This window comes from Nesoenas mayeri, assembly GCF_963082525.1.
Source record: "Nesoenas mayeri genome assembly, chromosome: 1".
Lineage (NCBI taxonomy): Eukaryota > Metazoa > Chordata > Aves > Columbiformes > Columbidae > Nesoenas > Nesoenas mayeri.
This window is the reverse complement of record NC_137541.1, coordinates 26992196-27136374: the sequence shown is the minus strand read 5'-3', so window position 1 is coordinate 27136374 and position 144179 is coordinate 26992196. Positions and strand designations below refer to the sequence as shown.

General features: G+C 41.0%; 1 protein-coding gene across 1 annotated transcript; it reads left to right on the top strand.

The window, feature by feature from the left end:
• Positions 1-71308: 71308 nt before the first annotated feature.
• On the top strand, positions 71309-140450 carry MET (MET proto-oncogene, receptor tyrosine kinase; the record flags this gene model as incomplete). The annotated part of the gene is made up of 20 exons (XM_080361654.1): positions 71309-72523; positions 86714-86905; positions 98582-98716; positions 100100-100273; positions 106053-106213; positions 107388-107490; positions 107704-107840; positions 109996-110160; positions 111021-111120; positions 119840-120058; positions 125604-125750; positions 127765-127921; positions 128712-128852; positions 131229-131459; positions 133851-133931; positions 134540-134721; positions 136293-136402; positions 138904-139069; positions 139961-140097; positions 140240-140450. Exons 1-20 carry the CDS (start codon positions 71324-71326, stop codon positions 140448-140450), a joined length of 4149 nt encoding a protein of 1382 aa, XP_080217780.1. The 5' UTR covers positions 71309-71323.
• Between the last annotated feature and the right edge of the window lie 3729 nt (positions 140451-144179).

Sequence of the window (144179 nt, the reverse complement as noted above, 5' to 3'; positions counted from 1 at the left end):
AGTATTGTTACTAGATCTGTAACTGCTTTTACTAAGGATGACAAAAGTGGGAAGAAGGTGATCAGGCTCAGTACCAGCCTGTGTCCTCCCTCATAGTCGAGACACATTTTAGTGTTGATTTAAGACATAGTTCACTAAAGGCCCTAGGCTCAGTGCCAGTAGGAAATTTGGGTTTTATTCTGAGAACCTGAATTTACATAACAGACACCTGAATTTCTGTGGCACATAATTGCCAGTAAAATCCATTGTGAGGATGCCCAGGTCACACCTACGCAATGCTGGGACCTAAAAATGAGACTTTCCTCTGGCTGCCACCTTCTCCTGCAGGAACTGGAGGTGATAGGTATTCTGAGAGATCGCTAACCAGAGCTGGGAAATTATGTCATCCAGCAACTCACTCCTTGAGACAGAGGAGACTTAACCTCCTCTCTCTGCACTCCTAGGTATAAACTTAAGCTGCTCGCCGCTCATTGTGCTGACTACTAGGGATCCAATTTTTATAAGCCCAGCTCTCCTCGAGAGCCATGCAGGAACTAACCATAGACCCCTGATGCAGTACGATGGCTTCCAGTAGGTGCCAGGTTGCCTTAAAGGCACTTCCTGAGTCTTACGACACCATTATTGGTCCAAAGTCTTCAGAATCTGGATTTTCCCTTCCATCAAGCCATCATCAGTGCAGAGGGGAATAAAGGCATGATGGTCTCCAGTTCTACCACTCCTCTCTATTTGTGTTTTCCATCTTGAAAGACTAGGGACTGAGGCTGAAGGTTGTTCTGTTTTCTGCAGACTGACAGGAACTCTCAGGGGTTGTTTTGGCAACCAGGGATTAATTTAAGGCTGTCATAGCTGTGACCTTCTCAGATAATCACATTTCTCACTTTATCCAGGATATGGGGTACCCCTACAGCACATCTAGGCATTAATAATATTTTCCTGGCTGTTTTTTCTGAGCTACAAAATGCTTTACACCAGAGGATCAGCTCAGAGGAACCTTAAAGGACCAAGGATCTGTAGTTGTGTAACTTTTTGGCAGCTATCAGAATGTAGGTGTTCATTTGTGACTATTACTCATCAAAACATTCAGACTGCCCATGTTCAGCATCCAGAGCTCCAGATGTAGCTTTCCAGATGTACATAGTGCCAGAAATCCTACTGACAGAAAATCCAAAGTGAAAAAAGTTACATTGGAACTAAATAGTTGGTGCTAAAAAGCAGTACATCAAAAGTAGGTATATTCTATAGGTAGAATGACAGAATGAGAGAATCTCAGGGGTCTGCCTTGCATACTCAAGGAATGAGAAGCTGTGCACAGCAGGCACATTTCCATCTGAAAGTGACAGATGGAGACTTTTGGAAGGAAAAAAGGAGAGGGATGCCTCTTCATACCTTTCTTCAATTCCTACCTGTAGCATTTTGCAGGTAAATACTGAATCAAAAGAGAATCATATAGAAGAGCAAATATGAGCAGTGTAGTGACAGGCACTAATAGAGATAGTGATAACCAAGGCATTGAACTATCACCAAAATGTACAAATTCTACTTAATTGACTTGCATTGAAGAAGATTGACCACTGGTATGACCAGTGTATTGGGTTTGTGTGGCAAGGTTTTGGTAGCAGGGGAGCTAGAGGGGTGGCTTCTGTGAGAAGCTGCTAGAAGTTTCCCCGGTGTCCAATAGAGCCAATGCCAGCTGACTCTAAAACAGACCCACTGCTGCCCGAGCGCAAGCCCATCAGCAACGGTGGTAGCACCTCTGGGACAAACACTTAAAAGTGGGGGAGAGGGGGTGCGGGGCGGGGCGGGGAGGGGAGGGCAGTAAATGCTGTGCAACAGCAGCTGAAGGGAGGAGTGAGAATATGTGAGAGAAGCAGCTCTGCAGGCACCAAGGCCAGTGAAGAAGAGGGTGGAAATGCTCCAGATGCTGGAGCAGAGATTCCCCTGCAGCCTGTGGTGCAGACCATGGTGAGACCAGTTGTGCCCCTGCAGCCAATGGAGGTCCACAGTGGAGCAGAGATCCACCTGCAGCCCATGGAGGACCCTATGCCAGAGCAGGTGGGTGCCCATAGGAGGCTGGTACCCCATAGGAAGCCTGTGCTGGAGCAGGCTCCTGGCAGGACCTGTAGCTTCATGGAGAGGGGAACCCACCAGCAGATTTGCTGGTGGGACTTGTGACCCCATGGAGGAGCCACACTGGAGCAGTGTGTTCCTGAAGGACTGCACGCCACGGAAGGGACCCGCACTGGAGCAGTTCTTGAAGAACTGCAGCCTGTGGGAAGGACATTGGAGAGGTTGTTGGAGGACTGTCTCCCATGGGAGGGACCCCACAGTGGAGCAGGGGAAGAGCATGCGGAGGAAGGAGTGGCAGAGACAACGTGTAATGAGCTGACCACAACCCCCATTCCCCATCCCCCTGCACTGCTGGGTGGGGAGGAGGTAGAGAATTCAGGAGTGAGGCTGAGCCCAGTAAGAAGGGAGGCATGGAAGGAAGGTGTGGTTTAGATTTTGGGTTTATTTCTCATTATCCTACTCCATTGTTATTTTGCAATAAATTAAATTAATTTCCCCAAGGGAAGTCTGTTTTGCCTATGACAGTGATTGCTTAGTGATGTCCCTGTCCTGATTTTGACCCAAGAGCATTTCATTGTATTTTCCCCTCTCCTCTCCAGCTGAGGGGGGGGAGTGATGGAGTGGCTTGTTGGGCACCTGGTATATAGCCAGGGTCAACTCACCACAGTCAGACAGAGATAGGTCTAAATGCACCGACAACTCAGAACTTACTTTGGACATGGTATGTATGGCCAGATTCACACAACAGGAGCCTGGCTGGGCAGACAACCAGGCCTGGAAACTGCCTCCCATCATGGAGAAGCACACTGGGAAGCAGGCTGGGGAATCAGCCAGTGCTGCAAGCAGTGGTCAGATTCATGCAGAACTCTCTGTGCAATCCCAAAGCCCAACCCAAATGTGCCAGTGGGTAACACTCAGCCTGAGTTCCCTGTGATAAGCATATGCTGCCTTGCTAGACTACTCATTCTATAGATATGATCTATCTCACTGACAGAAATCCTCCGTTGTAGTCTAGATTCCTTGTAGGACAGTAAATATTCCAATAATAGCAACTGATAACTGAGTAGAGCAAATGAGTGCTTGTTGGTTGAGACAAGTGCCTTTGAGATTTGTTCATACTTTGTCGTCTCTTGACTTTTAATCTTCTGGCTTGTACAGTATTTTATCTCTTTATTTCATGATGTGTAGACTCTGATTCAACTGTTACAGACATCTGTCAATTCAACTGTGTTTTCTTAACAAGAGTAGGTGGTGTTACTCCCTTTCAGACAATGATTCAACTACATTTGGAAGCAGCTAAAATTCTGCTTGTTTCATCTGTGCTGAGTTTCTGAAACAGTTCAAAGAACACTAGATGCTTAGACACAAAAAGCTGGAGCTGTTTTTGTCAGATTTGAGCAGGACTGGGTCTTTTGGTATGAATTTCAGTGTCTTCAGAGCATCATTTCTGTAGTTAAAAAAATGCTTTTGTGTATCTCTAACAAGCATCCTTTGAGGAAGGCCGTTGCAAATACAGATTTACTCCTCTAGGCTGCAGAATTGTCTGACCAAATACCAGTATTCAGCAGAAAGAGATTAAAGTCAGTACTTCCTGGCTCTTCTGTGGAGTGGAGAAACCCTTTCTGTTGCACAGTTCTCCAAAAACTTGGATGTCTCCATACATCAGTTTACTCCTTTCTTGCTGAGGGACTAAAAACTTTACTGTTGAAACTATCCTGTTCATGAATAGTCATACAAAATAAATTTAATTGATTCATGGATTATCGAGGACTGAAACTCAAAGCAACCCTGTTACTGATGGCAGCAAGCTCTGGGCTTAAATGCAGAGGAATTCCTCTTAACGCTGGTAAAAGCCTTGGCTTTGAAATCCCACTGTGAGTCCTGGGGACATTGAACTCGCACTTTCTTGATAAGCCCTGTTTCTCATTTACAAGATTAAGCCTGTATAGAGGCAAGAGAAAGTAAAACAAACTTCGTAAGAATTAACAATGCTGAACTAATAATATATTTGTTTTAGCGACGATTAAATGTGCATGCTGTACATCTGTGCACTAAACCTCAGTTTCACAGCCACGAGTTGCCTGAGCTATTGCCCTTTTGTGGTCACTGCTGTCAGCTAAACCTTGCCCTTGTTTCCCCATCAGTGGTGACAGCACCACGATATCCAAGAATTCCTTAATTCACACCGACGTGACATGACCTCATAGGGATGCTCAGCCCTACCTCACTTGTCTCAAGAGACTTACAGGGCATTCACACAGAGCTCTGCTGCTCTACATAGCAGCTTCAGCTCAAGGTATTTATTTATCTCCAAAACAACCTCCAATTAGCTCATCACAGTGTCTGCAGAAGGTCTATAACTTGTAGGAGTCTTAAAGATTAAGTCCTCGCCCTGTTTCTGTTCTGGTCTCTGTTCTACTCTGCCTCCATTTCAGCACGAGGTTCCAGCAGTTATGTAGAAGATTCCGGGTAGAACACTTCTGCAACTGAAGTCACTCTCTACCTACACTTCTCCCTGTTCAATAGTATTTCACAACCTTCTCCTAGGTAGAGTTTACGTTCTTTTTTGGCTCTGTTTACCAACACCAGGTAGAAGCAAAAAGCCTTTATTCCTTTCAGGAAATCACATTGAAAGCAGCTAAGAACTACTAGATAACCATTCCACTGCTGTCTGTTGAGTTCTAGAATTGTTTCCAAATGCCCATAAGATCATGACCGATGTTATCAGATAATACCTGTGTATTAAATCCTGTTCTTTCAATTCATGATGCTACATGCCACAGCCCCATAAACACTGAGTATGTCAAATGCAATTTTTATTATTTTCCCACAAACTCAGCTGTCCTTCTGGCTTGCATAACACCACTATTGATAAAAGGCTGTCAAGAAATGATGCTTTCATCCTAAAAAATAACAGTTTATCTATCAAATAAGGGTATGTGGGTAGTTGCAGTCCAGATAAGCAGCCATGTTGATCCCTTTTCATGGCACATACTATCAAATTTCGGTATGTATAAACACCAAATGATTTTTTGAGGCAGAACATAAGTCCCTTAGGAGCTTTACAGTCCATGACTTAATTCTGCATAAATAATGGAACAGGTGCAAATAGTTGGCATAAAGCGTGTCTGAATATTTCTTAAGACAGTTCAATAGTCTTGGAAAAGGGCATCAAATGTAATAGCTCTCACAAAACAAGTTGTCTGTTTCCAGAATAAATATAGGTAAACACAATAGAAGTAAAACCACTTCCATATTCCTCTGCAGAAATGTTTATCCCATGTCTCGTCAAAGGACTGGTTCTCATAGTAAAAAAATAATCTGCAGGACTTTTTGGTTCTTACCTCTTTCAATATTGATAGTGTATTTCTGGTAATTTCTGTGTTGTGTTGACCTAGGACTGAAACTGGAACAACTTCTGCCATGCAAACCCTTCCATAGCAAAAGAGTAGTAATGCGATCATGGTGAATGTGATGTGAATTTAAACTCCCTACTCTGTGGTTCCTTAGTGCGTGGCACTTCTCACAGCAATAAGCTCTATCTAACTTATTAAAATTAGAATTATTTATTTTGTGTTCCTTTTACTTGAAAATTATTTTATGTTAAATACCAAAAAAATGCGGAAAAGAATAAGTGTAATGAAAAGTTTGGCTGAAAAATTTGTATAAGATGCTTCTAGTTCAAGGCTGTTAATCCATGTAGTCACTGCAGCTATTGTATAAAAATCTTGGGCTTGGTTTCTAATAGAAATATTGCAGCAAGCCACAAAGTCACATGGAACTTGTACAGTGCAAGAGTAAATAATCAGCTAACAGAATATCTCCTGACCAAAATGGGAATCCATCCTGACCATGAATCTGTCTTAATCAAGTATGGTCTCATATAACTTGCTGGAAAAAACTTATGCATTTGACGCTATGTAAAAGCCTTGCTGAAAATGGCCCTGATTTGTAGAAACCTTTGGTCATGGTGCTGTTTCCACTTCGTAATTAATTCTGCATGGAGGTTGAAGGTAGGAACTGGGACCAGAGTGAATGTCACCTCTCCACTGGGGGCCGCCTTGAGATTTGTGTCTCCAGGTAGCATGACCTTTGAGATTAATGGAGAGCACAAAGCTTTTGAGGAAATCAAAGCTGAGCCCAAAGTATGAGATCAGTCCCCTTGCTACTCCCACACAGCTCTATAAAGCACCTGAGGAGAGGAGAAGGGCGCTTGGGGAGAGCTGATGGGAAGGGAACCAGTGCCACACTAGAGCTGTGTCACTGTGGCAGTGGTGAGTAGCTGATAGACCCTGGTAATTTGTGTTCACCACTGCTGTTCCACAGCCACACGTGTTGACCGGTCCTAAGCAGGGGTCAAACACCTTCAGAGTGGCCTAAAAATGCTGTTGGCTCACTGATTAACATCCAAGGTGAAATGGGGTGTAATTTAGGATGTGTTTTTCTGGCTCCCATGACATTAGAACCCTTCTGCTGTTGTATATAATTATAAAAATGTCCCTCTGACTTCTTGTTGCTGAAAATACACAGGCTGTTTTGTTTTCAGAAAAACAGCATGTTCCCTCCCTCTTGTTTTTCTATTTTTGGCAGGTTCTACCATGAAAACTGTGGCAAACTACAGCTGAAAAACGGAGTAAGACTTAAGATGACACCCTCTAGCCTGTAGCTTTATGAAGGTATCTAGCCTTTAGCTTCCCTCCCAGGAATAATACTGGGTCTTTTTTATTTGTTTAGTACTCCCGGGCAGAAGATGAAACACACTACTTGTTTGTAACTGGTGGTGTCGAAGAACTTACTAGCCTTAACCACAGAGCAAACCATCGATATGGAGGGAGATGCAGAGCAGCAGAAAGGGAGTAGGCACTGAAATACACCATGCAGGAGCCTGAGTAATGGGCAAAAAATGGGAGTGTAACCCTATGACCATATTTAGTTTCCACATGTGAATCTTGGCTGGCTGGATCCTACCCCGAATGCCAGTGGAGCCTGAGAAGCTGGAAGGCTTTTGCTCTGTGCATACAAGCAGAGCCGTGACTCACGCAGAAGAGAAACAGTTTTCTTTTGCAAGGGGAACATTTTTCCGTATTGACCAGGCGCACACTTGAAAATAGCTTTGCTTTCTGAGTAATTCTGTCAGTTCATGGCAATGCTGTGGAGGTATGAAAACCAAATAAGCATTTAAAGCTCCAGGAATTTGCTAATAGGAAGTAGAAAGCTCTGTTTAAAGACAGTTAAATTCACTATATATGTCAACTCCTTGAAGACAATGAATTAAACTGAGGGTAACTCAGACTATTCAATAAATTTCAAATGTCAGACAAAGAAAAGAAATGAAGAATTAAATAATATTAATGCAAGATATTTAAAATGACGTGCAATTTAATCTCTTTGAGTAGGGAACTCAGTCTATAATCTCATTTGCACTGGGCTTTATTTCTGATGCAATACATTTTCAGCATCAAAAGTGAAGAAGCATTAAACTGTGAAAGATAAAGCTCAATTGCAAAAGGGTGATGCTTCTTGGAAAGGAAGGACACTTCTGAGAATCTCCAGTTATTGGAGTTTGTTTCCACCAAAGCTGTTGGAATTTTCCAACTTACTTCAATGGAAACTGAAGTAAGCCAAGGAAAATCCCACCCCATAGTGCAGGAGAACATCATTAAAGGGTATTAGTAATCAGAGAAAGGCAAACAGGACGTATTTTAGTGTCTTTCTTTTTTTTTTTTTTTCCTCTCTCTTTCCTGATTTGCTTCAGGGACCCTCTTCTTTTAAGGCTTACAAATGACACTGATTAAACCAGCTGAAAATTAGGCCCTCATCAACCAGAACCAGCTCACCAAGCTGTTGTTGTTTCCTTCACTGTCATCTCCCTCTCCCCACAGCACGACACTTCGCCCACGACAGCAGCCGCAGGAGGTTCAGAGGCAAGGCAAGGCCTTCCCCTAAAAATACCCCTTTGTTTTCTTTTTCTTTACATCCATGACAACACACGATGTGCAGCATTTTATTTTTATACTTAATGAGGGGGATTTTCCGCTGGGAAAACGCCTGGAAGGACGCGGCCGGCAGAGCAGCCCCGGAGCGCCGGGCTGAGGCTGCCACCTCCCGGCTGCCCGGCCGCTGCCGCCCGCTGCGGGATCGCGGCTCCACACACCGCCCCTCGCAGGAAAAACGGCCGTAAAACGCTCGTTTGGAGCTCGAAAAGGAAATCAGTTTGATCCTGCTGAAGCCCGTCATTTAATTATCGGAACACCCACATGTGATGTTCTACTATACTTCCTCCGACTTACAGAAAGGGTTAAGGATGCAGTTGGAATTATGTGTCAGCTTGCGTTATGTCTGGGATAAAAATGCTTCAGTAGAGGCAATATTCTGATATGAGAAATCAATTCTAAACATGAGAAATCAAAATAAGCAGATTGTGACACACTGGCCCCAGGAACCAAATTTGTAGAAGTACGTTAGTGAAGTTACTTCCACTTTTATTTCATGTTTGTTGACCACTTTATCAGCAGAAATGTACCCTCTGCTTTCATTCTAATAGAAGTGTTTCAAAAAGTCATATGTTACTGTAAGTGTGGCGAGGAGAGCAACTGAATAAAAACTCTCCCTTGAGGACAGCAAAAATGGTGCAGCGAAGTCCTGCTTTGACTGAAATCAGTACCAGGCCTTTCACACCAGGAAAGTGCAGTCAAAAAGAAAACAGGGAAAGCACAAAATTAGACAAGTGGATCTCCCACCATCAAGCCAGAACAATATTCAAAAGAGATTTTTTTTTCCTGCCTGTCTTTCCTGGAAATTTTGGCTGGGACTGAGCTGAGCCAGAGGCTCCAGAAACACCAGGTAGTGCTGCAGTAATGGCAATGTACTGGGTGAACCCACTTTAGTACTGTGCTGTGCTTACCAGCACCCTCATAAAGCATTGTGAGTCCTATGGAGCATATACAATAAATTCCCCAAGGGAGAAGATAATTTTACCTGTAAACAGTTCGTTCTTTCTTTCTTTCTTTCTTTCTTTCTCTTTTTTCTTTTCTTTTCTTTTCTTTTCTTTTCTTTTCTTTTCTTCTTTTCTTTTCTCTTTTCTTTTCTTTTCTTTTCTTTTATTTTCTTTTCTTTTCTTTTCTTTTCTCTTTTCTTTTCTTTTCCTTTTTCCTTTCCTTTCCTTTCCTTTCCTTTCCTTTCCTTTCCTTTCCTTTCCTTTCCTTTCCTTTCCTTTCCTTTCCTTTTTAAGAATGACTGACCTTCTAAGGGAATAAGAGTGTCCTGAGAAGCTCCATTCTCTTTGTCAGAAGCAGCAGTGCTGCTGGCAGGTGAACTTAGGCAGGACCACAGCTGCTGGAGTTTCAGAGGAGTACCAGGCAGAGCTTGTTGCTTCTGGTTAACACTGAGCTTGAGTTGCTGCTGGTAAACATCTGGCTGTTTTGTGCTTCTTCCAATATCACAAAGCAGCCCTAGGCCACAGCTCACCGGCTGGGTTAATCAAGCAGCAGATCCTCTGTTTTCAGAGCAGCACTAGGCACCAGGAGCAGATTGGTGACTCTGGCACAATATCTATTAATAAATAAAAGCATCAGGCTTTGCATTTGAATAGGCCATTTTCTTTGGCAGATCTCAAAGTAATTTCTGAAGAAAGGCAAACGTTGTTACCTCCATTATGGGGCTGGGTTATATGACAAGCTCACAGTTGGGGACTGGGCAAGATCTTGGCTCTACAAAAAGCAACAGCTGCTCTCCTTGGTTAAATGCCACACGCCAGAAGTCCCAAAAGTTGTCATGTCCTGGCCAACCGCACAAAGCTCCTTAGCCAGATGGGCAAGAGCAAGCGCTGGAAAGCTGGTCCCATTACCCAGTCAGTTCTTGAGGTAACTAATACTTCACAAAAGGCTTGTCCAGAATCGCAATCAAGCAGAGATGTTTTTTAACACAACCTATCTTTTGTTTAGTTTCTCTTGCTTCCCTGTACTCAGTTTTGAAATAGTCCTCACCTTTCTGTAGGCAGGAATCCAAACTGACCTGCTGCGGGGAATAAATACTCTTCTTTACTTGAAAATGTCCTATGGGGGAAGTTTTGAACCTGTTTCCATTTTGTGGGTTTTCTACAGGCTTCTGGATACTTTTAAAACTCCTGAAAATATGGCATCCTTGCAGAAAGACCACCCTGCAAGTAACCTGCTTCAATGCATGCTTCCTCTGTAAACACCATATATAAACACCATAGATGACGTTTCAGGTATTAGGTCACATTATATGTTAAATGAAGGACTCATCACAGTCATTTCTGATCCTTAGTCAAGATGTCAAGCCAGCATCTCTCCCAGATCCCTTTGCAAAATATAAATAAAATGTATTTCTAGTTCATAGTTTGTTAAATTACTTGGACACATACGCATTAACTTGGCCTTTTAGCCAGTGAGCCAGAGCAATGCAAACTATGGTTTGCAAACCACAGCACAGGGTAATATGCACTTTTACAACCAAAAAGAAAAAAGCTGCTTCCCAGCACAGCGATAGTTCAGAAGTTACACACACACACGACACAAACATGTGCACACAAAGAAAACAGGCTCCTGCTGTTGGATACTGGCATTGGTTACCATCTGACAGCTGCTCTGAACCAGATGGGAAACAGCCATTCCAGTTCTGCTCTAAGCCACATCCCAACACCAGCATCACCGCAGACTCCCAGGCTGGCACCTCAACTGCAAGGCAGAAGGGCAAGTGGGCAAAGGAGCCAAATCCTCCCGCCTCTCGTTGGCAATGCCATCCCTTCAGGAACGGACTGAGGCATATTTGGTGTGGAGAGGAGCAGGGAGTAGCGGACTTTCAGATGCTCCACTTAGAAAGCTCTGGCCGCATTCGTTCTGTACACAGGGAATGTCTGGTTCCAGTGTTGACAATTTGGCAGCGATTGAAAGCTGTTGAGTTAGCTCAGACGTGATAAACAGAAGAAAAAAAAGTAACAAGTCATCACCAAAAGCAGTAGTTCCCAACCATGAGTCAAGCCTTCTTAGTGAGGCATAACAGCATTAAAGATAAGATATAGAAAAGAGAGCAGAGGTACTGCTGAGACTGAAGAACAGGAGAGAGACAACTGTTAAGTTTATGTTTCTTCTTTATTTTCTTTTTCACTCCCAGGTTCAAATCTCAGAGAAAAAGAACATGCTGCTTGGTAGTAAGGGATTATAGTGCTATAGATCTCAGAAGGCAGGGACATGGAGGAGTCATGGGTCATGGAATGATGGAGGAAAAGAGGAAAAGATAGTATAATGGCAAGGAAAAGCTATAGCTATAAGGCATGCCTAAGACAGATTGGGCATTACTGCTGTAAAAAAACCCCAGCCAAACAAAAGTATTAATCTGAAGCATTTCCACATTTAGAGTAGTATAATCAGACAAATCCAAAACATTCTTATTAAAACATGGATCCGGATTCAGTTTCACCCAAAGTCCAGTGAAATACTCACCAAAAGAAAAAAAAAAAATCTCAGCCCTTAAAAATAAGTATTGGCAATTACTTCCCCCAAATTATACCCTTCTGGTACCCTGCGCAAAAAATTAACTGTAATATGATCATATATAAAAAATCCTACTTAAACAGCGAGGTTTAAAACATAAGAAGTGTTCACTTCTATAATTTATATGTATATCAGCAACTTGATGCTCATAAAAAAAACCTTGTGTTTTATAAACAAGTGTGCTCTCCCGAGTCCATCGAGTTTCTGATTGTCTCAAGCTCATTGAATGTTCAAATTCAATAATCCTATTAGACTTCCAAGACCTTTTTGGTGTTCTATTTCCACTGGATAATAAACATCTTGTAGTTTTGCTTAGTCCAAATATGTGTCTGGTTTATGTCTTAACAGCTACAAAAGGCATCAGGGTTTGCCTGGGATTTCTATCTTTCACAAATACTCTGGGGAAATCATAAAAAAAAAAAAAAGTGGGTATTAATTGTTCATTTCCTGGATCCTTATTACTTTTAATGAGCATCTTCATACTCCTTCGGGGATAGCTGCTTTACATTCCGTGTCAGGCTTACCAGTGCTGTAGCACTGATGTCCCATTTGTCTGCTCAGCAGTTCCAGGCTGATACAAACATGAGCTGTTGGCCTTGCCTCTGTACTAAAAATGATTTCATTATTTCCAAGTTAATCATCATTCATCTGTAGGATCACATGCAAGACCATAAATTCAAGGGGACTGTATTTCTTTGGCTTTGGGATTAGTCTTGTGTCCACAGTTCCTCTGTTGAAACTTCCATCCAGGTTCTATGCTATTAAATGCCTGAGCTCTTTACAGTTCACATATTCTAGTCAACTCCCTTTAATGCCTTCCATCCAATGTGGGCCATGTCTAGACTTGAAAAAACTGTATGCAAGGATAATTGTGGTCATTAAACATATAAAGAGAATGGCTGCTAGTTCAGTTTAGCTGTTTTTGCTTTTCTGGAGTCTCAGAACCGACTTCAGCAGATAAAGAGGTGAGTAAAGCTCTCCTCCTACATAAGAAAAGCAAAAACCAGCAAGCTCCAGTGGCCTACTACAAACATCTGTCCTTAGACAGCTGTCCTCCCAACTGCTTTAGGCATCTGTTGTAGGATGGGATGACTGCAGAGGGAGTCTCCAGATCTGTATTTTCTTCCCTGACTACAGAAAGAGCCAAGATGACCAGCCTGACTTTATGATGGCAAATAACAGATGAAATAGATCCCATCCACTGGATCTAGAGATGTTCGTCAGTGCTACACGTGACATGGCTTCCAAGATGAGTAAATACTTCAGTCAGGGAAAACATTTTTTTTTTCTTTCATAATGATGGAGTATCATCTTGAATTCGTTTCTGAAAAAGAAAACCTAAAATAAATGTTCTCCACTGGGAAGCAGTGCTGCCTTCCTTACATAATGTATGATTCAAATGACAGTCTGCTGAGAAGGATTAACATGCAGGTGGAGGCATACTGCATGCAGAAGAACAAACCGCATTAGCTCATCATTGCCTAACACTGGCAGGAACATGCTGCACATGTATGAAGAGATGAATACATTAACCTACTTGTATGTACACAGGCACACAAAACATGATTGTACAAGGATAAATGATATCACCCTCAATATGCAAACATATACACAAACTTGCATATAGCCCAGACAGGAATGAACAATTAAAATAAATGGCCTGAATGCATAGTAATACAAAGAGAACACAAATAGAAAAGTATCAATCTGTAGTTGTTTCAAATGCTGGTAACTAAAGAAACTATCCTTAGACACAGATAATAGCCAGTGAAATTTTTTCTGCCTCGGTGACTGATGTGGCAACAGTTTGGGTCTCAGCAAGTGGAATTAGAAAGGAGAAATCAACAAATGGCATAAGAAAATGCACTTGTCGAGGGTATCACTCTGATGTGTATCAGACATGACAGCCATGCACTGACCGAAAACCTTGGGAGGCTTCTTCTGCCTCAGAAGTCATAAGAGCAAAGAGGGCATCTGGGATGGTGGCTCTGGCAGGGTGGAGGCACCAAGTAAGCTTCCCTGCCATTGCTGGGTCACAGGGCTTGTGACAGGTATGGAAATTTTTACTTGCACAGCTGGAACGGCCAGATACAGGGACTAGAGACACCAAGTATCAGCCAGAACAACAACAACAAAAAAATTAAAAAATCATTAGCTGTGATAATACACCTACAACTTCTAGGGCAGGTGGAGGTGTTGGGTCCCTCTACACCATTCCCCACTGCTGCGGGAAGTTCGGCTCTCACAGCCCAGCAAGAGGAGGGGTGTGTGCAATAAAATCAGGGATGAGAAAATCAGAAAGTGAAGCTCTGCACAGCAATCTCTGCTGCCAATTGGCTTTGCACACTAGAGGGGGAGCAGGTGGTGGAGCTCTGCTGTGCTCTGCAAAAGGATGTTCTCCCTGGGGCAGTACTGCTGCAGGGAATGTAGCGCAGTCCCTGAGGGGCGTCCCTGAAGCTGCAGGAAAAGATCACATTGGTCTGAGAAGATGGGTGAACATGGTAAGCTGTATTCATGCAAAATATTGTATTCAAAAGTTAGATGCAAAGAAAGTGCTGTGAGCCAGTGTTAATTCAGCTATTCGAGGGTGATGCAACACCGGCCCAGGTTGCCCAGAGAGGTGGTAGATGCCCCATCACTGGAGACATTCAAGGCCAGGCTGGACGGGGCTCTGAGCAACCTGATCTAGTTGGAGATGTCCCTGCTCATTGCAGGGAGCTGGATTTGATGACCTTTGAAGGTTTCTTCTAACCCAGACTGTTCCATGATTCTGTATGGAAAAACACCTGAATACAACAAAATAAACGTAGATGGGATTTGTAGGACCAGAACAAAGAAGACTTAAGGTGATATATCAAGGAAAAGTGACAGATGTTTGTGGCCTGAAAAACAATGGAGAAGTAATATTTTCCACATCAATAATAAAAACCTTTTGCTCTGTGCTTTTACCTGAGCAGATCAATAAAGGTTACAAATGTTACGGACAAAGCAATATATTCTAGCTTAAGTTGACTGCTCAAAATGCCAAGAATTTGGGCAGAGAGCCAAGTTTAATACAAACGAAATAGAAGCCATGGTTTGACTAAATCATTCTTTTGGATTTCTAGACAACATTATAAAGTGTTAGTGGCTACAGTAAAGAGCACGTTGAGGGCATGATTCATGGGTGTTTTACTCCAGTTGTACACTGCCTGAACACCCCTGGACTCAATAAACACCACAGTGAATCAGACATGAAATCTGTCAAAGGAAAGGAAGCACAAAATGCAATGATCTTTATCACTAATCTTTTATCGTAGCACACAGATCCTGAAATTGTGATGAAGGACCTTCGTGTCAGGCACATGATCACCAGTCTTGAGATTTGATTGCAATTTTTGTTTTCCTTGTCATTCTCCCTTAAGCTCCCTGATTCTAGACTCATATGATTGAATAAAAACTGGTAGGTTTGTGGTGGGGTTTTTAAAAGGGACTCTCTGGCCATCATAGGGCTGCTGGCAAAATCTGAATAATAAACTTCAGGACTACAAGAGACAAATGAAAAGACACCACAGTTTTGTTGTCACTGTTTTCAAATGCTCCTGATTTTAAGCTACTGTAATCCTAGAGGTCTTGATACATCATCTTGTGGAGCCTGGAGCACCCAGTGACCTGGCATGTATGTGGTCAAGATTTAATATTTCAGAGTTAGATATCACCTGTTAGACTCCGAAACAGTTAAAGTTAAGGGAGCATGACCTAAATAAAGGTAACAGAGGTCAACATGGAAAATAACAAGACAAACCAGTAGCACAGATTTACCTCGACAATTTAAAACCTCTCTTTGCTGTATTTATTGCTGAGGCCATTAACCACTACGACCAACTACGAAAACTAATGAGACTATTAAGGGGAAAACTAAGAAAAGACAGAGACAACTTGACTTTTTTTTGTAGCCTACTGCTTGTAACTAGATTGTTAAATTGTTAACATTGCCATTTAGTATGTATTTGCTGGATTTGGGTAACCTCATTGTCTGGACTTTGGAGCTATTAATACAATGTAATGGAGGGATCTCCCAGTTAACACAGCAGATAGCCCAGTCTACTAGGAAGAAATAAAAGCTTGATTATCTTGATAAGAATTGTGCTAAAGGTCATGATTCCCATGTTGAAAGAAATTACAGGAAATGTTTGGGTAATTAAATTCAGAACAGTGAGCTATCAACAGACAGTTTTGGAAGTCACTTTTGTTAAGTTGAAAACACATTTGACAAAAAGTTGTCATCAGAACTGATTCACGATGCCATCTGCCGCTTGTGACCAGTCCTTTCGTTCATATCTTACTCATCTTCTGTTCTGCAATATCTTGAAACTGTTCAATGCAAATCATAGTTTCCAGGATGGGTTCATGCCTAGAGGCTTTTCAGTAGTGTTGTTTGAAAGAGGTCTGCCTGGGACACCAGCAGCCTGGGGCCCTGAAGAATGGATGGAGATTCTGCAGGTGCTTTAAGAGCCTGGTGACCTGTCAAAATGGGTGCCATAGAGGCTAAGCCCTGACCTTATGTTGATTCTGATCCAGCAGTTTTTCTTCTAATTGTTGCATTCATTTACACAAGCAGAGACCTGTTCGGTGCAAACACTGTTCACTTAGTGCACATGTTTCTAGGTGTGTGTGAATCAGAGCATCAGTATTCTCACATGAGGCTAGATATCTGTTTTAAAGTCTTGTTATATATTTTTCAGATTAATTTTAAAGCAAATCTTCAGTCCAAAGCCATGTCTGTATGCTTCTGTGAGATTTATTTTGCTCTCGCTGGCAGCAAAAAGTGACAGTAAGTAGTTATGTGCTGGGTTTGTTCTTTTGTTAGTTGTTAGCCGTAAGGTTTGGAAAGGTTACAGTGGAGCTTCCAAATCATCAAGTATGTAATGACTCTTTTCAACAAAGCAAAAATGGGGACTTGTGTTGCAAAGATATAATCATCACAAAGATAAAATCATCACAGAAGAACTTAACACAAAAACATAGATGTTTAAAAGCGAAAGAGCAGGCATGGACCTGTGGTAAACCTTCTCTAGCACATCCAGCTGCGCATTCTACCCCAGGCGGCTTCAATTTAGATGGCTGCTCACCAGTGTAGCTAGCAGTGTACAACACAGCTGGGTGATGCTGGAAGCTGTGCAGCTCTGTGTTCCTCCAAGCATTTAAATTCATTAGTCCTATTCTGGTCATTAGGGAAGTACAACATGTCTAAAAAAACCAAAATCTTGCCTATACAATTTTAACACCATTTAAAACAGGACTGTTCCTTCAGCAAGGTAGTTCTGATCTTTCTGGTGGGACCAGTCAGAAAAACTTCCTCTATGAGTTTATGGATTGCCAACAGGAAACCTATTAGAATAGGAGTAATATGACTTGGTAACTTTCCATGCTTGAGACAATCAAAGTTTCCTGCCCTTTTTGCATATACCAGTGAGAAAGATCTAACACCTTCCAGCAGTGAATGCATCTATCAGGCACATTCACACTGCAGCTACAATTTTTTTGAGAAGTGAGACCCAAATTCTTGTATCCTCCATGGCAGGTAGGGAGAATAACAATACCAGGCTCTGTGAGACACTCCGAAGACATCCTCCCTGGACCTTCTCTACAGCGAGTTTTTACTTTTGGTCCTTGAGCTGCAGAGAAGATAGGAGGTGACAGGAGCAGCTATCACTTTCGGTTGACAGTGCTTTGCCAGGTCAGCGCCTTCCAGCTCACAGGGAAGCACTCAGGCTCTGCGGGTGCCGTGGGCGAAGTCAAGGCTCTTTGCTGTCTAATTCCATCTCTTCAGTAGAGTAGGGTTCAGCTACTCTGGTGGAGATTTTGCTGCATCTGGATCACTGTTCACGTACTTTTAATAGTACTTGTACCTCCAGGTGTCAGTGAGAACTGTAGATCTCCTGTAGCCAAAGGGAGTGCGTCTCATTAAAACTGTGCCATGGTTGTGTTACGAGAGTCAACAACATGATCACAGTTTCTGGGACATGCACATCAGATTTTTAACTTCTGTTACACACAACGCAGTGTTGTTTTGGTGTTGACACAGTTGGCAGACCTTCACAAAGTGTTGTGCAAAATGGAAAGATTACGAGAAAATTTTTTTCTGTGTTCACAAGGCTTGCAAAGGAACATTTTGCCTCTGTGTTTCATTAAAAGTCAAAGGTCTATAAAGTCATCCATATAGCTGGGATAAGCCTCATCTACTTTAGAGACAAGAACAGGAGAAGTTTTGAGAAGGACCACTCTGTGAGGTACTTACCAGCTGTATCCCCATAGCTCACTGGGGAGGAGCAGGCTGTTGATCTTTAATGCTCCAGAGTTTGTAAGTTTGTAGATGTCCCTTATGGTGAGTTACCTTCTTCTGGTCATTGTAGTAGAGATTCACAGCCTTCAATCTCTCCAGAAAAAACACTATTTCTAGGCTAGCTCTGGTCTACAATTTTACATTTTGTAGCATTCAATAGGTAAATAGCAAAAACAGTAGTCTCCTTCAGACCTAAACGCCTTTCATAAAGCAACAACATCAAAGTTACTTATTACCTTCAGAAAGCTATTTCAGGTGAACAGGTAACAGACTTGTACATTCAGTTAGAAAAACTACAGTTTTTCAGCAGTGCTCCACATGTGGACTCCTGGCAAATGTGGTCCTCGCTTCATCCTGGGCAGAGTAACCTTTTATCAGCTCACTTCCAGTGGATATGTAACACCTATGTTTAAAGCTGATTTTTTATCTTTCAAGCATGGCTGTATCGTAGCCCTGTAAATCTGGGTCTGCTTGCCTTCTTAAAAAGCCAAGATTCTTTTTTTCCAAGTAATTAAGTGTCACTTAGCAGTCAATATATTCTTTCTGCCACACAATATCCTCTGCTACCTTCCTGATAATCTCTTTCCTACTGCAAATATTGATTATGTGGAGTTGAGGAAAATCCATAGTTAAATGTTTTATTTACATCTAAACAGGAGCCTTGGAGTTCCTAAATTAGGTGCCCATGTCTGCAGGCTGTCCTTCCTGGGCACCCTGCCAGGGAGAGGAAGGGTTGACTGGAGCACAACGCTGAACTTTCCTTCTGAACTGCTGGGTGTATTACCTGCACCAAACAACCCCTCCTCAAGCAAAAAATGTATTTTTAACAAAGGGGATTGAAAGCCAAATAGCCTCAAGAATCACCAGCAGGATTCAGTATTGCTATTGTATTTTTTTTTCCTCTGGAAACAAAGTTTCAGATAAATCAAAATATTCACCAGCAACTTTTTCATTTCATTGGAATTGTAAATTTAAAAGCTAGCTGCAAATTAATTTCTGCAGTGTTCAAACAATTCACTGTTATCATTTCAGCTTTTCTGCTTCATAAAACATGCATCCTCAAATGTTACACTGTGATCAATTAACTAGAATATAGGAATTCCTGCAGAGCAGGACATCCCTTTTCCAGCCTGCTTTAGAGCAGGTTCTAAAAATGTATAGGTTTGAGAGGAAATCTTTGCACAGATCTGTCTCTCCAGAAGGCACTTCTTTGGGGAGACTTGTGTAAACAAAGCTAATATCTACTAGGCAGTCCCAGGACTGAAAACAGAGGGGAAAAAAAAAAAAAAGACCTAGAAGATGGTATATAATAATATGCTTTATGTATTTATGAAATCCTGGTTGCTATAATTTCACTGAATTTGGCTAGAGCAGGTTTAGACTTTATCTGAGTGTGTGCAGCCTGTACCGTATGCCCAGCTTTGGAGAACTGAGCATCCTCCATGAGGCACTGAGCACTATGTTCAGGGATCCTTTGCAGGAAAAAATTGTGGGCATCCTGGACCAAACACTAGGACTTGTCTGGTAGAAAATTCACCTTTGAAAATGTAGATGTTTCTTTGGAAAACTTAAGTAATGTAGCAAAGCTTTTAAATCTCCAGAAGGGGACAAACTCCAGCTGCTGCCCGTGTCTGTGACTGTCTTTTCATTGCCTTGTGAGGGAGCTATGTGCATCTCAGCACATCTGCCATGCTGCACCCTCTCCTGACACCTTTGCTAGAGGCACAGGGCTCTCTGGTGTCCCCTGGTCCCACCTGAGCCCCTCAGAGATGCTATGGGAGGTGAGAATAAGGACTGATGCTAAACATTTCTGGTCAATACCTGGCTCATGCAGATGCATCCAACCCATTTCAGGAGTCACTGGAAATAGGCAATAATTTTTTTAACTGAGGATGAAGAGAGAAAAAATCCAGGCTTTATTGTTAGGAAAGGTTTATACCATGGGGGTTGGGGAGGGTCGCTTATAAATGAATGACTGCTCTCTCAGAAATCATTAAATCGTTGTAGAAAGCTGCTGGCAGCACTGTGTACTGAGATGGATAAAAATCAGAGTGGGAGCTGGGATGTATTATAAAGAATTTAATTACAAAATCTCTGACTACCAATGTCAGAATTTTTATTGGCTTGTCAATGGAAAAAAATAATGTTGTTGCTGTGGAATTAAAGTTGTTTTAATTAGGAATAATGCTTCAATTAAAAATTATGATTAATTTCTTATTGTAAAGGTGCCATGATTGTTACAATCCGTTAAAATATTTGCGTTTGAAAGTGAATAATATTATAATAATACTTGGGTTTTACCTTTTATCATTAGATCTTATTAGTGTGACCCACTGTGAATCGAATGATCTTACAAAAGCCTTTGAAAGTGTTTATGAAACATTAATGAGTTCTGTCCACAACCCTTGGGGGCAAAAATGTGCTCTTCTAACAATTTAACAGTTGGATAAGCTAAGGCAGGTGGTTTACGCAAATTATTAGAGGTCAACACAGAAAAATAACACCTCTTGCATCCCAAATGCTCTTGTCCTCAATGAACAGCTTCCAAGCTCTTTCTGTGTGTATTTACTTTATTTAATTACAGTTTAAAAGGCTCTTCTAAAAGGCTGCTGCTATAGCTGCAGGCAAGGTATTATCTGGAAAAATACACAATCATACCCTGATTAAATATGAATACATTCAAACAGACAAATACTAGGCAGATGTCACAGTTCTGTAAGAAGTTCATCTTCAGAACCACTGGATGTGGGACATCGATTTTAAAGTGGAAAGGTGAATTAGCCAGCGATAAGAGGAACTTCAGTTCCACAACCACCTCCTTATTTAATCCCACATTCTTACTTTCGTTGTTTATATTTTTAAAAAATCACCATATTAATGGAAAAGGATAGTCTGTCACCCAAGCTTAAATAGGAGGGTGTAAGTGATTAATCTGCTGCCCAGTCGATTGCATCTGGAATCTGATTATAAATCAGAGCCACAGGCAGTTATCCCATTTTGCTGTTATACAACAATACGGGTAGAAAAGCTCTCAGATTATTATTTTTTAATAAATAGGAAGAGGCAGAGCATGTGGATGCCTGTGTATTTATCTAACTAGAAGAAACCCTCCCCAAGGAGCAGCTCATCAGAGCGCTGTCAGTCAAGGCGGGGAGGCAGAGGGATTGTAGTCGTGGAATTGCAGAGGGTCCTCTTCTGAGTGACACCACTGGTCCTCCTGGTTTTTCTGAGAGCATCCATGTGCCTGGCAGCTTGTTTAATGGTTTATAAAACCACTCTGACAGAAATTTAAAGTCTCTTCCAATCTGTAAATGAAGGTATACCTTTGGAGAAACTATTTAAGCTGAGCTAACAAGCCACATTGCTATCGGCCAGTTTATAAATGTGCTGAAGAGCCTTTTGACATGCAGGAGTGATGACATTTCTGAAAGATTGTCACAACATTAGTTATTTAATACTATACTGAGTCAAAGACACTTGCCTCTGCAGGGATGTGTTTTTATCACAGATCCAGCATACTAAGCACTGAGTGTTGGCTGGATTGCTAACAGTTGAAAGTAAGAATTAATTTATGCTTCAGGCACTAAAGTAAGAGTCTAGAAAGAAAATCTTGCCAATATTTTGTTGAATATTCAGTCATAGATGCTAAGTGTAGAACATAACCAGCAAGTGATTAAAAAGATAAATACTGTTCAGTTATAGTCTCAGTAGTCATGTCTTCTGGTTATTTGTAAATCTACCTTAGGAGTAAAGATACATGTCATAATTTTTAAAACACAGTTCAACTAAACATAAATTGATTAATTTTAATCTTCAAGAAGCTTTAGGTAATTGTTTGGAAAAGACAAAATAAATATGTAAAATACCTAGAGGTTTGCAATCACTGCAGTCCTCTTCTCTGGGAAGCAAGAATCAACATTCATATCTATGTTGGACAGAACAGACTAATAAATGAAACCCATCTGAAAGGTTCATTTATTCTCTAAACTATGTCTGCACAGCAACTAAGCTTTTTCTCCAGAAGGTGTTGTGGTCCATTTAGTAGGTGGATACCTGCTTATTTTCTAATCACGATACATCTTTACTACTTTTTAATGCACACGGTTCTGCAGAACCATCATAGACACCTACAGGGACCCCCAACAGCAACTGCTTCTAGTGATTCAGGAGCTGCAGCATTGTCTGACAGGTCACACAGACATAATCCATGAGTCAGGGAGCAGCAAACTTGACTTGTTCATGCAGACAAAACACATTTCAGTCTTTAAAAAAACTTCATCTTTGAGTCTGAGATTTGATGACATCCCAAAGAGTCAGCAAACATGGGAGCTAACGCTGCGGTTCGGATACTCACATTTCAGAGTGGGACTGCCATTTTGGTTATCTCCCCTCAGCTAATTCTAGCTCCTTCAGTCAAAGGTAGAGCTTACATGATATACACATGTATAACAAAGGAAGCCAGACTGACTGCGTGATAGGTAAACTAACAGGTTTACCTATCAGATTAGCAATCAAAATGAATATTGTAGAAGAGCAGCCTCCAGAAATATCCTGAAGGCATGGCAGGATTATTTTCTTCCTGGGCACAATACAATTACATAATACCACAATAAGAAAGACAATTGTTGTATTAAAATTATCCTGGCAGCTGTAGATTTCCTACAGTAGCTTTATTAGGGTAATCAGAAAATGATACACCAAGTCATCTTGAAAGCCCATAGCCCAATTTGGCCATGGCTTTCATCCTATTGACATCAAAGGAGTCAGTCAGTGAATTGTGTCTGCTCCATCACTCTCACCAGATCAGGAGAAGGGAGAAACAAAAGACATAAGGTATCTTGGAAGACACAATAGTTTGTTTTCAGGATAAAATCAACTAACATGCCCAAATCTCATCAACTTTCTGTGAATTTGCTATTCCTCAGAGCTTGTTACTTTTAAAGTAGTACAAAAGTCCTCAACTGACCTGAAAATCTGAATATTTTATGCTCAACTTCCACTAACCAAAGAATGCCTTTTTGCTGCTGTGTGGTTAAAAAGGAGGGGAATGGGAATGGGTGTAGAAAGAAATGAATGCAGGGAAGCCAGGAAATGAGAATATCCCACCAAGCAGTTCAGTTGACAGGAAAAACACAAGTTTAACAGAGATCATAAATGCATAAAACATTTTAGACAAAGCCATAAGGCCCAGCAAATCATTTTATTATAGGTGGAAAATCTTTGGTCCTCACGAAGAAGGCAAAGTTGGCACTAAGCATACCATAAAGCAATGGATTTTAAATCCACACTTTGGATAGAAGGAAACTTCTTCCCAACTTGTTCTTGTTAGCATTGCAAAACCTGGCTGAGGTAGCCTATTGTAATAAAACAAAAAATCCTCAGAGATGAACTCAAGCCATTCAGACATCTGTGACAAAGTGCACAAAAGCGTGAGAAAGCCCCACTTGTGCAAACAGTAACGAGAGAGACCTGAAGAGCTGGTTGAAATGGGGACAGGAAGGTGTTTGAGAACACCAGGCCAGGACCTGCTGCTGCCATAGGGAAGTCCAAACAACATGCCAGTTCTGAGTTAAAAAGACAATATACTATTAAACAAAAAATCTAATACCATATAGCAAGAATGAAAACAGAGATAGGAAAACAGATGATGTTTAAGAGGCAGTCAGTCCAAGCCTGAACAAAATAGTACCCAAGCAAGTTAAAAAAACCTTCCATGCAAGACCTTCTGATCCAGATACCTGAAAATCAGCCTGAAATTACATGAATGCAGTTGTGGCTACTGTAAAATGCTCAGTATTTTCAAGCAGTAAAGTGCTTATACTACAGGTTCATTATGCAGCAGATGAGTTTGATCACCCAAGTGCAGGTGGTCAGTTCACATTTTCCAGTTTCTGTTGTGTTCAGTACTTTGTGTATGTATATATCAAGTGCAGCCATTTACAATTTCACCAAGCGTAAGTCTTATAAACCTTCCTCTGGTGCAGCACAGAACAGCTGTTTGACAGAATTAGTATTATTACTTAAAAAAGAAAACCAGTACATTATATGCAAATTCTTTTTATCACACTGTTTCCTGAAAAGTTTTCACCTAGATTAACTTTTTGGTGAGAACTAGCTATTTACTGGACAAAATTGCATGTTTTTCAAAAAGCAAATTACCAGAAATCTAAAGCATAGTGCCAGAAATCTAAATAATCTTCTTTTATTTTTTCTTTTCTTGAAAAACCCAAAACATTTCAGGATTGTCCCTGTGGTGGTCCATGAAAGCTGTAGCTGTCTCCAGTCTCCTCTGCTGTCCAAGTTTTCTGGCTGGACTGGATATCATGTAACGAGTCCTACAGCCGGGAAGTCCTACAGCAGGTCAAGGGAGGAGCTGTTTGTTTAAGAAGCTCAAACAGCTGAAAGCTTTGGAGTATAAAGAATGCAGACTACTGCTCCCGTGAGACACTTGAGGTATCAAAACATAGCCATTTTCAACTGAAAACACGAGCTTCATTTTTCATCATAAGGCATAATTTTCATTAAGAAAAGTAATTTCTGAGCAGCTCCAAAAACAACAGTCCAGTGGCATACACAGTTCAATAGCTTATTAAAACTGAAGTGAGGAATTTGCATGTTATGAAATTGGGGCATGGCCAAGATATTCTCGGAAAAAAAAAGAACCAAGGGACCTTTGCTAATCATCAACAGTCACGGATACCAGTGATAACACCTCGTCCAAAACCTGTTACCTCCAAAGTCCTGCAACTCCCTAAGACCCTGTGAAGAAGATAATCAGGAAGGATTCAGGGGAGACTTATTAACTAATAGATACCTATTTTTGCCAAAGCTGAGTAAAACTCCTTTCTTTTGCCAACAAGCAAATGATTCAGCTTGTGTACCTCTTTTTCTGTCTGTATTAAGAAGGAACGGTCTTTCCTACATTTGATTGCTGGTATTATTTGAGATACTGAATCAACAGTCAAGATGCATATTAGCAGGAAAAGCATCTGACATTTTCAGCACAAACTGAAGCAACTTCCCCAAGTGCATATTTGAAAACACAACTGAGTGCAGCACAGCAAGTCAAAATACTTTAAGATTACTAAAAGGCTCTTGTACTGTCAACATCAAGTAGCCAGGGTTGTTTACCGCTGTGGAATTTATTGGCAGCCATGAACTTGTAAAGGCTCTCAGAAAGTGGCTACCACCTTAGGGTCATATTGCAGCATCTTAATGAAGTTTTTCCAGCAAAATATTTGCTGCCCAATGGCTCTAACAGTCAGGACCTTTCTTTTCTCTCAATGACATTTAAGCACCCTCAGAGACTATGCGAGGGGCAGGATAAAAGGAAACTGCACAACCCTGAAGAACATCGCCAAAAGTGGGTGACTGTTTCAAGAGCAGTCTCCAGCCCTGTGGGCTGGCACCCTGCCCAAGAGCTGCCTTCATCAGAGAGGTGCCCAGGACAGGTGACCAGGATGGACTGGCAGCCACAAAGCAGCCAGGCAGTCTGTCACTAATTACTACAACAGTCCTAATGTTTCAGCAGCACTGGAATGGAGAAAGGCTGACCGAGGTATGTTAAGGAAGGGTTAGATAACAAAGACAGTGGCTTGCCAAGAGTTGAAGCCAAATCCAAAGAGGAAAGCCTATAATAGCCCGTCAAATCTATATAATAGGTCAAAAGTCTGCAGGGAATTTCCCCCATTAATGGATTATAGTTGCAGACCTGTCTGAAAGAGGGGAATATTTGAGCCTTCCTACGTTGCCATTCACTGCAAACTTCCTATTATGTTTTCTGGTCCATTCAAACTTTCAAGACAGATTTTTTTATAGAGATCTGTACTTGCAGAAACAAAAAGCAAAACAAAATAAGAAAGGGTGGGGGGGGAAAAGGTTAGAATTATTATTTCCAAGCTGTCTAGTGTTTGCTGAGTTGCAATTTTTTAAGCAGAATTTTTGAAGAGATTATCACATTTATAGTTCATATTGTTTAGGTTTATCTTTCTATATTTATTCTGCCTTGGACTCTAAAATATCTGTTGGAGGCAGACTCCTTTCCTAAAAAATGTCGGTCTTCACTGATTAACATTTCCAGTGTTCTTTCAGGTAAGAGAAAGTTCTAAAATACAACCCTCTCATCCTCAGAAGCTACATTTGAAATTATATCTGCACACTATTCCCTAAATCCCACTTGTAAGCGTTCAGTCCTTCAATTTAATGATTTGCTGATAGATGAGAAACACATCAAACCACACACTTTATGAATTCATAAACTAGTGTTTTGGTCTCTGCTTACATTGTGAGATTAAGACAGGCTTGCAGACAAGCGTGAGGACATCGATCCTCATGTCATGCTCTCCATCCATGGATGGATGCTTTACATACACATCCCTGCCTATTAGTTTCAGTCAAAGCACTTAGGCGTAGGGCAACCCATGAATAAGCTCTGGCCATAGACTGGTCCAGGGAACCTGACCTCCTCCATGCTCATCTGTTTGGGTCACTCAAGAGGGCACAGGTACCAAGGCGGTGACCAGACCCAAGCTTTCCTCCCCGGGCTATCTGTCTGAGCCCACAGCAAAGAACATACCTGCTCATAAACAGCATGGAGGTGGGTTAAGCAAGGGCTTGAAACTAAAACAGCAAGTTAGGCATGTCAGTCATTCTTCTACAGATGGCTGCAGCAGAGTATGGCACGTCACTCATCCATGCCCACTGTTATTTCCTCAGGAAAGAGCAGGACTCTGTAAAATTCACTTTATTTGCAAATGTATACAAAGAAGATCAGTCAAGTACAGAAGAGAAAAGTATTACTTGGATGCAAACTGTGCTGCTTCTATCTGCCTACGATAACAATAAAAAATACAACACTTAGGTGAAATTGCTGACTCCCTAGTCCTTTGGTTTTAAAATATAATATTGATATTGACTTTAGATCTTGCCTGATTTACTTTAATTTGAGCCAGACCTCTACAGAAACCTGTTGCCTAGGTAACAAATGCTGTGCACCATAATAAGGCAAATTGCTGTTGAAATAAATAGTAATTATGGCCCTGGTTTCAAAAGTATTATCTTTCTCTTTATTTTAAACTATCCTTGGTTAAAGCTGTAAGCACCGCCTTTGTTCATTCGTATCATCTCATTGTGCAGTGGCTGGGGGAAGGGAAAACACACACTTGCCTCTGCATCTGCCCTCTGTTCCCCTAGCAGCTCTAATCATGTACGTATAGATATTTTCAAACAGTATTTATTTCCTCAAGGGTGCATCAGTGCAAAGTGTAAAATTCCCGTTAGGAAAGAGCAGGGGTTGATATTACTCCTGTTCAGCATCTCTTACAAGAATTGCTTACAGATGAGTGCCGCAAGTGAGCTTTGGTTTACTGAGGGCTCACAGCCTTTGCCATGCACCCTGCGGAGTCCTGCCCTCACCTGGGGCCTGGCGTACTCCTTCACATCCATCAGGCACAGGATTTGTTCAGTGTATATGGCTCTTCGTCTAACAGTTTGATGATTCACAGACAAGTATGAGCTTGAAGGAGTGAATAATGTCATGCCTAACATTCATCTATTTGTACTCATAAAGTATTTGCACTGGACAAACAAATGTGGAATAATGTACCACAACCAGCTGTAGTGCGGCTGCTCTGTGAGTACCCCAGATTGGCCGTGACAGAGCAGTGACCATGGGGGTGTTTGTTCACATACATCCTGGGCCTTCTGTCACAGCCCACCACAGCACACAGCTGAGCCAAAGTCACATCCCACCTTTCTCCATGGAAAACTATTGGCAAGTAGATACATGAGGACTAAACTGCAGCAAAATCACAAGACACTCTGTAACCCCATGAAACGTGGGAGCCATCAGTCAACACCTCTGTGGGAAAGGGCTTACCAGACCCCCTGCTTGGACCTATCACCCACATGGTGGAAGAAGCATGCTCAGGTTATCACTCCACGCAACAGCTCCTCTGCAATCTGCAGATAGGAACTGTTTCCCTCTGCAGGGAGTCGGGTGCAGAGGACAAACTTATTTGGCTGTAGAAGGTATATGTCTGAAAGGAGTGACAGCAAGTCCATCCCTAGATACACTTTCTATTGACACTGAATTTAATGGCTTATAAGGAACTAAACAAACTAAACTGTGGTCCTTCCAGGCTGCTAGACTTCTGGAGTGGTGGCACTGTCTTTAAAACATTCTTCACCTTCCTTGTGATTTCCCTGGTGTTTCTACCTCTGTCGTATGTTTGCTTCCCAGAGCTTTCAGACATTCTGCCTGATAAACTACCATAGATCCCAATTTAATAATATTGATGTGACAGCAGCAAGGGAAGTGAGAGGATATGAATAAAAGAAGTGTTCAAAATGCCACGTTGCTCAGGAAGATGTCTTCTTCCCATTAGGATGAGCTAAGCCCTGGGGTGAGGGCAGACTTGGCTTTGGGCAGAAAGGGTAAGGCCAGTTCTCCTCCTGGCTTCTCCTGCAGTCTTGGAAGGAGCTGCAGCCCACAGGGACATCCCTTGCATCATGTTTTTCCAGCATAGGTCAGATTTAGTCAAGGCTCCTTTCAAATGGGGCCAGGACTATATTGAGGGTATCCTTATATGCCTGTTCCTGGTAAGCTTTGCACACCTCTTTGGAAATTCAATAAGAGTTTCCAAAGTAAACTGACCTGAAGCAGCAGCAATTGTGGTGTAAGCTCTGGGACACTACCCAGGCAGTGAGTGCTTAGTGAGGCTTTAAAAGCTCCATGCTGAGAATAAAAGGTTCACCCATGGAAAGTGAATTTTCACCTACTTTGGCTACTTTTTGAGACTTCCAAAAATGTGCAGAGTACAGATTCATTGCCCCATTGAGAAAGAATGACATTTTCTAGAGCTATCAGTCCACATTATTTAATGAGCCCTGAAACTACTTGAAAAGTACATGTGTGTGCATGCATGCATGTATGTATGTACTGGAGGGCAGGAAGGCAGAGGGAATCAGAGACACCTTATCGGTAAGCATGATCTGGTTTTTATGGAGTTTGACACACACAATCTTATCTAATTATTCAGAACATTTAACATCACCTAACGTCAGATAAAAATCTCTTTCCTCGTCCCCCGCCCCCTCTTTGCTGAAACTTAATACACAGAGACTAATATGGCACAAAACCGTCTCATAGAGCTTTAAGATGTAAGACGACAACTCGTGACCTTTGCCATTGATTGCCAGCCAAGTTACATACGTCTCAGAGCCTCAGTGGGCCATCATTTGTCACCATGCTGACAGTGACATATGGCTCAGCCTATTGTTCTGCAGAAGTAACCTCAGCCTGGGCTGCTGGTGATGGGGGGCAGTTTGCAGGACGCTGTGCTGTGTTCCCTGGGAGACCTTGTTGTGCTGTGTACCCTGGATAATCTGTGGGGTTTGGGAGAGGCCACAGCCATCAGGATGATGAGAGAGCTATTCCTTGGAACAGCTTTGGAAACCGGGAGTGCCAGCATTGCCAGCTCAGAAAGGGTGAACAAACATCATGCTTTGGGAAAGATCATTACATCTTGGATGAAAAAAGGGGGGGAAAAAAAAGCCTTCCTTACCAGCACAGTGTGTTTGTGCAGTAAGATGCTGTTTGTGAATCCTGTGCTCTCCAAACTGAGGGCTGCCGAGTCCCTCCTATGCATATTTCATTTAGCCAAAGGAAAGAAACTCTGAATCAGGCTGTTTACTTGGGTGTTGCTGCTCTCCCAGTGTGCTGGCCAAATTTGCCTTGTAGGCTTAAAAAAATAGCTAAAGGCCAAGCAGACTGTCAGATAGCTACTCTTTATCATTTGGTGCCCACAACTGAATGGGTGCAATTGTGAGGATGCTTTGCATTTTGTGAAACAGGAGTGCACACGCTCCAAGGAAATGGGTGCTTAATCTGACTTCTGCTGTGTGGGAAAGTTCTCAGCCTCCAATTACTATCTTCACAACAGTGACTGAGTTTCCTAACTGACTCCTGAAGTCCCAAATTAATGTCCTTCAAATCTCCATTTAACACTTAGAGATACACACACAAAGTTCTGCCTTTCTACAGATGAGTATACCAGAACCACCGGTATTTTGGCAACACTGAACTGTTGGAGCACACATCTTTCTTTTAAACCCTAGTAATTCCATACCTAGCATCACAATATTGTGGTCTTTGCCCATCCTTTGAAAACTGACTTGATAACTAGGAATGAATTTAATCCCAAAGAATCCACATTGTGGTGAAGATGCTGGTATACTGATTGATGTCCTGAGTAAGTCTTTGCACCTATTTGGGGTGGTAGAGGTACTTTCCTGCCAACTGAAGTAAAAGCTGCAAGAAAGCCATGTGCAGCTAGATTAATGGTCCAGTGCCACCAGTGTTGTCCCCAGCAGTGTCCACCTCTGACCTTCCAACTCTACCAACCAGTCTGCTGGGTCATCTAAATAAGGTACTCTCAGTTCTTCCCAGCTGAGGATGCACCTGATCACATGCATAAAATATTCAGAGTAGGCAGAGCCCAGCTCCCAACTTAGCCAAGGTTTCCAGGCTCCCAGTCCATAGATCAGTACCTCAGACATGGCACCTTTCTATATTTTAGCACCCCAGGCTGCCAGGTTTGTCTCACATGCGATTCTATATTTTAAAATGTACAAGTGCATACACTTTAGTAAAAGAACAAAAGCCTTAATTCTAAGTGCAAATATTTGTACTTCTGCTTCTAAGCACTATGGTATTTGATACTGCTCAAATTAAAGCCCTAAATGTTAATCTGAGGCTCTAGCACCAGCAACATGAATACAAGCTTTCTTCTTTGTTTTCCCAGTGACCTTAACCATTCCCTCTAGAAACAAAAATTCTTCCCTAGGATGCTTCTGTGATTTCTGGCTCGTCAAAGGAGTATTGCTGTGATAAATCCAGTAGGAACTCTCTTGTCACATGTAAAAAGACTGACCATTTCTCTTTCTTGTGTTTAGCCATTTATCATTGCAGAGCAAGGAGGAAGGGAGCTTGGTGGGGGTTTTTCTATTTTGGTCATTGGTCTTTTAATAGGGAAAAAACCCATAATTATTAATTATTCTGGGTTTTGTTATCCATGTTAGTATTTTCAAACTCTAAAAATAGCTTAATTAGATTAATCTCCCTAAGAGAGGATTGAAATAATTTAACAGTAGAGTAGCAATCAGAAGAATACAATAAAGGCTGTACCATGTCAGACAGGTAGGTCTGTCCATCTCGGTATCTATCTGACAACAAGCTAACATCAGAGGCTTGTGAAAGGGTGTTGAAATAGGGTTAGCACCTTGGCCTTCAACAATTTGCAGGTGCTGAGATTCAGTTTGCGCATAGTAAACCTTGGTGGGTTTTTCCTCCTTCGGTTTTTCAGGAGAGAAAAGTCATGCATAAGACTGGGAAATACACTGAGGAAATGAGATAAATATCAGAACTCTGTTAAAGTCAATAGATTTACATTTGAATAAAGCTGGTGCTACAGAAAAAAAATAAAGGTACATTTTAAAATAGACTATGGAAAGGCAGAAGAAATTGCCTTGACTGGAATCAACAGGAATATGTCATGGTCTTGTTTTATTGGCCTTCAGGCTGACTCTCAGCTTCAGAATGTAAACTCCAAGTACTCTATAGTTTTTCTACATGCTGTTGAACATCTGCAGTCTTCCATTTGATTTCATTTCAATGTATTTGGGGTGTTTTTGTCACATAAATAGTGAGATCTATAGCAGTACAATTTGCTTTTTCATTTCTGTTTGAAATCAAGCTAACACCTTCTGTATATAATGCACATCCTACAAAAAAAAAAAAAAAAAAAAAAAAACAACCTGTCACTCATGTGCATTTAGGTAGGGGTTATAGTAGAAAAGCCAAATCATCTCAATAAAAGACAGTCAACTGATTTCTGCCTCCCCTGTGCCTGGAGATGTACCAGTGGTAACACCCCTAACCAGGGTGCTGAACACTTCTGAAGAGGGGGTATGATGACTCCATTATCTGCACCCTCCATCCCCTGCTCCCAGAAAGCAGGGAAGCAATGAGTGTGTCTGGCTTGTAACTCAGCCTTGGGTGCCTTGCAGAAGTCCAGAGGGGCAGGCAAGAAGCCTGGCAGCCATGGATGGGACAATCTGGAAAGTGGCCTTACAGGGGATAATCTGGATAGTGGCCCTACAGTACCGGCTAGGTCAGGTCTCTGCCTACTCCTGTGCCGAGCCTCTCGGAAGGATTATCTGCAATCCACCTCTTTCTGATGATATGATTGGTTGTTGTCTTGCCCTTTCTCTTGAGAATTATCCAAAGTAGAGCTATACCAACAAGAACAGATGATCATGGTAAGATCGATATGACAGAGGAATGCATATTTTTACTGTCACAAGACAAAATCAAACTGTGCTGTACTCCTAAGAGTCATTGTATATGTGATAAAACTAAAAAAACATCCTGAGAAAGGAGAAGATTTGACTTCTGAATGTCTTGGTGCTGCCATAATTCTAGGATACATCTCCACTATAATCACTGTGAGTGTTTCCAGTCCTGAGAGATGTTTCAAAGCCAGTTTTATCTTAGTTATGCTGAGTACTGACAACAGCAGAGCTAAGAAGGCATGGACTATAACAAGTCAAAATGCTTAAGGCTTCTGGCAATTTTACAGTTCATAATGAAGCTCATTACAAGAAGGGCAGTTCCTTGTTGCCGAGAACACTGATCATTAAGTTGTGTTGTGTAAAAGATGAAGCAGAGGTTCAGTCCTGGGTATAACTATCCATCAATTGCTGTCTCCTGAAACCATTTCAAGAGCCTTAGCCCAGTTCCAAGTGAACATGTTCAGACCACTGGAACACTGTCACACCTCGTACCTTGAGGAGTTCCAGACCAGCCATCCTTTTTCTCTGAGAAAAAGTTTCTCTGTCAGAGCATCACAGTTCATTGGTGCAGCAGTGTTAGGGAGAATGTAATTATGTTCTTCAGAAAGAAAGAAAAATTCATACTTACAGTGACATTGCTTCAGGGAGCAAAACTTTAAACAAACCCTCCCTGTTTTAAGACTATAAATAACTCAAATCTCTAAACTTCTTATGCTATGATTGCCTGAAATAATTTTTGTTTATCTCCTGTATTTTTTAAAGTAAAAAGAGCTTTTGTGGAAAGCGAGACAGGGTAACCAGTAGCAAAGCCTTATCCATGAGCTTAATTGCATCCTTAGAGCTGAAATGTAATCAGAACTTTAGCTATACAGAAAGTCAATAAATAATAATGGTAGGATTAGATTATGTACCTACATAACATGAGGTTCTTCAGTCTTCACATTCAAACAAAGCTAAATTACTTAAGCAGCCATTTACTGAATACCATTCCCTTCATCAGAAAAAAATAAGTGTGTATAAATATATACATTTTGGATATATTTATAGGAAACATAAAGGTAATTTCAAATGAAGAGACACTGGCATGTAAATGTGCTGATGACAATCCCTCTAGTCCCAAACAGTGTCTTACAACAACTTCTATGAACCTTTTTATGGACTACCTGTGTACAGGTCTCTTGGTGGTATTTCAGAGGAACTCATTAAAAAAAGAGATTATTTTTGAAATGGTATGTCATTCCTGTGATAAAGATTAGATTTAGTAGTGAGCATAGTGGTGGCTCTTCGTGCAAGTGTCTTGAAAGAGAAGACCTGCAGGTAGTTCTATCTGATTGTATAAACCAGTTACAACTCATACTGCATCATTTTATTCTGCACATGTTTTCCTGTGTTTTCTGGAGCACAAGTTAGAATGTATCATGGAAGATGTCAGTTATAAATGCGTAATTATTACTTGGAACTTCTTTCTAAAACAGAACATCAAAATGGCAAGATTAGACTCGAGATGACAGTCAAGTCTCCTTGTTTATTTCAAGTAATAAAAAAATCAGCTAATACTTAAGCTAATTAAAAAAATGAGCAGTGATAAGCTCAAAGTATCCATCCTTCTCACATTTGCATCATCCTTGCAGAAAACAGTAGTCTTTTTAGGAAATCAGGAAAGTTTACTTGGCAGACAGTATGTTTTCCTCTGGAAAACAGTTATTTTTATACAGGCAAGTCACAAAAATTTCTAAATCATTCCTCAAAACTCACTTTTAGAAAAATACTCTGTTTATTCAAATTTCCAAACCTTCATTTCTAAACTGAAGTATTGCAATGTATAATGAAAACCATACTGCTGACTTCCATGAAGCAAGATTATGAAATCTCTAATGCACTTCCAAAATTATTTCCAGCTCTCCGATTTCTCAAAAATACTGTTTAAAGCCTAGCTATTGGCCATGAAAAATTTTATTTGTTATCAAAGTCTGCAACGAACTATCTTTATGGTTGCCTAATCTTATAAGTCCTTACTGCTTTCATAAAAAATATTGTGCCTCTTCAAATACTTAATTACAGATGTAAGATTCAAAATATTCTTGTAGTTATTACAGTTTGGTTGGGCTTTCACTTTTGCCTACAGTATTTTATTTATTTTCTTAGTTTCTTTCTCTATTTTTTGCTCTGTAAGGTTCTTTCTGGAATTTATGGTGTCATCCTGGCTCGAAACAGATTTTATAGCACGTTCCTACTCTCTGAAACATTATGCTAGTTTCTTCAGTTGATATGAAGCATTGCATTAACCAGTGTGTTTGTAACCTGCAGTGCTGGGAGTCAGCCCTGAGACAGCCCCTGGCCTAAGGAGAAATTAGCCCCACAAAGGCTATTTTATTTATCGTGAAGCCTTGCAGCACAGCCATGCAGTCTCCAAGCACCCTGGACCAAACCTGCTTGTTGAGAGGTAAAGTATGTCCCCGGGGGAAGTGATGAAGATGAATACTTGAAGCCTTCTGAGGATGCTGCTAGTGGCACCTCACTTCATCCTGCCTCTGAACTCAGCCACCCAGAGCAGAGGTCCACACATCCACTTGCAGAGCTGCCAGGAAGTAAATACATGCTGATTCTGAAAAATGCCAAAGGAAAGCTGAAGCCACAAGACACAGAATCACAGAATCACAGAATGTTAGAGATTGGAAGGGACCTCAAAAGATCATCTAGTCCAATCCCCCTGCCAGAGCAGGAACACCTAGATGAGGTTACACAGGAAGGTGTCCAGGCAGGTTTTGAATGTCTCCAGAGAAGGAGACTCCACAACTCCCCTGGGCAGCCTGTTCCAGTGTTCTGTCACCCTCACTGAGAAGAAGTTTCCTCTCATATTTAAGTGGAACCTCTTGTGTTACAGTTTGTGGCCATTTCCCCTTGTCCTATCATTGGTTGTCACTGAGAAGACCCTGGCTCCATCCTCATGACACTCACCCTTAATATATTTGTAAGCATTAATAAGGTCACCCCTCAGTCTCCTCCAAGCTAAAGAGTCCCAGCTCCCTCAGCTTTTTCTCATAAGGGAGGTGCTCTACTTCCTTAATCATCTTTGTTGCCCTACGCTGGACTTTCTCCAGCAGTTCCCTGTCCTTCTTGAACTGAGGGGCCCAGAACTGGACACAATATTCCAGGTGTGGATTCACCAGGGTAGAGTAGAGGGGAAGCAGAACCTCTCTTGACCTACTAACTACCCCCCTTCTAATACACCCCAGGATGCCATTGGCCTTCTTGGCCACAAGGGCACAGTGCTGGCTCATGGTCATCCTGCTGTTCACCAGGAACCCCAGGTCCTTTTCCCCTACACTGCTCTCTAATAGGTCATTCCCCAACCTACACTGGAACCTTGGGTTATTCCTGTCCAGATGCAAGACTCTACACTTTCCCTTGTTATATTTTACTAAATTTTTCCCTGCCCAACTCTCCAGCCTGTCCAGGTCTCGCTGGATGGCAGCACAGCCTTCTGGCGTGTCAGCCACTCCTCCCAGCTTGGTGCCATCAACAAACTTGCTCATAGTACACTCTATTCCCTCATCCAAGTCATTGATGAATATATTGAATAATACTGGTCCCAGTACTGACCCCTGAGGCACTCCACTAGATACAGACCTCCAACTAGACTCCACTCCATTGACCACGACTCTCTGGCTTCTTTCCTTCAGCCAGTTCACAGTACCTGATCATCCAAACCACACTTCCTCAGTTTAGCAGCAAGGATGCTGTGGGAGACTGTGTCAAATGCTTTACTAAAGTCAAGATAGACCACATCCACTGCTCTGTCATCATCTATCCACCTCATTATGTCCTTATAAAAGGCAATGAGGTTGGTCAAGCACGACTTCCCCTTGGTGAAGCCATGTTGACTGCCCCTAATGACCCTCCTCTCCTTGATATGCCTTGAGATGGCACCAAGGATAAGTTGTTCCATCACTTTCCAGACAGCTATGTACCATGTCTGATATCTGTTCTCTGAGAATCATTGTTGACCAATCTTTTTAATTTACATTTTCCTGAATTGGGTCTTTTTTTAAGGCTTTGAGTCATGATCATCCTGCTACTCCTAGACTTTACACTTTGAGTGAGGAGTGCATTATGAGCTGACTCCATCTCTCTTGAGGAGAATCATGGGATCAGCCAGGTTATGTCTCAGGTTTTCCCTTGGGTATCTCATATGCTGTAGAATTGTCCTTTTTCAAATAAGTTTGTTTTCCATTTGAGTATTAGTCTATGATGGGTCTCAGGATGGGAACCAGCACCAACACTAACTTTCTAAGGCAGATCTTCAGTTGTTGTCTGAGCTGCTGAGAGCATGCTAAAAGTGAAGTCAAAAGTAGGCAGAATGGTTGCTCTCCAGATGGATCCATCTCTCTTCATTGACTACAGACAGGATTTGACTAGTTTACATTACATACCAGGCTTTCGCACTCTTGAAATTAGGTGCGGTGAATCTCATTTTCAGCAATTACAGGAGCCTGAGCTTTATGTTTTGAATTCTGAGGTGATGAGGTCTGTGAAAAGCAGCTCATCAACGAAATCCAGGGGTCTATGTCAGCTTAACAGCTCTGGTGGCTATAAACAGGAGGCAGATCCAAGCACCTGGTTCCTTCCAAACCCCTTGCTCTGTACAGATGTGTTGATCAACACCTTTTGCCTTTACTCCAGGTTTTAACCCAAGCACACTGTGGGCCATCTTCTCACTATAACTATTTCAAATACCGAGCACAGGAAGGATAATAATAGCAGTGGTTTTGAATGGTTAGTAAAAATCTTCACCAAAATAACCTATAAAGACACAGCAGTATAAACCAAAGCTCTTATTCAAATTTTAACCCTTAAGTCCACCTACACACACAAACAAAAAAATTTTACTTTCCTTTGGAAGTACCTTGAGAATAATTAAATTATCTCACTGCAGACTAACAAGTAGACCAATTTTTTTTTTTTAACCTGGTATTTTGCAGTGAGGATGCTGACTAACCCAGTCAAAAGCTGATAGCCTGCCAGTACTTTCCCATAATTTCCCTTGAGGGATAAACAGATTCTCCCCAAACTGACTGAGAAAGCACAAGGACTAGGAATTACACAGCCAGATACATGCAATATATTGTATAAACAACGAAGAAACAACTGTGTACATGTGGGTGTGCAGTTCACACCCAGCTTGCATTAATTTGTCTTTTGAGACCCAGGTGATGAACTCTCAGACTAAATGTGAATGAAAACATACTCCATAAGAAATATGTATATTCTCAAAATCTGAAATGTTCTATTACTATTAAGGAAAGTTTATTAGTTCAGAAAAGAATTGTTTTCATGAACTTCTGGGATTGACAATAAAACATGATGGAACTAGAAAAAATTTTGGATATAGTGACAAGGGTTATGTTCAAAAAGAGGCTGAGTTGGTTAGGATTTGCCAGCTTGGAAAAGTGGCAAGGAGGGGAAAATGTGAGAGGTACAAAGAAATTGAAGTATGACAGAGAAAAAAAAATGTTCTGTATTTCCAAAAACACAGGCAGGTGAAGAGCCCAAATAAAATTGAAAGGCAGCAGGTTTAAAACATACAGGAGGAAGTGTTGGAGGTTTTTTCCACACATATTCTTGTTAAATGGTGGAACTCATTGACAGAAAGCACTGAAGGCCAGAAGTATATATAAGTACCAAATGTGTCAGGAAAAATTGATGGAAGAAATGTCCATCAAGAGCAAGAAAATAAAAGCCTAAGGAATCAGCAGCTGGCTCGGGAAGCCTTCCAGCCACAGAGTGTTGGAAAATGGTCAAGAAAACTGGGCAAAACCTCCCTGCATGTTTTCCTTGTTCTTGTGCTTCTTCCCAAAACATAAACTGTAGGTGACTGTCAGAAGCTTGACATTTTTTTGCAGACTTTTGTCCTGATCCAATATAACAATTTTTATATACTTATATAGTTGGTGTCTCTCCCTGGACCTCTGCTTTGTTGCTATGGCTATAAATGTTTTCTGAAGTTTCCCAGTGTAACCATACCTTCAAAGAGCATTTTGTCAAAGCTAGTGAATCTTCTAATATTTCCCAGATCTATTCTTCTTCAGTTACCTATCAGGCCTTTTGTCTCCACAAATTCACTGACTTTGTCATTTTGAGGACTCTGATCTATATTTCTTGATACAAGCTTTTGGATATAATGAGACTTCCTCTTCACATGTGTTCTTTCTTAAACCTAACCAAAACAAAATTAATATTTTTTGGTGAGAGAAATGGAAAAAAATATATTTAGTGATATTCTTGCCAATATTAAACAATCAAATTGCAGTAATGAGTAAGCATCTTATGAATAACAAGTAAGGCGAATGCAATGATTAAAATAAATAAACAGAAAACTCCTTTCAGCAATTTGAGAACCATGTTTGATGCAATGCATTTTTTTTGACTAGCCGGCAAAGCATGAGTATGAGTAAGATGCAAGAGCTAAAACCAAAACAATAAGCCAGTGTTCAGATTTACAGAAGAAGGAAGTAGGAGCAACTTTAAAAGCAACTGAGAAGTGGTAAATAGAGAAAATAGTAAATGCAAATAAATCACAGCTGCAGAGGGAATTACAGAAAGTTAAATGTTTGATGATGTGAAATCTAAGTAGTTTAATTCTAAGTGTTAATTATTTCAAGAGCCTTTTGCAGCATGCTGAGTCTAGTGAAACAGTATGAATCACTGTCTAGCCTTAAATATGAACCATAATGGAGCTTATGCCAGTTATAGGGTCTGTTTTCCCATTTTTCTACTAAAGCAGTCTTCGGGCATTGTTTATTTAAGGGATTCAAGACCCTTCCCCTAGCTTCTGCTTTGTCTTTGTACAGCACAACAGCTTTTCTTTCACAAATGTCTTCATAGCTGTCTTTTAAATATGCAGAAGTGCTATTTTTCATTCCCCTACAGGGAAGAGCTGTCTTGATACAAATACTGATATCACTGGTTTATTACAGCTGCCAATAATTTGGTCTCAGAACAGATTCATGCCACACATCAAGCTCCAGTAATGTTTTACAAGAGGCTCTGCTTCAGACATCTGCTCCCACATGTATGGGATTTGGGCATCCTGGTGCCATTCTTGGTAAACTCAAAAAGCAAAGACAATATGGAAATCACCATAATATGGATATTTTTTCTTCTCATGCCATGATTCATTAGGCAGTAACTGATGGCGTGCTGGAAGAATGGTTCAGATCCTTTAGGAAAAAAAGAGATTCCACTGTTTTTTTTTTCCCTTCTTCATGATTCATTTAGTCCATCAGAACAGAACATTTCTCTGTCCAGATTATTTATATACCAGAATACCAGAGGAGAAAGGATTCTTGAGATGCACATATTCCAGACTTTCTCAGAGGTGAATTATAAAATTCAGTTTATATTACACATGGGCAAGTCTCTTATTCCTTATATTAGGCAGCCTTCAACAATTTTTAGAATAATTTAATCCCAGGCAAGATTAGCAAGCATTGCTGCATCTCAATATAACATTAGCTTTTGTGGATACTATAGAGGAACTGTGTAAGTGGCAAATTTAGACAAATACTGCTTTTGAAGCACAGCTTATGCGAGAATATGCCTCCTGACTTTCAAACAGAAAGGATGCGTTAGGAACTGAATTTGTGTAGTTACTTACAGAAATCGCAGTAAGATGCTCATCTATATCATTACAACCTTAAATATTTACAAAAATATGGATTTTATATTTCAAAATTCTGTGGGTAAGAAATGAGATATTACTTAGCCAAGAAGTGTGACACACGTTTATGTCACTGTGCAAATAATGATGGTAAAATATGATCTATATATTAACTCAGAATCCACGAGGTGGCAGTGTCATAGTTTTCTCACTACCCCACCCTGAAGCATTAATTTTCTTTTAAAATATCCTAATGTCATCGTGATACTTATCACCTCAGTTTTGAAAAATCTGGGGAGGTATTTGAAACATCTCCCTCATCTCCAAAACCTGACAATGAAAAAGTGTTTTCCTAAGAAAAAGCAGAAGCGGTTGTATGAAAATGGGAGCTGGCTTCTTGCGAAGCATCTGTCACACTCCTGGCTGTTCAGAGCTCGGGTGCCTGTGGAGGCTTTTGAAGGATGCTGAATTTGGGCATGATCATATCCTGCAGAGAAATCAGAACACCACACCCTGAAATCAACCAGTCCTCAAAAACTACTTTCATTTACAGCAGAAAAGTAAAATGAAAAATTAATGACAATTTCTCCCTATTTCAGATTTATTTAGAAAGCCTCGACTTTGTTATTTAGCAAAACTACTGAATGTTAGACATATGTTAGCTTGTATCAGATCTCTAATAAAAAGCTCCCTATTTAGAAAGAGGAATACAAAATATGTCCCCATGTTCATGAAAATATATCTGCATTATTTTTTTAATAAATGCTAAGAATGCAGAACTACTAAGAATATCTAAAGAGAGAGATACCCTTGTCCTATTCCAGTCTTACCCAGGAAACACAACGTCCCTATTGCAAATGAAGGAAAAGGTCATGCAGAATTTAACAAGTGGTTTCATTGGAATTCCCTGGCTGCGGTTGCCTTTGCACCCGCTCTGGGGTTACTTGGGGGCTGTTTTGCCCCGTCCCCAGGGCTGGGGTTGTGGCCATCACCCTGGCTGCTGGCCCTGTGCCGAGGCGGAGCCGGGTGGCCCACACAGAGTTGCCGTCACATTGAAAAGATTAATGCAATTGGATAGATCACATCCGTCAGGGTCTGTCAGATTCCCAAGACGATGATTAATTAATGTAATCTTATTTAAACACAGTATATAAATTCTAAACTCTTCTACATCCAACGTGAGCTTTTCTCCCTTATTCTCACAAGCCCTTCAATAAATGCCAGGGATATAAGGCCTTGAATACTCAAATGGGGCTTTTCTCAGCAGAACTGGTGCTGGGATTTCCTCACCACCTTTCAGAGCAAGAGCCACACTGTCTGCTAGCTCAACCTGTCAGCTCCTTCCAAAATGACCAGCCAGGCTCCATGGCAGACACAATCCTCTTCTTGAAAACTCACACCTGTGATAGTACCTCTTCCTTCTCTCACCACTCCTCAGTGGGATCTTCTCTTTCCTTTTCCAGCTCTCCACATGGCTCTCTCTCTTATTCCCCTTCTCTGGCCTCTCTCTCAGGGTAATCTCCCCCACACATAACATCTCAGCCATGGTTCCCACTCTCTTGTTGTTCCAGACTAGACCTCAGCTCAGTGTTGAAGGCACCTGCCTGGAGGTGCCTACTTGCAGGTGTCTGCATGGGAGCTGGGTGCTCAGACCACACTGCATGGAGGTGTCAGCCAGTTTAGGAAACATTCAGACATCTAAAATGAGTCTCATCATCCACAAGACATACTTCAACCCTCTGTCCAAGTCAGCATTTCAGCTTCTCCATGGACATGTTCCATCTCCAGCAGCTTGGGTTAAACCGGGTTAAGACCCATCTTTCAGCCTTCCTCTGTCACCTGTGTCCTGCTGCAAGCCCAAGGCAGACCACCACCTCAGACCTGCCTCCAGATGCTCATGGGTTCAGTCTAAGAGAAATCTCTGTAGCCTTTCAAACCTGACACAGGCATTCAGAGCAGTGGTGCTCAACTCCAAGACCAGGCAGGGGTATCAGGACAGGCAGAACTGGCTCTGAATCCTTGCAAAAGGCACGGAGGCTGCTTCCTATCCAGGAAAGGGGCATGTGAGGTTTGCACTCAAGCCAGTGAAAAACAAAACAAAACAAAACATCAAAGTTTGGTAAGGAAATCCATTCCTGGAAACTTTCAAATTTAAAAACGGCAACCTGCTCCATGTAAAGTAAATGATGTTTAGACTACTGGAACTGCTAAGATATGAAGAGAAGGAGGGAAATAAAGTGGTCCATGAGCCAAAATCTGTCATCTCTTGATGTCCACTTAAGAACTATCTCCAAAACTACTTGGGCAGAAGTAGATCGGTAGTCCAAATGTATCTCATTAACCATGCTTTTAATGAAACTTTAATGAAACCATTAACTATTACAACTAATGAAATTAACCCTGTATACTTTTCTGCATCTTTAATCTTAAAAAGAAAAAGAGAGAGAACACTACAGTGAGGTCTAATGTTACCTTTCATAATGAGAGAAAACATCAGCAGCCATGAGACAAGAAATTTACGAGAAATGTAGGAGCTGCATAAGGGTTGGTTTTCTATGTTTTCATCTGTGGATTTTGTCTGCTTTCTCCCTCAAACCAAAAATGGCCTGCTTCAAAATCTCTTGAGCAATATTGAAGATAACAAAACTTGGATGGAATATTTCCACTGATACTTAATCTAAATTAATTGGTTTTGAAACTTTCATCTCTTGCATTTGCCTTGGTGCTTCCCTGGCAGAATGCAGGCAGAAAGGCTGGGATCTGACTGCTGGTCCTTAACCGAGAGCCAGATAAGAAACATTAAATGTCCTGCATCTTGTGTGTAGTATATGAAGAAAAATAAAGTTATTCACATTTTAGACGCACTGGATTACTTTCTCAGACATTTTTCTTTATGTTACCGTTTGCTATAAAAGGAAACTATGCTGTCAAGATCCCCAGCTTGGGCACCTCAAAAGGCATGTGAAGTGAGCTGGGTCTTGCCCAGGTGAGGGGAGAGGCCGGGAGCAGGGGCAAACCCACCCCTAACATAGAGGTCACTCCACAGCAGGGTGAAGGGGCTGGAGACCTTCCTTTCCTTCCTAAAAAGAAGCAGCCTTTCCTTTTCATCTCCAGCCACACCTCCACCCGGGCCACTCCCCTGACATGTTTGGGTTGAGATTAAGTCTCTTCCCTGATTAATGCCAATGGGATGTGTGCAATGAGACACATCGCAGCCTTGTAAGATAACGTTAACAGTTATTACATCATTATTGTCATTAAAGGGCACTAACACGCACCAGCAAAATGTTCCAAATACATTTTAGCTCTGAGGAAAGCATTAAAAACTACTTTAAGATGTAAAAGATCTGTTGAGGCTTGCACATCGAGAGGAAATTGAAAACCCCCAACAAATGGCCAGTCTTCCTGTATTGCTTTCTGTGGAACTTGTGAGAATTTCACACAACTGATCCTTTATTTCTCAGGGGACGCAGAGGATGGGCTGAAGTGACCCGGATGCTTCGAAGTGGCCAGCTGACTTCACAAACTGACTTGACCAAGGTGACCTCCTTTATCTGGTGACCAGGATGCCCAAGGCAGATGATCCAAATAACTCTGATTTCTTTCTTGTTTCTCAAGAAATGGTTGCATACAAAAGTCCCTGGATTTCACAAACCAGCAGCCAGCTATACAAGCAAGTTACTAATGTATAGATACACAACACAATACTGGCAAAATGAATATTTTCAGAATCAGCTTCATAACTGAAGGCTCCAATTTCAAAGCTGTCTTTTAAATTTGATTTTCACATGAGGCTTATGTCCCTGACCTATTTAAGCATCAAAAAATGTTTCCTTTAGGATTTTTGGACTCTCAAAAAGATAATTCTATATTAGACCTACTTTTCTCCCTCTGCGTCTCTAGAGGTTTCCTCCCTGTCTTACCTTATACAAGACAGTGGTTTTCTCTGTTCCTCAGCCTCCTGTCAGTAAAATGAAGCTAACAGCACTTCTCAGTGATGTTTTTGAGGGAGGATTAAGACAGCAGGTGTTTGAGATGTTCTTCAGTACATTAACATAAGAGAACTATAAGGGGGAGAGTATATGTAAGAAAGAAAAAAGAAAGGGTGAAATCTTCCTTGTATCTGAGTTGGGAGTCAAACTTTGGGAGCTGATGTGGGAGTCAATCAGAGCTGGATTTGTCCTGATGGTAATTGCAGCTTTTATAGGATCATTTAAATTGTCTGTCAAATGAAAATATTTCTGTATAATGAGCATGCTATTAAAAACACCCCTGCCAAACCGAGGGCAGACACAGTCACCATACCTATGAGGGACTGGGAGAGATGTGGAGGTACCACCAAGCTGGGTTAAGAGCAGCACACGATGTCTGAGCCTTCTCCAGCCCTCCACAAGCCAGCTGGGCAGATTGGCAGGGTGAGTACTGCCATTTAATTTGGAAAAAAAGCATCACCTTCCAGTGCCTCACTTCTGATGTACTCATTATATAGCTGAATCTCCTGAGCTGAATTCGTTTTGCCATACTGTTCCTCTCTTTCCTGCTGCCCAGTTCTTGGTGGGGTGCTTTTGTTCTTTCTTAGGGATAAAACTAAACCTATGAAAGCGAGCAAAATCAGGAAGGTGTTCTTACAAAATCCACATTTTTAACTTTGAATTTTGCCTTTGTTAAAAAACTCTCAGATAGTAGAGGAAAGGTATTAGATAGAGGAAAGTGAAACATAAAATTACAATGCTGAAGTAATCACTTTTAGCTTGGCTCAGTATTACCTAGAAACTACTTGTTTCATTTCATTTGAAATCATTCCCAAACTCAAAGTTAAACTTTAAACTCACCTGAGTCCTTGCTGGCGTGTTAAACGTGCCTTCTCTCTGGATGTTACGCAGCAGGGTTACTCACTCTCAAAGGAATACAAATGGTAGAATTTTAGTAATAGTACAAGGACACTCCGATTTTTACTCTTTTTTTTCTTTTTTTTCTTTTTTTTTTTTTTTGGTGGAGCAACATATTGTTATCAGTGTAGATATATTGTTAAGGGCACAAATATTTCCTGGCTACATGTTATGGGTGTGCTTCTGCCTAATTTAAAATAATGGGATTTTAACGTTTACCTCATTCTCCATAGTATTAGATGCATAATCAGCACATGTGCCTAATTAAATTATGAAAGTTACTGAAAGGAATAATCTCCTATCAAGATCCTTATGACTTGGGCTGTATCCTAAACCAGCCTTTTGAGATACAGTTTTTGGCAAATACCATATACTTACATCATTACAGAATCAACATGTTATTCTAAAGTTGACTTAAAAATGCAGATTCTTTAATAATAATGCACCAAATCCAGGCCTGACTTACAATAAACTGGCTTGGTCACAAAATACATTCCTTTATCTTTAAAAATATATCAGAATAGGTATTGTACATAAAACACAACACATTCTAAACCACATTTGGGAAATTGCTCATATTTAATAAAATTAAGTAAAAAGACTCTAAAATATTTTAGAACTGTGTTCTTCATGGCCACGTAGAAGACAAATCTGATACACTCATATGTGAACAGAGGACCAGGTTTTCCAAATCAAAAAATAATTTTGTGTATAAGCCCCTAGAGGTGGTGAAAAGATGATGAAGAATGCTAGACACGGTTCTCCAAAACAAAGGCAAATTCCCGCTATGAACTACATTAGTCTAAGGTTTTGCCAAAGACCTCCACTTTGGTAGTTACAGCAGGCTGAGACGCAAGCTCCCAAGTCTGCAAACACTTATGTATGCAACTGATTTCATTACCAAATATGTTTTGTAATACCTCCTCTTTCTTTCTACTTGATGCCTGGTCAACTTTAAGCCAAGTAAATATAGGTCAATACAGGATCTATTTTCTCCTACATTCCCTGGTGTTTTATGGAAGTTTTACAATGATAATTTCTGGTTTTGAAGTGCTTTACTCTCATTTGTTGAAATATTGAGGAAAAACCTTTGAGCTAACCTGATAACAAAGTGCTACAAGTGCAAGAAGTAAGCAAAAAATAAAGGGTTTTTTTCCTCCAATATCTCTCAGTTTCCCTCTGAGATGGTGTTTACAGCAGCATTACCTTAGGCAGTAGCATCCTGAGATGCTTTCAGACAAAGGCAAAATCTGAATGTAACAGTTCTCTTTCAACTTGCAGGAGCTACCAGCGGTAATATTTGTGCAAATGCCACCCTGTGGAGCTGCCTCATGACCTACGATGATGAGCACAACCACAGAAACCAGGCTACAAATGCCGGTGGCACTCGGCATCACCAGACTTAGGTATGTGCTTTAGGCATCTGATTATCCCTAGTGAAGCTTCTGTCCTCCAAAGGGAGGCTGAATCAGGACAGTGTTTGTTCATGTGTGCGCACACGTGTGTTGGTACAGTCACACCCTTCCCCTGCTCACCAGGTGCACACATAGCTGGAGGCAGGATTTGTCCCTGTGCTTTTACATAGGCAGATTTTCTATTTTCCAGTGGTCTGGCTGCCATGCCCTTTGTAAACATAACCAATGAACTGAAGGAAAAAAAGAAAAGGTTGCGCCTGAGTTAGTAGAACCAGGCTGAAAAGAGACTTCTGGAAACTTTCTAACAGTTGGTTCAATGATAACCTTGCAACATGGGAAGCATTGTATTCATAGTGATTTTACTACAAGAGAAATGCAATATGTTTGCAGACAAAAGAAGGGGGGAAAATGTAGTTAAATTGTACCAAAAATAATGGCAAGAAAGAGCTATACTTATCAGACCATTTTAAGATGGCTAAATATGCAATACCAGTAAACATGTGAATATAATACACAGCAAATTCCTCCCTTTGTAAATATATGACTTTTGAATGTCCTCAGGTTCATTTCCAGTTATACAAACAAATCTACAGTACCAAAGTAGCATGTATGTGATATTGGGGTTGGTTTTTTGCTGTTTTGCTTGAAGCAGTTCACAATGAGAAATGCTAGAGGAGTGTGCTGGAAAGCCTTTGCTTCTGTTGTGTGAGCTCAAGTGAATGCATTGAGGGCTACTGTGCTTGTATCCATCTCAGGGACATGAGCATAAAATCAAAAAGACCATTCAGCCTTCCACCCTTGAAATTATTTCTTGGTTTTGTACAGTCAGAGATACACGTTCAGGGATTTAACATATTTCAACAACATTAGGAAGGGAGGCACGGCTAATGTGGGAGCCGCATTGCAATGCACGCCGTCACCTCCCAGTTCCCCTGCTGCTTTCGAAGGGTGAGGTGCCTCCTCAGTTTAAACTAACGTAAATCTCGACTGCTGCAAGCTCACCCCACTCCTCAGTCTCTGATATCGTCCTTTTGCAGGCACTAGCACTCATGTTACTGCATAGCAGATGGATTTGAAAATCTGATCTCCCTGTAAACGAATCTTTGTTCTTTTGAGTGATTAATTTTTGCTGGATTCCTGAACTTCATGCACCAGTTTCCTGCATGGTCACTGAGGGTCTGGGGCTGGCACAACAGGGACACAAATCCATGGCAATCCAGACTTCAGATGCACTAACTCTATCCACATTTTCCTCTGTTCTCAGCCGATCCAGTTAGTTGTTGCTTACACCATTTAGATTTTGGAATTGCTCAGTTGTGATGATCATTTACAACCAGAAAGACAAATAAGAAGAAAAACCCCATCAGGTTAAAAAACTATTTCCCTTTCCTCAGTGAATAAACAGAGAAAATACATCACCTGTGATCCGCAGCGCAATGAGTGCAAACACCTTCAGCTATGATCTGTGTTTCCATATAAATGGAGAGCTGCCCAGGGTAGCTCAATGGTTCGAGATTAGGATTTCTAGCTGCGGACTTCTATTTCTGGCTTTGCAAGGGACTTCTGCAACCTTCAGCCACAGAAACTTCTTCTGGTGCTGTTGTTGACCCCCTTGCAAACATACAGAAAGTATTTATTTAGCTTGCAGAATCTTAGCTAATAAATGCAGGCTTAGTTAATAAATGCCTAGATAATTAATAAATAGCCATAAAGTGCAGTGATGATCAAATCTTTGAAGCCTACAGATCTATTATAAGTAGCACTTGTGATATTAGCCTGGTTTCCAGAGAGGCAGCACAATGGTCACAGGCATGCTTTCTCCAGAGCCCAATCTGCCCATCAGCACCGTCTGTCCCTGCCCACGGTTTGCTTTTTGTCCTCAGGGAAGGCAGAAGTGAAAAATGGATTATGCGTGAGTGACTTCAAGGGACAAAACAGTCACAGGGAACTGTGCCTCAGGCACAACCCCTTCCTTGAGCTGCCCCTGGCATTTGCAGGCACGATGCCTTCCAGTAAACCACGGTCTGCAGGAAGTACACATTACCCCAGTAGGGTGTTGCACTGATATTTTACCTTTGGATCACTGGTCTGTAAGGCAGTCGGGTTGGGTGGAGTCATCTAAGGCTCTTTTTTTGTATATCACTCTCTAGGGAGGCTCAGACTGAGCTACTGTCAGCCCAGGTTGCAGGAGGGTACCTGATACCCACCACTACTAAGTTGAAGTCTAGAGATCTTTGTCTCCCGTGTTCTTAGGCATTAAATTAATTCCTTTCCACTGCCTTGCTCCTTGTGAAATCATTTACTCATGAGTAAGCCCTGCTAAGGCAGAAGTCTCTGAAGTCTTACAATGACATTTGCATTTTATATCTGCTCCCAAAGGTGTGAATGACTGCAGCAGAGGACAAAGAGCAAATCTACTGATGGCACCATGTAGCTGTGATGCCATATAGTATAGCGTGGTTCTACAGAAGAAATGTATAGTAGATATATTTTTGATTCTGCAGGCTTTTTAAAAAAGGTGGTTAGATCCACATTCACAGAAATATTTAAATATCTTCTGCTTATTGAAATTAAATAGGACTTGATACCTAGGTGAATCTGCTCTTTGGACTCTATTTTGCTGCCTGTAGTTACAATAAATAATTTCTTAGGCTCTGTGACACAAGGCACCATCAAACACATAGGACTGAACTGGGCCCCTTAGTGTGTTGAGGGAATTCTACTGCCAATGCATAGAAATATAGATTTTCCTGTGTTTTAATTCCTTATCTTTACATTTGAAAATTCAACTCAAACACAGCCTTGCAACTAATTTTTCTAACTGTATGTTTGTATCTTTAGACAAGTAATAGTGTTAGCTCATCAGCTCCCTATCTTGAAACACGTCAGGGCTGGGAAGCATGTGCCAATACTCTCCCGGGCATGTTCCAGTTCCCTTGCCGAATAGATCACCCTGACAGACTCGACACTTTTGAATTGTTTTTTCCAGTGTTGTCAGCTTTCTAAAATCTGCCCCACTGTCATAATTATGCCAGATGCCTTAAAAGAGTGGAGAGGAGCAGCTCCTTTTGGACAGAAGAGAGAAGCAAGGAAAAGTTGTTAAAAAGCGAAACAAAACAGGATGATAAATAAGAAGGTCATAGTTTTTTTTCCACCAGTTCCTGCACCTTAAAGCTGCTCCAGGCCTCTGAGAAGCTATTCATGGTGTATCCACCTCATTGCAAGCAAAGTTAAGAGAGTATCTGAGGATTATCAAAGCCCCACTGCAATGTAGTTGTCTCGTACAGCTAACCTAAAATAACAGGTCATCAGCATGGTCAAAATGGAAAGGAAACATCTGTTTCTCCTTTTTATGTTAGTGACAATCCATTTGTTAGCTTTAGAATAGCACAGGCTGTCCCACTGATAACAGCCCAGGCACTGGCTGTTCAGCCCAGGCAGGTGCATGGGGAACTGTGGAGTGGACTAAGAACAGATAACACATGGGCTATCCTTAAGAGGATGAACATCAGACTCAAATCTTAATCTTTATCACTTATGTTCAAAATTAATGACGAAGATTCTTCCAAGTCTGGTGTAACTGTACAGATGCACACTGGTTAACTGATCACTAACTGAAGCCTAGTGAGTGGTACGATCTGAGTGTAACCATGCTTTTCCCTTCAGGGGCTGGCACTGTGTGTGTTGCTTCTTTTTCTAACTACTGCTGAGTATTAATTGAAGTAAGGGTCACTGAAGTAAATGGACAGGTTTTCAGGGACTTCAGAAAAACAAGATCAGATCAGTCAGAACATCTGCATTGCTGGTTGGTTTCTAGCCATCTCATCTTTCAGGAACCAGGAGAAGGGGCTGGTTTTATTTTCATGTGATGTAATCTTTAGTGTGTTGCTAACATACATACATGAAATGAGAAGACATAAGTATAACCTCACTTGTAGCCATCATACGCTTTTCTTATTAAAACAGGCTGTCTTTTTTGCTATCTGTTGTCAGTAAAAGATACTGCAGAGTAAGAATTTCACAAGTTAAACACATAAAAGATTACACTCTGCCTCCATCACACATTTGTTTTTGTGAAGAATTGGTTTATAGCTAGGTTAGACATCTTTATCACTAGTGCCAAAAAGCCCGTAGAAAAGAGGAGGCAGATAAACAAATTGTGAAAGTGCTGCTGATGCAGATTAGTGGAAGGCTGGCTAACTGCGATTTAAAAGCATTTTGTTCTGATGTACAGCTTTGTCTATATACACATCATGGTGACATCCCAGGCCTTAACCAAATACATACAATACTTTATTTAATTTTCCTTTCAAAATGTTTTGATGTAAGCTCTGACATTTTTCCCATGGTTAATCATGAAACTGGGCAATGCTTCTTACAGTTCCTTGTACTTTACTCATGCAAAACACTCATTGGTTTAAATGGTATGATTAAGGGGAGAAGTGCTGGGGCCAAAAATGGAAGAATGCAAAGAGAATATAGATGTCTCCAACAACTTCTATTGGAATATGGAGCCTTTCACTTAAAGTCTGGTTTAGATCAGTAGCTGCTGAAACTCATTACCACAACAAAAAAAGATGGGTCCTCTGTTGCATGCCCTGGTGTTGAGACTTGCAGTCTCCCAGCAGCAATGCAGGTGTACGTGGCACTGTTCGGTGCCTCAGTTTCTCAGCACCTTTGAAAGATGATACCATCTGCCTTGCAAACCTTGCGGGAGATGGCCCATTGCTTGCCATTTTATATCCTGTAGGAAGCACATATGGACGTAGATAGCTATTTGATGGTCTGCATGAACTGAGGTCCTGTAGTCTGAATTACACATGGACAGACGTTCAGAATGCAGCTGGCGCTTTGACAGTGTGACAGGGACAATATGGGCTGAGTTTGTTTGCCACTACACATGCTGTGGGGCACGGGGACAAGCCTAGAGATGCCCAAGCCTTGCCCTCTCAGGATAAGGCTTTAGCATCACTCAGGTGTCGACACCCGACGGTGCCCAGGGGCTAGGAGCGCAGAGCAGGGGCTGTGCCTGCATGCCACCGGTACCCGCTCGGTCTGAAAACGTCCGGATGCAGGATAAAGGCCACCAAGGGCCGCCGCGGCGGGTCCCCTGCTGGCTTTGCTCGTCTGAGGAGCCACAGCCACCCCTCCTGCTCCCGGACTGGGGGAGCCTGGCCGGGAGGGTTGGGGGGGAAGGAGGGATGGAGGGAGGGTGAGAGGGAGGGAAGAAGGTGCCCCCTCCTTCCTTCCCCCCGCCGCGCACCCGGGCTCCTGCGATGTGGTGAGTCACAGGCAGGTCAGGACCGCGCCGGAGGGGCGGAGGGAGCCGAGGGGACCGGCTGATTTACCGCTGGGAGCCGCCACCAGCGCGGCGGAGGCGCCGGAGGGAAGGGCACTCAGAGCCGCCCCGCAGCCCAGGTGCCGGGCGGGAGGCCCCTGCCCGCTGGGGCGCGCAGCCCCCACCGCCCAGGTAGGGACGGCAGCGCGGGACCGGGGAGGCTGAGCCCGCGGTGGCAGAGGCGGCTGCGGGGCGGCAGGGAGCGGGCAGAGCGGCGCGGGGTCTCGGAGGTGCGCCGAGCTGCGCCCCGCCCCGCCCGGGCTGGGCCAGGCTGTACCGGGTGCCTGCGCGAGGACCGCAGAGCCAGCCCGCCGGGGTGCAGCGCTCTCCCCTCCGGCTGCGGTGCCGGCGCGCAACCCGCTCCGGTGAGGACCGCCAACCGCAGGGAGGACGGGGTGAGCCGGGGAACGCGGGGAGAGGGATGAGCCAGGAGCGGGGGAAGGACGGGGAGCGGCCCGGGTGCTGCGCTCAGCCGCGCCGTGCCCCGCCCGGGAACTTCGCGGGAGCGCGGCGTCCGGGGCCGCCGCTGCCTTCCCCGGGGCTCGCAGCCTCCGCGCCGGGCGGGCACCGCAGGGGCAGGTGAGCCGCGGTGCGGGGCGCCGGCACCGGCCCGCCCCTGCCCGGCCAGGCTCCGCAGCGCACCCGGACCACCGCGAAGTCGCTGCCGCGGGCAGGGCTCCCCGGGCCGGTCTCCGCCGCGGCCCCGCGGTAGGCGGCTTGCGGTGGCCGCGCCGGCTGAGCGCGCTGCTCCTCCCGCCCCTTCCCGCTCCGCGGGTGCGGCGGCAGCAGCGGCTGCCGGCGGAGGGTCTGGCGGCAGCCGCAGCGGGGAAGTTCCAACTCGGAAACGTTGGCTCCGAGGTGCAGGTTTGTGGTGGCCGGTCCGGCCGCCTTCCGTGAGGCTGAAGTCTGGGGGTGAGCCGGGAGCATTCCCCAAGTTGGGGATTTGCACTTTGTGGTTGTACAGCGTTCACAGTCTTCCTTGCACTCATATTGCGGTTTCGAGGGTTGTTTGTTTTGGTTTTTTTTTCCACATTTTTAAAAGCAGAATTTGCTTTAAATGATAAATAATTCACACCATATAATGGCATTCCAGCAGCGTTTTCTTGTCAGCATTAAATTAGCTGGTCTTCGGCTTTATAAATATTAAGTGGACTCCATAGAAATTGGAAGTTTCGCATATACATCTTAAAATAGGGTCGAGTAACAGTGCTGTTTAACAAACTGTGTGCTTGTAACCTGTAGGAGGTTATTGAAGCTGCAATGCATGCTTTTAAAAGAACCTGTGCCATGTGTGGTAGTTCATCTGCTTTCATCCTACAGGTGCTTTTTGCATTGTCCGCCAGCAAAAAGAGGATGGTGTCTTTTTTTTTTCTTTTGAGATCTGAGAGGTTTGGATTCATAATCAGGCACGACAAAGTGTCTCACGTGTTTCTCTAAGAGCTGGTTAAATGTTTACAGATCATTCCCTGTGAGAGCAAAAAGCTAGCCTTTGGCAGGAGCTGCATGTTGAAAACTAAGTTAGAGAATGACTGTACCGCTTGTTCCTTGTGTGCTCTAATCCTTCTTCAGCACTGTATGATTCTTTTTCTAGCTGTCTTCTAATATAAACTGAATCATTTGAAAAAAAGGAATATTTTATAAAACATTCGTCTCTCTACAGAAAAGAGAGTCAGCTTCTTTGCCTTTTTGGTAGAGAAGGAATGAATTGTCTTTCTTTACTATCTTACAGGGCTTTTTCTTTTATTTATTTATTTTCTCCAAAGGATAACCCCAGCATAGCAGTTCTTTATCGGTAAACTAAATTGCACATGTGTTGGCTGGAGAGTGGTTCGTGGAGGTGTCGTTTGCTCAGGGGAGATGGCAGTGCAGCCTGTGGATGAATGAGAGCACACTGAGTCAGGGCAAGCCAGCCAGAAAGCCAAAACTCAGCAAAGGTTCGATGAACAGCTGATGAATGCAAAACTGAGCGGAAAATGTTGTCCTCCCGGGACTGCCGTTCCCATCCTGATCTTACTGCATTTATATTTTTCTGGTACCTTAGCTGATGACCTGTAACCTCCTCCTGCTGGTCCAATGCAACTGAAGGGGCCAACCCACCTACTCTCATTTTTCTATGATCTGCAAGCGACTGCTCTGTGTTTTTGAACTCAAAGTAGAAATTCAAAGCCTGCTGCCTCCCAAATCTGGCTTGCAGGACTCCAGACGGTAACTGGCACAGCTGGCTGCAGTGCAAGAGCAGCAGCCTTGACTTCAGAGCCACAAAGGGAACCTGATGCTGGCAACATGCTGCTCTAGGGTAGCCAGAGAGCCGGAGCTGCAGCAGCAGGAGTCCCAGACCTCTGGACAATCTGCTTTGTACCACGACTGCTTTGTGGTGGTGACATGTCTAGATTTTATTCACTTCAGGCAGAAAGCAAAGAGAGGTTCTGCATCTCCATGTGTGTTTGTGGATTATCTAGTGTAAGGGAAATCCTGCTTGGGCTCTCTCAGCACTACAGAAACATCATTTATTGAGTGAGAAGGCAACAGAGTAGCTGAATGGTGTTCCCTGAAACTACTGAAACACAAAACCCAGAACAGAGTTTCAGGATCTATTTGGTGCAAAAGAGAAGGAGCGGACTGCGGTGTGATACTTCAAACAAACCTTTTTGGGTTGCAGCCACACCTCGATGGCTGGTTCCTGTGAAACCCTTGTGTCCAGACTTCCCACCCCCACCTCCCCATTGCTGCCTCACTGGCTGCCCTTCAAGCCAGTGGCACAATTTCATGTTTCATTAGGCTGTTACCCTCAGCTGAGCCATCATCCTGTGCATCTTGTCCGCCATGGCCACAGCCTGTGATTTTTGCCTCCCACACAAAGTTTGTGGCCGGTAATTAAACCCGTGGTCATGCCACAGCAGCTGCCGTATGGTCCCAAGCAGCACGTCATCACTGAGGAGGCAGGACCACAGCTCCACGGAGGACTTCAAGGATGGCACCACCTTGCCTGTCCCTCCCTGCGTGGACAAACCAGGAAGGTTTCTGTTGTTCCCCCCCTTGTGAAAATGTTGTGTTTTTCTTGGCAATGGTTTTAACAAATCTATATCATACATAACGACTGGTGTGAGCACGTTAGCAGAAGCCATTTTTAAATCAGTTTCCGTACCCAGGGGAAATGTAGTATAGACAGGGCCTTCAGGAAACGAATAATTAGGTGACCTTTTTCCCCCCAGAATATCAGGTCTGTTTTATGTAGAGCTGTTTGAAGTCACACAAATTCTCATTACTCTCCAAATCTCTAACCTTGCCTTGTTTAAGATACCTTTTAGGAAATCAAATCAGTGTTTCAATCTAATTTCCAAAGGCATTCAAACACATGGTATGTGTGCTAACTTGTTTCCTCTAGCATTAAAAAAATCTAGCAAATTGCCAAGCTATTTGCCTGCAGGAAAACTATGATGTTGTACAAGAAGATAAAGTGTTGTTTTCCTACAGTTTTAAACATTAGAAAAATAGAGGTAAAGTTATCAGACTGAATTGGTCTAGGATATAACTCCTTTGAAGGAAGCAAGTTACCAAGTAGATTGCCTTTTTTTTTTTTTTAAATCTGTTCTGAGACTTTTGAGTCACACTGTGATCTTTTTCAGTCACTTGATGTGGCTGGATGGTGACCGAGTCCCCTTGGCTCAGATGGACCTTCCTTGAATTCGTTGTGATTGAGTACTCCAAGTATCAGAGTGGAGAACTGGAGATAAAGAATGTGAGTGTTTAAAACCCTCAAATTTTAAGGGTCTTATAACCCTCATATTTTAAGGAGAGGCTGTGTGCATAAGCCGGGCACAGGGTGCACATGGTGCAAACAAGTAGGTAGTGTATGCCCAGCAACCTCTTTCCTCCACCTCTCCCCCCAGCACACCAACCTCCAGGGAAGCAAATACCTTGGAGCATTTCATTTTTCAAGCAGGTGTCAATTGCAGAAGAGTTTCTGTAATGCTGAGGAGTTTAATAACTCAAAATACTTAAACAAAAAGCTTTTTCTTTGTGCATCCTGAAGCTCCATGGTAGGCTCTTCTGCTTATCCCAAGAAAATGAACATGCAATTGGCCTTTTGTGTGGAAGGCAGTGGAAGGGATCTCATTTGAATTCATGATAAATTTGGTTGCAAGTGCATGCAAAAGGAAAATTGCCGAATGCTTTCAGAAGATTTTCATTTTGCTCAAGTGTTCACACCATGGCCATCGCCATGGTATTTGATAGCTATCCATTTTGTTGTGTGTCTTACAGCTTTAACCTCTCTCTGGGGGGTCACATTGGTATATCTTTTTTTCCTGTAGTCACACAGAAATTACAATTTCTGTGTAAGTTGCTTTCCTCTACCATAGCTCTTTCATTTTGACGTTTATCCAACTAAGCAGTATCAGAATCTTTTTGACATGTACGGGTACCATTTCTGCGAAGGATCAGTGACCTAGCTTGATAAATTTAAAAAATCAGCAATATAACTAAATATGTGACATTTATTGAAATTCATTCTTTGCCATGGAGCTACTTTCTTTCAAAAATATTGAGAATAGTAAGGGATTGCATCTGCAATTTGATTAAATCTACAGTTGTTACCATTTACCTTCTGAAAATTGATTCCCTCCCCTCCCTGTCCCCCAGCTTGACATGCTTATTGATTAAAAACTCTGTGCTGCCCTAAGCCAGCATGTATTTATTAGTGTTTGTGTGCTTCCCATGCAAGTTTGGACAGGCTTCGACTGTGGAAGCTGACTCTATTCCTAAGCTATTGGAAATGGTAAGGTTCCTTAGCAATTGTTTTAAGCTATATGATGACACATCTTTGAACCCCATTGTACGAAGGAAAAATACCTTCTGACTGGAGAGAGGTTTCCTGTTTATGTGTGTGTTTGCTGGAATTAAGCCTTCCCCTGTGTGTTGACCGCGTATTTTTTTTGTAATCCAAAATGGCAACATGGCAAGTCACCTCCAGAGTTTATTTTTTTGGACAGGATACAGGTCTTTTATTTTCAAAATAGCATGGCTCTGGAGTTGATGATGAAGCATAGGGGCCTCTCAGTTATACTTCTACAAGCAGACTCAGTTAATTGAGGTGGCACAGTTATAAAGACAGCTAGATTTAGGCAATAAGTAATTAACTTTTATTGACAAGTTTATACAATGTAAGTTCACTTCCCACACAGGAAGTTTTTGGCTTTAGGCAGATGTTCTTTCAGCATAAGGATATGAAATTTGCCAAATGCATAATTTATTTTCTAAAATGGCTAGAGTCATAGCTTTGGTCGTGACTGAAGAGAGTCCTGTAAACTGTTCTGATTCTCTTTATAGAGTGAAGATTAGCCCAACGGGTGGCTTCCAGGCAGGAGCCCAGCTGCAGGAGGATTGCATGCAGTACCTGGATGGGTTTCAGCTGTGTAGACATGGGCAGGTAACCAGAAAATAGAGAACGTGTGACCATCCTACCTCTTGCTGTCTGGGGTGCCTGGTTTGTGACCCTGTAGCCTGCCTCTGCACCCTACATGCCATAGCTGAGCCCCCTTCAGAGGGGAGAGGTGCTGTCGGGAGACTCAAAACAGGCATTTTGCCTACAATGGTAACAAGGCTGGACCACCCTGAATTTAGGCAGTAAAGTTATAGTTATTTATTAAATACAGTGTTAAGGTTTCTGGTTTGCTTCAAATGATGCTCATTTTAAACAACTGTCTGGGAAGGGGAGTAACCTGGACTAATGGACTGATTATGCCGAGCATTTGTTAGGGCTGAGAGCCACATGGCCCCAGTGTTGGATGCCCATGTCCCAGCTGTGCCAGCTGCTGCCCCTGTCCACATCTGGCAGAACATTGCCCTCAGCTGAGTGCCAGTCCATCACCCACCACAGCAGCTCAGACCTACAACATATGTGCATCTTAAAAAAACTTGCTTTCCATACTTCCTTTGGTGGTTGTGCTACTTGCCTGGTAGGAACCATGAGCAAGACCGTGGCCTCATGGTTGTCCCTGGGAGTTCTGCTGTTGACTCTTCATGGAAGCTGGGTTTAGCTCTGCCTTTGTGTGTGTTTGAACAGTAATTTCAAAATGGATTTCCTCTCCTTCAATAGAAGATTGAGGTATCTTTTTCCACATTACATTTTTCTCATTAATATTTGTAGAAATCCATAATTCCTGCAGGAACTATTAACTTTTGTCTAGATTTTGTGGAAACAGAAATCCTATCCGAGTATGTCTAATGAACAGATGAAAACAATTACCAGCTGCAGTTAGAATTCCAAACTTATTTATTTTCCCCTTATTTTAGGAGATATTATTTCTTTTGTTTCTTTGTTTATTTTTTTTTAGTTTGCTTGAGCTGGATGCTGAACCTCACCTTTCATTTAGTTGGCGTTTTTTTGCATAAAAAATGTTCTAGCTAGCATGGTTTCAAGCTTGCTACTGTTCTGTTGTGCCATGTGAATGCCTAGAGACATACGTGGGTTTTTTATTGTTTTGTCTTCAGCTTTATCATGAATAAGAATGCTTTTTTGGTTGGTTGAACTAAATCACCAAAATTTCAGGACAATCAGAGATATTTATTAAGACAGTGGGGTTTGCTTCTTGCTTCTCCCCTCATGAGCCCCTCCCCGCCTGCACCTCATGGATTCCATGAGGATAAAGGTAACATGTTTCCAAGTAACCCCAGCCTTTGAGAAAATTCTCAGATCTGTGGGTTGTCCCAAATGCATGACTAGAAAATAACTTGCTTTGCTCTGTAAAATTGAAATAACTTCCCAAGCTTCATCTGTCTTCAGATATATGCTGAGGTAACTAAGGCTTGGATTTCTCTCTGTGTTTAAGGCCGTCATACAACCAAAATTGTATTACAATTTCTATTATAGGAATTATATATCCTGTTATCTGTTATTATAGATACTTTTATCTGTTATGGATATCATTATATAATTTTTCATGTGTCTTCATGACATGTATCTTCTCATCCAAAAATACCAGATTCTATTGGTTAGGTCTGAGAAAGTAGAATAAAGCAGAGAGAGGCAGCTTTACTGAAGACAATGAAAGGTGTTGGTAGTTGAATTCCTGTCAGAAGTTGATTAATTCCTCTTTCCTAATGTCATTGAAAATGTTAAATGAATTACTGGATTTATATTCAGTTTTCCTGTCTACTTCCAGAAAGTGGGTACTAATTTTAAATGTTATATATTGCTGTCCTGCAGAACCTTTGCTTAAACTCTTTAGGTTTGTTGCTTTTGCTCTTTTGATTAGAGACCAATATTTTTTCTGGGGGAAAATGTTTCTTGTTAATACTCAGTATTCGGGATCATTCTTGCAAATGCCCAAAGCTGCATTAAAAAAAAAAGAAGGCGGCAATATTAATACTGCTTTAAAAACTAGGTAGAATGCGAACAGTATGGGACTCCAGTGAAGCAGTGAGCCAGTGTGAAGCTCCCTATGTAATTAAGTGCTTCTGCATCAGAGAATAGAATCCAGTGTTTTGCTGCGTCCTTTTGCCTTATCAGAGGATTAGAAGTTCTCCTTGTCTGAGGATGTCCTCTCCTGTGACATTCTCCAGATCCTGCCAGGTCTCCAGCTTGGCTCATCAGTCAGATTTCTACAATGGGAAAATCCCATTGAATCTGCCCGACGTGAGAACCTTACTATAAGTTTTTTAGCTATGCTACGGAATTTAATATCAATTCTGTTCATGCTTCAGAGATGTTAAAACCCCATTTCATTTTATCTTCCATTAAATCCCATAGAATTCAATTACTTTTATTTATATCAAATTCCATTGGATTTTTGTCCTTATTATCCTGATCTTATGTATACGAAAGAGATGGATTGCAAGGCATGTCCATTTATTAGAAGATTATTCCTTCCGTCTCATGGCTGTATTCAAAAAAACCTGACCAAAAGAGTTTTCTGTATTTTCCTAACTATGGCAAGCTGCATGAGAGGATTAGGTCTAAAGGCAGAGTGTGCTAACAGAAGCTGGGAGAGATGACAGCCAGACAGGAGGTAGGTAAAGTCAGCACAGGGTGCACAAAATCACAGAAGTCATTAATGACCTTCTAATTGCAGAACTGAATCCTGTGTTTTTCATGCAGGGCTAAAAAGGGACAACACCGTGCATGGTCATTATCAGTCAGTAGGACTGTTTGCCAGTTTGCTGAAGTTTTCTTTCCTTCTGAAAACACATTTACAAAAATAAGTACGTGTTTGTTGTTCTTCAGATGTAAGCTGCCACGATAAAATCAGCTTGGGGAGAGCTCAGAGACATCTTTGCTGCTTCCTGAAAATTGCTGCATGTTGGGTTTTTTTTGTTTGTTTTCAAATTGAGAGGTTTTCATCTAACGTGCTTTGAAATAACTCCTTTTATGCAAATAACACCACACTTCTCTTGTAAACTAAACACAAGCTGGGCCAACCTCTACCTGCAGATAAGCTTGTGTGGCTTCCAAAGTTTCCCTGACTGCGGTGGGAGGGCTTCCTGCTTATCTGAGGAGAGTAAGCACCCAAAATCCCCCAGGGCACAAAAATAAGGTAACAACCAGCGAATTGTTTTCACAGTACAGAAAGCCTTTCAGGAAGCAGCAAGGAGCAATAAGAGGTGGCTAAAGGATAAGAAAGTACCCCTTTACTTTCTGGAAAACACAAATCTGAACGTGAGCTATTTACTGAGGCCTCCTTCGCATGCTATTAATGGGGTAAAAGCCCATCAGTTGAATATGTGACTGGGCATGGTTTATAGGGATTTCAAAGACATACGAAAAGATAATGCCCATGTCCATTAGCTAGTTACTTGGCAATGCAATGCAAGTTAATTCAGTCATTCTTCAAAGAGTGGTGATTATGTTCGTTAACAATATATAAGATTTTTAAAGATTTACTCTTCTGCACCTATCATCACTGTTAAGCTATGCCTTCTACATCTCAATATTTGCCCTGTATCATTTATTGCTCATTTTAAATGAGGCAATATTGAGATTCTGTCATGTCAACAGATCTTCTGCCTTGCCAGCTGTTTTAAGCACCCTGTTTTCTAGTCCTTAGTCAGCTCAACAGGAATCAATGAGAATACTGTTTACATAAAGACTGTGGAGTCAAGTCCTGGAAAAGGTAGTGGCTGTAATGTAATTTATCCTGGCAAACCTTAGGTCTGAAACCAGGGTTTCATGTGAAAGTCCAGGTTCTTAAGAGTTTAGATCTGTCCCATCGTCACCCCCAACAGCTATATCTTGCTCAAATTTAAATTGCTCAAGCAATCATTAATCACATGAGCAGTCCCTTTTTTTAATCTGGACACGATATACATGGTGCTAATAAGTAATACAATATAATTTGAATATTTTAAGTAGGAGCAGGGATGTAAAAGAAAATGTTCTTGTTAAAAGACAGTGACCTTTGTTCAGTGCCTAAAGTATTGAATTCAGTGGTATTAACTACTTAACAAAACTTCATGCTCAGGAGTAATTGTTGTAATATAGTCCTAAATTAAAAACATACATTAACTGACATTTCCAATTTTACCACTGCCATTTTATTTTCCTTTTGGATAAGCAGACGAAGCTTAAACTTATGGGTAAGATCCAGAGAGGCTACTTTGGCATCTAAAATGGGGTTTAGAGTGAGTTCAGGGCATAAGTCCAAGAAAAGGGATCCAGAAAGCTAACACTTGCTGGCCACAAAGCTCTCAGGTGCTTAGATTAACTGGTGCCTGTGCTTTTCCCTGGATCTCACCTGAGCTTCAGCTCATGTGGAGCAGTAACAGGCCCTTGGTCCTGGCTGGGTTACAGCTCCTGGTGAATCTCATGTGCAGTCCCCAGCCAAGATGGAGCCAGGCACCGCAGATGGGTCCTGATGCTGACAGGAGGCCTCCAGTCCCACGTTAAATGTCAAGCAGGGTCTGTTGTGATAGGACAAGGGGTACTGGTTTTAAACTAAAAGAGGGGAGATTCAGGCTAGACATGAGGAAGTAATCTTTTACAGCAAGGGTGGTGAAACACTGGTACGGCTTGCCCAGAGAGGTGATAGATGCCCGATCCCTGGAAACATTCAAGGCCAGGCTGGATGGGGCTTTGAGCAACCTGATCTAGTTGAAGACGTCCCTGCTTATTGCAGCGGGCTTGGACTGGATGACCTTTGAAGGTCCCTCCCAACCCAGACTATTCTGTGATTCTATAAATCCCTGCTCTTCCTCCTTGCCCGCTTGGCTCCAGAGCGTAAGGACCACTTTGTTTAGGATGATTCACATCCACACCTTCCAAAGAGGAGAAGGAGAGAGAGGAGCAGCTGTCAGGGCAGGATGCTGGATGTCTCAAGGCAAAAGGGCAGGAAGGTGCCTGCACCCAGGGGAGGGCTGGTGGCAGAGAGGGGCAGAGCCAAGCCCAAGTACCCTTATTTAGACTTTTGGCCAACCTATTCATGCAGGGATGAAGGTCACAGTTTTTAATCAGCCCCTTTATGTCAGGCACTGTCCTGCAGCTCAGCCTAGCTGTGCTGTGCCTGTTGTAAACACCAGCACTAATCCCTTTATATTTTGGAGGTGTTTTGTAAGAATGAGCTAATTTATCCTCATGTCACCCCTATGAGAAAGGTAAATACGCTCTGAAGTTTGGAAACAGCCTCTTTGCTTATCTCACAAACTCCTTGAATCTGGCTCCAGATTTCCAAAGCAGACACTCTGGGGTCTGAAGAAGTCCAAAACCCGGTACTATGTCCTGTATAAACCAGTACCACTGAGAGCAGCGGCTGCACATTTAAGCCTGCCAGGTCTCCACAAAATGAGAGGAGGGGACAGGATGAAAGAAAGTAAATGAGACAGCTGAACAATCTGTTCAGAAAAAGACAAACAAAAAAACCTCTGTTAGCATGAAAAAAACTCAGGCCACTCAACCATCCCTAAACACCTTCTTCAAACTATTGAGCTTTCAGCGTCTCCTGAAGGTCAGCACAATATTTCAGAATAAAAGCTGTGGCTGACGGACCCTCGCTGAGGGAGAGGTGCCAAAAAACAGGAGCTGAGGCTGCTCCAGATCAGCCACTCTGCTGATTGCAGCTGTGACACTGTCGCCTCTGGTGAGAGCCGGGATGTCAGATAGGCTGGTCCCAGGCCATTTCGGGATTTATGAACACCAATACTGTAAAGTCCTTGGAAGCAGATCATGAATCACAGGTTCACAGCAAGGGAGCAGTCATGCCAATGAGCCATCATTAACTCAGTTTCTAAACTGAGTGAAAGTAGGGCATCAGTTAAAGTGCATTGCAATAACATAAACCTGCAGTGACAAAAGCGAGGTCAGCATTAAAAAGAAAAGGTCATAACCTCCTAACCAAACACAGATGGGAAATGAGCACTATCCTTGACATTGCTCCTGTTTGATTATCAAAAAGCTGCTATGAAGCTAAGTAGACCATCAGGTTATTAACTTTGGTACCAGATAAAGGATGTGTTCTGCTAAGCTAACACATAAATATAGACTTCATTACTTTCACTAGGTGGTTTATAAACACAGCCAATACAGTTTTCTCTGTAGCCATTCTGTGGGTCAGCACCACATTTTTTCATGGGGCAAAGACCGCTGAGTTAGTTTTGCATAGATGCAGTTTATTGTTTGGCAGGGCTAGTTGTCTCAGATACAACATTACATGATCATGGATATACTGCTTGTGGAGCCAGCTTGGGCATGGAGTGCAGTCTGCTTTCCAGCACTAAATATAATACATGTGGACAAATCACAGTATTGGTCCAATGGCCTGTGCCAGGACAGGCTGGTGCAGCAGCCTCACAAAGCTCCTAGATGCAAGAAGTGGGCTTGGAGGCAACATAAAGGCCTCTGTGCAGTGCTGACACAGGTCCACAAACAGAGCTTTTCTCCTGTTTCTCCTTTCCCTGGACAAGGCAGCCCCCAGCAGCCCCATTCCAGCCCTTTGGCACGTTCTCTCAATCTGAGGCCCATCTCACTCTTACAGATGTGCTGATCTTTCTGGGACCCTGCATGAAGTTTGACCATGACATCTCAGCTTGACAAGCTATGTATCAAGCAAGATGTCAGCAACCTATTGGAAATCCTTGGCCTTAGTTTTTGTCGCTAATTTGCCTTGTGGCTATCAGATAGACGTTGACTGAGAAGGGTGAAGTCATGGCACCCAGTGGCATGCTTTATGTGTGCCCACCGAGCAGAAAAGCCGCTGCCTGACACCATCCTGCTAGTTCTTTCAGAGAAAAGAATAGAGCCAGCACTATTGCTTTTGCTTGGTATCCTAGGTATTTGTACCACACCTTGGAGGAATTCAGGGACTTGTTGGGTTTCAGTTGCTGTTATTATCACGCTTATTATATTTACTATGACATCAAAAGGAAACAGAATAATTTAGTTTGCATGTGAATCCTTTGGTACTTTATTATCGCTAACTGTTGATGTACAGAACTTTTTTTCTTTTTTTTTCTTAGAGAGATTAATGTTTGGCTATGAAGGGTTATTGTCTCAGGGACTCCTAAGAACCATTAGCACCAGATGACAATTAAACTGCAGGAAATGCCCTGCATCAAGATCATTCATAATTGCTGTTAGAACATTTAGATCAAATCTGTATGCTGTCTTGGTTACTCACGGCTATCTGCCTTTTAATCTTTTCCATTTTATGACCCATGCCATTCCTTTAATTATCACAGTATGGAAGGCTGTTAGCTTTACAAGACAAGGAAGGCTTCCAAAATCTGCTCTGCATTTCAATACCAGAGTTCAGGTAGATAGATGTTATAACCATAAAGCATAAAGTAGAAAATCTAAGTAAGTGCTGAGAGGAGTTAAGAGAATTGAGCTAAAACTGTGCTTCCAGCCAGGTTTGACAACTCAGCTCTTTAAGAAAGGAGGAACTACATTCCAAGGAAATTACACTGTCCCCGTTCTGTAGACAACAACACAATGTTCAGACTCCAGCATAAAGTTGATCAACAGGATCAACTCAGAAATACAAGAAAACTGCTTCCTCCTAACATAAGGTATTTTTATACACACCAAAAAGGACATGCATCTTTACCTGAGCTTGTGTGTCTTCCTTGGTGAACCAGGGCCCATGTCTGCATTTATCTCAACTGACTAGTCGATAAAGGTATTTGCTTTGCATATGCAGTGAAAGCAGGTTAAGAGATTAATTACTCTGGCCAAACACGTGAAAAAGTGGGAGTGAAACCCAAATATTTCCATATTCACTCACCTGAAATGGAAGACCAACCTTACCCTGTGTTAGTGGTCATGACATACGCAATAAGAAGGATAACATTATACAATAACAAGCATAACATTATTTAACCCCACATACAGCTCCTTTTCTACTTGAACTGAACACTTGGACTAAATAAGATGTTCACATGTCAGTTGTCAGGCTGAAGTATTTGCTTTACATGCCAAGCTTAAGTCTGTGCTAAAACTGGGTTTATTTTAGTGCCAGTGTAGTGGTAAAGAGCCACAGTAGAATCGCAGGTATATTCTTACTGAAGCTCCACAATTGCTGACTTGTGTTTCAGATAAATGGAGTGGATCAATAGTGTCGTGTTGTTCAAAGTTTACTTTCTATTTTCCTACTATGGCAAACAATATAATTTTTTTAAATCCTCCCATCATTATGGATCTGTATGTGGAAACCTGTCCTCCTGTATTTAGAGATCCAAGTCCATCTGGAAATATAAGCATAAACAAACAACGAAGGACCTACCTTATTGTGGGTATTTCCTCCCCATTTTTCAATTATTCTTTGTATATTTTGGACTACTTTTCTAGTTCCTGTTCTTTGTGGAATTGATTCCTCAGCCCTTAGAATGAGTACCACTTCCTCACGTGAGAAATTTCCCTGAATCCCAACAAATGTGGTATACCACCTTTTAAATTAGTCTTTTGAGCAATATATAGCTCTTGATCTGCTCCACTCATTTTTAATATATCAGTGAGTGTTTGCTGTGGTTTGTTATGAAAGAACCTGTAATGCCATTGTAGCCTATCACAACAAAAAATGATTAAATAAATCCAGTTGTGCTGCAGACGCAAGATGTGAGTTGGCTTTAGGATGTTAAGATCTAAAGCAAGTTTCAAAGAAAACACTCTACGCTTTATTGCACTGCAAGACACCTACAAAAAAAAGCTAAATGAATATAACATTTTCTCCACTGCAAAAGACAAATTAGTGTTCTTGTGTTTTAATGCCTATTAAAAATAAACATGGCAGTGAAATGCTATTGATAGCTGCTGTGAATTACAATGGTATATTGGACCCAGTAATGGACTATGTATATTAAAGAGTATATTTCATGCAAGGAGAATTTACTACCTTTTTTTTTTAATTTGAATATTGTAAGAGAAAAGGCTTACAGATCAGTTGAACATGCTAATGAAAGCAATTTCTTCTGAAACAGACGACTGCACTGGATATGCAGAGGATTTAGTTAATGGTAGATCCTCCAGCAATTGCCTGGGCTGTGCCCTGCCCACAAGTTCTCCACCACTGGCCATCTGTATGCACATACACCTCTTGGGAGTACCACAGAAATCTCCCAGCTCTGTTGTGAATGAATTTATGACATAAATCATCGCTACTAAGTCCTATGACTCTATACACCAGGAAGATGCATCATGTTAGTGTACATATCATGGTGCAGGAAAGGTACATTTCCATCCTACTCAGGAGAAGTAACCTAAACCAGAGTTAAAATAGTGCTAAAGACAAGGGAATATGGATTTTAACTCAGATTAGCCGTTTGAAATCAACTCTGGGATCATTTGTATGTTTGTTGCTGACTTTCTCAAATTTCCTTGTTCCCTCTGATATTTTAATTCAAGGTAGCTAATTCAGGTTAGCAATTCTGACTTAAGAACATTTTTAATCGGTGGACATAGAAGATATATGTGAAACACTTATGGAGGTTAATCTAACCAATCTTGTCTGCAGATGAAATCATTTAATTGAAAAGTTTGATGAAGACATATCCGCTGAGAGCTTAGTCTGTTGAAGCTGATGCCAGTGCTGTGACAGATTAGCAACAAGAAATTAAATTTGGATGGATGGAGCTGTTACCATCTTCCCGTCTCAGTTGCCCTGCCCTGTTAAATGATGCTCCTGTCTCCATGGTAGGGCATCTGATCCACAAGGAATCAAGTCCTGAACTGGCATGGATTTTGATTCAGGATAGTAAAGCAAACTGAACTCTCAGGAGCAGTAATCACTATGGTTATCCTCTATAAATTTGCCACCACAAGTCTGTCAGAGCCCATAGTAGCAAGATGTACTATCCCACAGGAAAAGATATAAAACCATACTATCAAATATTTCCTTAAAGGAGGGAAAAGGCTATCATTTCCTGACCACAGACCTTGTGAAATATGAATTAATGTGGCTCTGCTGTTACCTAACCTGAAAATACCTATCTGAGGACTAAATGTGTTCTCGTACAGACACGCTGTATGTGGGATATGCAGGAGCCTGTAATTTCCTTTTCTGCAATAAAGCAAGGAAAGAAGAGATGTACTAACCAAGCTACAAACACTTGCTTTCCTGTCAGTGTGTTGTCTTAGCTTGTGCAGGTCCATGGAGTGCTTTGTGATCAGAGTTAGATGGGACTTGAACTCTTGAAATGAGGGCTAGGAAAACAAGCATGACTGTGTTTTCTGGCTGCCTTTCATATGACAGCTTGAACATTATTCCACAATAAGGCCAGGCCTGACTTGTCAGAATGGTGTCAAACAGTGCAAAGAAGAGACATGATGTTCAGTGTTTACAGATTATCACCCAGGCCATGATTAGGGAGAATGAGATTTGTAGGAAAAAGATTGCCATTGGGAAGCTATTAATGGCACACAAACACTCAAGACCAAGCCTGATGGGAAGCATCCTCCATAGCACTTGAGGTTCCCAGGCGCGCTCATGTGACACATCATTACTAGCCACTTGCAACAGTTGACCAAAATCCATTTTCTCATCAGTTATACAAGCTGGTGTCTGCTGAGGGATGGAAAAATGAGCACATCATGACACAGGCTTTGAAAATATCTCTTACAAAAGAAATAATCCATCCACAGCTATTGCTTGCTGATCGTTATCGCAGGCCAAAGCTTACAAGTCTTCAGTAGACACATGAAAGACACACTGACACACAAGTCATGGGGAGGTCACAAAAGAATGAACAGCATCCATCATTCAAACCAAGTAGAGAAACAAAGGGATTACTTGTTTTCCTTTTGCAACTGATAGGCAGCAACTAGTTTTTGACCTGTATTCAGAAAGTGTATTTATAGCTGAAGTATTTTGTTTCAAATTCAGCAAAACTCTTCAAGTGCTTAAGTTCAACCGAAATTACATTTGAGTATGTGCTAAGGAGAACTGGGACTGTTGGATCCTTAGAAAGAGGTGAGACTGAATTTTTATTTCTCCAAGGTTTTCCTCCTTCTTCAGGATGTATTCAAGTTGTGTGTTTGCAATGACCTGGTCTGGAGGTTACAGAAAAAACCCTCTGTGCTCCAGGCTGCAGCAGTGGAACTCAAAAATACCCTTGTTCAAATACAGATAAAAAGAGGTACCAAACTTTGTGGGAGTCTCACTGAGGAGTCTATATGATGCGAGGACTGTGAAAAAACAAATGCCTCAAGAAAGGAGTAGCGCACTGTACTCTTCACATAACTCCTATGTCCTCCCTAAGCTATAAATGTCTGACAGTAGAGCATGTATCTTCTGATTCCAGGCACCTTGAGGAAAGATTCACAGTGTGCTGGGCATGTGCATTGTGGGGAACATAAATCGGAACATAAATCAGAGCCTGATCTTCCTATAGGTGGGAATCAGCAGATTTCTGTCTGAGAGGATGCTTGAAACACCTCAAAAGCATACAAAGGAAGACACAATGATGGAGCTCAGATATGAGAGCAAAGCTGACTTGGTTTTCATTTATTGCTCATGTTTTCCTTCCTGTAGTGGTGAAATACAGTATCTATTGTTCCTGGCATCCTTTGCATTACACTGAGTCGCGCCCTTGCTCTTGCTGTTTAGCTCTTTGCTTCGGGTCTCATTTTTTAAAAGGAGTTTAAGGGGGAATTTTCTGTTTCCAGAGCACAGATTCAAATCAGCACTGTTTCAACAACTGGTTATAGTAGCCTATCCAGGGATACTGGCCTCACATCCCAAGATGAGGTTTCAGGGAAAGAATAAGACAGACCATATTTATGGTTCTAAACCCCCCTGCAGTGGACACTGGTATTAACTGTTGAACAGCTAGACAACCTCTTTTTCAGACACTGGAAGAATGGGGAGGAATGTAAACTGAAGACTGAGGGATGTACTGGGTGGGAAATCTATCTGGGAATATACTAAAACAAGAACATAGCATAGAGTATACTTCAAGAAAGTAGGTGCCTGTCAAGTAACCTTGCATCTTTTTCCTCTATTGGTGGTTGATCATCTGACTATTGTCCCACCTATTGTTTTCTCTCTGCTCAGTGCCACCCCTGTTATGTGTGTTTAAACCTGTTGCAGGAGACAATGTACCTGCCTCTGTGTTGTGTCAGAAATTGAGCACTTTTGGAATTTTCTGCTTAATCTAGCATTTGTCAGGACATGTTGACTCGTCAGAAGGGAATCTGCAGGAATGTATCAGTTTTAGCAGTTTCTTGGGTGGAAGTGCTGACTGAAAGGAGGCACAGTCAGACAAGGTTCCCACTCCTCCCATTGCAGGGACCTTTGCTTGGCGCCGACGAGGCAGGGACGTGGACACGGTTGTTCTTGGATCGGGTGTGACTTCTGGATGTTGCACACAAACTTCGAAAGCTCTTGGTTTCATCCCAGCACAGAGCAGGAAGAATTCTGTAATAGCAAGAAGTTTCAGAGGATAAGAAAACTGTTTCCTGCCCAATACAGTATAAAGCTGTACTGGTCTGTGGGGCTATTTTCCAGTTATAGCAATATCCCTGCTGGTTTTTTTGTTTTCTTTTTCTTTTAAACTTAAATCCATGCCTGATTTGTTTCCAGGATTCTTTTATCACTAATTAATATCAGAACATGTTGTTGATTTGTAGGAAGATCTTAATTTCTCAATATCAGAAGTGTGACTTGTTCTTAACAGCTAATACTTGCAAGTAGCCTCCGTTTCTGATTTTTATCCCCAACTCTCGATCATGGTTCTTATCAGATAACAGGGAAGAAGAACAGTTCTTTGTTTCCAAAACCTATTATTTTGTGTAATTAATGAGGTAAGCCACAGAAAGAGTTCAGTGAACGCTGAAATAAAATGTCACAAGGAATGCAGGAGAATTATTGATGGATTGTTTTAACCAATCTAGTGAAAACACTGAGTTTATAAACAGCTGAAACAGCTCTGTTCTATAGTCATCTTTTCGTTTTGCTTCAAGTCTTAATGAAATAAAAAGTACAGATTCCTATTATTAGTTTGTAATTTTCAAGATTGTCTATTTTAAATCTTTTCAGTGGTCATAAGCGTTTCTTGATTAGCAACAATTGCTTAACTATAGCCAACATATAAGTATTTTCCCAAAGAATGTGATCATATTGCTCTTAGAATGAATAATTGTTTTCTCCATGAAGAAGCTAAATTGGGCTTAACAACTGTGTCATGACATTAACAGAAAATGTCTGGTGTGACAGGGCATAGTGTGGACACTGCACCGAAACGCTCATAACCACAGTTCATTTAATTGATCTTCTGAGGGGGTGAAATATCACACTAGTCATCTGCCTTTGGTTTTTCAAGCCACATCAAACAATTGTGTGGAGAAGTGAAGTAAAAAAAAAAAAGGGGTGGAAAAGAAAAAAGAAAAGTGGTAGGTTGTTTGATTTCATCAGTTAATGGCTGTAGGTCACTTGATACCCCTTTGTTTGCAATACAGTGATATGCCTGTATCTTGTAAAGGTTCACCAGAGTGACTTACTGCTGTGGTACAAGGCCTAAAATAAAACTTGCACATGCCAAGCACCACATGATGCATAAAATATTCTGATAATACATTACAAAATCTTGTCAACACTAGGGAAAATGACTATTCCAAGAAGTAGAGCTGGCTGAAAAAAACCACGTTCTTTTTCCCTCAACTGGGACCTTATAAAAGACAGTGGTTTGGGGAGCTGGAGGGAGAGAGGGGGGTGGTTCGTCCTTTGGTCTGGTGGAGAAAAGTCTCTTCCTTGGTTAATCAAAAATGTCAACAGAATAAGAGAAGCCCACTTCCAGCTTAAATATTCACATTATTTATTGTCTTTTCTATTTCTTATTTTTGAGCAGCTGTGTTAAGAACCACCTCAGCCTCTTGAGGAACTTGCCAAATACCTTATATCCACATGCTGAAGTGCTACAACTCCTTTGTATGCAGTTGTGTCCTGAGTATCCTGAGCAGCTTTGCTTTCAGTTACCTGTGCACCATCTTGTTCTAAATTGTATCATTCAGCTGGTTTAATGACAGTGTGGAAATACTCATCTCTCTTCTGCTGCTGTACAACACACTGAGGGCTCTTCCAAAATTCATCATAAGAAAATCCTTCCGTGAATTGTTCTGAAAGCAGTGGAATGGGTACCCATAAAGAACAGTAATCATAGCAGTTTCTAGTGCAGGAGTGTTAATGACACTAAGCAAGATTACAACACTTCTTAAACTGAAATAGCTCAGCTAATACATGCAGCCTAGAAACATTTTTCTGTTGACTGATAAACTGATGCTTTAGTAGACAAAATATAACCTCTCTTTCCTTTAAATATATTTTGACAGATCGAATCTCTGACAATGAAGCCTTTTACTGCATATCCTTCTGGTTTTATCATATTCCTGTTTGCCTTGCTGCAGAGGAGCCATGGACAATGCAAAGAAGCAGCTAAAAAATCAGAGATTAATTTGAGTGTAAAATATGATCTTCCTAACTTCATTGCGGAAACGCCGATTCAGAACGTAGTTTTGTACAAGCATCATGTTTATATTGGAGCAGTCAACAAGATTTACGTACTCAATGAAAGTCTCCAGAACATTTCTGTGTACAAGACTGGGCCCATTTTGGAGAACCCTGACTGCGCACCATGCGAAGACTGCAAAGATAAAGCCAACTTATCTAACAGCGTATGGAAGGATAATGTCAACATGGCACTGCTCTTAGAAACCTATTATGATGATCAGCTCATTAGCTGTGGTAGTGTGTCCGGAGGCGTCTGCCACCGTCACATCATTCACCCTGACAACCCTGCTGACATTGAAAGTGAGGTGCACTGCATGTATTCACCCCGGGTGGATGGAGAAGCAGATAATTGTCCTGACTGTGTTGTAAGCACTTTAGGAACCAAAGTTTTGGTGACTGAAAAGGACAGGTTTGTCAACTTCTTTGTTGGAAATACTGTGACATCTATGTTTCAGCCTCCTCATGTGCTGCATTCAATATCAGTTAGAAGGTTAAAAGAAACACAGGATGGTTTTGAATTTCTCACGGATCAGTCTTATATAGATATCCTCCCTCAGTTCCGTGACTCATATCCCATTAAGTATGTCCATGCCTTTGAAAATGATCACTTTGTCTATTTTCTGACTGTCCAGAGAGAATCTCTTGACTCTCAGGCTTTTCACACCAGAATTGTCCGCTTCTGCACTTTAGACTCAGAGATGCGTTCTTACATGGAAATGCCTCTTGAGTGTATTTTCACTGAAAAGCGGAGGAAGAGGTCCATCCGAAAGGAGGTGTTCAACATTTTGCAAGCTGCCTACGTAAGCAAGCCAGGTGCAGTTCTAGCCCATGAAATGGGCCTTGGGTTGAATGATGATATTCTCTACGGTGTTTTTGCACAAAGCAAACCAGACTCTTCCGAACCAACCAACAGATCTGCTGTCTGTGCTGTCTCCGTGCGAACCATCAACGAGTTCTTCAACAAGATTGTTGACAAGCAGAACATGAAATGTCTCCAGCACTTTTATGGGAAAGAGAGCAGATACTGCTTGAACAGGGTAAGTGACAATTTCTTAACATTTTGGGACTCTCGCTCTCTCTTTGCCTATTGCATTGCCAGGTAGCTGTCCCTAAGTTTCAGTTACAAAATGTAAGTCTGTGATCATTTCAAATTACTCATTGTTGCTGATGATTCACCTCTGTAAGGATTAGTTCCTGTAAATGGGCTGTTAAAATCACTGAGGTCCTTCTGGTGCTAAGAAAGTATTAGTGGAACTAGAAAAAAATCATTTTTCAAAAATTTATAATTATTTTTCTGTGTTCTTGAGAGGCTATGATGCAGATAAATGGAACATTTAAGCAGTTTTTTCTTTCAGTATCTTAAAAAAAGTATTCATTAACATTCATATCCATGTGCACTGAGGTGTCCCTGAAAATATCACTCATATTTTAAACTGTGTTAACACTGAGTCACTGCCCTCTTTAGAAAAAAATGAAAGAGCTGGTTTGGAACAAACCATGAAGAGCCAGATTTTTATACAGTTACTCATGCTTAATACATAAACGCTCCTACTGAAATCAGTTTTCTTAATGAAAGAAGTGTCTATTAAAAGTGTATCTGAATGAAGATACTGGTAGTCTCAAATGGAACGGTTGCCTCTCTGTATACTGTATGTTCAGGTGGTTGATGCTCTCCAACCATCTGAAATATGTGAGTCAAGGAAGCGCAGAAGTTATTTCTTCCCTTCTGGACAGTGTCTGTGCCAGTGTCAGTTCTTGTAAAGGAAATACAGTGTCTGGGAATGGGGTACTTCTAACGGTTTTTTTTGAAACATGAAACATTACAGCTTTGAATCATACCTGCTTATGCAGCAGGGCCTTAAATGTTCTGTCTGGGGAGTTTACTTTTCTCAGCTACAAGAAAACTGGAGCCCAGAGGTGGCACACTGTGCTCTGGTGGGGTGCTGCTCAGCCATGTGAGCTGGGATGAGACCTGTGTCAGGATGGAGCAACAGATCAAGCTGCATTTGGGTCTGGATGGGATCTGTCATGTCCCATTATTGGGATTGGTCCTGGTGAGAGTGGGAACCACAGGCCTTCATCACCCCTGTACCACCAGAGTCCTCCTCAGCATGGCTGCCCAGCACAGGGCATCATTCTGGGGCATTGGCACAGGCCTTGGTTGGGCCTTGCATGAAAGGGCTGCTCTTCACTGCCAGGGCTGAGACGGGGGTCTGGGAGAAGCATCCATTAGAGACCTGCTGTGGCCCAGTAGCAGGAATGTGCTCAGCAGAGCAGCTGGACCCAGTCTCAGCATCATCACAAACACCTTGGCATTTGGGGGACAACTACTTATCACAGGCTCCAGGTGTTCAACACAGATACAGGCTGATACAGCAGCCACAACAGACGTAGCATTTTATTCTCTTTTTTTGGGGGGTAAGGTAATTTTCAAGAACTGAAAACAAATTAGGAAACATTCAGCACAGTAACTTCTTATCTTTTTTCACTGTGTTATTGCTGTCCTAATTTTTCATTTCAGATCTTAATATCTTTTTTTTTTTCATTTTTTCAGTTCATTTTTAACAATGAACATTATTCTTCTCTGAAAGTACTTTTTTCCTTATTCCTGGGGCATTTTATTTGTGAGTGACTGTCTTTAAAGCTTGTGGCCTTTAACTTATCTCATTCTGTTCTTGCTTATACACCTGTTTCATAAGGTGATCTTTTCATAGCAAAGTATACCATTAAAATATTGACAGAATAATTTGCCACTTTTCACATGCTGGGAAGTACTTTCCCGTTTCAAAAGCTTTTCCAGAGTCTGCTGCTGCTTTGCATATCAGAACTGAATGTCTTATGCTGCAGACGGTTTATTATAGTTGCCCGTTTTCAAGAAATGTCATCAAAACTCTGATTTCTGCTACATCAAATTGATAAAGGGAAAAATGTTTCTGTGATTTCTTGTGGTTACTTTAAATGGCGTAAAGGCAGTCAGAAATGTCTTTCCTGATTGTTTGCTTAACACTGAAATATCAAGACTGCCAAGCTTTGCCATTCCATTATCTTTGCTTTATTCCAGAGGACTCATTAAGGCTCCAGTGAAGAGTGTCCCATGAGGTTTTTTCAGGTTTCAATTGGCCAAAAAGATTGACAAGAATTTGCCAGGCATCCTCTATACACTTGTTTTTCTCAGGTGTGTAAAATAGACCAGCAAGGTTGGAAGGTGAAGAAAGGGAAGGAGCAGGCAGAAGGAGGAAACCTGTTATATCTTATGCTTATGTTTGTGTCAGGAATGTCAATTCTAGTCTTCCTTGATTTTGCTGGAGATAAAATAATAAGAAAAAAAAAAAAAAAAAATTCCAAACTCTTCAACTCTTCTTAGGCCCTTTTTTGTATATCATAAAAATGTGCATGAGGGCATAACCCATTTTTTCCCGTAAGTCACCTTCAACTTAAAAGAAAGCTTTTATAAACTGTGAGAGTTTGTCACAGTTTATCTTGGCAAAATTCAAAACTTGCTTTTTGTAATGTAGCCAAGATGATCTTTCTCTTTGATGTTGAAAGAATGAAACCACAGACCACTGATGCAAGTGGAAGGCACTGACCACTGTGAGACTAAGTCATAGGACAGTGAAAACAGTAGAGCAGTGAATATGGTATACCACTAACTTCAACATTAAAAAGAAAAATGAGCCTTTAGCAGTGTTTGCAAGGGAGTGCTATCTGATAATTTACAGTTAGAGTCTGATTGATGAAGCCCGTTTCATGTTATCAAAAAAAGTCCCACAAGACAGTTGTACATAATTTTGTTGGACTTTGGGTAGTCCATCTTTTTAAGTGGCTGTCCCTCGGGACTGTTTAGTCTGAGGCTGCTAAAGGTAGAATTAGACCAAAATAAACCAGAATAGAATATCCAAAACATTTCCTCAACCTGTTCTTCTGAGATGTTAAGCATTTAAAAAAAACCCCATACTTAAACTCATCTTGATATTGTTGACAAAATTTCTTAGTTTCCTAAAGGAATGAAGCTTATGTGGTCATGCTATTGTATACTTGTCTTTCTGTTAGTTGTCCTGACAACTTCAACAATAAGAAATCTTAAAGATGTGAATCCAGGTGTGAATCCAGCAATAGATCCAATATATGCTCAGGCTGTGGAAACCAATGAGGTGTAAAAAGCCCCTTTATAAGCATCAGAAGGACTCACAGGGATCCAAGCAGGTATTGCTCACCCATGGGAAAAGTCTCTGTCAGAGCTTAGTTGGATAGCAAAGTCAACCAACCGCAAGTTATAAATCTAGACACAACTATGCTTCACTCATTCCAGTGCTCATGGAAAACTTTATAAAATTAAAATAAAACATTTCCAGTTGTGTTTAAGTGAAATACATACATCAACACCTGGACTCACTGAGGTCAGGGTTAGGAAAAGTGAGTCCAGTGATGCATCTGATTCATATCAGATGTACCTCAGCAGAGCTGTGACCAGTTAGCACTTCCTAATAATTTCCTTCAGTGAAGAGCTGGCTGTCACTACCATGACAGCAAGGAGGAAACAGAACTGGCTTTGAATTAATAGAAATATTTGGAGTCATAGTAAAGGGGTTTTATTGCCCGTGTCAGGACAAAGATATCTGAGAGGTAGCTGCTGTGGAGGCTTTTGAATCACTGTTCAGGAATCTTCTCACCCACAATGAAGAGAAAACTGGATGTAGGCTTTTAGCAGAGTGTGTTTGGTCACAGTTAGTCACTATCAGCCCTGGTGTGCTGCTCCTAAAAGCAAAGTACTTAGATGAAGACGCAAATGCTGCTTACCTCATTTAGAGACATAGTCCAGTAGTACGCACCTCTGTCGTGGATTAAATGTGATTCTCCAAGTGAGGAAGATGGGTTGAGTTTAGCCTAGACAATCTCAAGTATACATTGCAGTTATTATTAGTTAGATCATGATCCTATGGGCTTTGTTTAGCCTTTCTGCATCCATTATATGCTAAACAAATGTGAGCCTAATTCTCCTCTGATAACACCCAACTTCAATCACTGTTGAGTTCCATGGAAAAACACTTCTAACAATGAAATACAAATTCAACTCTTTAAAGTTCCTGTGGTTTTGTTTCTTCTACAAGTAAGTTCAGGTGAAAGCTTAAAGTACTCCATTCACCTTACAGGAAAAGAGAAACCACAGACAGACTTTTGCCACCGTGTTCCCAACAAGTGTCCTAAAGCAAGACAAACTGGTCACCACTCCTGTCAAATGCAAGGCACAAACATTTGGAAGAACACGAAATTAAAACAGAAAATCACCGAAACAAAAGATAAAGTGACAGCAAAATAAACACATGGTGATGCTTCTTTATTACCATTACACACATGATAGATGAGTAAAATTGGGTTATGCTTATATTGTAATGGAAGAAAATAATTGCTGCCTTCTATCAGGAAACCGCAAAGGCACTTATTGATCTGTCATCCTAAGGGTATGCCTAGGAATATTTAATAAAATAAACAGAGACAAATAACTCTTTTGAGGCTCTGTAACTGTAGTATCCGACACCATTTGGCTTAAAATTTTTTGGCAGATTTAGAAATAACACCACATCTCTCTGATTAGGAAGGGTTGATGTGGCTTGTTTAGATAATCTCACAGCATGGAGGAAATGGGGGTTTTTTTATATTGCAAGTAGAATGTGCCTGAATATTTTCCCTAAAAGTCAGGCACCGGAATCCATCGGATTGGCTCAGTAGTTTTTTCTTCTGGAAATGCTATATCAAATGGCATACAGCATTCTGCCTGGCACAAAGCCTGCTCCCATCCATACAGATTTTTTTGCAAGCTTCTCTATGGGTTCTGACATCTCAGAAGAATCAACAGAGATGGCCTGCATGATGGACATTGTGCACTGACACCCTTTAAAACACGCTTAAACCATAGAAGGAAAGTGGCAGGCTGCATCCACGTTCCTGTTCTGTGCTCACTGCCTGTTTGCTGAAAGCAGGTGGTACCCAGAGGGTCCCCGTTGTGCCCTGTACGATGCATCGCAGGGCCGGGTGTGCTCACCTCCCAGCTCCCCTCCAGCACTCAGTATGTGGCCATCCACCCATGGGGCCGTGCAAGACCTAACTGGGGCAAATGGCATGACCTAAGGCAGTGGTGTCAAACTCATTCTCACCTGGGGCCACACCAGCCTCATGGTTTCCTTCAAAGGGCCGAAGGTAATTTTAGGACTGTATAAATGTAGCAGTTACTGCCTAAGGGATTGCAGAAAGAGTCTGAACTCCAGTTAAACTGCATATGGGGGTGGTGTTGGTCTGGGTATGGATACAGGTACAGATGTGGGTATGAGTGTGTAGGGGATATGGTATGAGCATACGTATAGGTATAAGTATAGGTGAGTATGGGTATGGTTATCTCAGGCTGGACTTGATTCAGCAGAGGTGTAACTATCGAGGTAAGGGCTGTTCTGTCCCTGGGACTGGCCACATGGACACCACCATGAGGGAGCTCCCCAGAAAAAGGCAGGGCAAGGAAAAAGGCAGGTCGGGGAGTTTCTTTGGAAAGTCCTGCATCATCCTGAGCCGTAAATACCTTTGCACACACTTGTGAGCATCAAGAGCTATGGGATCCAGGGGCTGACATGTTAGTTCCTGAGCGCTGCAAAAAATACAGTTCTGATGTCCTGCTAGCGGCCTGTCTCTGTTTGCCTCCCAGTGCTGCTGCTTGGTGTTTTATCATCTTCTCGATGAAAGCTGAATTTCTCTGTGAAAAAGTGGAATCCCTTAAACTACCATTTTCTGCAAAGGGCACTACTTTATCAGCCAGAGTTACTAATAATGTTCCATTTCCAGACTTTTTAATAAAATTTTTCCACTGAAGGTAGGGTTCCCTATTGGTTATTAGTGTGGAAGAGTGACTCCACTGCTTTTGTCTCAAATTGCACAGAAATAATTTCAGGCAGAAAGGTTTTGGGTTTTTTGTTTGTTTGTCTATTTGGGTTTTGTTTTGGTTTCTTTTTTTTACCATGGATCTCTAGATTCTCTGGTCATGTGTTCTTTATGTCTCAGAGTTTCAGAAGGCCCTTAAATAATGCTAAAGACTAGAACTGGACACAGAATAATTTTATTATCCTATGTAATTTTGCAAATTTACCTTTACAGTCCCATGACAAGAGATGTCTAAAATGCCAACTAGCAGGTATGCAGCATTAGAGACACTCACTAGAGATGTGTAATAATCAGAGCTAAGCCTCTTTTTCTGGGTTCAGACCAAATTCTAATGCTCCTTTGCCCTAGATTAAGTTCCTGTCTTATCTGCTGATGGCTATTCTGCAATGGGACTCTGTCAGCCTCTCCTAAAAGAGTTGCTTGGATTTCTTTATAAACAACTCCATGTTCCAGAGAGAGATAAGCTGAATCTGCAGTGCCCTGCATGCAGATCTAAGTCCTGGATTCATCCCACCTGGCTTGGGTAGGTAGTTGAGACATCGAAGTGAGCAATGAATTTTCCTCAGGTTCTGCTGCCAAACGATGAAGAGACATATAAATCCTGACAAAGCAGACATCTGCCTTTCAGCTCATTCAGCACCAGCCTTACCTCAGCAGTTTCTCTACTTACTCTATTTGATCTGACTCAGGACCACATATTGCTGTCATTATTGCTCACTGAAGCAGCAGTAGGTAATTATTATCTAGGACAGTGTTGTGTTACTCAAACTTTCTAGGTTGCATGTGGGTTTCTGATCTCACACAGCTTTTGCATCAGAGTGCAATTACTCCTCATTTCCAAACATACAAGTAAAACCAGAGTCAAATCCCACAGTAAATTAGAAAACAAAACAAAACTGCTAAGGAAGATCTATGGGATAAATGGTTCAGAAAGCAAGTGTAGGTCACAAAGAAATATTAACTTGCACTGTCTATGGGGTGGTTGAAAACGATGAAATGTTAGAGGAGGAATGACTGTGTAAGAGGTAACAAGAGCTTCATTTTCTTAAGGCAGATGTCACCTTGCTTCTATACACAACCTGTGGAAATTAGGGCAAATTGTGTGATTTTTCTCCTATTTCTGGACTCCTTTCTATCCCACACATCTCTTGCACCACTGTTTGGCTAGACATGTGGTTGTTGTGCAATGTTATCTTGGAATAAGAGTCTCCTCTCTCAGCATCGTCTTACGATAACTGGTCTTGGAATTCCCGACTTTTCTATTTCATCACAGCTTCCATGTAAATAAGGACTTGTATGAAAAATGCACCTGATGCACACTACAAATGTGCAGCAAAAGTGCTTTTATCAACACAACATATCCGATGCATTATTTTTTTCTTCAAAATGTCTAATTACTCAACACCTCTCCTTTGATAATCTGTACACTGAGTTAAATGTTAAATTAATATAAGGAAAATCAGCAAAATACAAAGATTACTTAGGTCCATTTTATCTGCTGAATCAATAGGATTTACTTAGTGCTAATGCACTAACCAGATTATGAGAACTAATGCAGCACTGTTCAATGACAAAAGCAAATAAGTCTTTGAATGATCTTGACAATAGAACATGTAATCATCTTAATTTGTATTAACTAATTACATTTAACCTGGATGTCTTTTTACTTATTACCTTAAGTGGAGCATCAGTACAGTAACTTCCTTCCCCATTCTTATTTTAGCAGTGAAGTAAATCAAAGCAACAAGTATTAAGAGATAGTGGAATCACACTATGTAAAATCTTACATCCATGGAGTTCTTTAAAACATTTATCTTTTCATAAAAATTTCTGTAATCTTTCCATGGACTTGAGTGAGCTCTAGATCAAGTCCTTGAAGCAGAAAGAGTTGCTTGAAGGTAATCAATTCTTCAACAATTCCCGGTAACTTGTTCCTGATTTTGCAACAAGTAGTATTTTGAAGGGCTGGTTTCCTGTGTAACTCAGACCATCTCCAGGCAGTAGCAACACATAATAGTGGACACTGAGTAGTCAGGATTGCTTGATTGTTTCCATCTGAAAGGACTGTTTCCAGTTGCTTGCTTTTTCTTCACATCTCTTGCTTCACAGTTGAGATTTGCAAAGTTCGTTTTCAGAAAGGGAACATACTTCTCCTGTATTTTGCAAAAAAAAAGTCTTTGAATTGCCTTCAAAACCATGAAGAATATTGGGAAGAGGATGAAGGAAGAAGAAGGAAATAATTCTTAAAACAAAAAGAGGAAAAACTCTTTTACCCTTTTTACTGTAAAGCTTCAGTGCCTCAGCAGAAGTTCTTAGGAACAGGAGAAGCCAGTCCCCTGCCCCAGGCATGTTCAGTTCTCCGTGAATGCTGGACTGAGTTCAACAGCACCTACACCCTTGAGGAGTCTTTCACTGGTCAAGAAGAAACCAGAAACACGGTGGATCTGCTTCTTTGGGAATTGTTTAGGACGTCAATATTCATACATTGGCAAAATTGAGCTATTCCATTCGTTATTTTTTTTTCCCTTCTTTAGGATTACAAGACGTACTTGGTAATGGTCTCTGGTGCTGGTGTGCAGAAATCTGTTTTACAAAGCACACAGCATTTTGAATACTGTGTTTTCAGATGCTTTTCTCTTGTGATGTGACTTATGAGTGATTTCTATTTCACTTTCCAAGAACATGGGGTTCTTGAGAAGAACAAGTTAGTTGTTTGACAAAACAGAGTTTGAAGAAGAGGGAGAAATTCAACATACCTAGTACCTATCACAGTCTCATTAACATGGAAATTAGCTGTCTTTCTGTGCTGTGAGAGCAAAAGGTGGGGTACATGCTGCATATCCCCAGCAGACTGCTCTAGTCTAGCTTCCGTGTAGTCTCTGCAGCAAATAATAGCTGATTCATCCATTTGGGATACCTTTTTTGAAGACTTACTGACTCTATCAGTATGAATGCATGCAATAGTTCAATATGAAAGACCCAGGCTCTTAATTGGTAATATTTGATAAAGGAAGTGAAATGGGAGAATATGAATGTAATGCAATCTTAGTGCCCACAAGGAACCCTATTTGTGTGCATTTGGCCTGCTATGATACAGTACCCATGACCATACTGATCTATGGCCACCTCTGCTTCATTTCCCACAACTGCTTCTCTTGGAAATGCAGCAGCAAATTTTGGGAACTCACACTGCCATTTTGCTGACCCAGCGGGTGAGGAGTCTCGCTGTGAACTTGAAGTTGATCACGTTGGCAAAAGCCAACATGCTACATCCAGAGAATTTCTGTTTCTCATGTTCCTCAGTTCTGGCTGGCTTCTCTCCTGCCTGTTGTACAGCGCTGGAATTTGCTCACAAGAGATTCTTCTCTGGTCAGTTACTTCCAAAAAATAAATGTGTTCATATTTTTTCCATGTATAATCATTGAATGTGCTCATAACCATAAAGAATTCAGGCACCCTGTGACAGTTAGTTATAGTGAGAACAATAAATGCGATTATGACTTTTTAGCATTGCTAGTAGTAAAATTTTGTCCATTTCACAATCTTTCTGTCCTGCAAATTGCTGAGGAAAAAAATATTCTTTTGGGCTAGGATCGTAGAAAGCTATTTATACATTAATCCTCTTCTCCATTATGCTTTATTGACTCTGACCAGCTATGGCATGAAATCACATGGGAAAGGAGAAGGGAGAAAGTCCCTTTGCCAAGGCAACTGAGAGAAGAAGGCATGAAGTGAAGAGTCTGTATATGTGACAGAACTGAGAAAGTTTGTCCTGGTTATTTTTCTCCTCCTTCCATTTTGTCAAAGGGCTATAAGTACAAGGATCTTAGTAGTCATCTCTGAGTCCAGCATTAAAAAGACCACTGTGTGATAGCTGAGAAGATTTATGAGATTTATGAAATTTAAGGACTAATTTTTTTGAAAGATAACGATAGACCAAATTTATAAAGTCCCTCACTTTTATTTATATGGGACTGGGAAACAGAGAATACAAGTTCTAACTCCAGCCCTCCAACAGATCTCCAACATGATGCTGATCGGGTCACTCATCCTCTTCAGGCAACACCCTGACTTTGCTGAGTTGCTGGGGCCAGAATTCCACTTCTTGTATTTCACATGGAGAGAAGAAGCAATCAAATGGACTTCTTACCTGAAGAGAAATACTGCAAACTACCCAGAAAATTCAAATGTATTACAGAACAGAAAAACTGTATTGGCTAAAAATAAACAAGAAAATTTAGAGGAAAATCTGATAAGGTTCTTCTGTGTTCCTCACAGTTACTCTTCCTGTTCAGAGTCTGCTGTGCATGTAAATTCTTCACTATTATGTGCCTGGTTCCAATAGGACACACTCCTGAAACCTGTAGTTTTATTACTCATCCTAATTCACTGACCTCCGCAACAGAAGAGATAAGCAACTCATACACCCCCTCTGGTTATAATCATCTTGGGAATCAATTTGTTGTGTAGAATTATTTATGCATTCAGTCTACAGCAGTTTCTTTGGAAAATGATTTTTACTATTTGCAGATATCAGGATCCAGCTCATTTAGCAGTAGCTCGTTTCCCCCTGCTCTGTGTTGTGCTATAGAAATGCTCAAAGCAGAAAAGTTGTCAGCACTTGTGGGAGCCTACTGCTCTTGAGGGAGACTCCCTCAAGAGGATCCATAGCAGAAAACAAAAGTTCATACTTAGGAGCTTGATTCCTGACAGCCAGTAAGTTAAAAGTCATATAAACAAACCAGGAGGAAATAAGACTCCTGCTTATTCCTACTTCCACTTGAGTTCTTCTTCATAACTGACACTAGGAAATTTTACCTAGTCACGTTCAGATCATTTCTCCAATTGGTCAAATTAAATTTTAATTTTAGCGATGTCCTCTAAATCGCTCACAAGACAGTAAGAGATGTTCTGTAGTGACTAAGTCATTAATTTCTAATTTATTCAAGACATGAAACATAACATCAAGACATTACACATAATATCATTTTCTAATTGATCACTGCACTTAACTAAGAACTTTTTTTTAAGGTTTTGGCCAGCTCTAGAAGGATGAGCCAGGCAAAGTGTTTCTCCAAATTGCAGTCACTGCAAATAACAGAAAAGCTCACGAAAAGTCTTTGGTTAAAATTTTGAGTTTTTTGTTCCTCGAGTCTAGTATTCAGACTAGAGACTACACTGTGATAAGCTCTGACACTGACCAAACTGGGTATTTTTTTGAGATTTTCATTAGTGGCTTTAAGATTTCCTCCCTGCTTTCCACTTTTGGCTTCAAATTTGCAACTCTGTCCGAAATGTTATTTTTATGCTCACTGAATATGATGTATAAATCATCAGTTAACTGCCAAACAGCGACGGCTCCCGATAGCCTAGCTCAAAAATGTCGAGAGACTTTTTTGGCACATGCATCTTCTGTGGACCGAATCCAGGGTAAATTCTGTAACACTACAACTTTGCCTATGAACAAATAAGATAGCGCTGGTTATCTCTAACCCTTCTGCACAGGCCAAAATGCAGGGCTTGCCCGCACCTTGTTGCATTCCAGTGGCACACCTACCCCAGCTTCACAAAGCCCTCTCTGTGAATCACAGGCGCGATTGGCACCTCCTACAAGAGAAGCGATATAGCCAAGCCCAAGCACTTTCCCGTCCTCTAATCGTCTATTTCAATAGTTGTGTGATTTGTCACTGGCACTTGGCATAATATCTAGAGTGCATCATCTGACATCAGTTATTTTTCCACATTGACAGCCAAATGGATACTTACGTGTATCCTGAGAGAGAGAGGGAGGGAGGGAGGGAGAGATTCAGGCTTCAAAGAGTTAATTTAAAGCAGCTTCTTTACCAAAGTTTTCTGTGTTATCAATCTTCCTTTAGTTTTCTAAGTAGCCTTTTAATCTCTGCATTTCTTCTCAAAGATCAAAGCTGTTCTATTTTTTAAACAGCTAACCTTACATTATGGTTAATCCATGAAGCACCAGGTTTTGTAAGAGAGCCATATGTGGAACAATCTGCAGGTTCTTGGGCAGATACCCAAAATTACTGAACTGACTTTGTGGCTGGACTGACTTTGAGGAAGCTAAGAAAGGTGTACGGGGCAAGTAGGGAAATCTACTCGCTTCTTAAAAAGAACTTGAACAGGGTTTCATGAGGCATGTCAGGATGTTCAAATTGTATTGAGATGACTCCATAGGAGGAAGTACTTTTTTGAGGTTAGCACGTCTCTCCCCAAAGTTGTTTGCTTATGGAAAAAAAAGGAGTTACAGCAAAGAGCAGAGATCCCAAGTTGGGGGAGGGTAAATTCAGAAATCTGCCTTATTTCAAAAAGCATGAAAACTATACATCTTTCTGCACTTGAACTATTCATACTCATTGTATGAGTAATCTTTGCACAGATGTTTCAGAAATAATTTTAGACTGGGTAGGATATCAGTGCAAAAGAATATAGCTTTTAGCTTATTTGGTGACCAAAATAAAGAAAAAGCTAAATTTGTCTGTTGATGATTTAACCCAGTCAAATACTGGGTTAAAAAATACTTAAAGTGTATTCAGGGTTCCTAGTTCAAAATATTAGTTCAGTTCCTGCTGAGGAAAACACACCATACATTAACAGTTAATACCAAAACTGAGACAGCAAACCCTTTAGCATGTGGATGACCAAACTGTTAAGTCACTGCTGTACCCGATCCAGTCTAGGAGCCCGCTTTCCCTGTCATGAGGCAGTGCACAGAGATTTCAGTTGCTCTCGTTTGGTCTTACACAGGTTTTTACCTGAATGATGCAGTAAGTTGACAGGGCACCTGGAGAAAAGCTGGTATCAGTTCTGACTGCAAGTCCTCGGGATCACATAAAACGTCACCTGGCAGTGCTGTTGCTGTGCATAGTTCAGAAACATTACAATTCAGCAGTAAAGGACTGAGCTATTAGCTTGAACATTTTGTTAATAGCATTTTCAATGCCTTGTTTCTGTTTTGTTTTGTTTCATTTTTTTCAGAATTCACTGCAGTTAAGCCAGTAAGAAATTTTTTGCTTCCTCATAATACTTGGAGGGAAAAACATCTGAATCTAGAATATGGGAAAATGAAATTTTACTCTTACATATTCTTTAAGAGTATGCTCCAGATCTATTCAGCTTAGTGTAAAGACTCTGACTGTCTTTAAAAGGATTAATTCAAGCTTTTAAAAAGACTTTTTAAAAAACATGTTTGTAAAAACAAAAAAATCAATTAAAAAATTAGGAAAATGAAGCTCTCTATTGATTTCAACAGAGGGAACCACCCTAAAATCCTTTATAATCTCCCTACATGTTTATTCATAAAGTATATCACAGTGGGAACAAGCTAGATGACTTCCAAATTTAAACTGGCTAAAAATCCTTAAGGGGGTTGCCTGTTATTATCTGTATGATCTCACCAAAACAGATGATGTAGTATCAATAGTAATGGAATTATCAGTTAATAGATTACTATTGAATTGTCAGAACAGCAGGTTATATTCTTCTTGAGAGATAACTTAAAGTGTATTGTTCAAGAATTTTTCCAATGAAAATTAAAAACATATAGTCTCTATATGACTGAAACTGAAAGAGAAAATCCTGCAAATGCAGCAACCAATGCAGCACACTCAAGACAGACAGAGATTGGACAAAATAGTTCATAAGCCTTGGATGATCAATACAACAGCCTAAGTAATTATAAAAGGCTGGCTTCCCCATGGTTTCATTTAAATGTACAATCAGAAACATATTTTTCCTGGCTTATCTTTCTTTTCTCTTTCTCCATCTTTTTCTCCCCTTTTCTGTCTTATCACTGAAAAAGGTGGTGAAAAGAGATTAGAAGGAGAAGGATACTGGAAATTTTAATGCAAAAAAAAAAGGTTTAAAAAATGCAACATTTTTAGAGAATCATTTTCTCGGAATCACTGTTTTAGAAGCAGGTGTGTTGCTTGGGCAGGCCCTGCAGTCAAAGAATGCTGAGACCCTTGAAGAAGCAGCATTATAGAAGTCACTAAGAGAAAGGACACCTTGATATATATGTGATTATACGCATATCATCTGGTTAAATAAAGACCCTATGTTTTATCCCCAACAGACAGGATAAAAAAAAAAAAGTTAAAAGAAACATTCCCATAACATTAAGAAGTCGTTGCCTTCCTCACGGAACATCATAACTGATGAAGCAATTAAGTTTGAAACATTTTAAAATACTTTTGGTCAAATGCATTTGTGCTAAATGACTTCATTCTGACAAAGATCTATGCCTACTCGTAAAGACTGTACTCATCTGTACTTCATTTTCAAAACAGGCTTTCTCAAGAAATGCTTCGTACTGCAGAGCACAAGACGATGAATATCGCTTAGAAGTTACGACTCCTTTGCAGAGGGTCGACTTGTTCATGGGCCAGTTCAACAGTGTCCTGTTAACTTCAATATCTGTCTTCACGAAAGGGAATCTTACCGTCGCTAATCTGGGAACTTCAGGGGGCCGCTTCATGCAGGTAAATATTACTACGACACCTTCACAACAAAAAAACATACTGGAGTTTAGCAGGATGGTGAAAAGGGAGGAGCAATATTACCCCAGTTTAACAGGGCATTATAAAATTGAAATTGCTGAGTAAAATGGAGTTTTTGGAATATAAACAAAGTGCCAAATAGAGCATTCAGCATTTTAAGTGTTTACATGGGCTTTGTGGTTTGGAACAATGTTTTTGGAGCAAATTCTACCATGATTTCCACTTACTCCAGCTGGCTCAGTTCACAGAGCAGTCTTGGTCCATAAAAACTAGATTTCTTTCAAAGGAAACTAAACTGTAAGTTCTGTCTTGGGTGCATATCAAATATGCTCCAACCCCAGCTGGGGCAGAAAAGGTCCAAAACAGTGACTGATTCTTCAAACAGTTTCAGATATGTACTTCTTATGGTCAGTTGGTCTAGAGGATCAGATCAAACCTAGTTCAGTGTAAAATGCCAAGATAGCTCCTAATGTAGAAGCAGGAGCCACAGCATTAGTTATTTCTATATACTGATCCACTCCTCTGGCACCAAACTACTTGCTGGTGTATGTACTCACAGCCTACGAATCACAGATGTAGAACAGATATTAGCTCCTCCTCCACCTACTTTCAAGTTTCTCTGAGTGCATTTTAGATTTTCAGGCTCTTGCTCGTTCCCTTCTGAGTTCTTTTGGACAGCAATTCTTCCTGTCCTAAAACAGGTTTCCTATAAGTGGTAAATCATCCTCCTAAGGATTCTGTCTCCCTCCCCTCAGTACGTAACTAATCTAGACAGGTAGATTGTTCTACACGACTTCTTTGTAGGTGACTAACGAAGTAAATTTAACCCATAGAGCCAACAGTCTTTTAAAAACTTGGCAGTCAAAATCAAACATCAGAAGAAAAAATACTTTCAAAGTACCAAGGGCTCCCTCTATTCACCCATTTTATTACAAGCAGTGTGTTCTTGCCCTGACTATCTTGGAGAGCTTGGCTTCTCCAGCTGCCACGGAGTCCAGCCTGATCCCTTTGGCACCCAAGAACCTGTGTCCTTTTACTCTGTCAGTATTATTTGTCTTCTAGTGGGCTTCCTGCAGTACTAGCAGTCTTTGGCCTGTCTTGTTCTGTGGGCTGCAGAGAGTCACCAAAGTTGGTACTGTTGTCACTCAACCATTGTTAATTTGAACCTGATGAGAAGACCATCAGCTGCTGTGCCCTTCCACTTTCCCATTTACTGTAACCTCCCATTGGAAAAATAGTTGGGCATATGTGACTTTTCATACAAACAAGCCTTCCCTTTCTTGTCTCCCGTCCCCTCATTTTCTGTCCTCACCACATGCAGTAGGTACGGTTACATATTGTCACTAGTGCATGCACCCGTTCTGGGCAAAGGGAGTCCTATACCTCCACTTCTGTCTTCTGCATACACTGGACACAGAGCCTGCCCCATAATGCAAAATCTGTAATGCTGCTACAGGGAAGGAAGCCAAAGTAATTCACCGCAAAGCACAGATGAAAAACTGGAGAAAATCATGTTTCTCTTTCCCCCTAAAAGACAGGAATTTAACAAAATGTTCAGTGACAACCCTGCCAGTTTTACCTGAACTTCCCATAATGACCTTGGTAACTTTAAGCTGCAGTTTATCTTCAGTGCAGGAAAGGCAAATGCTGAGAGCTACACACTGAGCACAGGACCAGCCTACACCCTGCTCTTAAATGTAGATATTAGTTCACACAGTGAACATAAACGATTAGTTTAACCTTTCTGAAGCCTTTTCCTTATCTGCAAAATACAGTTAATAACAACTACTGTCTTGCAGCATTTCTTCTGGGCTGTCACAAAGCTTTTAGGAAGGTTTGGTGCAAAGCACCAGGCAGCATTATTTTTATTTGTAACATTCTTTAAATTATTCATTCAAGCCCTGCACCACAGAGTTCATTCAGACATTTGCCCAACTCAAGGAACAATTAACATATTTCCAGAATACATTTCCTATTCCAGATTCAGTTATGGATCAAAAGAAAGGCTATTGTGTAAACTGCACATTGCCATTAGTAGAAATATTCTCATCATTGAATTAGATTGGCTTGAGCTACAGGGGGAAGTCAGCATTGAGCTCATATTGTAAGAAGTAGGAGCTCCTTCTTTGAGGTTTGCTGCAACCAGCAGGAGAATAATAGCTTTAATGACACTACCTCCAAATAAAAAGGTTAGTATTTGTTTTGCCTTTAAATGATTTTGAAATGGATACTGGATCTGTAGTATACAGAAGAGACAGCTTTTTGGAGAATTTAATAATTTAATGTTCACTTACATGAAATCTTTTTTTTTTTTTTTTTTTTACTAATAGCTGTCTAGGAAGTGCTTTCAAACATGTTCATTAGCAAATGCCCAACTAAAGCAGATTTGCAGTGTTTCTATGGAAATATAGCTATTAACTGCAATGAGATGGAGATCATTAAAAATTGAGCTATTAAATGACCATTACTGAAGTAAAATTGGTTAAAAAAATCAGAATAATCTAACAATGACTTAATTTATCAAAAAAGATATCTCCATACACTTCCTCACATTTTTTAGCAAAGAAAAGTAATGATGTTCCTTTTGGTTACTTTCACAAATCTAGTGGAGTATATTGCAAAGAATCCTCAGTTTTGCAGTTATTATGCACCTCACTTTTGCACAGTCATTTACACTCATAATTTTAGCTCTTTGTACATGCAAATATTTAATTTTTCTGTGCAATCCCCTTGTAAGTTGCAGCTATTCAGAGTTGATCATATCCCCTCAGAGGTAGGTATGCTTTCAGAGAAAATTAGTTGCCAAATTCTACCTATCAGGGAACCTGTTTCAAAGCTGGTTATAATGTATTAATATCTTGCAAAGATATTTTCATGCCAATTATTTAAAAGCAAAAGAAAAAAAAATTGTATATAAGTTTCTAAAATTAGAAAATCAGCTCAGCCCTTCCAATGAATCCAGTTCATCTTGTATCCTCTTTGAAAATCCAAACCTTACCATATTTAGACAATTTAATTTGTGACAAAAATTTCAGCACTAGCAGTCATCCATGAGATTAAAAGAAATAGTAGTACAGTACCTCTATCTCTGACACCCTGAAGTGCTCAAATATGAAACAGCTTGGTGAAAGCAATGGACACTTAATTCACATTTTTGCTGTATTGATTTAGGCTTGGCTTTAATTGCTATGAAATACTTTGTTGGGGTAAAGAAGATGTTTAAAACGTAGTGATCATGCCACCTAAATTGAATTGAAGCTCCAAGCCTGCGCTGTGGAAGCCAGTAGGTGCAGCAGCAAGCTCTCAACCTGAGAGAAATTTATCTGCAAATGTTTCTCATATTTTCCCACTATACTTGCTTATACTTGATCAGCAGCCAACCACTTGACTATCCTTCTTTTCTTTCTTTTTTCTTCTTGTCTTTCATCTCCCTTTGCGCTTCCTTCTGTTCATCACTTTCTGCCTCCCCATGGATGCCTCATCTCTGACTCTTGTTTCCATTTCCATTCATTTTTCTCTCTTTGTCACACGGCTATAGCACAACATTGCTGCAAAAGACAACAAAAGGTTTAACATGTAGTTTCTGAGAAAAAAAGTTTTTCCTTCTGTAGATGATGGCAACCCAATTCTGGAGTTTCGATGGATTTAGACACGTATCACAATGAATAGTTTCTGTCTTTACAAGTGATTCCACTGAAACTTACTATTACCCATCAGAACCATGCTAGTGACCCAACTCAGAAAATAGCCTGTATTTTGCTTATTTTAAAAAAGTCCTCTGAGGAGCCAGTAATATTCAAAATGCAAAAGCAGGTATGTTTTATCCAACCAATGAACAGTCACCTGTTGTTTTCTGCTTGTGCTTTTAGTTCAATTAAACAGAATTATTCACTTAAACAGCTCTGGAAAGCACTAATACTGGAAAGGAAATAGAGCCTTCTTCACTAAATGTTTATGCAGCCAAAATCTAAAACTAAAATCAAATCGATCTGGATGGTCCAAATACAGAAGATTCATGAGTTCTTTTAAGGAGGATAATTGAGGCCAGGAGGTGAATTCCAAAGCTCTCCTGGAGAGTAATTGCAGCCCATTGACATACTGAGCGTGTTTTGGCTGCATCAGAAATGTTAAATCTGTATTTGGCCATGAATAGATTGGAGTTTGAATTTTACCAAATATTGTGGAGTTTCTGTTACAAAACAGAGCAGTAATAATTTTTCTAAGACAGCTGACATGCATGAGACGGAAAAGAAAAATGGTTTTACTTCCTTCCTAAGCTGGAGCCTGACAACAAGCTTTTTTTTCCCTCTTTTTTTTCTTTTTTCTGTTGAGAAGTTGCAGCTGTTTCGGCCTTTCTTATTGTGCTTGTTTCCAGAGTGTGACTGGGAACACAGGCTGAAAGTACAGCTGTTGGGTGCAAAGTGAATCAGGTATTTCACAGTGGTTATTTGATTAGAAAACAGCACCCAGTCACACTGCTATAGTTGGGGAATCACATTTTCAGCTGGTGTGAAGAAGCCTTATGCTGCACAGGCCAAAGAAGATACACGAGAATACAACTCACAACTGGAAAAGACACTTTCATTACCAGGCAGTATTTGGGGAAATTACAGTTTGTCAAAAGAAAAACAAAAATAAGCAAACAAAAGCCACATGATATATTAAGATAAAATATCTTCTAGTTTTCCTGAGTTACGAGGTGATTTTTTTCTTTTTTTTTTGCATGGAGCTTGGTATTATTTCAGAGTGACTTTTGAGTGATGAAGAAAAGAGCAAAGTTCTTCAGGAAGGGGAAATCTTTCTGATAGCTCTGGGGAGAGTGGGATATGGGAAAGTTTTACAAGATTTATGCTGGAAAGCTCACATTTGGTCTGGCCTTAACAATGAACAAGAGACTGATGCCCTTGACATATGCAGAGGCTGGTTTTCAGCATGACGCTATCTTTGAAAACAGAATACTGCCTGTGCTTGTATGTGTTGCATGTGCCTGTATGTGTTGCACATGCTTGTGCTCCCTGTGCTTGAAGCTGGCTTCACTGAGGTAAAGCCCAAGCAAATGCACTGCTTGTTGGTGACTTTCTTCAGGAAGAGAGTGATAGAGAAGGTTTCACTGTGTGTTTTACAGCCAGTATGGGCAACCGCTCTCTTTAGATGCAGCTCTGGCAGCAGTGTCATCTCATCCTTCTGAACATACCAGTGGAAGTCAGTGCACAGCGTTGCAGCACTGGGCTGTGTGCGGGGTGAGGAGCTCCCCCGTGCACCCTCTCATCTCCATGAGTCAGTAGGACACCCATCCCTATTGCTCCTGGAGATAAGGGTCTTCCCATGGGTATACATACACCCTGAGATGCAGCCTGCCACATGCTGGCTGCAGCCCTGTCCAATCTTGCTGGACATGAGCCAGCCCCAGCTGGGAAGCCAAGCATTAGCAAAACACGGTCACGCACTGCCATGTCTGAACAGATTCTGGAACGAAAATGGCTTAGGGCGCGAGAACCAAAGTGTGATGGCACAGACAGGCCTCGTCAGAGTAGGGCACATCACACAACAGGCCACTCACCTTCCTCAGGGCCTCTCTGCACTTGTTAGACACAAAACAATACAGAATAATAATAAGCCTTATTCCAGGGAGACATTATATCCCAATATTTTTAACCATATTTTTAGCTCAGAAAGGGTATATGGAGTCAGAATAAAGGTTCGAGGAGCACAATCTCCTATCTCTGGCAGGGTCTAAGATCGATAAGGGAGAGGTATGAGGCAAGTAAAAGCACACAGTGATACTTCGCCCAGTACCCTCTTGCTTCTGGCACTTAGCAGCCCAGAGATTCTCTGAGCTGGAAATTGCACCCATATCTGGTGTTTAATAGTCCTTGATGGACTTCTTTTCTATCAATTTTGCTTATTGTTTTTTGAAATTATTTGTTGTTTTGTCCTCTACAGTACACTGTGACAATGACTTCCATAATTTCATTCTGCTTTGAATGATGGAGAGCTTCCTTTGGGGTTGCCTTCACCTCCTACCTCATCATTTTGTTTTGGTGCCCTTGATTCTGTCTGATGAGGAATAGGGACTAGGCTCACACAGATGGATGGTCTGGGAAATTTTCGCATGCTAAGCACAGACCTGTTGTCTTTCACATCTAAGTAGACAGAACATTTAATCATCACACTCATTTTCCTGGAATAGTTATGATTAAAAACAAACACAACCACCACCAGCAAACTTTAGCACACACATCTCATTTCCCTGAAAAGAGAGAAATTAGCATGTGTTATAGCTGCTTTCATAGATTACATGCCAGGGAACATAACGCATGCTACAGAAATTAGTATAGACAAAAATAATCACATCTGCTTTTTATTTGTAACTGCAGTCAAGGCTTGGAAAAATGTGTCCCAGAATTCAGCAAGAAGAGAGCCAAGCCTTCAGCATTGCTCTGCTCTTGCAAACAGCAAAGTGGCAAAGCCTTGCCTCTCCAGGAATCAAGGCTCAAAGCCATGGTGCCTGTCAGCAAAATGAGTTGATGCAGAGCAAGGGAGTACAGACGTTTGCATCCTTCAGCATGGTCATTCAAATCCAGTTAATACCACAGCATACTGGAAGACATTTCTACCTTCAAACTGATCAAACATATTTTGCTCTAGTTCCTGTCCCACTAGACAAATGTAATCAGGATAAAAACCACCAGTGCAAGTAGCAAGCCATGTTGGAAACAAGTGCGAGGAGGTCAAGATATGTGTGTGTAGAGACCTTATACCTTACGGAGCCAGAAGGGGGGAAGAATGATGGGGTGCCTATGGAGTCATTCCAAAGGCTGTCCTCACTGCCCACTGCTGTCTTGCCTCTGTGGTCCAGCAATTCACCTGGCTTTTCAGTACTGGTAGTCTGACCTATTTAAAGCTGAATGCAAACTGTGCACACATGCATTTGTAGGAATGCAAAAAGTTGTAATCTTTCCCACTTTATCATTTTTTAAATCAACAGAAAACTGGCAAAATCTAGATAAGTAACATTTTCATATCTATATCTCAAGTTTTAACAGTTTTATAATAGCAGTTCTTTCTGTGGTAAAGAATGTGTCTTGATACTCTCAGAAAAAGATGAAATATTGCATAATGGAAAATCCATCTAGTAAAATTAAAATTAACACCTGGTGCCAAATAACTGTTTTGAGAGCGCACATGTTTTAATATTCAGTTTGAGTAGAAAAGCCTACACCCTTCAGAGGAGATCCATTATACTCTCCATGGATTAGAATGATATACAGCATTTAGAGAGCTACATATGTGCCCTTTGCAAGGCTACGCTGCATATCCCAGGGCATTTGAGGCATTACACAATAAAGTTAACCCTGAGCCTATCTCTGCTGGGTAATGGCCTACACCTGCCAGACATCTAGGGAAAAAATAACAATATGATACTTAGATGGGATTGCTTTTAGAAGGCCTCTCATTTTTGCAGAAGATATTTCAACATGCAGACAGTAACGTTTGTAATTCAATCCTGCTGACTAAAAGAACTGAGCATCAGAATGATTTTTAAAAGAAGCTGTTGCATGCTGATTTTCAAGTCAAGTTATTACAGGCTTTATTTACCATATTGTGCATAAACGAACCTGGAGTCAAGTCTTCTTACTTAACATTAATACTAGCTGATAGCAATGAAACAATATTTAAATTAATTATTTTAATGTTCATGGACCTAAATGATCACTGACTTCCAGTATAAAGGATATATTAATTAATATATTCATTAATTAATTAACTCTCAGCTGTTATTTTCACAGGAGTAGTTTAAGCTATGCTAAAAGACCTCATACTTTTGGGGTTTTCTCGTATACAGAGAGACATAAATATTGTGTTTGCTTTGAGAAGGATGTCTGGGGCTGTAGTTACTGATAATGAATGTGATTCTCGAAATGGTTATTTGTAAGAACATCAGAAGAGTCACATGGGTTTAAATGAAGGGTCCATCCAGTTCAGTGCTCTGTCTCCAGCACTGGTGACAAGTGGATGCCTAGGGACCCAGGCAACGTACGTAATAGCTTCTGCTTCAAGCCCCCAACCATTTTCCGTTCTTGGGATTTCCTGAGCTTGTTTTGTCTGTTTAGCTCTTCCGTGTACATGTGGAGTTTCCCTGTGGATGTGTATTCTTCTTGTGTTCACAGCCTTTGGGAAGGAGTCCCATAAGTCATCACACACTGCTAGGAAGTCTTACTCTTTTGTTTCCTTTGAACCTGACTCTCACTTTTGTCATTTGATGGTGTTTAGTACTTTTATTAGCAGAGAATAAATGGGCAGTCTCTACCCACTCATGATTCTGTATACCTTTTTCACAGCATTTCCACACCTACCCTACTCAGTAATTGTTCATGACAGCCTTTTGATCATCTTTGTTACCCTTTTCTGAACCTTATCCCATTTTAACATACTCTTTTTGCCATGAGGCAACCAGAACTGCGCAGAGAATTCAAGGTTCGGGCAAGCCATGAATTTGTGTGACATCAAGATGTTTTCTGATTTGGACTCTAATCCTTTTCTAATAATTCCTAAGTTTTTGGAATTGGTTTCTTGACTGCCGCCAAGCAGTGACATGATGTTTTCATGGAACTATCTATCATAGACCGCTTTAAATTCATCTTTGTTATATTTCACCTGCCATTTTATTGCCTTGACATGCTGTCTTGTAAAGTCCTTCTGCCATCCTTCATAATCTGTCCTCTTCCTTATCACCTTGAATGCTATCAGATCATCAAGAAACTTTGTCACTGGACTGCTCAACCACTTTTTCAGCTCATTTGTGGGTATGTTGGACAGTATGGATCCCAGCACAGGCACCTTGCAGAACACCTCTAGTGACTTCTCACTGTCGCAAGGCCTGACCATTTACTGCTAACTTCTGTGTGTTCTCTCTTAGTCAATTATTTATCTGTACAAGACCTTCCCTCTCTCCTAATTGCTTGAGTGGAGGCACATAGGTATAGTTTCATTTCTCTTATGCTCTGGAGAAATGCTTGGTTATTAAATTAATGATTAAAATGTAAAAAAAATAAAATAAAAAAATCACCACCTTAAAACAAAACAAAACAAAGCAAAGCAAAAATAAATCAGCACTTCATAGTCTTTGTAAAGAGAAATCCTTCTGTAGTACTAAACCATTTCCATGGTGGAAGTAGCACCTGTATGGTGATGTGTCCATAGTAGATTAAAGCCACACTGTACACACATCAGCCCAGTCTCAAGCAATAAAAATCAGCAATCTCTGAAAACAACACTGGAGTCCTAAGTAGCTGCTTCTTCCTTTTGTAGAAGCTGTCTTCAAATTGCCTTTTTCTTCAGGATTATGTTGGATAAGGGTAAGATAGAATTTCAAGGCTGATGCGTGCAAAAACCATACAGTTATATACACCAGAAAGAGAACTTTTGCATCTAGTATGTGTTAGAGCAGCACTACAGGCTGGTAGATTAGTTCCAAGCAAACTCCAAACTTTTATTCCATAGTCCCAAATGAGTTAGGAAGTGTAATATGAGCTCCCTATATGTCATGGGGTCAAAGTCAATTCTCTTGGGCTCTGAGCAGCTGATTTGACTATCAGCCGCAGTAAAATAAAGGTCAATCAGTGTTTAAAGTGCCAAATAATATTTCCAAGATTGTAAAGATGGGATACAAATTTTAATGTATTGCTCTGGGGTTGCAACACAGATGTGTTTAAAGGGTTAATGCTGTGGCTCAATCAGAAAGAATGCTTGGCAATAAGAGGAAGCCTGGATTAATGATAGAAAAGAATTCTTAGCATTTTATAGCAGTGGGTATTCGAGATGAGACACGGCTAATGATCAACTAAAAAGGTATTTGCAGCTGTGGTGCTACCTCTCCCCATAATGCCAACATTAATCAAGGTTTTTCATGCAGCTTTGCAGTCCATTCTATTTTTCATTGTCCTGAATATAAAAACAGAGCTCATGCCCTAATACACTGAGTCAGAGCCCATACTTCTGTATCACCAAAAATGATCAGACCTTATTGATTTCTAAAAGCTGTACTTTCTGTACTGAAACAAACTCACAGCAAAGTCTTTAATAAAACCAGTTTCATTTTAAAGGAAAAAAAAAAAAGCCTCTTGTAGCCCCAAAATGTAAATACCACTGGGATGTGAAGCACTTTCTGTCATGAATTAACTGCTCATATATTTTATTTAAGTCTTGAATTACAACGAAACATCAGCTGTAATTACAGCATCTCTAAGTCTAGTTTTGGAGTCAGCCATCTTGTTGAAAGGCCTTGGCAGTGCAAAAAGCCAGTGAAATCGTGTAAGTCAATATCCTAGCTGTTCCGATGCTGCCTTCAGAGTCAGAAGAAAAGCTTCATTATAGTGAAAAATTAAACATTTGACATACAAGTTATTTCCCGAATGGCTTCAATCTTTTTAAATAATGAACCCCATTGAATCTCAACTCCTCAGCAAATGTTGATTATCTAAATTCCTTAAGTAAACTACACGTGATGCAGCTTTTGAAACATGAACGTGATCTTCCCTCATGTAAACAATCCTCTGCCTTTGTTGCCCGATGCTATCACACTGGAGCTCACATCCTTCTGGATTGCAGGCCCAAGCCTATAAAATGTTGGTATCAAATATCCACCCCAATCTGCAGATGCTTTATGCCTGTGCTTAACAGCCATGACTCATCCCATTAAAGTCAACAAAGTTACAGTAGTAAAGTTAAGCGTGTGTTTGCAGGAATAGGCCCAAATTCTCAGAAGTATTTAGGTAACTCAAGATGCAGAGAGATGACTGATGGGGCAACTTCATACCGGTGTGACTAATCTCCCTAAGATCTCCTAAACTCAAGAGGGAGAGAGAGGGGTCTTGCAAAGGGGCTTCAGGACAACTAAATTAGGCTCCTGTTTTGGAACATCTTCCAGAGAAGCCTCCAGCTCTCCCTGGCATTTAAGAGGTGCTTGGAGTGCTCTGTCCTGGACACCCAGCTCCCACAAAAATCAGCAGAAGCCAGACCTCGAGGTGCCCAGCCATGTCTGTAGCAGTAGCCACCTCGCCAGTTCTGGGAACCCAGGTCCATGTACCTGTAGCTCTGTAGAGATGCTCATACCATCACCTGCGCCTGCCATAGCTTTGCACTCTAATGGCACCACATGCATCAAAGCCAGATACTATTGACACAGGGTAAAGTTTACTTTTCAGACTGAAGGACTGCAGTGAAAATAAAATAGAAATACCTTTGACTTTTCAAAGCCTGGCGTTTTAAGATTATTTTAAATAAACATTGAAGATAAAATTCTTCTTTCTTACATGTAGAGGACTAAGTAAATGACCCATCATTTTATGTTTGAAATTAAAGAAAAGAATATTTTACCCGAAATTAAAGAACTAGAAAACATGCAGTGACTCCTTCATATTTTAATAAATACGATGTATTTTGAGGATCCTCCAACAGCCATGATTTTGCTGTGTTAAATAAAGTAATTTTATAGTGCTTTAATCAGATCATGATGGAACATTATGCAAAATATTATGCAATGTAATGCAAAGTAATTAATGCAAGCAGAGAAGTGCTAGGAATGTGAGACCACTGAGCTGCATGCATTTATGTCACACAATGCCTGCTGATTTTCCCAATTTCTTTCTTTCTTAGATAGTGGTTTCCCGTTCAGAACCCACAGCTCCACATGTCAGCTTTCATCTAGACTCCCACCCCGTCTCTCCCCAAGTTGTTGTTGAGGATTCATTATCAGATGATGGGTATACCCTGGTAGTGACTGGAGAAAAGGTGAGTGGTTCATAATCTAATCCTGTGTACTGTATAAACCTGCAAATTTCAGTAAGAGCAACTATTCACACTGCTGCTTTATGCTCTGTATTCTCTCAGCCTTGCCATTCCCTTGGGAACATTGGAGGGGCAAGTTTCTTCCAAGATTTTTTTTCCCCCTACTAAACAAACTGATAGCCTAATATTGAGAAATGTTTAAATGATGTAAGAGCTGTGATATAGACCAACAAAAGCCAGGAAATGCAAATATTAAGGCTGAAACTCTGTCCTTAATTCAAGTGCTTGCAAAGAAAAAACACAATGGCTCAAGGAAAGAACAGTGCTCACAGTTTCCTGGCTTTTGTTCATTTGTGTCATAACATTATAACTTTTTAAGGAGGGGTGTGCATGCAAGAGTTACGTGGGTGTGTTTAAAATTGGGAATCAGTGTTCATATTAAGGTTTGAAGATTGCTTTAGCATGTAGTCTACAAAGGGTTAATAAGAGATGAAGAGCTGTCATAAATATGATATTGTCATAAGCAGATACGCATTGTAGAATGGGTTTAAAACATCAGCAGATAATATTACAGATAATCCTAAACCATAATCGTAAGCAATAATTTTACCCGTTGAGTTCTATAGGAATTTACAGAAATACATCAGCCATTAGTAAAGATGGTTATTAATCATTTACTGGAAATGTATGAGATATTTATAAGAGTGATCTTCAAGAAAACATCCCAAATAAGTTCAGGAAAGGTACTGAAGTGTAAAGAAGTATGATGTACCTATATAGTAGTGTAATTATATACTAATTTTAATATTTTGACTAAAAATTATCCTTATGTATTTACAGTGACCATAACTATTCTGGTATTTTAAATACTATACATTTTAATTCATATTGTAGGTATAGTTTAGGTTTTTGGGTGTTGGGTGTTAAAAAACAAGTACATGGGCAGTCATGTGCTGTAAGTGTGTCAGATATTAATGCAGCCTTGCCAAAGTTGAAATAGCCCTCATGCCTATTTTTACAAATGTATGAACTAAGACATACTGAGGTACACTGTTTTTTTCCAAGAACTGGTGCAGAACTGGGAGGAGCACACTGCTGTTTTCTTCTTCCATCAGCAAAAAATGCTACCTCACTGTAAACACCAGATGCTGGTAGTAACTGTATGTAACATTAAGATGCCTTTAGGGTTTCTCCCAAGCGAATTTAAAATCATGTCAGTTAAATTACTTATAAGATCCTATAATTACTGAGCTAAAGAGAAGTCGAACTGCGGCTTGCACATCTGAAATCTGAGTAGCACCGCATCGCGTTGCATAAATAGAGGCTCTCCTTGCCGCTTAGTGCATGTATTAAAGGGATCTGTGCACCATGTCTTTGCATCGACAGATAACGAAGATCCCGCTGACGGGGCCGGGCTGCCACCACTTCAGGTCCTGCAGCCAGTGCCTGCTGGCTCCTGCCTTCATGCAGTGCGGCTGGTGCGGCCAGCAGTGCCTCAGGGCTGCCCAGTGCGCCGGCGGCACCTGGACCCAGGAGACCTGCTTGCCTAGAGTCTATGAGGTAAAACAGTGGATTTCTCACATGTATCTCTGAGGGAAGGACGCAGTTTGCACCCTGCAGACGTTTTCTGTGTATTTTTATGCAATGATGATAAATGAAGTGTCTGCTCCCCTCAACTTCCCCGTGTCTGTGGAGCCCCTGGCTGGATGCACGTACCCTGAATGCTGCAGGCTGGGGTGGTCATGGTGGACAGGTCTGTCTGATCGTCCTGGCTTGCCAGGGGAGAGGCTCAGCTCAGCACAGCTCTCATGGTGGGGAAACAACACGGGTCTGAGCCAGCCTGGCAGGGGTCTGATGGGAAAGGCCAGTCACAAAAAGGAGCACCCTTCCCCTCAGACCCCTCTCGAAGGGAGGAGGTGCAAGAAAGCACTTCCCACCCACAGCTGCCACAGCCTGACACAACACAGGAGATCACAGAATCACAGAATGATAGGGAGTGGAAGGGACCTTGAAAGACCATCCAGTCCAATCCCCCTGCTGGAGCAGGAACACCTAGATGAGGTTACACAGAAGGGCGTCCAGGCAGGTTTTGAATGTCTCCAGAGAAGGAGACTCCACAACCTCCCTGGGCAGCCTGTTCCAGTGCTCTGTCACCCTCACTGTGAGGACGTTTCTTCTTAAATTTAAGTGGAACCTCCTGTGTTCCAGTTTGAATCCACTACCCCTGGTCCTACCACTGGTTGTCACCGAGAAGAGCCTGGCTCCATCCTCGCGACACTCACCCTTTATATATATTTGTAAACATTAATAAGGTCACCCCTCAGTCTCCTCCAAGCTTAAGAGCCCCAGCTCCCTCAGCCTTTCCTCATAAGGGAGATGCTCCACTCCCTTAATCATCTTTGTTGCTCTGCGCTGGATTCTCCAGCAGTTCCCTGTCCTTCTGGAACTGAGGGACCCAGAACTGGACACAATATTCCAGATGCGGTCTCACCAGTCCTCATCAGTCCCCATGCTGGCTCCAGTGATGAAGGAAAGGGTGATGTTTCCCTGTGGGGAAGAGTCCCTCTCTCCCCTAGCTAAGCTCTGCAATAGTCCTGTCAGCCAAAACACCACCCTGAGGGAGGAGTCTTTTTCCTAATGCCCCCCCCGCCAACTCCTTGTTCCACTGGGTCCACTTGCCACCAAGGGAGACGAGCCTGTAGCTGCAGTATCCCGGGGACGAGGACAGTTGGAGGCTGCTGCCAGCTAGCTCAGGCCCATAAAGGGTGTGCGAGACTGAAACCGCGTGGACGAGCAAAGAGCTGCACTGGTGCGTTCCTGTTTTAATTTAGCTATGGTTGACGCAGGATTCGCGCTGGCCGCCCATATGTGTAACCGAATCATCCCGTGTGGAGTGTGACATCGCTGTGAAGGCAGAGGTTTGTAGGACTAGAAAACTGAGCGAAGGACAAGCATAAAACTTTCTGGTAGCACTTATACCCATGTATTTTTGTTAGTGCATTCAAACTACACCGTGTAGTTAAAAATCCTTTTTCCTTTATGGGCATACAGCTTATAAACAGAGATGAAAATTTGACATGCTAAACTCTCAGGGAGTAAGCATGACAAAAGGTGTTTTTAAATGAATAAGGTACGTCAACCGGGCAGATGATTTCATGTGCAACAACTTTTTAAGGAGTAGACAGGCAAAACTACTAAGAATCTAGAAACAGATCTAGAAAGACATGTTTATGTGTTTTTTTTCTTTTCCATATTCACCTTTCACATACGTAATTTAGGACTAACAGGCAAGTCAATGAACAAACAATGAAGCGCTATGGAAATTAAACCCAAAATGGATGGAAAGGGGTATGTGTGTGGTTTTGCCTTGCCTTCTATTGCCATTTGTCTCTGGACAAAGGATATGTAAAAAACTGGCTAATGCAGAATGTGAATAGTTTACTTTCCCTTTATACAAGAACATGTTTGTTTCAAAAAGACTGTATTCGATAATCAAATAGGCCTTTCTGGCCTTAGTTTGTATGAGATTATGAATCACCAATTCAAAGGGGTGCACTGAGAATTGGTCCTGATACATTTTTATATACCTCTGCAGGCCCAAGCCACTCACCTATCCTGCACAGCTTGTTTTGTGTTTCCTAGAGCTCAAACACAAGTAGCATCCTTTAATGTTTTTTTTTCTTGGCGAAACTTTCCAGTGGTAGCTGCATACTGCCATGCCTCCAAAAAGATTTCTAAGTCTCTGAACTGCTTAGTTTATGATTTTTAGAGATGCTGAGCCCATACAGTCCTCTTTAATTTCAATTATGAGTGTGTGCACTCAGCAGTTTTAAGAACTGAGCACCTGGAGCCCATGCAGGCAGAGATGCAGAGACTGAGAGGTACGTCCCCAAGGCCACCTCTGTGATCCCTGTGAAGTCACAGGGAGGACTCATCCAGGGGAACACACCAGGGATGTGGGGTGCTGGGGCAGGTGTAGGGCTGGCCAGGTTCTCCCCTTCCCGCATGGCTCAGCCCTGCCTGCTCAGCACAAGTCCAGTCTAGCCCTGTAATGAATATGGATCTGTGGCAGTGATGGATCTTAAAGTGAATCTCGAATTACAGCATGCCCATGTTGGTAGAAGTTGCTTCTAGAAGGCTTGTAAGGAAAAAAAAAATGCAGCTGAGTACTTAAATCCCTTTGGATTGCTAGCTGTTAAGACAGATTTTATGCTCTACTGGACCATGACATTTAACATTATTATTGAAAAAAATATAAAACAGATTATTCATCATCTTCTGATCTGTCTTTAAATCCATATGCATAAAATATGAGAAACAAACTTGTTTTGTTCCTAACAAACCGAGGATGACCTGCTTTGCATAGTATCTGAAATTCAGTCCGAAACCCCCCCCTTAATATTTTGCAGCTTTGAGAGGGACAGATCACTTGAGATATGTCATACGATCTCTTTAACCTGAGGGGAACACAGAGCTTCTCCCAGGGTCTGGTCCAACAGACTCTAGCTAGCTAAGCCTTCAGGCAGAGAAGAAACCCAGCATTTTCCTGCGGAGTCCTACACATCCCTCGTCTCTCTGCTCTGCTTTAAGCACGTTACCTTGAAACGGTGGGTGGAGGGGAGCTCTGCCTGGGCACCCCCTGCCACAGACAGGGCAGTGGGGCTGGCACCGAGACACGTCCCCCACAGCCCAGCTCCCACCCACACCTCGCACCGTACCCTGTGCCATACACCTCTGCCAGCAACCAGGTGTTTCATCAGCCTGGAGAAGCCATGCTGGAGGAAAGGTGGGGACTCAAGGGACTCTCCTCAGAGATCACTTGGTGCTGGAACGAATTGCAGGCATCTACATGCGGCATTCAGGTCGACATGGTTTGTTTTTTTCAAAGGGAGCCATTTTAGCTGGCTTTTGTCTCAGATGTTTCAAGAACATTGGGCCTTCTGCTACCTATTGAGATTGGAGGTTTTGCTGGAAATTTCACATGTGGCCCATACATGTTCTTGCCTCTTAATTAAAATGAATGGGCCATTGAAACTTTAATAGATAGATACTTTCTTCCAACAATTTATAAAGTATGGAAGTGGATATTAGCATAATGGCTGTCAGCATAAAAACAAAGGAAAAAACAATGCTTTAAATTTTTCCAAAAAGAAAACGGAAAGTTAACTTTCTCTTTCTTAACTTGAAGTCCAGAGAGCAGCAGGGACAAGTAGAATGGCAGGTCTTGCAGCAAGAATTGCTCCTTGTTATCAGTGGAGTTTCTCTGCTATAGAAAACTTTTGAATCCTGAATTTCATAGCATTTATAACTGATTTGGGTTTTGCTTACTTTCTGTTACTACCTGCATGATGTAGGCGCACAGAAGATGCCAGCATATACTTTAGTTCAAAGTCCAAGAGGTTCACTTTTCAGTCCTATCAACTCTGCCAGGAACAAGTCTGGGAAACCATATTTGACTTGCAGAGGTTTCATCATACAGAACAAATGGAACAAAAATAAAGACATGAATAAAAACACTCTAGGAGAATTTCTGCAGAACTTAAATGCAAAAGTTTAAGGTTTGGTGTATTTTTTGCTATCTACTCAGAGATCTTGCCTCCTAAATTTGCTGGCAGAATGTAGTAAAATACTTTTACTCTCCCTCAGTTAAGGCACATAGGCTGCTATCACAAGTCTCTTTTGGCAGACAAGATCACTCAAAGCCAGTTAAGTGCCCTTATTTGTTGTTTTGGGGTTTTTTTCCCCTATGGGTTTATGAAGTCTGATTTTAGAGCCCTGAGTTTGCTAACGTATGGATTAATTTCAAACTCTTCAAACCTCACACATCAATACATTATTGTACAAAACATGGAGACATCCTGTACGCCCACTGAGTAATTTCAGTTTCTGCTGGGTTTTTGTTACTCCAAAAATAGATATCAAGTAGAGTGGAAAACTAGGATCTGAAATCAATCCAGATTTTGAAGAACAGGAGAAAAAGAAAGGGGAGAAAGTTAAACTTGGGAATAGCACAGACCTCATGGGGCACAGCACTATGCTCTTAGCTGCAGTGCGGTGTGTCAGGGGCTGTGCGAGCATCACTCCTTTTTTATGGGATTTGTGTAAAAGTGCTGTTCCTGTACAGATTCCCTCTTTGCTCATTGAGAGTTGATTGAAAGCTCATTAAAACAGGAATGGTTCCTGGCTTCAGTGCATTTTAGATCAGACTCTTTGTCTGTTTTCTAATGGGAGCAGTAAATTTCCCCATATAGAATATATGGTGTAATTCTTTGAAGTATTCTTCAGCTGCCTTTCTATCTACAATAGTTCATTTGTGAGAGTCTTGAAGTACAGCTACAAGAGAGTTGAAAAGAAATGTGCTGTCTTACTGGATTTCCAGATGAAATAATAGCCAAGTATCACTCAAACACTTTCAGCTTGAAAATGAAGTCGAGTCCTTTGAAAGGCACAGCTGTATTGCATTTTTAGGGGCAAAATTACTATCCCTAAAGCATTAAGTCTAAGATATTTAGGCACTATGACCACAAATATAAATTCAGTCTTTCTTTCTCTGTTGTTTGTCCAGTGGTGCTGGTATGTTTGCAAACGTATGCAGTATTGTTAAAAGACCCCATAAACCCTGAACCAATGTTGTCTTGATTTTTTTATTTTTGGTGGCAGTACCAATGAGTACTTTTACTGAGTTTTGTAAGACTTCTATAGTGTTCCTACATTTTTCCCACCATTGTTATATTTTACAGGACAATTTACAATATACCGAAAAAAAAGCATTTCCTTTGTAGATTGTCTCTGTGTTTCTGAGAGGTAGTTTATTTTTAACTCGGAATTAGAGGTGACCAAACGTAAAAGATTTAAGGAAAGAATAGCAGAAGTCGTGTTAACTTTATCACAGCCAACGTGATATCGGATTATGGTGTCTTTGAAGCCACTTCACTCTGAACCTGACTTTCATCAAGCTGACAAAAAAATGGTCATTTTGGGGCTCTTTTGTGTTCAGCATTCAGCTTCTAACAAAATAAGTACATTGTATGTTTAACATGCCAGAAATAAGATGTGAAAGACAAGAACTGCAGGATTTAAAAGACTATTACAATGCACAGCTTGTTCAGTGCCCCTAAACACTATCCTTCAAAGCTTTCTAGTATAGGTTTTGTTATTTATTGCTACTGTCAGAGAAAGCTCATAATGTGACAAATGAAAGGTGAAGAACAATTAAGATGAATGGTAGGACATAGTCTACCAGAAGAAATGTTTTTCTAAAATTATTTCTTTGCACATTCTTTAACTCAGTTTGAAGTTCAAGAAAACCTGAAGTAACTAACACAATATTTTTTAACAGATTCTCCCAATCAGTGCTCCCTTAGAAGGTGGGACAAAACTGACATTGTGTGGATGGGACTTTGGATTCAGCAAAAATAATAGATTTGAATTAAAAAATACAGTAGTCCATATTGGAGGGCAAATTTGTGCTCTGGAAGCAAAATCCAGCAACAAAAACAAGTAAGAAACCTAAAATGTTAATTTCTTTTTATACAGATGTTCTTTATCTGGTATGGATTTTTTTATAATATGAACATTCAGTCTATAAGTGTCATCTCCAATTCTGGAATTTCAAACAGGAAACAATCCCTTGGTTTGGTAAACTCCCCAAGAAAAAAGTGCTCAAAGTGGAGATTAAAAAAATCTAGTTAATGCTGGTAGCTCCTGCAGCAGCTTTTTCTGGTTTGTCTGTGAAATGCTGTTCAACATCTGTGGGAGCTGGCAAGAACAAAAACTATTCAAAGGTTTGAAAAGAGGGCAGGTTCCTTTGGCCAGGATCCTGCTGGGCTCAGTTATGTCACCTCCGTCTTCCTGATCTCTGAAGCTGCTGGAGAGAAATGTGAGAAGACGCAGGCCTTTCGTCATCCAGAGCCTTGTGACCCTCAGCTGCACCTCTCCTCCTCCTCCTCAGAAATAAGTATTTGAGAGAGCGGAATAATGGCTTAAGTTTATGACAGAGGTTATTCCGGTTGCTATCCCGAAAAAATAGGAACTTCAATGAATATCCTCTCTCAGTTCAAAGCATATGACTATCTGCTACCAAATAATGTGCAGATCATGGCACAGCTTCCCTATTCAAATACAGAGCAGCAAAAAGATCACCCTCCAGAAGTACTGAGCACTCTCCTAACTGCTATTCCCAACAGTCTTAATGCAAACAAAATTATTTAAGGAGATGAGCTCAAATATGAAACTGTGTAAATGTAATGTTGTACATTTCAACATGCTGCCATAAAAGTTCAAGTTTGATTTTTGGTAATATTTAAATTTATATAGGAAACTTGTGTATATGATGAGTTTTTTTCTAATCCCATTGTCTGCCAAACTTTGGCAGTAAAGGAAAATTCCAAAAACCAACTCAGCCATTGAATGGGAGGTATTTATTTTCTCTAGCATGCTGCTTTTTTCTGAAATTTATTTGATATACTAAAACTATTTTCTCTGGCCAAGGATAAACACCACAGTGTTTGTATTTAGTGTTAAAGAAGATGATGACTGTTCTTTTAGCTGTTATTTCTGAAATGTCCCTGACACGCGTAGATTGACAATTCGAGTTTGAAGTTGTTCTATTTAAATAAAAAAAATCAAGCCAGAAAAAAAAATGTAATGCCATCTTTTTCCTTGTTTTTCAAAGGCTGGAATGCACAGTCCCTCCTGCAAAAAATCCAAGTTTTAATATATCCAGTAGTGTTTCTGTTGGACATGGCAAAACATTATTCAATACATTTTCGTATGTGGTAAGCACTATGATTAAAACTTCATTGTCAAAATTAGCTTCAATATTAACTGGAAGGAGACTCCTCATGAGTCCAATCCAGTATGGCAATTCTGTATTCCTGTTTGCTTTGTTATTTGTTCATGGAAATGTTAATGAATGTTTTAAGATTCTTCCTCTTCACATTTTGAAAATAATTTAACAACCCACTGTTCTTATTTTTAACCCCCCTCAGAATCCTATGATAACAAGTATCTCTCCCACCTATGGCCCCAAATCTGGAGGAACATTGCTAACTGTAGCTGGAAAATACTTAAACAGTGGAAAATCCAGAAGGATATTTGTTGGTGAGAAACCATGCACCGTGAAAAGGTAACAAACTTACTAAAAAGTGATGCCTTAAATATTGAAATGGCTTGATTAAAATGTCTTGGAGTAAAAAAAAAACCAACAACCTCAAATGTGCATTGCTCTCCTCTCCTCGTGTTACATATCAGAGGATTGATACTGCAGTAAGCAGTCAGTTCTGTATTACATCCTGAGTTTAGGATGTCTGGAAGGTTCCTAGAAAGGACTATGGTTCCCTAGAATACTTACTTTGTAATGTCTTCATTAGCCTCATTAAGAGGTTGCATAGAGAAGTAGCAAATCAGCTTCTAATGGACTAGAAACTATCAATTTCTCTTCACCAGCTCCCACACTCTCAGTCCTCTCATATTAGCAAGAGCTGCTCGCATCTCAAATAGCTTTAATCACTACGAAGTTCATGCAGGAGCTCCCAGTGAGCATCCAGTGCATGGAGGTTACCATTTCCTGATGGTTTGGTTGATGGAAACCTGACCAGCATGGGAATGCGTATTCCATGCATAGGAGCAGCTATTTCTGAGGTACTTGTCAGTGAAGAGCCTCCAAACCAGAGGCAGCATCAGTTTGGGACTCTTCTTGGTATATATAAAATTTCTTTGAGGATTAAGCTGGAATTTCTTGTGGCTCTGTATTGCTTCCAGTAGTAGCTCAGTTAAGAATCTTTGACTTGCTTTGTGTGGAAATGCCTTAAATCCCAGGTGAATATAAATGTTAGATACCATGCACAGATTCTCTGCCATGGGCAGACAAGCATTCTCAGTTTGGTAGCCATCCTACCATGGTGCAAATCCTGCTTGGTCCTGTTTTCAGGTAGAAGAGATTGGCTCCAGAGTTGTCACCTCTGTGGCCAAGGGCAGAATCTGGCCCAGCATGTTCCAGAAACAGGATGTCCAGAAATTCTTCTAAATTTTGAGTCTCTCCTAATGTTACTGGGAAGTTGTAGAGGTGAAGTGTCCCAATTGCAGAGAACATGAGGAAGCAGTAGCCTATTAGTTAACATCAGACTCAAAGTCAGGAGAGTTACATTTTATTCTTTGCTGCTAAATGATTTATTGTATGCTCTTGATCAAATCAGCTAAATGTGACTAAATCAAGAAGGGGATTTAGGTGTTCAAATAGGATATTTAATCACTCCCAAGATCTTCAGCACTTATGTTGAGTCGCTGCTTAATAGTTTAGGGTGGCATTTATTGATGTCCTTGTCTCATCTGGTCAACTAATGGACAAATACATAATCCTTTTGGGAATGATTAATTGCGTGGGCACATAGTGATAGGACAAGGGGTAATGGCTTTAAATCGAAAGAGGGTAGGTTTAGATTAGATAAGAGGAAGAAATTCTTCACCATGAGGGTGGTGATGCACTGGTACAGGTTGCGCAGAGTTGTGGATGTCCCATCCCTGGAAGTGTTCAAAGCCAGGCTGGATGCAGCTTTGAGCAACCTGGTCTAGTGGAAGGTGTCCCTGCCCATGGCAGTGGGGCTGGAACTAGATCTTTACTGAGGGGCATGAAATGACAGCCAGCTCAGAGGCAGACATCTGCTTTGGTCAGGTGGACCTCCAGGTTTTGAACCGTAGTTGGAGCTTGTTTGGTAAGCATCCCTAGCACCCCTCTTTCTCACCAGCTAAGTTGTCTGGAGACTTCTACACAGGCCTTGGCCAGTTTCTCAGGGCAGGCATTTCTCTACCTAAATTGGCAGCTTTCCCCAGTTCCAAGGCCAGCTAGATCAAGGGTTTACTTTTTCCTTTAAAAGATGGTAAAAAGCTTCCAGGTATGTATGAACAAATCACTAACTCCTACAGCACACGGTGAACACCATCTTCCTGGAAAGCTTCAGAAATGGCAGCAAATGCCCCTTTTGTCTAATTTGGAGCCAATCCTTTGGGTGCAGGGGCTGACGTGCCTGTCACCAGCGCTGGGGAAACACCTTCCATCAGGCAAGGGGCAAATCGACCAAATTAAGATGAATCTTGAGCCTAAGAAGTGCTTTTGCTTTGTCTACCTCATGCCTTGCTTATTTGTTGCAATATGTTCATCCAGTGGGGGAATCAGTGACATTTTTTTACAAGTAAATTCTTAGGGTTGGGGCTCACTAAAGGATGGTGTTCTAAACCGAGTGCATGTTTCATAATACTGACAAGCAAGGCCTCTGTCCTTCCAGCGTAACGGGGAGCACGGTGGAGTGCTACACTCCAGCACAACGAATTCCTCAGGAATACCGTGTGAGGGTGGGAATTGATGAAGCTATCCGAGATGCAAGCAGTCATTTCACATACAGAGAAGACCCCGTTGTTTTAAAAATTCATCCAGCCAAATCTTTTCTTAGGTGAGTAAAAGTTTCTTATAGAAATAAGGGAAGTAATGAATGAAAGAACGGCTACACTGCGCAGCAATCTATCAAAAGAAATTGCATTTTTATCTCTATCTGCCATGACAATTGCTTCTATTATGGTGCAGTTGCAGAGGGCAGATCATTTCCTTTCAGAGGTGAAGGAGAAGGGGGAAGGGCACCTCTTTTCTTTAGGTGATTTAACTCCTACCTGCTGCTGAGCATACCTGTGGTGTCCTGCTGAGATACCTGCTCTACAGCTGTGTCTCTTTTACTGCATCTGGACATTACACTGATTTGTGAGGAAAATCATTTAATGTGACAAGTCAGCAGCACTCAGGAGAGCAAATGGATTTTAAAATAGTCTAAATCCAGCGCTACATAAATATTATGAATATATATGTATGGTAGTATGTGTGTGTTTTTAAGTGACATATTTATGGTCTCAGTAGCTCTAATCCAAGCCATCTGCCTTTGCCAAAAAAATGTCAGCAGTAAAAAAGACACCTTTTGCAGCACCACTGAAAGCAATATGTTAAGTTAGTGAATGCTAAGTACAAGTATACTCTCTCCTTTAAAATGTACACATTTGTTTTATATCCTGGCATAGCACAATTTAAAAAATTAATTTTCTTCCCTTGTATCTGATGAGTTGCTATAGCAAGTGTAAAATTTGTTTCCCAGAAAAAATAATCTCACTGCTCAGAGCTATGTATTTGCATTCACCTCATATATCCCTAATTCTGGTTTTATGTTGTCATTTACTGTAAAATATAATTTGTAATTAAGATTATCATAGCAGATATATAATTATCCTACTCGTCTTTTTTTTTTTTTTTTTTTCCAATTTTTCCTAGTGGTGGAAGTACAATCACAGCTCAGGGAATTAACTTGAACTCAGTGTGCTTTCCTCAGATGGTGATTACTGTACCTAAACTGGGAATGAACTTCTCTGTGGTGAGTCAGTCTTGGAGAAGGCAATCTGTTATCGTGTCATCTTTGTGTGGTGAATGGCACAGAATTTTCAGTCAAAATACTTTGATTTTCCTCTTGAAACTTCAGGGCTTCCATCAACGTTTTGGTTTTCTGCACAGACTGTTTCCACTGCATAAGCAAAACTCAACAACAAATTTTAAATTATGCCCTTGGTAGAATAACAGTGTCTAAGCAACCTCTTCCAAAGAAATAAGGCTTTTACAGTATCTGATAACAAGATATTTATATTGCAATTTAAAAATGCAAATTCAGTGACTCAACACAGAACAATGCAATACAGGTATGTCAGATTACATGGCAAGTTCAAGTATTACTGTGATAGGTAGGAAAGATATTCAAATGGTGACTGTGGCTATAAAAGGAAAATTGAACAAGCATTAAAGAAGGAGGAAAAGTAAATATGTACAACAAAAAGTAAATATCATTTTGAAGAATTTCCGGTTGCCAAACTACCTATTGCGGTAAATCTCTCCTAATTTATCCCAGTTGAGCAACTAAGTCTTAAGAGAGGTTTGGGCTTTTGCATTTGGGTACCTGTGCAAGAGGGTCAGTCGGGGATCTGAGCCTTCTTTTGTTACCTGAGTTGATAATACACAGTGTCTAAATCTAAATAAGGTTTTCAGATGTGACCAGGTTATCCACTTTAATTTTTATAAGGCAAAAGTGAGTTGGTTAGATGATTGGCTAGTTGTACTGGAACTGTTTCCTGTAGGCTTTTGCTTACACATTCGTCTTGCACCTTCAACATTTTCTTATCCTGTAACGTCTGTTTAGCCTAACTGAAGCTAAATTGACCTACACTCTTTATGACATGCTACATTACTGCTCATATTCTCAGCTTATTTCTAATGATCATCATACACTATTTCCTGTATTGAATTCTAAGTATTAGACCTAGGTTTGCTCTAAGTATTTTGAATAGTATGTCTGCAAATTTACAGTCTTTTATAGCTTCAAGGTCATAATATTCTTCATGATCCTAATTTGTATAATATTATGAGTGTTGGTACCTGAATTTCAGCTGGATGTAATCGTGGCTTGTAATTTAATGAGTTCAAATTTTAATCTGAAAATCAGTGCCCCTGCGATGAAACACAATGTTCGATGTTATCAAAAAGATACTTTATCCATGAGTTGGAAAGCAAAACATTTCAGTGAAATCAACCAAACTCAGAATTTGTTAGGTTTTCAGTAATGTAGGCATGATTATTTCTATGTACAAAAGATTTCCAAATTAAAGATCTTTGCTGAAATCAGCTCTGTAGATTTTGCTTTGTGTGGATTCAAGCAGTCTTTTTTTTTCAAGCAAAGATCATTCACTTGCTTCCTCTCCTTCCTTGTGAGAATACATGATGTTGTTTTTCTTCACGCCCTGATTCTGCATACTTTGCTTGTCAAATATTAGGGACTTCCTCAGAATTTGAACAGATTTGAAAGGATCTGAAGTTTTAAAAAACTAAATCCACTATTTAAAAGTAACTGGCAACTCTAGGCAATGAAGACTTTAGAGTTTACTCTCTCCCCCAAATACTGGGGAGCAGCCTTTCCCTTGGGGAGTGGTTTGCTGCCATCCTGCCTTTTAACCTTCTTTTGAAAAAAGACATGGATGTAGTCAGTCAGAATTATCTCCCATATTCTTTTGCTTTTCATACCTTGAAGCGTCTGGAATATTTGCCAACACACAAGAAGAGGCAGGTCTGACCCTCTTTTTCTATGAGGATACCTGTCCTCTGCCACTGCTGATCTCTGAGAAGCTGCCCCAGTATAAAAGCAGCTGTACACAAGTTCATTCTCCCTGCAGAAAGGGTGGAATATAACCTCAAACAGATTATAATTGAGTGGTTTATACTTTGACACTGCCCAAGCAATATATTTTGCTCTACTGAAATTAAAAGCTTCTGGCACTCGGTGGCTTTCTCTGCCATTGTGGCAGCCCAGATCTGCTTGCCATTTGTTCTGCCATTAGTCTTTACCTTGAGCTTATTTTTCAAGGAAGGATATTAGTTCTCAGGGAGAAGAGGAAGATTTATAAGTGGCAAAACAAGAGTGCACTGTGTAACAGAGGAAATTGCTGGCGGAGGATGCCTATGGCTGCAGCCTGCCCTGTCCTGCACAGGAGATTCTGGGCCTTATGCATGAGTGGTATGCCAAAAAAAAAAGTTCTCATCCAGTCATTGCAAAAACAAACAACCATGAGGCGCTATTTCCAGCAGGGATCCAGAGCACTGGCATGACTAGCTATGCCATTTATAAGTGAGAAAACAGGTTGTGGTCCTGAATAGGCTGAACCCAGGCAAACACTACAATACAACCCAAAATTCTCTAGGAGTCCTCTAGCTGAGGTTGTATATCTTTTTGCCTCCTTACTTTGGGAGAGGAGAGCTGAGTCATTTTTTTTTACTTCTTATTTAAGCCCCTTTTCTTTTCAGTTTTCTCTCACCAGCCTCCTTCAAGAAGCTGCTTTTGTCAGCATTCAGAAACTTTGGCTCTTGGGAAAACCAAAGCCAGCACTGAAACACATCCCAAAGCATCAAAGGAAAGTACAGCTGGGAGGGACCACAAAGACCTGGCCTGGCCCGCTTCCCTGCAGCAGGAGCTAACGTAGCCAGACCACTGCCTGACGGATGTTTGTCTAGGCTGTTATTAAAGCTTCTTGTGAAAGAAATTTCCCAACCTTGCTTAAACAAGCTTTGGGGAGAGCTGCTCTACCTGCTTACCTAGTGGTTTGGAAAGACTTCTTTCTAATAATTAACCCAAATCCTAGCTGCTAATTAGCTATCTTCTTGTTTGACCCTCAGTGGACACAAACAACAGGTTACCAGTCTCTCCTACTAATTTTACATATTTGCACTACATTATGATTCAGCCTTTCTCTTTTCCAGTTAAAACAAACCAAACTGGTTCAAATTCTCCCAATAAGTTTATTCCCTAGAGCTCTGCTCATTCTTTCTGACACCTCCCAGACCCTCTCCCATTTGCCTAAAACTGATGGTGCCCAATTTAAAAGAGGTCTCACCTTCTCCTGTCAGCTCTCTCTCTCCAGATCCTTAAATCACTCCCTCAGGATTGATTGTGGCCTAGAGCCTAGAGCCCTGATGGAGTCACAGTGTGAGTGGAGGGTCACTTCTGTAGGCAGCAGGAGCTGCTGGGGCTGCTCTGTATCCCAAAGCCTCAGGGAGCAGAGCCAGCTGATGCGCCCTGTGGCATTTGATCTTCTCCGCTTGTTTCTTTCCATCCCAGTGGAAGAGATGAGCGGTACAACTGGTGTAAGAGTTTTTCCGGAACAAGTCCCCATAAGAAATGCAGTTTCATCGAGACTGAAAAATTTTGGGGGCAAAATGCCAGTCTCCTATAGAAGAAACATTTAAGTTGAGCTTTTCAGTTCTAACGTTTGAAGTTCAGTATTTCTGAACATCTTTCTTGTATAATGCAAAAATGCCTTGCTTCAACTTTATCACTTTCATTTCATATTTAGTTACATTTCCTTAAAACTATTCAATACTGTGTTCACACCACTTGTGTTTATATTACAATCTATGTTAACGCTATCAAAATAATACATTTTGCCTTCTTTGAATTTGATATTTCAACGAATGTAAAAAGATGTTCTGGTTGTTGAACCATATGTTTCAATACTTGCAGTGTATTTCTTTTAAATTTCTATTTCATGAGTTCTTTTGACCATTTGTTCTGACAAGGAACAAAAAAAATATGGATTTACGCATTGCTGCATAAATTCCCCAAAGCTCTAAATAATGCATAAGGATACACAAACCCTCTCACTTCGGCACACATGTCCAGTTCCTGTGTGAGGTGCACAAGGGGGGAAGCAGCTCTTTCCTTCCTTTCACTTTGCATTGTGCTTGTAAAAAAGCTTTGTACAGTTTGGAATGGTGTTTGATCAGGAGCCTGTTTACAAAATAACTGACTCCTAACCTCTGCTATAAGTCATGTTAGATGATTCTTCTGCTTCTGGAGCACTTGAGACTAGTATTTTCTCTTTGAAAGCCTGTACTTTGCATTGATTCCCTGATAGTAAACAAGTGGTCATTCAGGGATTGTTTACTGTAGCATTTCTATTATTCTAACCATTAACTAATTTGGATCTATATTCCCACTGTTTAATCTCTTCTAACCATGAGTGCCCCAATATATGCAAGGTTGCCAAACTGGGGAGAAGCACCTTTTAATGCATCACCTTCAATAAATGACCCTGTAGCTATACAAGATCATCTCTTTCCACAGACTTTTAATTATCTCTTCAGTAAGTAGTCTCTTGAATGATCTTCAACATTTCTTAATTGCTCCCTGCTCGATGCCATTTCCTGCTGTATTACAGGAGAATTTAAAAATACTGTAAAGTTCCTTAAATGTTTACAAGTGCATGAAAAATCCATACTCATAATGCTCATCAAAATGCCTAGAATTCACCTGTGAAAGTCTACCTTAGATTGATTACCTAATGACAGAAGAAATTGCCTAGAAACTGTGAATGTTGAGTGTGTGATTATCAAAGGTATTCCTGACTACCTATCTGAAGACACCCAGTTGGATCCTTTATCTCTGTTGTCTCTGTGGCATAAAGCTGCCCAGAGGCCCAGCAAAGCATGGAGGAACCATTGGCTTTTCTGTCTGTGCTAATTCTGCATCTCATGCACATCTCCTGCGAATGAAAGAGTGCAGCAGCGGGTGTCAGGGAAAAGCCCATGCTGTGCAATCACCGGGGTGCCAGGGATGTGGTGCTAGCAGGTACATCAACCATCCCAAGCCTGGTGGGTATTTTAGATTTGTGTTCTGCAAAGGACTGACACAGGAGACGGAGAAGTTGTACTCTACCTTCTGGTCCAATGATCTAATAGACTGGAAGTATCATCTCCCATGCCTTCATTTAAGAAGACAACTGGAATAAAAATGCTACCAATTCATTAGTGCCATGCATTGCACTACCTGAAGTGGCAGCAAAAGCCAATGAGTTCTCTGAAAAATCCTCGATACCCTCCTTGAGTGCCACTGCTTGGTTTCTCACCTACACAAAAAAACCTTCTGAGTGGGCTTCCCTCAAGTTGGACCTGAATTCTCATCTCTTTTTATTGAGAAATCATCCTTTGGCAAAGATGGTTGGAGAGTCTCCTGGTCTGCTTTTAACCTCATTCATCTTTCATTACTCACTGGAACTCCAAAAGTTTACTTTTTATGAAAGGATAAATTGGCCCTTTTCTCCCTTCTGACTGCTACAGATCGTGTAATACACATCCAGCTGCCCCTTTCTTATCTGGGTCAGCTGCTGGGAGACCTCTGGAGCTCAGAGATCCTCCCTCATACTTTTTCTGTTGTTCTACCAGACAAAAAAATATTGAATTGGGCACCGAAGTTCAGATGCTGTAGGTCAGGTTTGAATTAATTGCCTCAAGGGTCGTATTTTACAAATGAAACAAGAATACATACCTTTAAGTCATGAGTCATATGCGTTGTGCAATGGATTATTATTCCCTTTGGGGTATAGTATTTACTTATGCTTGTGAAATGTTCCATAATTTTTACATCTTTTCTTCCTTATTGTCTTCAGATGTAGATTATAGTCACAAGAAGAAAGCAGGCTTAGCTTTTAAAGTGAATGTACTTTAAAGCCTAATTAAATAAAATTTAAAGGTGCTGGGTGATAGGCAGTATCTTAATTGAGAAGGCAATAGATTGAATTAGGGTTTTTTTCTTGTAGATCTTCAATCCAATATTTCTTGAAAACTAAACCATCATATTCTTCAATTGCTAAAACCAATTTCAAGGTAAAAATGTCATGTCAAATCATGTACCAATAAGGGCATTGCAAATAAGATTTTTCTTGACCTTACCAATCAGTCACATTGCATCCCCTCCAAAGTGTATTATTAGATTTTTATCATTTTCTGAAAGCTTCCTCTTCAGAGACCAGCCTGATAAAGTAAAGTATCTGATTCTAATAGATAGCCACAAACAAAGTTATAAATACCACTGCTATTCATTTAAGGGACATCACTACTCTACAGTAGATAAAAAGTCTAATGAATTTACATTAATCAAATAAATATCATGATTATCTGAGACATATTTGGTTTTATAATTGTATATATTTTAGTAATCCTTTTTCAGAATCGACACAAAATGATAGATATCTTTACAAATATTCATGTATCATGGAAAAGTATGGCTTGATCATCCATTACACTAATGATTCATCTTATTATTACCATACTGATTCAAATGAATTTCTAGATCCATGTGATATAACAAAGCCTGAGATATGGTCAAAGGTGTATAACAAGATATTCAAAAGAGGAAGAACAGTCTAATACTGTAAGAAAAGGGAGCAAAAGTCTGCTTTGTCTTGTGTCCCACAGATTATCTTGTTTTCATGGAGGATGCACAAATATTTCTGAATTTGTGCTAAAAATCTAAATGGGCCATTAGTTACATGGGTGCAAGTGCCATTAGCATCACTGAGACCCGCACCAAGCTGTTTAACCGAGTGCTGAACTCGCAGCTCACAGACGTGTAACCCTTGCAGTAGAGCTCTAAAACTCTAGTGCTCGGTTTCAGAGCCTTGAACATGTTTCTCACATTCAAGATTTCACAACATTATGCACAGAAACATGAATTGCTCTGGTGATAAGAAAAAGTGCTGATTTGTAGATAGCTAATTTAATCCCACTTTTCAAGGTAATGTGGGTATATAACTGATGTAGCTTGAAAGGTTATGTCACTGATTTGAAAGAGCAAAATTACATTGCATTAATTTAGCATATTAGAGACAAACGTAAACTAATTTCACAACTTCTTCAGGCAGGATTTTATAATCAGAACCAATTTAATTTGAAAAACACAACAGAAGAATATATATTTTTTGGCCTTCTCTAGATATGCAAAGGTATTCAACAGCACTGGTGATTTTCCAGGGAAAGTTCCTGTAGAAGAAATGCAATACTTCTGACGACTATGAGCTAAGCCCCTCTCTTACCAGGGCACATGTCAGCCACTCTATTTATATTAGAAAAAGAAAAAAGTGTAATCTCTGCTGTCAGGGCACAGTGTACAGGGAACTACTTACAGAAGGTTTATATAGTCAGAAGAGAAATACTTCCACAGGGCTGAAACAACTCTGTTTGTGCCAGAAGTCCTTCAACCATATCCACGGTAGGCAGTGCAAAAGGAAGGCACAGGGAAGGGAGTACACAAGACAATCACAAACAAGCCACTCTGCATTTTGCATGATGCTGCCCAGCACCCACCTGCCTCCTGTCAATGCCTGTGGATGTGCTGTTGACATTATAATCAAATTACTTATGTAGAAACCTTCAGAGTCAAGAGAGAGAAGTCGACCCTTCTAGAGCACCGTTAATCTAATTCAAACTGTTGTCTAAAACAGATCAGATGAATCGCACTTCTAGGTGACCTGTTTCCCTATGCTGACTGAGGGCAGTTCAGACGACTAACTCCAGTGCAGGTGTCTGGATAAAGGCTGGATGAATCCCATCTGCCAGGATTCCCATTATCCCTGCAGACTGCCCAAACTCCAGTTCAGATCAGGCTGCTTACAAACCCTGCAAACCCCTGCTGCCTTGCTTGCAACACAGTCATCCTTACAGGACAGACCTGTGTCTGTCTTCTTGTCCCACGAGTCCTGTGCCAAGGTGGTATGGGTTAGAGGGAAGCACCCTGGGCAGATATTTCACACTGGATCACACTCCTACAGTACAAAGCAAGCCCTGGCAGGCCTTCTGGAGCACCAGCAGCTTTCCCCCAAGAGACACCTCTAGATCAGGCCCTCTCAAGTAACAATGGCAGAGTGAGGGCAAGCACGGCTTCACACCAGTTGTCAGGTGTCTCCTGTGCAACAATGAGGGGCAAACGTCTCATCCCTGCTGGTCCAAGGAGTTACAGTGTGAAGTGTGTCCCACAGTCAACACTCCTACGAGGGACTTGCATGACACTAGCATACCCAAGCTCCAAAAACCACATCTCTGGAGCCTTACACATACATTCTTTTGCAAGAAGATACACTTTGCTGAGCTTTCATGGCCCAGAACCTCATGGTGGTTTTGCTTTTAAGTGCTTTCTCACAGCATCCGTAGTCTTTCTGGAAACATAGTGGCTTAGCTACACTGTGCATAAATGGTGCTTTATTTTTGTTTTCCATTATTTCAGTCAGATTAATTGGCCCTGTTTTTACCTTCTTTTTACCCTTGCTTTTGGCTTGGGTAACAAAAAAAGTAAGAGAAATCCATGTGGCAGTCACTCCGACATAGGCTGGGTAAGCTGAATTATGGCTGCTTTGTGTCCCAGTACAGCTCAGTACATCAGGGTAGCCTCCTGATAGTCCTTGGCTTTGGAAATCATTTTCCATTAATTATCTGCAAAATATTTACTTTAAAAGTGCTGTGAACAATCAGGCCAGGAAGCTTGTTTACTTGAACATTTCCTCTACAAGAGTGAAAACACCATTGACATAAAGATTTTAAAGTTTTCTCCCAGCTCTAAATAAACGTTGTGTAGCACTGATCAGGATTTCACTTTGCTTAAAGAAGAACAAGACCTGTGGTGTTTATTTTTTCAATATATGTGTATTGTTATAGAACAGTTATGTTCTATGTTCAGTGACTTCCTATGCACGTACTTACTCAATTACCTCTTTCTTTCTTACCCACAGGCATGTAGCCACCGCTCCAGCTCAGAGATAATCTGCTGTACAACACCTTCACTGAAAGCCTTCGATCTCCAACCACCCTTTGTAACCAAAGTGTTCTTTATTTTTGATGGTGTCAGCTCTTTGTACTTTGATTTTGATTATGTAAATAATCCTGTATTTAAGCATTTTGAAAAGCCGGTGTTCATCTCAAGAGGCAACCAAAACGTTCTGGAAATTAAGGTAAGAAATGTTGAAATACTTTTTTTTCTATTATTCTATTATTTCTATTACTGCAAGCGCACATCAGCAGTGCAGTGTGGAACAGACATTTTGATGAAATAAAGGAAGCGCCAAGGAAGCACAGGCAGAGGGAGGTGGAGAGCAGTGTGTTCAGTATTGCATTCATCCAAGCCCAAAACTGTTACAACTTAGAAGATGCAGGGCCGTTGTTGCCATCAGGTGGGGTGGGAGAGGGGCTTTCCTCATCCACATGGGAGGACCACGCTGAGTCCACCTCTGATTGTGACGAGCTGCGTCACCAGTTCAGTATTAAACATGGCCATCAGCCCAGAACCTGCAGTGTGTGGTCTGCACGGAAGTCCCAGATCTTACTGTCACGGGGTTCTGTGTCCTTCCTCACAAAAGATGCGGAGTTGCATCTTTTAGAAAGTGGCATCTTTTAGAAAGTGGCCTAGCAGCTTTGGCCTTCTAGAGCAGAGGGAAACTCTGACCTGTGCGCAGAGTCACTCATGAGGACCAGTCATCACTGTAGCCTAAATATTTACAGATCCATGAAAAATGCAAAGTTGATGCTGAGTGCTTGTTAAAAGAGCACAGAGCATGGCCTACACAGCACTGAGAAACATCTCTTCGGAATTCAGGGTCCTTGCGGGCACAGGCTGCTCTCTGCTAGAGTGCTGCAGAGAAAGTTAAATCTATTTTGAAATAGTCTGATTTCCTGAATCTAGTGCTTTTCTGAGTATCAAATAGGAATAGCATAAATACAGGTATTTCTAATTTATGATGAAAGTTTATGAAAATGTATTATTATGCACCTGAGATTTATATAGAATATCTATAATTTATATAGAGTATAATCTATAAAAAATGCTTTACAGAAGAGAAGCAGCCTTAATGCTTTGTGTAGCTGCTCCATAGCTCTGTAAGCCCGAACTCTTTTCCCCTTTGACAACCATGAAAGCTGGAAGCCCTGAGGTCCATCATTCCAAGATGGTCCAGCGGGCCAGCTCCTGAGCTGCAGCAAATCAGAGGGAGTTACCTCAGTCTCTGTCAGCCATGCTGCATTCCACTCAAACTCTCTTAATATTGTTCTGTCTCCACAAAGTGTTTTGTGAAAATTCCAAAGAATAATCAGCCTGATTTTTATTTCTTTGATTTTCTACTTGGAACTTGTGGCCGTACAATCACCCCTTCCTTAATGCAGAGCAATTTTCCTGTTCAGTTACGGAGAAATGTTAGAAAGAGTTCTGGTGTGCAGGTCAATGGAGAGCTGGGAGTATAGAGCTGCTGCATGGCTCAGTGTTTTCCCGGTCATGCATATCAAATGACTGGAAAGAGGACTAATTTGAGAAGAATCATAGAATAACTTAGATTGTAAGGAACCTCTGGAGGTCTTCATAGTCTAATACCCTTGCTCAAAACAGGGCTATGTTAAAAATTAGGTCAGGTTGCCTATGGCCTAGTCTAGGTGAGTTTTGAAAATCTCCAAAAATGGAGGTTTTTACAGCTTTAAAAAACTGAGTTCCACTAGCCCTTTATTGTGCATCCTGGGCTTCAGCTCCCTTCCCAGCTCAGTGTCTCTCTGCTGTACTTCCTCCAGTTTGTCAGTGTCTCTCTTATTCTGTGGGGATCAAAATTCCACACAGTTCTTCAGGTATGGTCTCACAAACCCTGAGCAGAGGAAAACAATCACCTTTAATCAACTGGCTTTGCTGCTGCTGCTAGACTATGTGGTGAGCCTTCATCACTACAAGGGCACACTGCTGCCTCATATCTCTTTGTTGTCAACAAGGATCACAGGTCCTTTTCTGTAGAGTGTCTTTCTACCTTGCTGTCCTTAGCCTGTTGTGGTGCATGGGGTTATTCCACCCCAGGTGCAGGACTTTGCATTTGTCTTTGTTGAATTTATGAGGTTCCTATTGGCCCACTCCTCCAGCTTGCCACAGTCACGCTTAGCAGTGGTCCTGCCCTCCAATGTATCAGTCATTTTCCTACATTTGATGTAATCTGAAAGTACATCCTGTCTCTTTGTCCAGTTTATTCATGAATATTTAAAGCAGTATTGGTCTCGTTATCAGCCATTGAGGAATGCCACTTGTTAGACTTCTAACCTTTGAGCAGATGGCCAGTTTTTCACCTACCTTGTGGTCCATCCATCCGGTCCATAACATCCCAATTTGTTTTCAATGCTACGAGAAACTCTGTTGCAAACCTTGCTAAAATCAAGGTAAGCATTGTCCAGTGCTTGCCCTTCATCTAGAGAACCAGTCATCTCTTCATAGAAGGCAAACAGGCTGCTCAGGCAAAATCCGCCCTTAGGAACATATGCTGGCTGTTTTCAGTTGCATTCTTGCCCTTCCTCTGCCTGGAAAAGCTTCCATGAGTACGTGCTCCATAATCTTCCCAGGGAATTAGGTTAACAATTAGGTGGTTTGTTACTGTCTTCTTTTACTCTTGAACATTTTAGTCTCCCAGAAGGAGAAGTCCCTGGTGCTATTTATTGCTGGGAAGAAGCCATCCAGAAGAGAAAGTCTGGCTGAGGATTGTCCCACTGACGACTGACCAAAGTCACAATTTTGTAGCATTGATGTCACCTGTAGTCATGGCACCCGAGGCAGAGATGTCTACCTAAGGCTAATGCCCTGATTATTTCCTGGCAACCAACTGGTGAATAACATTAGTGAAAGCTGGCCTCCTAGAACAAAACATGAACAAGCACCAATTTAACATCTTCCTCTAAATAGAATTAGTTATAGTGGTATGCTTCTACCAAAACATTGAGGCAACTTTCAGAAATTATAGTCGGGAGCCAAAAGATCATTACAAGTCATGTTGGCAACACTTTTCCCTCGCTCTATACCCGCATTCAAAAATACCCACACACAAGTTTACATGCCTCATGGTCATATTTTGTGCAGTAATTAAGCAAGCTCAGCATGAAATTAAATGGCAGCTTGCTTCAGTGAACAGTCTGTTCTACCAAACCAAAGTTCTTTTATCTTTTTCTTAATTAGTTTCAGAGGGGCGGAGGGAACTTTTATCATAAGTTTTTCAATCAAACTAATCTAGTGTGACATCTTTGGCTTTCATCAAATGACAGTGGGTACCAATTGAAAGGTTCTATTTGGTTTCCCCTCATGACCATAAGATGTTTTTGTGAGAAAATGTTACACATAAGAAAACATTAAGTCTTCTGTCTAAAACACGGGGAACTGTATGCCACGAGTGCCAGCCCTTCTTGTCTTCAGTGCCAGCCCTTTTGTCTTCCACACTACTGAGCCTCTCAAGGTCCCACATCATCGCTGTCTTCCTCTGCCAAGTATGTGTCTCTTTGAAGTCTCTCAGTGCCCATCATGCCCCAGTCAGAGGGGTCATGGCAGCATGGCTTGGGGCACTTCCCTGCTTCAACACCGTGAAGACGCCACTTTGGAAGTGCTCCCGTCTCCTGCCAACTCAGGAAGATCTCAGGGCAGGAGAAATTCTGGTGTTTTGCTTTTGGGGATGACCCAAGACCTGAGTCTGCTCAAGAGGACAGAGTCTACTTGCTGCCTCCTGCAGAAGCCACTGACTCAGACTTGCACAGTGGCCTGCTGATGGCCCAGTGTGTCCTAGCTGTGGGAAAAACAAACAACAACAACAAATAACCACCAAATAAGGAAAGAAACAACTTACCTCAGTCTGCCCAGAGGCCTTGCCTGGTCAGGGGTTATGCTCTTGCACCAAGCTGGTACGGGGTCTCTGTGCCTGCTTCCAGAGGAGGCCTAAGAGTGGGCCACTATGTGACTAAATCATATTTATAAATATAAATTGTCCACTAGAGAAACAAGTAGCACAATTGTCATTTCATGTTACACATCACATCTGAGATCTTGGCTGTCCTCTGGCACATCTGCCCTGATACTAAGAGTAGGACAAGACTTACTAAATTGCCTACTTTATTGCTAAGCCAGTACAACACATTCTTTAGGAGAGAATCTTAAGGAACTCGTCTATATATAGGTCACTCTAATTTCAATCTTATTCCGCATTACATAGAAAATAGTATTTCTCTCAGTGTCTGATCCTAGAGAGTGCAATATGGAAACCCTGGTATTTCCAAGCAGGCTGAAGCGGAAGCTCTGCAGCTGCAATCACTCCTAATTCTTCCCAAGTCAACCTGCTCTGCTTAGGAACCTAAAAATAGTCAATATGATTTTTTTTATCCTTTGGGTAAGTATCAGTTTTGGTGGAGAAAAAATTGCAAGATTTCGTGTAAAAGAAAAAGTGAGGCCACTCACCCACATTCCCCAGGACAGTACACTTATCGTGGAAATTGAAGACCCACATTCAAGTCTCTTGAGGTACATCATTCAAAGGAAAGATTTGAACATGAATGGTTCACCATCTGCAGCAAGCCTCCGCACTAATAAACAATAAACATTGAATATGTACTTAATTAAAACTGAGCAGAATGGCTCAAAGCAGACAGAAGATAGAGTGCAAAATGTACTTTTTTGGCCAGCAATTTAAAGCACTCACCTGGGGTGTGGCTTTGCCAGTCAAAAGATGACATTAAACTCGCTCTTCTATATTTTTATTAACATTTTCCCAGGGTTCAGTCTGATTCTGCAGCAGACCCAAAACATATTCCTAAGTAAGAACTTTTTGCCCCTCAGGATGTGATTCTTGTTTTCTTCCCCATCTATGAGGCCTCTTACCAGTGTCACCCATGATGCCTTCCTCCCTTCTCGTCAGAAACTCCCAGATCCAGCCCACATGAACAACTTATATTAGTGTTACTTCCCGCCCTCCCTTCTTCCCTTTTACTCCCGTTTGATATGCCTGTTCTTTCATCTTTAGATGGGCTGCACAGAGGGTAGGGCAGCTTCTGAAATACTGATGCACTCCTGACCACAAAAGATCCTGAACTTGGCCTTTGGCCACTACTGTCATGATATCAGAAGGAATATTTCATCCAAGTCTAGGATGTGAAAGTGGGTTTTCTGAGAAGGGAATGCACTTTTCATGCTGTCATCTTTATTACCAGGGTTTGTTCTTCTTTGGTCTGCAGAATGTGCTTTTAACAATTTTGTGCATTTTAATGATTATAATTAATTAGTTCTTTTTGAAAGTTTCACTCCTGCTACCATAACCACTTGCAAAACAAAATGTTTGAGATGCCTTTAGTTTGTGGATAATATAATGCCAGTTTTGTGTAAACAGCATGGTCATATAATGCTTCCTTTCTTGTGCAAATTATGCAAAAATCTAAACAGGACCAACAGAATTTTTTCTCTCAGACATTTACATTTTTAGAAGTCTGTAAGGGCCATATGAGTATTGCTGACAGCAGATTTTATCCATAAACGTTATCACCCCCCCCTGGCCTGTATGTCAAACTCCCATTTACATGAAGAAACCTGATACATGCATATTGACAGGGCAATGTAAATTTGCTTTAGTCTTCTATTTCACATTTGTTTTTCCATTAAAAACATTTTCCAAGGTAATGAAAGGATTTTTCTGAGAAGGTTATGTAATATGAAATTGATTTTTTTTTTTCAAGGGAAATTATATTGATTCAGAAGCTGTTAAAGGAGAGGTGCTAAAAGTTGGAAATAAAAGCTGCGAAAACCTCCTCCTGCAATCGGAATCAATTCTGTGTACGGTTCCCAGCGATCTCCTCAAATCCAACAGTGAGCTAAATATAGAGGTGAGGCAGCTACACCACACATGAGATATTAATGCCATTTTCACTATCATTCCCAATATCACTATTGAACTTATAAACTTTAAATTTAAGCCTAAACCTATGTTTATAGAGATATCACTATCCTTGTTCATTTGGGAGGGAAATTTGAATAATATTGACTATTTTAAAAGAAATATTATCAGTATTGTTTCTGTTACCCATTTGCACAGAGACTTTCTGGAGCTTTAGACACAAAACAGGACCTAAACTAAGCACAGAAATAAAATTATAGTTATTAATCCAAACACAAGAGGAAACATATGGGAAGGAATGGGAGGCTATATTGGAATAGGTTTACCTTGGAGCTCACAAATCCTTCACTAAAAATTCTGCTGCAGTCAAGAGGATCAGATCCTTTCTGAAAGATGTTTTTGTCTACTTTTTATAATTTCAATTCAATTATTTTTGTAAGATGCAGACACTTAGTACAAATGTTTGTGTTCTAAAATTATTGCTCTAAAGGTGGTCTCACTAGAGTCATTCAGAGTGCTACTGCAAACTTGAACTGTAGACAGTTTTGACTTATTTATTCGTAGAATAAAACACAAATCTTTCAGTATCTTTGGGGTTTTATTGATATTAAAAAAGGAAAATCACAAAATAGGGGATTATCTTTAAGCTACGAAATTTTATGATCATAGACTCTGATTCACTGAAAGCAGCGGAAACTTTGCCAGTCATGTAAGTGTGATTAGGATCAAAGTCTATGTAAGTTCTTTGGAGGAGGGACCATCTATTTTTTCTATGATGTCTTTATGGCATTCATCTCAATAGGATCCTGGGCTATGAATGGTATTCCTATGTGCTACTGGAATCTAAATGAATAGCAATAACTAATTCACTTTATTAATACAGTAAATATTAATTTATTTTAATATTACTTTGAAAAGTACAAATTGAATTTCTTGGATGTATCAGGCAAACTATAAAACTAGATGCAGCTCTCCTTTTGGCGTATCTGTTTCCCAGACCTATAAATGCTTTGTTTCATATAATACTTGTGCATTTGCTGCATTTTGTACCTGCTCATATTTCTACATGTGCCACTGGGACTGACACTACATTCAGTCAGTTCTACTATGTGATAGCTCCTTAACCTGTGAGAAACAGATATGCATGACATGTAATTCGTATGTAGAAAAGAACACAACATAAAGGGGTTAAATAAGGTTTCTGCTTGTTTACTGGCAACGAGCCTCAGAAATTGCAGTCTGCCCAGTGAAGAAGAAAATTTGCTCTTTTGACGGGCAAATCCATCATTACAGTACCCAGAGGAATGAATTCCACAGGAGGAAGAGAAAAGATGGCCAAATGCGTTCCAACTGACTGAGCTAGCGCCGTGTGACCTGAAACAGTTTTTCCCTGTTAGCTGCTCGGTGTTTGTTTGGTTGTTGATTTTGGGGATTGTATTTTTGTTTTGTTTCTTTAAACTGTCGACAAACTCAGAGCTGGCAAGGGACAGGCTCACGTGACCTTGGGAACTAAAATGCAGGCACGCTGTCAGCAGAGCGTTTGATGTTACACCACATTTATGCCAGAAGGACCTATATTAAAGACATTTGGGCTAGGTTTTTTTCAACATATGTCTCAGCCCATATATGCATAGGCCCGTACACTTCTCTGCACCATTTGAATAAGAGTATGAATTTGGCATTTTGAATTCACATGTGGTAGCAGTGGGACCCTGTTATCCAGAGTGCGTGTGTGAGTGCATGCCGTGTGTGTGGTGCAGCACATACAGAGCTGTGTCACTATCAGAGTTCTTGAAGGCATGTAATAAATCATTAAAAAGTAGATTTGCTTTCGCATACACCAATGTAATAATTTCTCCACTCCCAGTGTCATATCACAGTACAGCATCACAAAAGCAAAATTTAACACATATGGGAGATATCAGCTCATGCTTTCGTGTAATAATCTACTTCTTTCTTGTCTTTTGAAATCATCATGCTATTTTTTTTCTGTTTTTTTTCAGTGGAAGCAAGAAGTTTTGTCAACAGTTATTGGAAAAGTGCTGATCCGGCAAGATCAGAATTTCACGGGACTAATTGCTGGAGTTGTTTCAACATCAGTTTTAATTTTGATCTTTATGGTGTTTTTCCTCTGGAGAAGGAAGAAGAAACAAATTAAAGGTCCATCTTAGTCAATTCCATCAAATAATTCCATTATCTTATCTTAGATTTTCAGTCTGACATCAATTTATGCTTTGCTTAACTGCCATGCAATGCCCTGTTGTAACCTGTCAGTAGACATTTCACAATCAAGTCCAGTGTTTACTTGTATTTCAGCCCTTGGCTCTTTCCTGAGCTGGGTGAAGGGCCACACTGTGCCAAAAGGAGAAGGATTTTGGAGGAACTCTGAGCTATTCAGAAAACTTAGTAACTTCTCTTCCCCAATCAGCCTTGGAAGAGGGGACGTACAAATGACATGCCTGGAATTACAAGTACTTCAGCTTCATCCTATTGCTTTGTAGTCCTCCAGGCTGTGCCTAGGTTGTGCAAGACAGTGTGCTACATTGTCCTGGTCTCCTGCTCACCCAAATCAAGAACTTGGTCAGAGTGTGCCTCCTCTCTGGTCCCTATGTCTCGGTTTTCTTCCAGTGGGAACCACAGCACTATGCAAGAGAGAAGGAGGAGAGAAGCTGGTATATAACCAGGTCTTGTTCTGACACAGTATCACAGTCAGATCATGAAGCTGACCCCAGAGGCTTCAAAGCCATCTTGGATCTTCCACTGTGGCCAAGAGCAGGGCTTTAACACAGCTTGTGCTGTTCAGGTAGCTGAAGTTCAGGTCCTGTGCATGGCTGCCTCAGCAGCAACCTGACCTTCTCAGCGGAGCAGAATATCTTAAATAAATACCTAAATGAATGCTTACACACAGTAATACATGAGGATTTTCCAATATTTCTTTCTCCTCCTTCAGATCTGGGAAGCGATCTCGTGCGCTATGATGGCAGAGTGCACACTCCTCACCTGGACAGGCTGGTGAGCGCAAGAAGCGTAAGTCCAACAACAGAAATGGTCTCAAGTGAATCTGTAGACTACAGATCAACTTTTCTAGAAGGTACAGCTCTATTATAAGTCTGTATGGATGATACTACTTTATACATCTTTTCGTGTCTTCAGATCGTAGCTACTTTGATCAATATCTTATTTCCACTTTTCCATCTGGTTTGTCTGTGTCTCCATTGTTTAGGACTTCCATATGGTTACAGGTTTGCTATTTGAACTGAGCTTCTCGGGTACTTCCCAAGATTAATATACAAAGGAATTTTATTTTTACTCAGGTTGGAAGAATATATAAAATAGCATTAGTAAAAAATCCCTGTAAGTCTGGCAGATATAATGTTTTTTAGTTATCATGGAGTTCATCACTTCATGCACAAATCTACTCTGAAAAAGTGATTTTAAGGATAGCATCAAGTGGCTGGAGATGTAGTATGTCTCAGGGACTTCATGCGGTCATTATAAAGCAGTTCTGTCAGCCCAACATGGGAAAATAAGTTTTGTAAACTTATATTCTTTTGCCTGTTCATGCTTTTCCTATGAAATGGCATGCTGGAAGATGCAGAAATCTTCATTTTAAAAATTATGCTAAAGGGATGTGAGAACTGACAGATCAGGTGGGGGTCCATGTGTGCTGGGATCCCAGGCTCAGAAAACACACTGCTCACTTTCAGGGCTGTGGGTATGAGGGAAGAATAACAATATGCTGAATACATTTCTGTGCCTTATAACACCATTTTACAGTGAGAATTCTCCAGAAGAGCACTCAGCTGCACTTGTCATACCCCTTTAGGTTGAACATATCCTTTAAGACACATGGAGCCAGTGTTCTGTGATTACCATTAGAGTCTTTAACTATTAGGAGTTGCCATATTATGATATTTGAGATATCACATGCATTTGTTAGTCTTGGTATAGACACAGTCTTGTACTATTTCAGGTGCTGCTGTGTATAACTCAATAGAAATCACTCCAAATCCTTATTGCACCTTTGCAATCCACAATCGCGGAGCTGTTTGAGAGGCAGCCCCATTCCCAGCTTCCTTTATGATTCTTTAATTGCTGCCGCCAGCTCGCACAGGAAGTTTCTTGATTGAAAGATTCCCAAAAGAAAAGGAAAGCCTGTCCCGGTGGCTAGAAGAGAAAGTGGTACTGGAGGCAAAACTGTGCAAAGGTCTTTGGTGGAACGTAAATCTGCAGTGGTCCTGGGGCCAGTGTGCACTGGGAAAGCACAGCAGAGCGCACAGCAAAGGAGGAGATGCGTTCATTTGTAGTTCCTGTAGAAATGTTCAATTACCATTAAAAAGGACAGGAGAATTAGAAAACATGCAAGTTTACATGTAGCACCTGTAAAAATTATTTTGCAACCATGGCCAGAGTATTTTACCACGATTATTAAATATATATTTGCCCTTGGTGATATAAACATAGCTCTGTAGATGTAAGAGTTTGTATTTTTGCTTATAGATAGAGCAGCACTACATTTTCCTCAGCACCTAGTGATAACAGCCCTATATGAAAATCTCCCAAGTTTTATACATTAATGTATAAAAAATGCCTGTACAACATCTTTTACTGATAAATAGCTGATAATTTGTGTTGTTAAATTTATTCCACTTTTAAATTTTTGATCCTGGACTAAATTCTGCTCATTAACTCCACTGGAATAATTCCAGACTGAAATTTGTGTAGATTAAACTTAGTTCCTTGATTCTATTACACCAAATGCTAGAAAAAATATTTTAAACAAAAGCAATTTAGAATACCTGAACATACTGCTGACAAAAATAATTTTATCAAAAATACTCCTTGCTTGACTGAAACATTTCAATTTCTGCTATTTTAAATCAGCTGGCTCATGTTATTTTCATGAGTAGCACCAACTGTATTATCTTCAGCACTTACAGGATATGAATCACCTCTAGGCATTTCCCTGGTTGAATATTTACCATTGGATAAATATAGCTAGTCACCAGCAGTTTGGAAACCTTCATGAAATGTAAAGTTGTCTACCGAATTAGAACACAGAAATAATAAAAGGTTTCACATTTTTAATTGGTTACTACTTCCTCCTCCCAAATCACTGTCATTTTTCCAATTTACTCTTGTTATTCCCAATTACTAGAAATACTACAACCTACACTTGGCAAGACGTGACAAGGCTTCATTCCATCCCCTCTGAAAAGTGGAAGTTTTACCATTCACTTGCATAAAAGTACAGCTGAGACAAGCATAAGTTTCTAGTGACATGGTTTTCCTGGAGTTTGGCAGATTAGCAATGCATATTTTCGCTTTCTCTTTGTGATTATAACTTCTGCAAAGCCAAGCCACTTCCAAACTGATAAACTCAAACCTTGCTTACCAATGAAATAAAACTCTTCATTTTCCAAGGAGAAGTCTGAAAGGATTATAACAGTTTGTGTTCATCTTGCAGATCAGTTTCCAAGCATGTCGCAGAATGGATCATGCAGACCTGCCCAGTATCCTCACTCTGACCTCTCCCCAATTCTGTCCAGCGGAGACTCAGATTTAGCCAGTCCACTTCTCCAGACTAATGTCCACATTGACATCAGTGCCTTAAACCCTGACCTGGTCAAAGAAGTGCAGCATGTGGTTATTGGTGCTGACAGCCTGATTGTGCACTTCAGCGAAGTAATAGGGAGAGGTGGGTACCACAACTCTTACCTTGCAAACTGCTGTTCTTTTTGCACACACGGTCATTATAAACCATTCCAAATAAGGTGTCTGCATGGAGGTTTTTCAGGCTTTTAACCTCTTATAGCACTGCATCCCATGCACCTAATCAAAGGGGGACCAAGGAGCTCTCCTTTCAAGTCAGATGAAGGATGAGCATTTAATCAGTTGGAGAAGACACTAGAGGGAGGAAGATGTTTGTCATTTAATGGGGCTTCTTTCAAGTCAGAGACATGCTGGTTCTTCCTCAGCTGCCTCATTCACCCTTTCCCAGGCTACAGAAAAGTTCAGCCAGAGCTTCCGAACCTCGAGGCTGCAGAGCAGGAGTGAGGCTGCAGTGTGATATTGCACGAGCCTAAGGCACATGCCTAAATGGCAGGGGATGCCAAGGTGAGGACACCAGCAGTCTTAGAGCTTGAGAGCTGTCAAGATTGCTACATGACACTGAAATCCCCTGCGGTCACTCCTGCATTCAGTACAAGTCCCCATGGGCCAGGTGAAATGCAGACACCCCTTTGCCCCTGCCAGGTTTTCTCCAGCTCTGAGCAATTCGCTGTTTGTTTCCTCCTGCCAAAGGCTCTCTGTTCCCCCTCATTCATCTCTCACCCCAGCTGCACTAATTTGTAGCTTCTGATTCACTTCCCCTTATTTTTGTCCCTGATACAGCAAGTCTCCTATTTTTCTGAATTTCTCCCATCACGCCTTTTCCTCTACATCTCTGTAAGCAGGTTCCCTCCTTCTTTCATAGCCCAAGCCAGTATTTCTATTAGGGGCATTTGTTGAACTCCGTGCTACTGAGTACCAGTTAGTAACCCAAGTAGAAACTGAATTTTCAGTACTTCTGCAGATCAGACATGAAAGGTCTCTTGTTGAGTATCAGAATGCTGATAAAAAATTGGCTATAAATGATATTCCTAATGCCTCTTCTGCAGGAAAATAGCCACAAATCAAACAAACAGTGTGTTTCCCTTCCATCTATTACACTTCATCATCCCCAAAGCAAGGGTGGGCCTTTGTCTTTTCTTTCTTATTTCAGAAAAGGCCAAGTATATTTCCCATTTTTTAAATGTTGAAAAACATCAGGAATGACACCAATATAATTAACGTTTTTTAATTTTCTCCTCCATACTAGTAATGGGCCAAACCCAAATATATTTCAGACACACCCGATCCAAGCTTTAGGATTTCTGCCCAGTCTCCAAACAATCTGTGGTCTGATGGGATTTTAGTTGCTTTTATAAAACAAACTTCATATTAATTTTACCCCAAGCTAAAATCAAAGCCAACTGGGCTCTCACCAGCGCTTATGACTGGAACCTAGTAGAATTAATCAGATAGTCTTGTTCTCTGCAAAACTTACACTTGACAAAAAACCTAGTTTGCTTTCTAACTGCAAATATTAATATTTTTAAAGTGTCCAGAAAATACTACATCTGTGAAGGAAAGCCACCATTACATGTATGTGATTTGATCTGGATAATTAATGCATGTGTGTGGAGCTCCCAGTTCTCCTTGTGTCCCAAACAGGTCAAGTTGACTTCTCATAGTAGGTTTTCCCGATCTGCAGATTACCCCATCTCCTTGACAGAAAAGCACAGGATCAGGAAGGATTTCCATGTCCCTGGCAGTTTATTTCACTGCTTAGACCATCAGCAAGAAGGCAAATTTCACTCATCATCTTGTAGTGACATTTTGCACTAGGAACTAGGCCATAGCAGAGCCCCCGGAATGCTGCCCTAGTGATGTGGTCAGGCTGTGATCGGTAGAGCGACTCCCAAACCTTTCATGGCCAATACACCACTTTTCATACTCAGCATTTGCCATGGAATAGCAAGATCTGCAAGACCATAAGCCCACAGTGGCCCTCCTTATGCAACTTTACACTGAAGAGGTATAAAGGCTGTACAGTCCAGTGGACCACTTAGCATGGGCTTACAGACCACCGGGAACCACCGATCCAGTGGTCAAGTCAGCTCCTTTCAACTGCTCTCTTGTGCCTTCCAGTGCCCTGCTCTGACACAGATCTAACAGGAGAGCATGGTGGGAATGGGCTGATGAGGTTTTTGTGTGCATGGTCATTACAAGAACATGAAGCAGTTGTGGTGCCAGCCTTGTCATTATTTATACACTCCATCTAGGTCAAGAAATATCAACTATGCTGCAAATAGAGTTTTCATTGTGTGTAATGATGGTATTATGTAATTATAGTTTTATGTGTTAGTTATGAAGCATACATTACAAGTGTTGGGAACTGGACAGAAGTGGAGCGTGATCACTTTCCCAAGTATAATTGCTTCCCAGCAGAAAATACCAGAAAGCTAATTTTACTTATTAAAGCTAATCTTTCTGATTTTTTTCACAGGACATTTTGGGTGTGTGTACCATGGGACGTTGCTGGATAATGATGGCAGGAAAATACATTGTGCTGTGAAGTCACTGAATAGTGAGTTACTAGTGAGACATTACCATAATTCCAAAGATAACCAGGGTGAACTAATTAATTACAGTGAAGTGTACTTTCACACATCAAGATTTCTTAGTTGCAGCTGGATCAGATTTATCTCTGGAGCAATTCCAATTACTTAAGATTACCAGGAGGCATTGGTATATATTTGTGCATCAAACGAAATGCCCATGTATTTCCCCTACAAAGAAAAGGATAGAGGAAAATGAGGGAAAGACAGTTCATTTTTTATTTTACTGGCTACTGAAGATTTCTTGTTGGAAATTAAATTGCTTAAGAGCAGGCAAAGCTGCTGGAAAAACAGGAAGAGACTATAAAATTTATTAAAGGCTTTAGTCAAGTGTTGTTATTAAATTCTAAATAATTCATAATAAGAAAAAGGAGAAACAGGATTAAAATCACCAACCAAATATATTTGGTCATTGTAAGAAAACTGATGCACATAAGCTAGCTGTGGTGTGGGACGTGGGGATCGTATTTGTAGCTTCTCCTGATCACATCTTTGTGCAATGATATGCTGTAGAGAAATGAACTGCTGTGTGTTTGGGTTTATTTTAATTAATTCATTTTATTACTGGATTTCTCAGGGATTACAGACCTCGAAGAAGTAGCTCAGTTTCTGAAAGAAGGAATAATCATGAAAGATTTCACTCATCCCAATGTTCTGTCACTCCTGGGAATCTGTTTGCCCAATGAAGGATCCCCCTTAGTCGTTCTTCCCTACATGAAACATGGAGATCTTCGAAACTTCATTAGGAACGAGACTCATGTAAGTACACAGTGAGGTCTACCAAACAGTAGTGCGAGTCTAGCCAGGCCCTGCTCCAACACCACAGGTTAGAAGCTCTGATAATTACGGTACAGCTATAACTTGCTGCTGTTACTACACCTTAAACTTTAGCACTTGCCTAGGCTGGCACCAAGCCCGACCACAGTTCTGCCACTCCTTCCCTTCCCCCTCGAATTCCTCTCTAGAATGTTTCCCAGAAATTATCAGCAATAAGTATTTCTCATTTCCCATCCATAAGCCTCTTTATAAACAAATGTGTTTATGAGATCTAAGTCAAGGGGCCCAACCATCTGCTGGTTTAAACTGGCATGCCTCTGTTGACTTCAGCAAAGCTCTGCCAGGCGTCACCATCTGCTTTCCAGCTCCTAGGTAAGGGATCTTCATGTCCAGCTAGAGACACAGTCCCATTATCATCCATATTTTTTCTTACTATCTTAGAAAAACAGCAATTGTTATACAAACTATGAGTACTCTCTTATCAGAGCTTTTCCCTATTTTCATTGAAAGACTGCAGATTTCTCAAAGGTGCCTTACCCCTTTCTCTCAAGGATAAGACCACAGGTCTAGCCTCAGGTAGCGTAAGCCCACTTTATACTGTTGTATTTCACGAATTTTACAGTGTTAGGACAGTGTAAAGTGACTTCTGAGCCAATGGGATTTCACCCGGGCCTGTATGACAATCAACAATAGCCAGTTAAATTTAAAACCAAAATGCATCTTGACAAATTTTTGGGGCCATTAAGCTTTCTGACGTAGAGATCTCTTCCTTTTTGACCTTGTTTCATTCTACAAGTACCAGGGACCTTGTCTGTGAATAGTGCCATGGTCCTTACTGAAATAAATAGAATAACGCCACAGTTGAAGGGATTGTTCCGCAGAGGAAAATGATAGTGAGCAATATCACCAAAACAAAAATCTGTGGGACCTTACTATTACATAACAAGTTATGCTGTTGGGTAAAAGAATTACAGGTTATTTTTATTTATATATTTAACATTTTCAGTAAGGCCTAACCCGTGCATTGTAGACCAGCAGAAAGAGTTACCAGTCTCTGTGGAAAAGCTTCTTCTGGTGACTGCTAAGGTCTCATTTACCTTTTCCATGACACTATACTGACGATAGTGTGCACATTTTTTGCCTCAAATAAGACTATCTCACTTGGTCATTTCCAGCTGATGAGCTCCAAGGTCATAGTTAGCACCTTCTATGGAGCTACATGTTATTATTGTAAGTTCACAAATCTCAATTTTGTGTATCAGCTGTGATGCTGAGGTTTCAGCATGCTGTTCTGTAATACTTCCCAGCCCAGGTCATGCTGCTTATGCTGCAAACTCCACTCTCTGGAATCTTTGATTTCTTAAAGTGTGTTTCCTCACTGGAGGTAAGAACTTGACCTAAACTTAACGCCAGTTTTACTACAAGCACCAACCTGTCTTGATCATTCTGGTGGCGAGATAGGTGTGTCAAAAACTGAGAGTCACAGCAAAAAAACAGTCTGCTCCATGGGCTTCTGCATTCATTGCTTCATCACAAATGTTTGTATTTTACAGAACCCAACAGTAAAAGATTTAATTGGATTTGGCCTTCAGGTTGCAAAAGGGATGAAGTACCTTGCAAGCAAAAAGTTTGTCCATAGAGACTTGGCAGCAAGAAACTGTATGTAAGTACAGACATCTAATTCCAGACACGTTATCACACTCTCCTGCGTAAGGCAGTGAGATGAGATAAAGTTTCCAGGATTTTGCTTTTTTAGTCAAAATAAGGTGTTTTTTTCCTTGCTTCATAATTATACTGATGTTTGTCTTGCATACTGATGAGCTACTCAGCTTGCTAAAGGCTTGCTTCTCACACATAAACTTTTCGAGTGTGGGAAATAAGAAAACCTGAGGTGAAAGTGTAGCCTCTCAAAATCATTGGTGAGAGAGTTTAAAAGGCATCTCCTAAGGGAAGTTAAACTGCTGTTGTCTCAACTTGCTGTGCTTCCACCCAACCTCTTCAGAAGCAGCACGTCTCTGCTGCCACACCTAGCAGGAGGGAGAGGAACTCGAGAACTTTGTGAGAAAAACAGGAACACAAAGAAACACCAGTGAGACCTCTTGACAGTAATATTTCATTACATGAGTATGAGCCTACTTTGGCTCAACTGCGCACACAAATTAACATTATAAAATCAGGGCATGCAAAAAAAGCCTTGCTAGTGTCTGGGTAGCCAGACACTTCAGTTTACACAAAGACTAACTGATACAGGAGTCGCTGGTACTGTTATGCTGAGTCATCACTTATGTTGTGAATTAATGAGGTACAGGATAAAACGTTAGGGTTTTTTTTTTAGCACATCATAACCTGGAACTCTGGCTGCGAAATGGTTATTCACTTGTGACATGAGATTTCTGATTCTTTTTCAAAGGGTGCACACTTTTGCAGCTGAACAGCCTCTGAAAAAGAATGTTTTCTTGCAGCTGCTGTTTTTTAAAGGAGGAAAAAGGCCACAAGCAACATGATTTTCAGGTTTCCTAAGAAGAAAAGAATTGGGTTACTGGAAGTCCTGGTTCATCTAATCAAAGTCCAGATAGTGGCAACAGGACATTCCTTCTGGCCTGCTGTCTCTTCCTTCAGCTAGGAGGGAACAGCTATCAGGATGACTCACATTGCCAACTGAATGGCTGCTTTTCTACTTCTGTTAATATATGGCTCAGCACTTCAGAGCCTGAAGAGCCACCACCACGTGAGAGGAAGGTGTAGAGCTGAGGACCCACATTCCCCAGTGGCCATGTGCAACCCAGCACTCAGAAGCACAGCCCTTGCCACACTGGCAGTGTCCATTAGAAAGGAAGCCGGGATGCAAATACAGCTTCCCTGGACTCTTGACTCTATTCCAGTATCCTGGAAGAGGTGTAGGCATCTACTCTGGCATAAACTGTCCCCTGTTGACCTATCAAAGTTGTCTCCTACTCCCTTCATTGGTATTGGTTTAGTTACTCAATCAGTACACACAGCAGATGGACTTCAGCAGACCAGACAGTTGTCCAGACAGAAACCTCATCAGTTCAAGTCAGGGAAATGCCACATGTAGAGGCTGAGAGAGATGGGATTATTTAGCTTGGAGAAGGCTCAGGGGGATCTTACCCTTGTGCAAAAATACCTGATAGGGTGAAGTAAAGAAGGTGAAGCCACATTATTCTTAGTGGTGCCCAGGGACAGGTCAAGAGGCAGTTGGCACAAACTGAAATAGAGAAAATTGCATTTAAACGTGAGAAGAAACACTTTTACTGTAAGGTTGACTGAACACTGGCACAAGTTGCCCAGAGATGTTGTAGAGTCTCCATCCTTGGAGATATTAAAAACACAGCAGGTCATGGTCCTGGGCAACCTGCAGTAGCTGACCCTGCTTTGAGCAAGGGAGGTGGTGGTGAACGATGTCCTTTCCAATTTCATCCGTTCTGTCATTGTGTAATTCTGTAAAGAAGTCCAAAAGCAGGTGTTTGCTGTAGCTAGGTCTGCACATAAAATGAAAGATAGGCTTAAGCATATCAACACCCATGCTCTGTCTGTTTTCTGACAATGATACCACTTATCAGGACAAACACCAAGCTTAGGAGAAGCAAAGGCAGGGAGATCTTCTGGTATGGCTCAACTGTAACCCCAGCAAAACATTCCTTATACCATCATTCTTTCCCAGTACAGACACCAAACACACCCTTATTTACAGGACTACATTATAATATATGGGCAGTCACTGAGATACTGATGGGTCCTTCCTTATCCAAATTGAGAGTGAATACGAGAAGTCATGCCTTGACTTGGAAATAAAAATGAGAGGTTTCTAAGGATACAGAACAAGAAACAGCTGTGGAAGAAATGATGTAGCACTCAACCAGGATGTATCTTTTTACACAGAGCAATTGTTTTAAGAGAACTGTAATTCAAATTATATTATCAAAACAATATCAGTAATTTCCTGAGTTCATTCACTGTGTTAAATGAGTGTCAAATTTACTTTGCTGCAGTTTTTGTTTCACTGTTACATTAGTTAACAGATCCAAGATAAAGTACTGCCTTCCAAAGTCACAGTCTCAAAAATGCAAGTCACTCATTATAATCCACCATCACTGTAAATCTCGCCTGATCAGTTGCAGATAATACTTCTTGTCATTTCTCTAGGTTGGATGAAAAATTCACTGTCAAGGTTGCTGATTTTGGTCTTGCTAGAGACGTCTATGATAAAGAATACTACAGTGTGCACAATAAAACAGGAGCTAAACTGCCAGTGAAATGGATGGCTTTAGAAAGTTTACAAACTCAGAAGTTCACAACAAAGTCAGATGTGGTAATGTACAAATGTATTTGTATCACGTATTAATTTATCTTTTACTGCCTGAGGCATCTCTCTAGTATTTAATGAACGGACTAACCCCAAACCTTACATTTTAATCTAACACATAAGAATAAGAGACATTTTCTATGTCCAAAGAGGGTATTTGTCCCAATCACGAAGCAACAAGATGTTGACCTGATTATCCATTACTGCTCAGGAGCGTGTTAGGAGTTCAATCCCATGCCAAGGAAAACTAAGGATATTCCAAGAAGCCAATTTGGAGCTGAACCCTCTTACAGGAGGGGCTCTGGAAAGCTTGACAAAACAGGTTAACTTTGACACTCATAAAATTTAATAGTTCTCAAAAATACTTCATTTGCTTTATAAATACTCACTGACTGCCTACAGCAATCTCAAGTATTACCTGGCTATTTATGAAGAAAAAATTGAAGATGAAGTCATTACTTGGCTGGATCACTTTGTATCTTAGCTCTCCTTTCAATCCAGATCCAAATTAGCCTGTGATGCATAGAATTTTCACCACGTATATTCTCTTCTGTATGTATTTACACAGGGTTAGTCAGATCATCAGCTCATGTAAATTGGCAGAGCTCCATTAACCTCAAAAGAGGTCTGTCAATTTATACCAGCTAAGTAGCAGGCCTATGGGCTTTTATTTTCTTTCATTTACTTAGTTGAGCTTCTCTGGCTCTCATTTAAGTGGCTCCTCAAGTCCCTACAGCATTTATTAGCCCACTTAAAAGAAAGCTGATTGCAGTAAAATAACTTTTCAAGGGAAAAATCCATGCATTTGAATGCTTAAATCTGTCAAACCATGTTCTAAAACTGGAATGTAAAGCTCTCCAACCCTATCACTTATTATTTATTTCTTTGTTTTCTTAGTGGTCCTTTGGTGTGTTGTTATGGGAACTCATGACAAGAGGGGCACCACCTTATCCTGATGTGAATTCTTTTGATATAACTGTTTACTTATTACAAGGAAGAAGGCTGCTACAACCTGAATACTGCCCTGACCCACTGTAAGTAAATAGTTTGCAAAGCCTTTTGCAAATGCTGCTGATTCTGATATTATAGTAAGTAAGACTGTGGGAGGAAGGGGTTAGTTTTTTTTTCCTTTTTACAGAATTTCATAATTGAATACTTCTTTTATCTGAATGGCAGGTATGAAGTCATGCTGAAATGCTGGCATCCAAAACCTGAGATGCGTCCAGCATTTTCTGAACTTGTTTCAAAAATATCAACAATCTTCTCCACGTTTATTGGAGAACACTACGTTCATGTCAATGCTACTTATGTCAACGTGAAGTGCATTGCTCCCTATCCTTCTCTTTTATCATCACAAGACAACACAGACATGGATGTTGACACATGACGGGTATGTCTGAAACTGAGGAAAATTCATTCTTAGTGGTATGAACAAAAAGTAAAACATTTTGTCCACTCATTTTTACTGCCTGGTCTTTGTGAGAACACTGTTGCACATGTTTATGTTTTTGCCCAAGTTGCACTAGTACAAGGACATGATATCACTGTTTAAGGCTATGGGATTCTAGAAACCATAACAGTCATTTCCAGGTATTTGGAGAACTGCATCAGTTTACCAAATGGAAACGTTGTGTGCTACCACCCAGAGCTAGTTCCCACTAGCTCTCATTAATGTGTACTCAGACCCAAGAACAAAGATGCATCATTAATGCCATGAAGGAGAACGTAGAATACCAATCAGTACAGCTGGAAGGACCGTTACTGTTGCATGTACTTTAGGATAATGAGCAGAGCAGAAATGGTTTTGACACAAAAGGCTCAGACAAACAACAAGCATTACAAGAATTTTAAATGTATTTTTCTCCCGCACAGTCCAAACTTTGGATTTTTGCACTATATCAACAAGATTTCTTAGGACATAGCCAGGAGAGCCAGCCTCATGGTCAATGTCTTAATAGAAATCAACAGCAACAGTGTGCAGTAAAATAAGTATGTCAGCCTTGCCAGTCATCTGGTGTAGTCAGACGGTACATAAAATGAAGGGAAAATGATCTAGCTTAAAGCATTCCTAGTGACAACTTTATCCCAACAACCAGCCACTTCTTTGAATAACTGCCTGTATCGACAGATTTCTTGCTGAAAAAAAATGCAAAGTCTCCATTTATTTCAATAAAGAATTAACCACTCTCTGAGAAGAAAAACTTGAAGGCCTCGACAGTAAATGCCAGGCTAATCCCTGGGATGTAGTAACGTGGGCTGCATGACTCCGGAGACAGAGGAGACAGGCGGGCTGGCAGCCCGGTGGAGCTGCTGGCTGGTGAGTCACAGGGCGAGCAGCTGAAGCTCTGACACCTACCCTGGGGTGGAGCTGCCGGCAGGGGTGAGTAAAGAGCGGAGGTGCTGCAGCCAGCCCTGACCTACAGACACGCTGCCACAGCAGGAAGGTGGGTAACTTCTTCCTGCCAGCCCTGAGGAGCTGAGAAGACCCATCAAAAGAAGAAAACAGCTTTAGCCCGCGCCCCGCCCCCCTCCAAGCCTCTTTGTGGATCACACAACCCAGTGAATTATGATACCTACTTTTGTTTCTAAATTACGACCAGAAAAAACAGTTTTGAAAAGAGATGGTAAATAAAACTTCATTCATTAGAAAAGAGTGCTATAGCTTTAGGGCAAGCATCACATGTCATTTCTCTTCCTGTGGAATTCTGTGCATACTACTGTATAGCTTGTTTAGTATACGATAGAACTGGGTTTGTTCGTGTAAACACATAAAGTATTCTATTTTTATATTAAAAAAAAAAAGGTTTATTTTTAATGACATTTACAAAGTTTGGTTAGACCACGAAATACTGCACTGTGAACATTTCAGAAAATGTATGTCAATGTACATGGTTCATAAATTGTAGCAACCATACAAAAATACTGTGTAAATATTAAAAAGGAAAAGAACTGGTTGTAAACACACTCCACCCGAAGTATAATCTCTGTTGCTGCAAGCCAACCATTTTAAGATCCTTAAAGAGAGGTGGAGTTGATAAAGAACCGATAGAAGGGAGACAGCATTATAACTGAAAGGTTTATAATGAGGGCAGAGTGTGTAGGCAAACTATGAGCAGATAATATTGTATTGTGTTTCATCACCACTTTCATTTCAGAAACGAACTTTCATGTCTGCTGAGAGCAATAGTACTTGTAGATTGCTCAAGGACAAAAGGCTTTGCTGCAGGCAAAAAAAAAATCATCTCTATGGTTGTTAAAACTGCTAAGGAAGTTTGTAACACATAGATTTGGAGAAGATGCTCCAATACTTGTAAATACATGCTTGAGGAACGCTGCAATGTGAAACAGAGGACGTTTTTACTATTTATGAACTTTTGCTTAATAAAGTTAATGTTGTGTCTGGGACACCTGTAAGAATACGTGATTCTGACAAAGATTTGATGTTAGTAAGTTCATATATCTGCAAAAGAGCTGAATGGTACTTATGTTTATAGTTGTTGTTATGACCTAATAAACATGTTATTAAAATGAACTATTGTAATACTTTACACTCCGAGTGCTGTCATTACTGTTAACGTTTGGCTGTTAAGCTGATAAAAGTCAATATGCTTTTTCTGACTAACATAGGAAGAGCAACCTGTGGAGAGAGAGGAAACCACTCAGAAACATAAAAATCTGGAGAGTGCCCAAATAAATCAAACATGCAGTTCATCAGCCTCCTACCCATTAATAGATGCCTCAGAGAAAAGTGCAGAGTATTGTGTCCTGAACAATCGTAGCACAGCCTGTTTGGTTGGAAAGTCTCTTCCCTAACCACAGGCTGCCGCCATGCAGACCTTCAAATTCTTCATGCACTCAGTGTTGGGCGTGACATTTGAAGCTCGTAATTTTGGCATCAAGTTGCTGCTTGGCCCAACAAGGATGTCAGCACTTGTGCTCACCATCCAAGCTCCCTCATCAGTTGTGACCTACAAGAAACGTGAAGCACCTGAAGCCATGTCCCTCATGGTCATCCATCACATTTCATCTCTGCGAGGTGCTTTGTACCTGTGACGCCTGAAGTGAGAAGGCGTTGCTGTCCCCAGGGGTCTTGGCTCTTGTGGGAAGCAGGAGCCAGCCCCGCTGTTCCCCCACACATCTCCTCCCCTTTACATTAGATGCCACCCACTGCATTCACAGGTTCACTTCTGTGAAGTGTATTTTAGGCAGGTACCCCAAAACACTGCGACATGCACTGTCCTGTGCCACTCTTAGGCCAGACAACACTAAAAGCTCATTTCTCCAGTGGCTTTACCTCAGGGGGACGTTTTGTACTTAACTCACTCACAAATATTTTCATGCACAGTCTCAACTGATTAAAAACAACATTTATATGCTCTTGTAATTTCAAAATATCAAGCAAACCAACATCAAAACACCTTTTCTCCAGACACGTTTACTTCTTCACAGAAAATGTATACGCTCTGTTTCAACTCCACGTGTATTGTAGGGAAAAAAAGTCATTGAAAACAGCAGGTAAGGATGAAAACATTCTTCTGTTATGTCACAAACCAAATCCAGCTAAAAGGTCAGACATTTTTTATTCTAATTATTTACATGTAATTGATTTTCCAATACATTTTCAGGACTTCTCTGAAAAGTCAGTAAAAAATCTCCAAGGTTTTACTGCAGTCAGCTATTAATACCAGAGTCTTCAATCTAAACCAGCATCACACGCAGCCAAATGACAGTCTGAACTTAAATACCAGATTTGTAACACATTCCTCTGATTACTTCTCATGATTTCTAAGGGATGCTATATGTTGCATTTTTGAAAGGGTCAACAGAATCACAGGCTTCTCATACTCAGCTTTTCATCCTGGTAACTTTGTTTACACCGGGTACGCACAGCAGCAGATCTTCAGCTGACTTAGACTGGCATCCTTCCCTCCGCATGAATATTAACAGTGGCTGTGGCCCATGGACAAAAAAATTGCATAATAGATACCCTGCACAACAGCCAAGAGATTAAAAAAACAAGGAGGAATATCATCACCCCACAGAAATTTTCCTGTTGATTTCACACAAACATTTTTAGTGCACTATTAACCAATTTAAATGATTTGCCTATATTAAG